General features: G+C 42.3%; 3 protein-coding genes across 5 annotated transcripts; 1 reads left to right on the top strand and 2 right to left on the bottom strand.

The window, feature by feature from the left end:
* Nucleotides 1-4,550: 4,550 nt before the first annotated feature.
* Nucleotides 4,551-7,292, bottom strand: igfbp6b (insulin-like growth factor binding protein 6b). The gene is made up of 4 exons (XM_083919348.1): nt 6,794-7,292; nt 5,885-5,919; nt 5,023-5,142; nt 4,551-4,686 (listed from the first exon to the last, which is right to left on the bottom strand). Exons 1-4 carry the CDS (start codon nt 7,128-7,130, stop codon nt 4,573-4,575), a joined length of 606 nt encoding a protein of 201 aa, XP_083775474.1. The 5' UTR covers nt 7,131-7,292; the 3' UTR covers nt 4,551-4,572.
* A 3,611-nt stretch (nt 7,293-10,903) lies between these two features.
* spryd3 (SPRY domain containing 3) lies at nt 10,904-80,533 on the top strand. The gene is given in 12 exon segments (XM_083920398.1): nt 10,904-10,981; nt 14,070-14,197; nt 15,269-15,344; nt 19,898-19,919; nt 19,922-20,021; nt 21,197-21,332; nt 21,440-21,628; nt 43,161-43,310; nt 61,385-61,442; nt 73,008-73,127; nt 74,407-74,546; nt 78,729-80,533. Coding segments are annotated over 11 exon segments (1,254 nt in total). The 5' UTR covers nt 10,904-10,981; the 3' UTR covers nt 78,864-80,533.
* A 4,433-nt stretch (nt 80,534-84,966) lies between these two features.
* On the bottom strand, nt 84,967-117,283 carry lima1a (LIM domain and actin binding 1a). 3 transcript variants are annotated; one of them, XM_083920356.1, is made up of 11 exons: nt 117,184-117,283; nt 114,619-114,808; nt 108,453-108,495; nt 105,513-105,953; nt 93,155-93,221; nt 91,445-91,539; nt 90,052-90,117; nt 89,862-89,913; nt 88,467-88,531; nt 88,246-88,379; nt 84,967-86,677 (listed from the first exon to the last, which is right to left on the bottom strand). In XM_083920356.1, exons 2-11 carry the CDS (start codon nt 114,741-114,743, stop codon nt 85,609-85,611), a joined length of 2,157 nt encoding a protein of 718 aa, XP_083776482.1. In that variant the 5' UTR covers nt 114,744-114,808; nt 117,184-117,283; the 3' UTR covers nt 84,967-85,608. The 3 variants fall into 3 exon arrangements, with proteins under 3 accessions (XP_083776482.1, XP_083776484.1, XP_083776483.1); XM_083920358.1 differs by having other exon boundaries at nt 91,451-91,539; XM_083920357.1 differs by lacking the exon at nt 117,184-117,283 and adding an exon at nt 116,917-116,935.
* Between the last annotated feature and the right edge of the window lie 1,027 nt (nt 117,284-118,310).

Raw genomic sequence — 118,310 nt, 5'->3', positions numbered from 1 at the left:
AAGAAGAAGAATTACTTTATTTTTATCCCACACGGGGAAATTCAATTTTCACTCTTATTATTATACATGTTACACATACAGGCCCAAAATACACACATGCACAACCAGGACCTATACATGCAATTGAGGAGAGATGTTAGAGCGAGGGGGCTGCCAGTGACCAGCGCCCCGAGCAGTTGGGGGTTCGATGCCTTGCTCAACAGCACCCCAGCAGTGCCCAGGAGATGAACTGGCACCTCTCCAGCCACCAGTCCACGCTCCATATATGGTCCACACAGGGACTTGAACCAGCGACCCTACGATTCCCAGCCAAGTCACCTATGGACTGAGCTACTGCCGCCCCATAATGATCAATTATCAGCATTAACATTTTCTAAACTTGGTAACTAAAGTACAAATAGAATGTAGTCACTCAAATTCATTTGCACACAAGCCTCTTAAACTTTTAATCGTTTTTGTCTGTACTCACATCATAATTGTACCATTTCCAAGATAGTTATAGAGATCAGTAAGTGGATACATAACGTTACAGTATTGTGCTCCGTAGGCTTCAGCTCAATGCACAGAAAAGAGTCTCCTAGAATAGCAAACCACCCCAGATATGGAGAAGTAGGACGTGTGGTGGTGGGATTCTACAAAGGATCATGCTTCCCTTTTCATTTTCTGCAAGGCCTTCATTTCATATCACGCATGGACAAATGGGATATTCTATGCTGTTACCTTGGAAACAAGCATGTATCTGATCCCTTTGTTGCGAAGCAGGGGAAAATCATCCTTTATGTGCCATGTAATGGCAGGGAAGCAGCATGACTCTAATGTGTAGTTTCTGTTTCACTGCTGGGGACTGGTTACTGCGACTGCAGAGGGATCCGAGCGTAAGAGGCTGTAGCCAGTTAATACACAGTAACCTGGTCATGGTGATGATTCAGGGGCCTTCAGGAGTGACTCTGCAGAAGTGTTTGGTTTGATTTGGTGTCACACTTCATCATCTTCGTCACCATTCTGGCAGAACAACTGAGCATGCTTTTCTTACTAATATTTACAATTTGCTCTACATGACTCTCTTTCATTCGGGCTCCATTTCCGCTCCTTGAAGGACTGCTTATCTGAAATGGCGTTCTGACTTCAAGGTCCCATATTATACATTATAAACATTCTAATTTTCATGTTCATTTTGGGTTTCTATGAGAACATCTTTACATGCTTTAATGTTCATAGAAACACATGTTTAGTGCCTGTCTCTCTAAAGTAAAATTCAGGTGCAAAATACTCCCATGGTCTTTTTCTGTACTTACATTCATCGAATAAGCCATCGAGACAGTTTTTTCTATGTAAAAACTATTAAAGGAGAAATCCAGGAGAGTCGCTAACAGCCAGACGTGGCTAACAGTGATTAGCTTGGGGCAGTACGGTGAAGGCATTCAAACGTCTTTTTTAACCACTAATACTGCTGAAAATAACAGCAAACCTCTGCAGCAGCATGAGAAGAGTCCCTACACAGAAAACAAAGCACCAATGGGCTCCTTCCTTTGGGATGGACTTTGGTAATCCACTTGAATGGACTTTACTATGAGAGGAGCTGGTACAGGGGCCAGTTGGTAAATCTTTAAAACACTCTTTTAATAAACTCTAGGTTCACTAACTATGTTGTTGGTGCTTTGTTTTATGTGTAGGGACTCTTCTCATGCTACTGCAGAGGTTTGCTGTTATTTTGATCAGTATTAGTGGTTAAAAAAGACGTTTGAATGCCTTCACCGTGCTATCCCCGAGCTAATCAGTGTTAGCCACGTCCAGCTGTTAGCATTAGTTGTTACGCGAAAAAATGTGTCTCGATGGCTTATTTGATGTATGTAAGTGCGGAAAAGACCATGGGATGGTTTTGCGCCAGGATTACACTTTAAGACCCCCTTCTCAAAGAGCCCAGTCTGCTCTGATTGGTTCTGGGTTTTCCGCATCTGTGCTCTTGGCCTGTCTGCCATGGATGTACTGTATTATTGGACCTGAATACGGCGCTGCCACTCATCCTTGCAGCCCAAAAAGCATATTCTCCACTGACCTTGAGGTAAAAGAGACGTCTGTAAAACTGTCCTTTAACTGCATAAAAAGGTTGATTATGACTCTTTCTATTAAGAACTTTCAGCCCATTGACTTTTTATATTTGTGAACTTTCCCCACTAGCCCAGAAAATTTAGAATAACATATTTTTTATTTAAAAGATTTAAAAACCTGTTGACATTATCCCAATGTCAGGTGTAAGAGCCAAGTGGGAGTTTGTGGGCGGGGCCATCGGGAGAAACAGTACTATCCATGCAAGTAAACCCGGAAGCTCCAAAACTTTTTCGCTGTATTCGCCAGATGAGCAGGTGTCATTGGATTGAAACTGTGCCATTTTCAATCCGGCATGTCATTGCAGCCAGGGAATGACAGCGGCACTTTCTATATAGTGTAGTTGTGACATCACAACCATACAGGAAGTCCTGGCGGCTCGTTTAAAGTTTCTGAATACGGGCTGTGTGCAATTCTCATGAATTGAATGCTTTGATACTTTCACAGCATTTATACAGCACCTCCACCTGCTTTATAATTCAAAAGTTTTAAAAATATAGGACCTTTAAAAACCGTCGCTTTGTTGCTTATTACAAAATGTTCAGGCTTCCTCCAGATCTCTACCTCCTGCAGAGACCAGACTTCACAAATGTAGATGTCACATGATCTAAAATTGTCAAACTTGTTGTCCTTCTCTCGTGTTTTATAAAAAGATCATGTTTTGTATGTAAAATATGAATCTGTAGCGTAGTAACAGTATCAGTATCAGTATCGTAGAGGTATCACAAGTAACAATGTTCCCTTCCAAAATGTAGTGCAGTAGAGGAATAGAAGCATAAAATGGAGGCGTTGTACTAATGTAAATGCACTTATAGTATATTTGTTGGTTCATAGTTAATGTTGTTCATGTTTGTGTGTTTCTTGAGACAATCAGTGAGGCTAAAGGTCATTTTGAAAAACTCTCATATCATCGTCCTAACCATTATTTTCATTTTCTTTTCCTAATCATCACCAACGGCAGCATCATTTACTCCAGACTGCGTTTCATTGAAAAGAACACACCCAACAGCCACCGTTATATTAATATATGTTTAATTCTTCTCCATTTTTATTATCATTATGTTTTATTTTCATATTTGCAAATCTTACAGGTCCTTTGTGCATGGACCTATCATCACGGCACACACATTGGCACAACAAGATTGTTCAGAAATAGATAAATTCTAATCACACTTTAATAGCACACAATTTTATGACTATTGCAAGGACTTGGGAAAGACATAACAATAACAAATTTGATCTTTTTTTTCCTCAACTGAAATTGGAATTTGTAGTATGATGTGCCAAAAAAAATAAAACATAATAGTAACATGGACATTCTCAATTCTCAAATAAACAAAGCATAAATAAAAAAAGGTAAATTAAAAACATGAGATATAACCATAAGATGTGCAGCAGTTGAATAGAGCTCTGATGAATGTGATGAGTTTTGCCATAACGGTGCCTTTAAAGCACAACACTTCCCCTAACATGAAATAAAATAATCTCTGTCTTTAAATAAGAAACTGCTGACAATATAAAAATACATGGCATTGTACTGTAGTTCATTAAATAAACCAACAATTCATATATAAAATATTATATTGACGTGTATAAAAATATGCCTTACAACTTTTTGAAAAGGGTAACAGCCGTAAGCTTTTTGTCTGCCACTTCAGAACACACAGTCGACCACAAAATTCCAACATATGTACAAACAATCAACTAATAAGCAGTCAGAACGCCATTTTGACAAATAAAATGAACAGAAGCATCCAGGATCATATTCGTATGACTATTTTTTCTGACTTGATACATATATAAGATACTGTAAGATTCAAGCAGTACTTGATGGAAACACAAAAATAAATTAATAGAAAAAGAAATATTCTGTCAATTAGGTATGTTGATATCATCAGTGTATCTTTGGAGAAAGGGAGAGAGGACGGTGAGGGAGACACATTTTTCAATTTTGATGTGTGTCACATCACCTGCGTAACAGTATTTCAGCCCACTGAGATCAGAACAAACACAGGCAGTGTCAGCTATCCTAAAGTAAAAAGGAACATAAAAATCTACCGGAAAGCCAGGACAAGAGCCAGGGAATATAGAGATCGTTCGGAGTAATTACCGCTTGGATCACTGAGGCAGTTCACAGAGCATTAATGTGAGCATGCAGCATGTCACTGGACGACGCAGAGGACGCTGCTGCAACTGTTGAACATTCAGGCAGATGTTATTATCGCTGCTGCTGGACTGTAAGAGTGTGTATGTCTTGCTTCTAGAGAGGACATGAACGTTAACTGGTGTGTATTTTCCATAGGAAGTGGTTTATCCCTGCTACCTCCTGTCCAGGCAGTGTCTAGCACATGCTAAAGCCACCCCCTCTCCCTGTGCTCCTGCTCCTCCTCCTCCTCCTCCTCCTCCTCCTCCTCCACCACCTTCTCCTCTTCCTCCAGGCTCAGAGCAATAGGACAGCCTCATCCCTCACTCCCCATCGCATGGTAAAGTACCATCTTCACTGGCACGTGAGGGCACGGGCGTGCCGAGTTCATCCACGCACCAGCAGTGGCCACGCTGCATGCCCTTGGAGGAGCGGCACTGTGTGAGATGAAAAGACAGAAGAGAGGGAGATTTTGAAAGGAAGGAGGGCGGAGATTGGGTGAGAGGAAAGGTGGCGAGAGAGGAAGAGAGAGAAAATGATATGTCATCATAGCGCAGTACTGACTCTCTGAGCTCACAGCTGAGAGGCTCAGAAAGAGAGGTGACAGTTATTCTCAGCCCCGTACGGTCACAGACGAATCACTTGGATGCACCGAGCAGAGAGCTGCAGTGGAGTGCAGCTCTCAGAAAAATACAAACAGTAACAGCCTTTTTTTTCACATCACATAAGAGCCAATAAAGTTCCCGTCATATGTTATCATGATGTGACTGTACCTGCTTTTTCCTGTAGAAGCCACGAGTGTCACAGTTGGGTATATAGATGTCACGGTCGGACTGGAAGATTGTCAGCTCCAGACCCCTCAGGACACTATTGAGCAGCTTGCGGCAGGGTGCCTGAAAACAGCAACGCAGAGTGTGACTTCAAACATCACCAGAGGACCTGTCTTCATCTACAGAGTGGCAGTGGCACGCTGCTATCTCCCCTCAGGTGATTGTGTTGGCACAAATCCTCTCTGATCACAACACATGTCGATGTGAATCCGCCACAGTGATGCAGCATTAGAGCCAGAAGCAGAGAATATGTATATTTATATCAGATGTCACATATTGTGTAACATTATATAACCATATTGTTACACAATGCTTTGGCTTTTCAGGTCAATGAATGGTTTGAAGTGACTGTGCCTTTTTAGTGTCACTTTGTAAAATGAATCTCTACATATGTGACTATTGTTGTTTCCATTTTAACAAACATATCAGTTCAAATGCTGCAGATCACCCAGCTCGCAAAGTGAAAAAAAATCTGTGGCGGCAGGGGCCGACTTGAAACTTTCCTGATTCACATCATGCTCAATTAGTTCTGCCGCATAGCAGCACACACATCATGCACCATAATGCATGGCTTCAGGGCAGTGTGTGTACATGCCACTGCAACACCCCAAACAGCAGAGAATCTATGGTAATAACTCTCGATAATACAATGCAGCTCGATACACAACCCTCTCCATCACATACGATGTGCATTAACGCAATCTTCTTACATAAAATGCTTTGTACATCTCAGATTTTTGATCGTTAAGGTGACGCTCCACCAGCTTCACTCATTAAAGACTGTAAATCAAGAGCAAGAACTTACTTTTTCAATGTCACCACTGTGTGAGGGATGGGGACCTGAGAGGAAACGACACACCGGCATGAGAATGTGACATACAACCATCGTAGCCGTTAACATCAAAACCACATCCAGCGTCACATTATACAATATAATCTGCATGTATGGTATTTAGACTTCTATCTTTGCATCCTTTTTTTGCACAAGACATGACTGAGCAGGCACTCAGATGAGGTCTTTCTGCGCTGGTCATTCAATGAGAGACCTAATTTCCGTCAGTATGTTTCCTTTTCAGATAGTTCATCGCAGTATCTCAGTTTGAACAGTAGATGGAGATCACCGCAATAAAAAGCAGCTTGATCAGGATGTAGGTGACACCGTGACAGTTTCACATTCATTCTAAATTCTCTACAGAGAGGCTGACTTGTAGGACTGATCATTTTCATGCACCCTGTCATTCAAATGGATTAAATATCTAACATATAAGGGATGTGCATCTTCACTTACACACTGTTGCAACACCCCGAGACTAAATAAAAGCTCCTTGTTTTATGTGATTTTCCATCATTTCTGATGAACAAATCACAGTCTTTTTACAAGAGGACTGTAATGACAAATGTCATTTTTATCACAGTGACTCCGGAGGCACTGCTGAGCAGTATTGGACGCTTGAGTTCTGCAAATTCATCTGTGGTGCACAAATGCATCCATGCTTAAATGTCACACACTAATTGGCCTTTCTTTTTGTTGGTGAGTGACACAGCATCACATGCAATTCACAGCGTTACAGGAGACACTGTAAATACAATCATATGTGTGGCGTCTTGCCTACCTGCAGTGTCCATGCTTGTGTCTGTGTGCATCTAAAGGTGCATGCATGTACGTGTGCATATGTGATTTCATGCACGTGTGTGTATATATACAGTATCTTACCTGTGGGGTGGGGCCTCTCAGTGGGACTAGTCCTGCTGTGCTTGGCGCAAATGCCCCTTCCCTGCAACAGAGCCTGGAGGGGGCTGTGCTCCCTTGGTGGGGGAACACAGCGGAGCCCCTTGGCACAGCTCAGGGTGTACACACCACAGGGCTCTCCCTGGGCCAACACTGATGTGCTGCCGGCAACATTATGGTCCCTGGGGGGCCGACCTGCACCCAGTGGATCCCTGCAGGAGGGACAGACCTTGAAGGGGCCCAAGCGGTTTGCCCCGGTCCATGATCCGCAGTGAGCAATCAGCAACAAAACAACGGTTGTTAAGTTAGAAAGGATAGGCATTTTCTGTCCAGGTCTCAGGTTCTCCACTCTGTCACTCTCTGTCAGTTAAATGTGGCTGATGCTATTTCTGGATGTATATTTCTCCCTCACCCTCTCTCCCTTTCTTTCTCTCTCCTTTCCTCAGTCTCCTTCCCCGTTTCTATACAGTAGCTTTCCTTGGTGCTTTGCCGGTTGAGTCCCCTGCAGTGCCAGAGGAGACAAATGGAGATCGAGAGAGACACAGCAAAGCACCAGCTTTTAAAGATCTGAAAGGCGGTGATAGAGAGTGAGTGAGTGAGTGAGAGAGGGAGAGAGAGAGCACAGTTATGACACCTTCAGGGGCTGGGACTCGGAGAGAGGGAGAGAGGGAGAGAGAGAGAGAGAGAGAGAAAGAGAGAGAGAGAGGCAGGGAGGTGGCAGGGAGGGAGAGAGCAAGTGGGGGGTGGATTATGTTCCTTTCAGAAATTATCAAAATCTCTCCACCCTTTCCTGTTATATACTAACATACATCCAACCCTTCTTCTTACACTCATGCTATAAATTACAAATGTTTGAACAGTAGTAGTCGTGTTCCGCTTTCTTGCACTTTCTTTCCAGTGTCAGAGACCTTTCTGGAATAATATTTGCCATGGTAACAAATACAAATGTATATGTGCCTCCATCAGCCGCGCTACTGCAACGCCATTTGCTACAATAAATGCACACCCGCGTGATTTCTCCTGCTCGGACTCTGTAGAGAATTATATATCCTGGGAAACAGCTTCAGCTGAGATACTGTGTCTTTTTGTTAAAATGACAGAAACACATATCAAAGTTTGGAGAATCTTGAATCAGCGAGTTGTTTGCAAAATAAATCAGAAAGAAATGAAGTCGGTGATCTCCTGAATGTGCTTAGTTGCCAAACAGATGTGTGACATTACTTCAACTGAAACTGTGTCATAATCACATCACTGCTGAGTCAGATGTGTAATGCATTGCCTAGACAAGAAGGCTAATCCAGTCTTTTAATGAGCAACCTCTAGATTACATTTCACCATGCTATCAGATATTTACAGACTTCACCGACTATATCACATGGTGAAGTGCGAGGGCAGTGAAGGATTTTGCTCACCAGTTGTTTGAATTGGAAGAGTAGTCATCTGGATAATTAGGAGGAGGAGGAGGAGGGCTCACTTTTGCAGGAATGCACATCAACCAGCCCGAGCCAAACTGCTAATAATGCAATCCATTGCTCTGCTCAGCCAGTTAGGACTTTCTACACGGGTGCCACCTTCAAAAGATCGCTGAAAGACACACAACACTTGATCTGTCATGTCCGTTCTGATGAATAAATACAGGTTATTGTGTTTGTGTATCAGTGATGCGGTTATACTCAAATATATGGTAGAATTATTTTAGTCTTCAAGACGGATGTCAAAAGTTACTTTGCAACTATACTGCAAATGCGTCTTTCATAACCACGGGGGGATTTAGGGCATCAAAAATTTGATTTGTGCAAAAATATTTCAGAAATTGTTATGAGTAATGGTGCTCTATTATCCACACAGCACATCACATAACTGCAAGAGTGTATGTATTATGTCTAAAAAAAAGCAAAGTCAAGGATCTGCACATGGAGATCATTGGTTGAGTGTTGAGGAATTCCTCTCTTATCTGGAGTCTTGTTGTCTCCTGTGTTATCTGACCTTGCCTCGCTGCAATGGAGCGCTCTGTGGACAGATGCAACATGAACATGATACCAAAAAAAACAAATAAAAAAACAAACAGAATTTGGATGTTAATATATCAATGCTGACTTGTAATGGTATCTCACTAGCTTTAAAAAAAAAAAAAAATAATAAAATGTGCTGTGTGCAGTTTGCCTGGCACTGGGACATTCTGCCACAGCAGTAGGAGCACAGACAGGGAGACATGCTGGCCTGTACTTCCCACTGGAATTCAGGGGCTACATGAGGCCAAAATCTGCTTTGCCATCAGCAGCCTGTTGTTCTGATTAATCTTGGCAAGAAGGGCAGAAATCACCTGCCGTCTTGTGTTCCCATCAGCTCTCAAGCTAGTCTGTTTCCACATATCAGGAGAATGTTCCAAGACACACGCCAGACCAACGGGGGCTCTCTTTTCCACACTGCCCTTGGGTTATTCATTTTTCCTCCTTCAGCCACACACACAGTTTCTTCCTCCTTCTCTGCCGTCCCCAGATCAGGTCTATCCCAGCTGGCTCGGAGAGTGTCACTTCAACATAGCAACCAGAATCCACACAAAAACCCTGTGGTGGGACGCTGCTCTGCCCTGTTGAGATGTACCCCCCTGACCTTCTGTTAGGATGTTAACATTTCAGTTTAGGATCATGAAACCATGCATCTTAACATTATTTCAGTTTAGGCTTTACAAACCAAGTACTGTACTCAAGTACAAATTTGAGATAATTGTACTTGAGTATTTACATTTTACGCTACTTTATACTGGTTAGCCAATACATTTCAGAGGCGAATATTGTTCTACATAATTCATATTCGTATTTTGGGGGTGGCAATGGCTCAGTCCGTGGGGATTTGCCTGGGGAACCGGAAGGTCGTGCAGAAGTGACCTTAAACAAGTCACAGATCCCCCACCTCCCTGGGGCACCCGTACCGGCAGCTCACTTGCTCTCCATTAATGCATGTGTACAGGTCTTGTTTGTGCATTTGTGTATTTTGGGCCTATGTGGCTAATATGTTAAATACAAAAGAGTGAAAAAATATAATTTACCCTCGAGGGACTAATTAAGGTATTTCTTCCCAGCAGCATATAAAGTAATTAAAATGAGTTCCACCTTTTACCAGCTGCAACATTAAAGTGATGGACATAAACTATAATCTAGTTAAATATGAATCTGAAATGAGCCTTTGATCATAATGCATACCTTAAATACATTTTTGGTACTTTTAAGTATATTTTGATGCTAATTCTTATCTAGGGAGATGTAAATGTACTTAGTGCTTCTTCCACCACTGCATGAAACACAATGTCAAGAGAAGGTGGTGAAAATGCTTTAGTCTTTAAAGATTGTTTATGAATATGCTTATATATTACTCTTCATTTAAGACCATCTAGGTTGTGTGTATATAGCTGTGTAAAGTATGTACTGTATTTAACTGTAAATATGTAACTATGGGTTATGGAGGACTAAACCTGACTAAAGTCTCAATAAATAAATAATTAAAGGCATAAATAAATGTATACATGATTAAATAAATACAGGAATAAAAAAATAAATGAATAAATATATGCATGAATAAATGGGACCTCTACCCCACTAATATATGGGCACAAAAATACAGAAATAAATAAATTTAAGTGAAGAAAAATGTAGATATACATGTAAGGCATTTATTTGTTCTTATATTTATTTATTTATTTGTAAATTTATGTGTGCATTTATTGATTTATTGAGACTTAAGTCATGTTTAGTCATGCATAATAGGTGTGATAAGTGACAAGTATGTCAAGCTTTATACTTGTATTGAGTTATTGTAAATAATGATTTAATTATTGAGGGGTACGATTTTTTAATTATTTTTTGTTGGATGTGTTTTTAAGAACGGCTGTTGTCTTTTTGTGTGTTGAAATTTATAATCTCGACATAAATTAATAAAGAAATACAGAAAAAATACACACACACAGACACACACACAGACACACACACAGACACACACAAACTCACGCAATCCGAGACACATGATTGGCTGAAAGCTTTGTCACCATTTCTCAAAAGCTCGATGCGATTGGCTAATGTCAGTAACAAGGGTGTGACGTCACTGGGAAGCGCCGAACTCTAGTTTCCAAAGTTTTTTTAATGAGGAGCTACAATGGATAGCTGATGGACACAAAACGTGAGTTTCTGTCGTATTAGTCGCCTAGATACCAGGCAAGTGACTTACCTTAATCGATAAGGACACCTATAATTAATCATTTTTTCAGTTATCCTCTTTACTGGTGAGCGTTGAACCTTCAGAAGCTAAACTCGTTAGCCACCGCTAATGTTGCTAACCCATGTTTAGCTTTCCGACTAAAATGACAGTTGCTCACCAACTGACGAATGGATACTTACCTTTTTTAAATTTGTATTTAATGAACATAATTCTATGAACCGTTTTAAGTTACAATGACAGTGTTTAACTGTCTTGGACCTAACTGAAGTTAGCTTTATCGTTAGCCCGGTTTCTAGCTTGCAAAGCTTGGCAGCGACATGTAAACATTGGCACGCCCACCTCCCCCTCGGTGCAGTTTTAACGACTTTAGTTTTTTGGTTGGATCAGTCACTACTTTATGTCAGAGATGTTCAACAGGGGAGCCGGGCCCGCCAGGAGGTTCTTCAGAGTTACTGCAGGGATCCGCCAATTTTTTTGACAATATTTCAAACGTTTTTTTTTCATTTTTTATTTTTTTTTAGAAATATGTCTGAAAATATACATTAATATGAATGCAACGTATACATTTGGGAAAAAAGCATACATTTTCACAACCAAGATGATAAGCTTACTGGCATAAAGACCTTTTCAAAGATGTAAACATAAACATTCCAACCTAGTTTATTTCCTGTTGCAGTGTATGTGAATGACAGCTGATAGGAAGTCAGCAAGGACCAAGGCTATTGCCCAGCAATGTAGTTGCATAACAAAGGTATAAAGGCAAGGTAGACACTAAGGTGGATACTAAGGTGGCCACTGAGGTAGCCACTAAGGTGGACTATAAGGTAGCCACTAAGGTAGCCACTAAGGTGGAAACTAAGGTAGCTACTAAGATGGACACTAAGGTGACCACTAAGGTAGACACTAAGGTAGCCACTAAAGTGGACACTAAGGTGGACACTAAGGTGGAAACTAAGGTAGCCGCTAAGGTAGTCACAAAGATAGTTGGTAAGGTAGCCACTAAGGTAGCCACAAAGATAGTTGGTAAGGTAGCCACTAAGGTAGCCACAAAGATAGTTGGTAAGGTAGCCACTAAGGTAGCCACAAAGATAGTTGGTAAGGTAGCCACTAAGGTAGCCACAAAGATAGTTGGTAAGGTAGCCACTAAGGTAGCCACAAAGATAGTTACTAAAGTACCCATGCACAGATACAGTTGAGTTGGAGGATTCAATGTGCCTTAAAAATGTTATTTTTTACATTAACATATGATGTATAAATATATGAATATGTTAATAATAATCACTGTTATATCTTAGTATTCTATGCACCACAAAAAGCAGTGTGTATAGGCTTAAGGTCACTCTAGCTGTTAGACGTGATATAATTTTCAACTCCCTTTAATACAATATAATATAATATAGTAGGTGGTCCCTGCTTTGTCTCCCTTTCAGCTAAGGGGTCCTTGGCCTAAAAAACATTGAAGAGCCCTGCTTTAAGTAATTAAGATCATAAAGCTGGGTCTGTTTGATTGTTCCTGCCGGTTCAAAGGAAAGTTTTCTGGATAAATACTGTATATATAGATACTGTATATAAGTCACATGGGGGTTATATAAATCGTATGTGAATGAACAATGAGAGTAATGGTGGTGTATGAAGAAACAGTAAACTTCCAAAGAGATATGAAAGCTCTTAATACACTGTATATATTAAAATAGGTCTGGACAGTATGTCCCAAATCTTCTCTCTCGCTATAGATATAGATATACAGTAATCACGATATAGCATGTTATCTTGTAATTCACTAAATCAATAGTCAAAATGAAATAACCACATGGTAAAGCCTATTTTAGAAATCTCCTCCGTGAATTAAATACTTGACAAGTATATTAACTATAACTAGAATAACATATGCAAAAAGAATGAGAATTGGGCCGTACACATACATAATTATTGTATAGCGTGTACTATTATATTGTCATTGTATTGTAAAAACATGACATGTTATTAAGTATATAGAGGTAGTATTACTAGAACGTGTTGTATATCAGTTTTATACCCGATTCATATGAACTGGCACCTACTTATGCAAACGTAATTATACCTTTCAAATCATGTATCTGGAGTAAAAACTTTAAGTTGATTCATTTGATTAGTGGATTGACGGACAATTAACGCCAAACATTTGCCAAGTTAAAGCTTCTTTTGCTGATTTGCTTCCTTTTTTTGTCTTGTGTGAAAACTGGATATAATTTAGAATTTGGACTGCTACATGTCACCTTGTGGTGGCAAACAGTGACATTTTCTATACCAAACAATTAGTCCCTCAAGTTGCAGCCCTCAATGTATGTGATTTGCTTTACCAAAAAACTCCTTTAATAAGCTCTGTAAACAAATATAATAATTTAAAACGTCCAACAGACACATGGACATAGACATCTCACATATAAATGGCTCCTCGAGGTCAATTTGTTCTGGAGCTGACCGTAGGAACTCTGAGTGGTGTCTTATGAAATGACTGTCAAGGCTTTTTTGTGTTTTTGCTGCATTCAAACGCTGAATTTAACTGCATGAAATGACTTTCTTTTCGATGAAGTCTTAAATGTCTTTGCTTTTTGTTAATTCAAAATATTCTGACACATTTGTGTTACTAGTACCATGAAGCCAGATACTGAAGCCTTTGAGTATGTGTCTTAGACAGATTTCCTTGGGACAATAAACTCTATCTTATCTTACCTTCAAAGTTCAAAGTGACATACTAACTACAAGACAACAGCAACAGCCAATCTTGTCTAGTCTTACAGAGAAGAGTGTCTACCAAGTGTTTATGTTTTGAAATTGCATCTGTGCCTTCATTGTGTCGACATCTTGATGTGACAAGATAAATATGAAAACCTTTTCACGAAACTTTCAAGCAGCTATCGTGAAGAAGAATCAGGAGCACAGGCACTGTTACTCAATTTCCTCCCAGCTGTGTTTCTCTTCTCTCAGGCAACAAACAGCCAGGACAGCAGACGTCGCACAGCCCTCTGAACTTGTGGTCATTTCTTTTTGTCCCATTTTCATCATTCAGATGGATGACATCAATGTACTCCACCACAGATGCCTCCTGAATCTGAGGCGTCGAATCAGAGACATTGGGGATGGGCGCCCTGCGCAGGAACGCTACATGAGGTTACAGAAGGAGGGAGACACACTCAGGTCAGCGTGTTCTCCAACTGAAGTGATTATGTGCTTTTGTTGGATTGGGTTTATCTCAGAAGATGCTTTTGTGTCATATTGTGTTGGTTTCTCTGCCTGTTTTTTTTTATACTTAATGGTAAAATGTGTGTGTGTGTGTGCTATAGTTAATAATACATTTTCAAGTATGTTCTCTTGTGTAGGTTTTGCTTGGCAAGATGTTGGGTGGATGTGTTTTCTAATCATCCGTATAGGTCATGTGTTTCTATTCATTTAATAAAGAAGTTGTAGAGAAAATCATGAAGGATTAGCACAGGGCACAAAATTAGCACAGTTTACAAGGCAAATGCTAATAAAATATGCAAGTGGCCAGACGGTTTTCTTGACTCACCAGCAAATCAAAGCAATACTAATCTATTGAGTGGCTGGTAAAATGTGAGCATTCACGAGCCATTTGCCCAGTGGAGAAAAAAAAGTGAATTTTGCACCTTGCTGGGATGTTGCTGTACGGTGATGAAAGCACGACACTCGCCAGCAACATCAGTATCCGGCCGATCTGCTCCCACAAACGGGCTTTTTTGTCTTTGTTGTGATAGCTGCCTGAAAACAGTTACTACTCCGAGGCCTTTTACAATACAACTTGGAGCGCTCTAAAGGTCAGTAGCGTCTTTTCTCTTGCCGGCAGACGGACGCTGGCGCTCAGAGAAAAACACAGTATGTGGACACTCAGACGTATTCTAAAGATATTGGTATTTGATTCACTTGGCTGATACTGGGTTGTCTTTGCACATCTCTAGTTTTCCCTTCCTTGACAAAGCGTCCCTTCCCTTCTTATATAAAGCAGTCATTTGATATATCTTCTTCTAATCATCTACCTAAAGAGCGGTTCTTTCATTGTCCTGTGAGTGCCCTGTTGTTAATGGGTTCATATTTCAGTTTCATTTCTGCATGTGATCATACGGAAATGTCTTGACAGTCTTTTGATGAAAAGACGAGGTTGTTCTTCAAGATGTGTGTGTTTCTGATTGTGCATAGAGCAGTTGGACCTATTAGAAGTCACCTTATTGTTAACCTGTAATTTCTTCTCTTTAGTTACCAAGGGAACTCTGAAGAGGTGGGTTGCTATGTGGCTGGCCATCCTTTATCAAAGGGAAACTGCTACTTTGAGGTAAGGCTCACTGATAGTGATGCTGTAAGTCAGCGTCTGACATTGTCATTGTAATTCAGTCCTGATTTCAAGGCCTGTGCCTGGTTGCATAAAATCACTGAGGCTAAGGTTAAGTATTACCTTATGTGTTGCTAGAATGACCTTAGTTACCATTTTCCCCTGACAATTCAAAGGGATCCATAGCTGTGTCTTAAATGTGAAATATTTCATGAAAGATAAGAATATGACTATATTCACGCCGATTGGAGAGTTTAAGAAAATAACCACAATGCATTTCCGGGACAGGGAAATCCCATTAGACGCCTTTAGCGATGCATGTCGTGTTAGACGGAACAAATTTGACAATCAGGCTTCATGAAAATTGCCGCCAAACTTCAAAGAAGAACTTGAACACTAAACTAGGATGAACCATGCCTTGCCAGAAAGTTTGAATAGCCTTGAGATTTTCTGCATGTGGAACTTTCCAGTCCGTTGTGGTAAATGAATGTTACGATGTCTGTAGCCGTTCATTTGATTGAAACTCATCCGTTTTTTGTTGACTCCCGTCGATGTTTTGAACTGCTTTCTTGCTGTCACAGTAATATTTTTGTATTTCTTCATCACTTCCTCCACATTTCGTTCCACAGGGAGATTTTTACAATTGATTTTGTCCATAATTTCTCACCACATCTTCTGCTTCGTCCGTATTCGTTGCGACTGGGTTAAATTTACTTTGAATACTGTTCTCATGTTTTCTTGGTTTCTTTATGTAACCGTGGAACGTAACCGTGGAACGTAACCGTGGTACCGGAAATCACCTGCTGTATTTTGACAGTAGCAGTTGTAAAAGCCTTAGTCTGAATACTTAGAAAAGGAGTAAAACCTAAGAAGCTTTATGCAATGCTAAATTAACCCCTTATCTCAGGGAAATATTTGCTCTCAGGGACACACTTCAGTTTAAAAGTTCAGGTAGTTTATGCAACCAGGCACTGACCTTGAGCTCTCCCAAGATTTATTTGTGCATCATTAGGTCAACTTTTTGCCTTTTATTTATCTACACTTACTGGATATATGGTCATCATTAGAAAATACTGTTTGACCTTGCACAATCATTCATTTTGAAATGTCAGGGTGGGGGATTATTCACAACATGATAGGTCTACCACATACCATCCTTACTGTGTGTGCCCAAGATTGCTTTACCATCCAGCCAGCAATTTCATCCCTCTGGAATCCCATCGCTGACCATTTTCTAAACTTCATATTAAATCCTGAGTGCCCCCCTACAGTCTTAGTTCACCAGTGCAAAACCACTACCTCAAGAATGTCCGAGCTGCATTGGAATGAGGGCTAGGTTGTGGGTTAGGTGGTATCTCTGAGCACAAAGATTAGTCTAACACACTGCGTTTTTCAGCAGACGGGCAGGCAGACTGGCAGCAGGAGAATCTATTGGACAATCTGTATCAGGCCTACCTAATAGTTCTCCTTCATACAGAAGAATTTGATAATAAAAAAAGGGATTTTGGTGATTAAGCACAGGAAAGCTGCGAAAGTTCAACCATAAATTATGTCAGAGGGCTGCAGCGTGTTATTTATTAGCCAGCTTGTTTGTTGATGGTGCACATCAGAGCAGGCCTCGTGACGTGTTTGTTGTAAGGCGACAGGTGAAGCGGACGTACTTCCTCGTCTGGGTTTTTTTTAGGCTTCAGGGGGAAACGCGAGGCTATACATTATCCTGCGAACCTACGTCATTGTGCTGAGCTGCAAATAGAGCCAGACAGGACCATGCAGTGTCAGTGTAAAAGATGAACTTCTTCCACCATTCAGATTTGTTCTTTTCTTTTGGAGACGAGAAGCACCACATCGGACATATTTTGAAATATTTCAGCTTTGCTTCTGTTAGATTTTAAACAGGCCAACGTTGCTTTAACGTTATTTATCATGGCTCCAAGACATGTGCCAGATGTGCCATTTCTATTAAATGTTATGTCAAACTCTCATCTGACCTCCAGTTCACTCTCCCTCTCTTAACGATAACAACGTTTATATTTAAACGACAATCACATTGAGAAGCCCGATTGATCCTCTGACATTTAAACAAGTGGGTTTTTTTAGTGTGGTCATTACCCAGAGTTTCATGCTACATTATTCTCCCCCTGTGTGACGCACATGCTTGTCAGTTTCACCAGATATCTTGAAAAGTTGGGAGCGTTTTTATTCTGATAAAGGTCAGGTTTCTGTCAAAGTGTGCGTCATTGCTATCCTCATGTTTCCCCTCGTTCTGCTTTCGCAAAAGGAATCCATTTCACCTCTTGTCACTGCTGCTGCACTTTCTCCAGTTTTTGGTTCATCTGTCTTCTTCAAGTCGAGCCGAACATCTGCAGCATTCCACGTGTTTTGATAGATTTATCCGAAAAAAAGAAAATCACATAAGCATAACTTAACGGCTCGTCATCAGTGAGCACATTCCGGCCTTTCCTAACTCTTATTAATATCCTGCATGCAGACACAAATGTGACTTTAACAGTTTGCATGTGGAAGTGATGAGCTGCCTTTAACAAAGAGTGTTATCCTAAAAGTGCCTTACTGAAAAAGGAATCAGGCTTGGAATATTTAGTCTGAGAAACCAAAGAAGTTTGTGCCGTCATGAAGGGGCAGCTATTTGGGGGGTCGAGGTGAAGAGGGGGGCAGATGAGGGAGGAAGGGGACAAAAGGGGGATGATACAGAGGCAGAGGTCACCGACAAAGGAAGGGAACCAATGCAGACTCACACCGGATGGGGCTTTTCTCCTGTTTTTTTTTTTTTATAACCTTTCACCTAATTCTTCTTGGTAGTGTGTGTCATTTCATTTTGCTCTGATTGGGCTTAACTAGCAGGCTGTTGTTATGTCAGAGGGAGGAAGTAATTGCGGAAGTTTTCATCTCCTGCAACCGGAGCTCTGGATGAGGGATGTGCTGGTATAAAACATCACAGTAAACAGCATTATAACGATGATCATCACACTTTGCTGCAATTTCTCCACATCATGATGGTCTTGGATGTGATTAAACCGAACAAACTGAGCACTGAACTGTATATTGCGGCTCTGTTGGGCTTCAAACACCAACAACAAAAGTGGGCTGGTTGTTTCAGACGGGATTGGATTCGGGGAGCAGCCAGCTCCATGCGCCTTGGCATTACGCACGACCTTAAACTGTGTTTATCTTCATTAAATCGCCTAAATATGAAACCAGGCCTCTACAGTTAAACTACACAGACCTCTACACACATCAGACAGCTTTGTTAGTCAGTGTTTCAGTGGTAGTAGTGGACTTTGCACCATTGCACAGAACACCACGGTGAACTTTAGCCTGCAAGCAAGGTTTTTTCGCCTTAAAGGTATCCATTCTGTATGTATGCGTTTTGTTCAATTCAATCATCTAAAAAAAACATTGCTACTTACAGAACCTCGCACACTAAGTCAGGCGCGTTGCCAAAATTAGCATTATGGGACAAAAGCATCGCGGCTATGGGAAACAACCGCGGCCCAAATGACAGCAAAACCCATTCAAGACTCTCACACTGAGCTAAAATGGAAACAGTTTGCTGCAACACGTGTCTTTCTGTTTAATTAAAGACATTATTTTTTTTAAGGATTGTGCTACTCTACAGCTTAATAAATAAAAAAATAAAATATCTAAATCCCCAAATTAGAAAAACAAATACCTACCCAACGAACAGATATCCGAATAGTCGCAAATTCGGCTCCAGCTCGAGAATTTTAATATTGATAGAAAGAACCAAAAAACCCCTGCACACTGTCGACCGCTTTATTTACAGTGTTTACTTCCTCATATCTTTATATTGTTAGTTTGAATGTGCTGGTTTTTGGGGGAATTATGATCCAGCCGACCTGTCTCTAAGACTCTCTGGAGCGCAACAAGAACCATTGTTGTAAACTTTCCTGCTGGGTGTTAATGGTTAAAAGGCAGAACGTAGGCTGCGCTGAGTTCACAGTGCCCTCTGAAAACAGTGTTAATCACAGTAATGAAGGTAATAGAAATAGTTTGCGGTGTGTAGTAAAACCAGTACACCAGCACATCTCTGCTCTGGACGTCCGCACAGGGAGCCAGACTCTGGGCATCTGGGCCCCACAGCAGCCAGACTTGAGGGCTACCAAAGGCAGAGACTCAAAGGGACTAGTTTTTCATTGAGGGTGAAGTTTCTCACACTACAAGCCTTTGATTTCTATACCTTTTGTCATTTAACGCACATAAGTGAGTAAGATCTATAAAGGTCTGCCGCAAGCGTGGCAGTCCTTTCAACTAGCTAATTGGTGCAACAGTTGTAGTAACTCTCTCTCTCTCTCTCTCTCTCTCTCTCTCTCTCTCTCTCTCTCTCTCTCTCTCTCTCTCTCTCTCTCTCTCTCTCTCTCTCTCTCTCTCTCTCTCTCTCTCTCTCTCTCTCTCATCTCTCTCTCTCTCTCTCTCTCTCTCTCTCTCTCTCTCTCTCTCTCTCTCTCTCTCTCTCTCTCTCTCTCCTCTCTCTCTCTCTCTCTCTCTCTCTCTCTCTCTCTCTGTGTGTGTGTGTGCAGGTGACAATAGTGGACACAGGGGTGAGGGGACCATTGCTGTGGGCCTGGTGCCTAAATTCTACAGGCTGGACCACCAGCCTGGCTGGCTGCCATACTCTGTAGCTTACCACGCTGACAACGGCAAGTAAGTCAAACCACAGTCATCTCTTCGCTACGGTACAGCGTTGGTTTCATGCATAGTTTGAGGAAATGGATTGTGGCCTGTCGGTGCTGCATCCACACATAACTGCAACAGTCATTCCCTACGTGATTCTCTTTAGCTCTTACTTTTTTTTCTCCAGCATAAAACATGTTGGACACTGAAAAACTTTTTTGTAATAATGGCTCTAAATCTTGGGCTTCAATTCACAATAACTGTCATTCTAGATTCATTTGTTGATTTATTTTTTATTAATAATTTATTCCATAGATTTATAGTACTAGATGAGTAATGTTGTAGAAAATAGTAAAAAAAATATCATCATTTCTTAACTCAAGGCGACATCTTTAAATTAGTCCAAAACTTAAAAAAAAAAGCATCAAATCCTTGTAACTGAGGAGGTGAACCAGTGAGTGTTTAGCATTTTTTTTGCTTGAGAAATGACTTGTACATTACTCTAATGGTATTGTAAACTTGCAGGAAGCACTCGTCGTGCATTATACGCATACAATGTTTTACAGTCCAACCAATTCTAAAAATGAAAACTGAGAAAATAGATAAAATAAATAGCTTAATAAACATCATGTTTAGTATCAGTGAACCAGTGACCATTTAAATAGACTGGATATAGGACTGAAAGTCAGTATCAATCATATAAATTAAAAACAAATGTAAAATATAAAGCGTTTTCTTCATTATATGTTTTGTACAGTTATTGCTGTTCGAGTACCCTGTCACTTCAAAAGCAAATCCTTTGAGATCTAAAAAGAATAATGATTTAATGGTTTTTGTTTTTTTTGCAGTATACAAACTAGCTTCTATGTTATGAAGATTTCTATCTCTTCATTCCGGTGCAGACAGATGTGCGTCCTCCACAGAGCCGGGTCTGTTCGATGTTCCTGCCTGTTAAAGGGAAGGTTTTCGTCGCCACTGTGTGCACAAGATTGCTGGATTAATACTGGATATAATAACTATAATTATTATTACTATATTTATTAAAGATAGTGCGACTTGTTGCTGCTCATGGGGGAATTGTTGGTTCCCTCTAAATCATAAATAAGTGTGTGGTCTTGACCTACTATATATGTAAAGTGTGTAGGGATAACCTTTGTTATGATCTGGCACTATAAATACAATTTAATTAAATTAATTCTTTCTAGGTTATACAACGGCAACCCTGTGGGACAGCAGTTTGGGCCAAAGTGTGCCCGTGGCGATCGCATCGGCTGCGGAATACACTCAGAAAATACTGAAGCAGGATTTATTACAGTTTTTTTCACCAAAAATGGCAAAGAGGTAGGTGTTCTTTAGCTTTATTTCAAGCATGCACTAGCAGAACTGTCTGTATGTGAAGTGTTGTCTCTTGTTTCTTCACCCGTTGTTTCTTTCCTCTTCTTTTGCAGGTTGGCTCAGTGGAGGTTCCTCTGTCAGCAGAGGGGCTGTTCCCCGCCGTAGGGATGCACTCCATGGGGGAGGAGGTGAAGGTCAACCTGCAGGCTGAGTGGTTCCTGGAGGAAGACGACAGTATGATGATGGTGGACAGCCATGAAGATGACTGGGGGCGGCTTTACGACGTCAGGGTTAGCGGCACGGTAAGTAGTAGTCTTACAGTAAGAGGAACACTCTGACATTCTGGGGATGTTTGTGTTATGTGCGTTGAGAACAGAGATAACTATTCTGTGCAATGTTTAGACAAGTTTAGCACAAAGATCGTGACCAAGTTGCTCACACCACGAAGCAGCTGCTTTACAATACTGTTTTTTGCTCGCCCATGTGAGCTGGCTGAGGATTCCTGAGTAGGACTGTGAGTAACAATTATTTTAATCATCAATAAGTCTGTTAGAGCAGCTACCTGAACATCAATGATTCAAATAATCGATGAAACAGAGAAGGGGAACTGACGCTGGTTGCTAGCCATCGAGACAGTTTTTTTCCTCTATGAACTATTAACAAAGAAATCCAGTAAAGGTGCTAACAGCCAGATGTGGCTAACACTGATTAGCTCAGGGCAGCATAGTGAAGACATTAACACATCTTTTTTAACCACTAATACTGCTAAAATAACACTAAACCTCTGCAGTAGCATGAGAAGAGTCCCTAAACAGAAAACAAAGCACCAATGAAGCACCCTAAATTAAATTTCTTATCCAAATCTGACTAGTAGCCAAACAAACTAGAAACTTGATTCATGAGTCAGCAGTACCACTTCAATATTACTATCAAATAGAACAGAGGTGGTTTTGAGTGTTTTTTCAGGTGTTTCTTTGTCGGCCTGCGGCCAGATTTTGTCAGCGCGATAGCGTCGCAACTGTGAAAGATACGGGAATATTTTTCATTTTTGTATGCCACTCAGAAATGTAGTAACTGCGATATTTTTCTATTGTGGAACATAGCCAGTAGAAACGTTGACATATCATATATATAATCTATATAATTTTCTCAGTTCACTAAATGATTTATCACTTAAACACTATTGTCAGAAATGTCCAACGTAATGGTGTAGCTTCTAGCTTATGAGTGCATTCCTTCTGTTGTGAACACAGAGACGACGTACAAGAAAAACAAACACATCACGTTTATTCAGTGTGTTCTTTTTTTGCATAATGGGGGCAGACTACAGTGTGGCTTTTTCTGTTGCTTGTACTTCTGCGTGGTCGTTGCCAGTTCCCCGTGTTTGTTTTGTGCTCTTGTAAGATCCTTCAACTGTCTGTTCTTTAGAAAATCCCTTTGTTGACAACTGTACTTAATGTTTAAGCAAGGAAGGCTCAGTGAACTACTTTTCAGTCACCGTAAAGGACATGCATGTGATCTTTCCAAAGCCATTTTTTTTCATTGCAAAATTATCTGTTGGCTAGTATTGCTGCGCTCTCTCACAAAGTGAATGAAAGAATGTAAAGACTTAAGGGTATGTAATTAAATCGTGGCACGGCAAGATAATGTACAGAGTTGCTATCAATGGCTCAACTGTATGATTCCTACACCTCCTCCCTTCTGCCTTTTATATACGGCACAGGTGTTACGATTAGCCTTTCACAGGCCTATGGCACTCAAGTCTAGTATCACAAATCACACATTTACCAATAACCACGTATGACACCCTCCCTCTTTAGACTCTTAATTAGGATGAACTAGACAAAGGGGGGATCTCTCTTCCAGGAAGGACAAACACTTGGTGTTTACTGCAAATTAGCAAGTGTTAGCATAACATCCTTAACTGAACATGGTAAACAATTCACCTGCCAGACATTACCATAATAGCATTCAGCTCAAAGCACTACTGTGTCTGAGTATAGATTCTCACTCTGTCTTTGTACAGGGGCAAAGGCCAGTGGTACACAGTGATTAGTACTCACTGATAGTGTTCAAATTACACCGTGGCGTCAATCAAGTACATTCTTACTGGGCCTTATGGTTTATAGTGTCATATTCTACTGTTGGGATTGCATAGAATATAAAAACTGTGGTGGGAGTGTCACTTAAATAGCCCACAGTTACTGTTTTCACTCACATCATTATCATGATCTCAACTTTGCCGACTGAACTTGAAAGCAGCGTCATTTCACGGAGAGAAAGAAAAGAGATGCAGGGACTAAGCTTTGTGCTGGAGCTTGTTGCAGAAAACAAACTCCTTGTTATTCATTTTTTTTAAACTTTCTTGTGGCAGTGATAGAGGCTTTTTACAGTACAGAATTGAAACCACCTCAAAACACAAGTCTGATTGCCAGTTATATATATATATGTTTGGTCACTGCAGCGTGACGTCGGGTTGCTTTCTCCAAAAGTTGAGGTTGTCTCAATTTTTCGCCACAGGCTGCTGCGTTGTTTCCCGACCCCCCCTTGCAGCCTAACTACACTACCCCCATTCAAATGCGCCTGAATGCGCAAGTCCTCCAGTCTCTTGATTCGGCTTGTTTTCATAGAAACGGATGTGATGTCACAACAATCATAGACTACAATATTAAAAGCAGTAACTTCCAGTACCTAACATAGACTAAATTGAAGCAATTGAATCGATTCAGGCATTAAAAATCAGTAAAAAAAAAAAAAAAAGTCATGAAGAATCAGAATACTTAAATGAATCGATTTTTTCCCCCTCCCCTAATATAGAGAATATTTAGCCAGGCGCAACAAAGAAACAGAAGCATTACGAGCTGTTGCAATCTTTTTTTTCAGTCTCTCTCAGCTAAGAAGCAATAAAAATGCCAACACACTTGTAGCTCCCCTCTATTTTGAACCTTGCTTTTTGTTTACTTATTTATTTTTTAAAGAAAATTTGAAGAAAGCAAATGAGTTTATTTCATAGTACAGCTGGAGGTTGATAGGAAATGGGGGAGAAAGAGACGCAGGAAAGGGCCGCAGGTTGAAGCTGAACCCGAACCCGGGCTGCTGCGGAGAGGACCTTTAGCCTCTGTATATGGGGCGCCTGCTCTACCAGGTGAGCCACTGGAGGCGCCCAGTTTTGAAGCTTTGAGTCATTATTAAAATAAAAAATGACCAAGATCTTAAACATTTTCTGGTTTCTTTCTCTCATCTGTAGCCCTATTGGGACAGGATTAGTTTAACGTGAGGATGTGTGGTGAAATAGTCTTACCTCAGGATGTCTGTAATATAAATGGACGATTCGCACAAGATTAAGAAATCCCTGATTCTACCAGAGGAAGGAGGGGTTACTCCATCTACGTTCTCACCTCCCTGTCTCCATGCTTGTCCTACGTAGCGTCCTGATATCACAAAATGAAGGAAACCTGAAACTAAGGGACAGAATCGATGATCTAAAAAAAGTGATCAAAGTGCTTCTTCAAACGCCTCCTTTCTCAAAAAAGTGTGGCAACAGAATATCAACATATGTTTTACAGAGGGTCGTATTCAGACGGGGCCAGTTTTACCCGAGGTATTCTTTCTGGACCGTTTTACAGAAGGTGAAAAGCCCCATCATTTTTACCAACATTCTCTGGAATATTTACTCACATGGCACATTCAGACGGGACTGCCTCCAGTAGTCCCCACATTAAACTAGTCCCGTCCGAATAGGGCTTTGGACAGTAGACTGAATCTCAAGACATTTGAGGACGTCATCTTGGGCTTTGGACCTTTTATAGAGCAAACAGCTAATTGACCGACTAATCCCGATTCAAAATAATTGTTGGTTGCAGCCCCCAGTGGTAGGGTTCGAGGGTTAGGGCTCAGGTTTCAGGGCTGTTTTCTCAGACACTGACTAACCTATGATTCAAGTCGCTGTTGTGAACCGAATGGAATGTCATCAGCGGCATCACAATGCTGTATTCCCAACGCTTTTACAGTAGTGAAACTGTAGCACCTTTGTTCTGTGTGAAGGTGTGAGCTCTCATTCCCCCACATCACCCCTCACCCCTCCTCCAATTTCAGAGCCACAGGACTAACCGGCAGGTCTCTCAGACACAGAAGCGATGGAGGCCAGGCTGTGTGTGTGGGTCCTGTATGTGGTTACATGACAAACATGTCTATCTGTGGTGGTACACACACACACACACACACACACACACACACACACACACACACACACACACACACACACACACACACACACACACACACACACACACACACACACACACACACACACAATAAAGAGGACATCATCTTTTCTGAAATCAGACAGAGGTCATGACCAAAGAATGGCTTCAAACAACGATTATTTTCATTGCCGTTTAATCGTTCGATTATTTTCTGGATTAATCGATTAGTTGTTTGGTCTATAATGTGTCAGAAAATGGTGAAAAATGCGGATCAGTGTTTCCCAAAGCCCAAAAGGACTTCCTAAAAAATAGAGACGGAAAGAAACCCCAAAATATTCAGGTTTAAAGGCTCAATGTTACACTAGATAAGCATACAGATACCAACGGAGCCCTCTGTCCGTACTCTGCGTACATTTCGTCCCTATTTCTGCACGTATCCTGCAAGTTTGCGGATGCGGGAATACTGAAAGTTGCGCCCGTCGTCAATTTCTCTCATCTGTAAAAACAATCGATTCTCCGTCCACACTCTGCGATGTATTTAGCGGTCTTTTCAAACTTTATTGGAGTAACTTTTGAATCTGAGCGATGCCCTCTAGAGGATGTTTTGCTCAACGTCCATTCCAACGTAGAGGACGCATGAAAGCATGAGGGCAGCTGATCTATTTCCGCATGGAATGGGAGCAGAAATGAGCCTTAAGAAGCTGGAAACATGGAGTTTTGACACTTTTTTTCTTAACAAATGACTCAAACAATTGAACCCATTATCAAAATAGTTGCCGATTGATTTAATAGTTGACAACTTATCGATTATTTGTTGCAGCTCTAGACAACAGCAAGCAAGCTGTTGGTGAGAAGGATGACTCAAGCAGCTGTCTTGCTCTCCTGTTTTTCTGTCTGTCTCTCTCCCCTTCTGTTTTTCTGGACCGAGGAGTGGCAATGGCACGGAACGTGTTGGTGGAGCCAAGTGCCTGGCAGTCCACCAGGTTGTAAAAATTCAATAAGTGGAGTAACGGGACTCTAAGGAATCTTTTTTACTCTTTCTCATGTGGTTGGAGGTTTTCACAGCTGGGGTGCTGCTGGGCTGCAGTGGTTTCTTTTTCTCTCCATTGTTTTTTTTTTTTTTTATAAGTTCTAGCTCCACCATTAGTCTTTTTAGATCCACAGTGCGGTCTTCAGTGTGAGGGTTTGAGCGGGTGATAATACTCGCACTGATAAGGCCTGTCAAGTTTTGATTGAAGTGTAGACGCTGAGGACGGGGGAAGGGTGTGGGACAAATGGCAACAGTGGCTGCTTCCTGGAAGGCAGAGAAAGTTTGTGCAGCAACAAGAGAAAGAAAGAGAAAGTGTGGCAGAGGAAATTTAGTAAAGGGATAGAAGAGGTTAGACATCTTTTAGTAGCAGGATTAATATGAGGTCAGATTATGCTTTAAAAAAAAAAAGAATTTTAAAGAAGAATTTTGCCAAGGCATCAAAGTACACATTACTCAAATACTTGGAGTTGGGCTTCATGATATTGGAAAAAGATCTGACAATAAAATGTGTTTTTCCTGCAATATATATTGTGTTATGTAAAAAAGGAATACAGGAATCTTCACTCTCTCGAACTTTGTGTTCTTGTAAACAATTAAATCATAAACACATTGGTAGAAGATATTATCTTTTGCCAGTGCAATAAAAAAAGCTGTCTATGTAGTAGGGATGAACGTGAGTGATCGATTTCTTGAGGAGTCCTGGTTTTCAAATTACCTTGACTGGTAAACAACGGCACTCAGGTTTTTTGTGTGACCCGGGACACAAACACCTTTGATATTTGGAGCCGACTCTTCGCCTCACCATCAGAGAGAAGTTGTCTGACCTACATGATGGTGTTGCTGTGCAAGGCCCAGACGATACGGAGGGGAAAACCTCACCATCAGAGAGAAGTTGTCTGACCTACAGGATGGTGGAGGTACGGATACGGAGGGGAAAGCAGTGATGTTCAGGGCCGTAAGGTCGAGGCACTGGACACCGTCTTCAGGGAGGACTAGTTTGAAAATATGGATTGTGTCTGTGGCAGCAGCGGCTGATCCCTGCCACCTCTGTGCCAGAGGAGCGCCTGTTCTCCACAGCAGGACCGATCATTAACACAATGAGAACAGGAATTGAATTAGGTTTTCATAAGGAAACAGTGTTTTGAAGGTGTGGTTGTAAAAATCCATCCTTAAAGAGGAACTGTGACTGCTGAGAATCAGCATTAGGTGTTGTGTAGGCTGTGTTGCTGTGCATCGTTATTCCTGCAGGAAGATGAGTTGAGTCTAGAAGGAGATTGGGAAAAACAAGTACTCGATTTGGCCCTCGAGGAATTTATGTGGTCCCTCGATCTTCGGAATTAGCTCCTTGTGCCCATCCCTACTATATAGCTATTCTATTTTTTTTGTTTTTGTCTTGTTCTCATCTTGTTTCATTTTCATCACTTAGTCACTTCCTTCCTTCGTTTTATTCGATTCTTGAGCTGCTTGGAACAAAAAAAAGTTAACATCGTATTTCAAATTAAAGGTGATGACACAGCGAAAACATCAGAACCACTAAGAACATGGTAAACGAGACCACGTTTCAAGACAGGGCGGGGTGGAAGCTGCACCGTAGATTTGAATGCCGACATGAGGACAGTCACGCTGGGATTATGTCCCTCCCTGAGGAGAGAGAAGCTGGGCATCCAAGGCACCGGGAAGTGGCGAGGTCTGGGCCAATCCGAGCCTTTCCTAGCCAAGCTCACTAACCCACTGCTGCTTCAGAACTTAACGCAAAGTTCCCTTTCTGCTCAGGTGTTAAGCTACGTGCTATCTTCATCGATGTTCAGTAAGTTAAAATGTGTTGTGGATGTAACTGGTCAGAACTTGAAGGTCAGTCCGGTCTTAAAAGGTTTTAAATTGAACCTCAGGATTTCTGCATATAGCAATAATATTAGAAATGATTACTCTTGTCTCTCCTCTCTTCTCTCTCCTCTCTCCTCTGCTCTCTCTTGTCTCTCCTCTCTTGTCTCCTCTCTCTTGTCTCTCCTCTCTCTTGTCTCTCCTCTCTTGTCTCCTCTCTCTTGTCTCTCCTCTCCTCTCTTGTCTCTCCTCTTTTGTCTCTCCTCTCCTCTCTTGTCTCTCCTCTCTTGTCTCTTCTCTCCTCTCTCTTGTCTCTCCTCTCTTGTCTCTTCTCTCCTCTCTCTTGTCTCTCCTCTCCTCTCTCTTGTCTCTCTTCTCCTCTATTGTCTCTCCTCTCTTGTCTCTCCTCTTCTCTCTCCCCTCCTCCCTCTTGTCTCTCCTCTCTTGTCTCTCTCTTGTCTCTCCTCTCCTCTCTTGTCTCTCTTCTCCTCTCTTGTCTCTCCTCACCTGTCTCTTGTCTCTCTTCTCCTCTCTCTTGTCTCTCCTCTCCTCTCTCTTGTCTCTCCTCTCCTCTCTCTTGTCTCTCCTCTCTTGTCTCTCCTCTCTTGTCTCTCCTCTCCTCTCTCTTGTCTCTCCTCTCTTGTCTCTCCTCTCTTGTCTCTCCCCTCTTGTCTCTCCTCTCCTCTCTCTTGTCTCTCCTCTCTTGTCTCTCCTCTCTTGTCTCTTGTCTCTCCTCTCTCTTGTCTCTCCCCTCTTCTCTCTTGTCTCTCCTCTCTTGTCTCTCCTCTCTTGTCTCTCCCCTCTTGTCTCTTCTCTCTCCTCTCTTGTCTCTCTTTTCCGATCTTGTCTCTGCTCTCTTGTCCTCTCCTCCACCTCCTCCTTTTCCTCTTATTACATCTACATATTATTTGTCATACCCATAAGCTGTTAACAACGTTTTCAGGGGTATGGAAATATTTTTCCCCTTTTTTCCCCCCTCACATGGCGGTGCAACAGATATTTCCAGTCTTGGTAGTTTCCTGTGATTTACGGATCCATCGTTCGGTTGCCACAGATGAATTACACCTCTCTGGCTGCTCTGCTGTTTGTTTCACCCTACATCACCTCCGCGGAACATTTGGTCAAAACAGGGAAATAGTTTACACACGTTGCTGTTTTGTGGATAAGAGCTGTTCCGGATAATAGCTGTCCTTGCTGATTGTTAAAGCGCGGGGTGACGGAAAAAAATTGCTGCAAGATAAATGACTTTTCTGAATGGTATGCTTTTGATGAGGCAGTTCTGAGAAGAGCAAAGCCGCAGAATGCACAGTGCACAATGGTGATGGTAGCGACTTGTCTGCAGCTAAGTCTTCCCCTTTGTGAACTGCTTACATTACAGTAGGGGTGGTGGGGCACTCCTGTTTAGATAGGTGGGTATCTGATCCTAGATTTCTACCCACTATCATCACACCTACTTTGCCAAATATTCCACCCTCTTGCTTCTACTCTAACTACTCAAGTGTTTATCTCTTTTATAACCTTCTATTTATATTTCTTGTCATCAAATATTGCACATTTGCATCATTATTTCTTGGTTTAGCCTTGAAGCCGCTCTGATAAAGTTAATATTAGATTAAATTTTTCCCTTCCAGGGAGGTAACTGTTTTCACTCCTCCATTTTTTTTGATTATCCTTTATTTTTTGCTACGCTCTTTGTTCCTTTTCAACTTTTTAATCATTCATCTGAAGGCCGTTTGTTCGTGGTAATGAATTGTCTCCCCTTGTTGGCTCTGTTTTTTTCCGTAAAGACTTTAACTGGCAGCTTGATATGTGATGAAAGAGGATTTGTCATTAGGCAAAATGTAAACATAAACTTTTGATGCCTGCCAGCAAATAACCTCAATCTATTAAATCTCCAAAATAGCAACACCAATTGAAAGAAAGGTTTATCTCTCAGCAGTGTGATGACACTCTGTGTTAATTTAGGATCTATTTAGTAACCAAAAACCTAATTACCTACTGCCAAGGAGGTTATGTTTTTGGTTTGGGTTCAGCGGGATCGCGCAAATGGCAAAAATCCTAACAAAGATTATGTGAGTCAATATTGAGATCATGATCATTTAAAGTGCTTACTCAATTACTTTGGAAACATTGCATTTATTAAAGGGAAAAAATATTTTTAACTGTTTCTTTAACTTTAAATATAATGAAACTGAGAAAATAAATATGTTATATTTAGTGTATGGTGTAAACATGTGTTTTTCTAGCCTTTTACCACCAGGTGAAGTCTGTGAGCGAGGATTACAAGCAGTAAGTGAACAGACAGACTTCAGAGAAGTAAACATGTTGGTTTGTCTTCAGAGTTGTAGTCCGTAAGATTTACATCCAGTTAATGATCTGTTCCTATCTATCAAAGAGTGAGTTAAAACAATGGTAATTTATCACATGACCCTCTAATGGAAGCCATTGGGTTTTTTTAAAGGTTTTTTTCAGCAGTTTTTTAAGCCTTTATTATATAGAACAGACAGGAAATGGGGTGAGAGAGAGAGATGGGGAGACAGGTTGGAGTCGAACCCATGGCCGCTGTCTGAAGGACCTTCAGCCTCTTTACATGGGACGGCTGCTCTAACCACAGTGCCACCGGCCGCCCCGGAAGCGCTCTCTCTGAGTGTCTGTGGCGCTGTTCCCGCGTTAAAATCAAATGTGCCGCACAGTTAGTGGCGCTTTTTACGTTGTTCCCCTTCTCTCTTCAGACCTCCTGTCAGTGTGGGGCATGTGAAGGCATCACGCCGCATCACTGCAGGTGAGAGCTGCAGATCTACTGATGTCATACAGTCGACACTGTTCGGTTTCAAAAGGAACTCTGAGAAATGAAGAAACAACATATCTCAATTCTTACGGCTGTACTTTAAATACGTCTCATAAATAAAGTCACGACATGTGAAACCAGCGTCCAGTCCCAGCGTCCGCCTGTGCAACATATTTTACTCACAAGCGAAAGCGCACAGCTGTGAAGGAAAGTGTGCATTGGATTTATAACGCAATAACCGTTTTATTTCGATTATCTTGTTGTCATAGTTGCAGAGGCCAAAATTGTAATTGAAAATAAAATGTGATTAATTGAGCAGCCCTAAGTGCAGTCAACTGCATTACGGAGAAACTACTGGCCTGATGATCAGGAAACTATCAGGAAGGGTGTAGGCTGGGCCAAAGAAGAATCACAGGGTGGATACACAAATTATTTTTCAATTTTCAATAACATTGCAAGAAAATGCACGGTGGAGGTCTGTGAGTGCCCTTCTAGTATAAAAAAATAAACGGGAATTAAGAGCAGAAGGTCAAATATATTTATATACAGCTACCAGGGTTATTTATTTGTATTATTTTTACCTTATTTATTATTATAGCATTGATATGAAAGTTGCAAACTTAACCGTGAAGATATTCTTTTCTACAGAGGAAAGCTAATAATATTGATGACGTGACATTAAACAAACTAAAAACTGCCGTTTGGATCCTGAGCTCCTCTGACAACTGCAGCCATTGACAGTGTTCATAACGATTTGATTGATCTGTGGGCTTTAGTTATCAAGGCTTTTGTTTAACACCAATAAATGAAACGCTCCTTTTACAAGTGATCTGACTCCTTGATTTGTGTACGATTACCTCACCAAGCATAAATTGAGGGATTTATGTTCTCTGCATTTGTCTGGACTGTCAGCTGAAGGTGTCTTAGGCAAACATGTTTGATAAAAATCCACATGCCACTCTGCTGTACTGTTTTTCTTCAGAGGAGACATTTGGCTGGCTTTTCATTGCGTACGTGCAGCTCAGTGCAAGTACGAACCTCCAGTCCTCTGGCTCCTGTTGTCACAGGAGTCGCTGTGCCTACAAACTTAATCCCCTACGGACAGCACCCGAGTCTGCACTTATCAGTTTTCCCAGGTGTACCAGCGCTTCTCCCCCCTGCAGCCCATATCACACATTCACTCCTGTCACCTCTCTCCCCCATGAAAAGATTAAAACTCTTCAAGATGTATGCATCTTGCCCTCTGACACATTTTTTTGTGCTGCAGAGGTGCATAAAAGTCATATTCACATTACTATAGATATTATTATAGTTACTGGAAGTGTATCTTGTCTCTGTCTTTGTGTCTGTCTTTGTCTCTCTCCGTCCATCTGTGTGTCTTTTCTCTCATTCTCTCTCCTTTTCTTCCTCCTCAACCGGTGCAGACAGATGTCCGTCCTCCACAGAGCTGGGTCTGTCTGACGTTCCTGTCTGTTATAGGGAAGGTTTTCGTTGCCACCGTACTCTACGGGGGAATTGTTGGGTCTATGTAAATCTTAAATAAGTCATAGAGTGTGGTCTTTACCTACTCTGTAAAGTGTCCTGAGATAACTTTTGTTATGATTTGGCACTATAAATAAAATTTAATTGGATTGAATAAAACTTTGCTCCACACATCAGCGTCCTCTCCAGAGCATCTCCTTTAATAACCGTCATCGCTCCGTTCCTCGTTGTACCTTTTCCAACTGCCAGAGCCAGCTGTAGTACCAACGCCCCTCTAAGGTTGCCTGCTTCCTTCCTTCCTTTCACTGGGAACAATAGTCAAGACTCCCAACATGACACTGGTCTTGGATGAAAGTTCACGACTTTCCCATTAAGTCGTTATGGTTGCAGCCTCCCAGGCCTCGCAGTGCCACTGTTGCGGTGGCCCCCAGTTCTCTCAACTGAGCAGCGTGAGAACAGAGGAAATTATGAATAACTTGATCCAAGGAGTGTCAATGAACTGACTTGTGAGTGGAGGCTGGCTGGCTGGTTGTGGCCGAGGAAACCTGCGTCACACATGACCGGAGCAAAGCCTGATTTTTATAGTCAACTCCACAAGAATCCCACCGGGACTGAAAGATGAGCGTCAGATTTCACCACCGTAACACTAGATGCGTGTATTGTACACGATCAGGTTGTATCAGTCAGTGTGTTTACATTCTTTCATTTACTTTGTGATATCAAGTGACGATACATGCATGCTTAAATAACAAGAGTTGTATTTGGCGTTATAGGAGAACACCACTGTGCAATTACGGTGATTACGGCAATCCTCTTTAACTGAAGCTCTGCAGTGTAATGACTTTGCTAGATGTGTGTTACTGAACAGGAGAAGACTACTGAGACTCGACACAAGAGGCGACCGCTTGTTAAAAATCAACAATGGCAGCTCCTAAAGAGGTTAGCATAGATGCTGCAATAGCATCAATTTGATCAGAACTTTTTTCTTCATTGAAAGAAGAGAACGACCCTGAAGGCTTTTCCAGATGGAAAAGATGTTTTCTTTCTTCTCGTGGTTGACTTTGGTGAGAGTTTGATAGACAGCTAGTTCATCCAATCACCTGCCAGGTATGTTTTTGAAAGAGCCTGCCCTTTCCCAAACAGTTTCTAATGAGCCTTAAAATGAGTAACCTGTTTGTGTCACAGAAGCATCTGTCACTTATTTTCAGGCACATACTTGTTTTTGGTTTTTTTTGTCTACTAGAACATGATTACATGCTTCGATGTTTAAAAAAAAGCATTATTTGACAGTTTCTCGCCGCCTCTGCTCGGGACTGTCTGTATTGGAGTATGGCCGCACTGTCTACGGTCAAAAAATCACCAATAAAGGCTTCTATACCATAATCTACTCATCCGGACATGTTCCAGCACAAATGTGATCCAAAATGGGGAGAAAGTACCGACATCAACAACCAAGGTTCTAGTTGTTCTTGAAGTTAGCATGTAGCTACATGTAGCGGGGGAATGACTGTAACTAAGTATAGCAGCATGTTGTACCGTGACAAATCAACAATAAAATCTGACAAAGCAAAAGCTACACAATCAGACATGATCCAACAAGAATGTGATCCAAAATAGAGGACAAATTAACAACATTGGGAACTAAAGCCGTTTTCACATATATGAACCCTGGAAAATGTCAGGACAATCAGACATATCATCTCTGCTTGGCTCACTGTGCACCAGGAGTCGTGCATGCGGGATGGATAACGTGTGATGCACAGGCCTACCAATAGAGTTACATTATTCCACTGATCTACAGGTTAACAAAATAACACGCCAAAATAATCTGCAATGCACCAACAAAGACAGAAAAGAAGCAGTCTTCTTATTTAATGGGTTAATCCCGCTGCTGATATAATGATGGGCATTCCCACATACTGACCACATCATGAGCTGAGCTAAATATGGCCCTCTGAGACTTTATTAGCAGGTCAAAGTATTTATTAAGGTGTGGTCTCTAAACAATAGTGTTGACTCTTAGAGGATAAAACACCTTCCTCTTTTTCTTGAATAGTGCACTTGTTTCAACATAAATACTAGTTTGGCATCATTAAGTATAAAAAAATCTGAATGCATTATTCTTTGTCTTGCCATCTTTCCTGGTGCTAATTACGTCTTACCCCCAAGAGCAAAATGGTTTTCCGAAGGTGGCAACCTTCTTGTATAACTTTTACGGCTCCATCCAAATAAATCAGCAGCGGTTGCATGACATGCTGGCATTGGAGCTGCATGTTAATCGGGGCAACATCTTCCCAGCAGTGGTAATGTTGATAATAAATGGAGAGTATTAAAAGGTGATGAAAAGCTCCACATGGCCAGTGAGTGATGAGGTGTCAGTGAAGGTCAACAATGTTGGTCCTTGGTTCTCACAGGTTTCGGGAAAAAAAGGGGACGATTGATTGATTGATTAAACCTGCAGAGTGACTGCGCGCGTCTATTGTTTTTTAGGGCGTTGTTTTGTGAAACAACTTGTGGTGGTTGCGTAGTATTGAAATGTTATTGCCAGTGTGTCATACCAAATCAACTGTTGGAACATAAAGGTAGTCACTTGCTGTCTCGCAGAATTTTAAACACAGTGTTGCTGCAGGTAGATAGTGTTGCCGTGAGGCATGCTGCATGCATCCAGGCAAATACCATCTTGTCTTCTAACAGTAAATACTTGTTCACCTTACTCCACCTCACTTACTGTGTCGGTGCTATGGTAATTACAGGTTATGTTTTGATTTTTGCGTATTGTTTTGGTGCTAAGTGCCTCTTTTGAACTTCCTAACCCAAGTTAAACAAGGTCAGTCCCTCAGCAAAGCAATTCTGATAACACGATATTTTATGACAGGCCCGAACAGGAAAGTTGTTAGAGCCTTGTAAATAGATTTGTTTTGAATGTACTATTTTAAAAAAATAACACAAAAATTGTTGCAAATATAGAATTTGAGTCGTCAGCCTGTCGTTTGAGTTGAGTCTGAACATGTGAGCAATTATGCTGTTTTGTCAGGACTTTTAATGAATAAGTGGTGCTGTAAGCGTTGTAGTGGCTTTTGTTTAGGTTATTTATAACTCAAAATAACGAGTGAATGTAGTGAGTTTCATAATGATATAAACAAAGTCATGACATTGTTTAAGTAGAGTAATTTGAACACTTAAGCACTAATAGATGCATTCAGTACAAACATCGGTTTGCTGCTAGCTCGTTAAAAAAGCAGCAATGACAGAGTGTGCTGTGGCATTATGAGGGTGGTTTTCAGTCCATCAGGGTAACCATCCTGGTCGCCTTATGCACACAAAAAAGTGACTGATGGACAAGTCAGATTTAGGCTGGAGGGCATTCAACCCAAGTAACAGATTAGTTAGAGCGGGGAATCACTGCTGACAAGGCCAGCTCATATATTTTCCAAATTAAAGTGGAATATTGGACCTAGAATAATTCACATTTTAAAGTCTGTATTTTTGTTTTTCGTAAGCACATGAGTTGGTAGGATTTATTTTGAGAGAAGAAATAACAGTGAAGAAGAAATGTGCACGGGCTGGAGATGAAACAGAAGTGAAAACCAAACCGAAATGCACAAAGAAGCAAACCCCAAGAGAAAAAAAGATGTAATGAAAAGAATGAAAATATAAATGCAATAAAAAAAAACAAAAGTAGCTGAGTAATATGGACTCAACAGCTGTTGCATGATGTCTAATCAGATCACAGATTGAATGACAAGTGGGAACCACAGAATAAAGAAGAGGTCTCCTAATTTCAGTTTCACCTTTCTAGAAGTTCCCCCATTAGGTGTGACAGGAAATTGGCAGGGACCTCTCTCTGGGCGTTACATCTGTTTCCCAGGCAGCGGCTCAACAAAACACGGCCTTGCACACCACCATTACCATTCTCAGCACTCACAGAATTATAGGAGTGAGAGAGAGAAAGAGGGAGATTGTCAGCTATCTCAGTGAGGCATGCTTTGCTCAAGGCTACGTGTCTCTTGTTTCTGCCCTCTAGTCTCTCTCCTCCTTCCATTACTCAGCAGCAAGAAGCGAATAAAAAGGTGTGGCTGAATGCTCATCACACCGAAACTCTTTTCTTTGTCTCTATAAATAATTTTTTTTGTCCAGGCATAGCCCGTTTTCTCCCGCCACATAGCCGGTTCATAACTGGTCATAAACAATAGAGCCTTTTGACGTTCTTCGAATCTGTCTGATGATTCGGCATCGGCCGTCACTAGTGACAGTAGGGTTTTCAAAAAAACGTAAAATAATCAACCGGAAAAAAATTGTATCGGATAAGATACCAACTCGCAAAAATATCGATACTTTTGCTGTCAACAGTGCATCCTCTGCCTCCTCCAGTTGACGCGTAACATCACTCAGCAGCTCTACAGACAAAACAAGACAGAAGCGACAGCTCGTCTCTGAGCACATGAGTGCCACTGAATGCATTTGATAATTTTATTAACAATGTTGGCATGAAACCACATTTCAAGTACAATACATACAACACAATATACACAGAAAGTGCAAACATTTCATTTTAAACTTGGTATCTTTCTATGTCATATCTATATCCTTTTTCTATCTATCTACGTATCTATATTTCTATCCATCTATCTCCAATACACACAACAACATACACATAGAAATAATTTCAAGCTTGGGATTTCTATCCATCTATCCATCCACTTTCCTTAGGTTCTCCTGATGACTTTGGGCACTTTCATGGTCCTTTACTGCCTCAACTTAAAAATTACTGGTTCCCACCGCTAAACTAAGTCGCTCCGTCCAGGAGGAATAACAATAATTAAAGTGAACGAAATAAATCAAAGTCACTCCGACTAGGAGGAAAAAACAATGGGAAAAAAGAGCATTCAAAAAAAGTTAAACTTACTATGAGCAACAGGGAATACAAACACCTGAGCGAGGATACTAAGACTTCTATGACTAGAACAAGGCTGTGACAAAGTGCTGGAAACATTCGACGTAAAGTACGAAATAATCTGGCAACGGTAACATAAGCAAACTATCTCCTCTTTCAGTCGATTTTTCTGCTTCGTTTCTGTTCATTCTTCTTCTTCCTTGTGATTTCTTTTGGATGCTCCGTTTGTTTCCATGGTTTCTCACGGTGGGTTCACTGCTGCAAACTGCGCACAGCCAATGGCCTTATGAAACGTCATTACGTAGCATTACGGCACAGCGTTTATGGGAAATGTAGGAAGTACCGCAACAGGGATAAATGGCCAATACCAGAGCCTTGTATCATGCATGTAATGCCTCATATTGTACATCACCTGCCAAACTGGCTAGTAAGTTATTTTTAACACCGCATTTGGCGGGTTGGCAGGTGTTAATTTAGAACCCTGAATACAACCAAAATGTCTGCCTAGTACAAACTGTACTGAACGGACCTGCAGTCTGGACACGGACGCTGTCAGTCATTGTCTTAAACCCGCCCCACATGAGATAAACAGTTGCGATTGGTCCGTTCAATGTCCAGCAGCTGGAAATCTGTTTGTATAGGGGAGGGGACGGCAGCTCTTTTAATTACAAACTGTTTGACCGTACAAAAATTTAACTGACAAACTACAAAGTACAAACTTCACTGATCTGCTTCACTTGAATGGTGTAAATGGGAAATTATTTCTTAGAGGTCTACCAGAATTATCATTGTGTGTCACAAATAGGCCTTGACCACAGATTACAATTTCAAAGGCAGTATTTCTGCAGCTGGAATTATGTAACTGTAGACACAGGCTTTAGTTTAATGATCCTGTAAGGAAACTAACTTGGTATCTCTGTACTGTTCTTCGTGTGGTGTGATCACTGATGTCTGCCTGCTCCTTCATTTTTTATAAGAAAATAATAATGTCAGACTTAAGTTTAGCTCCTGTTGGATGCTATTAAAATGTTTTTCCCATTATGTTGAGTTTTTGACCCCAGAGGTGTTACCTGTGGAGCAGTGTTTTGTGGTTATCTCTAGATAGTAACCCAAGGTTTGTGAAAGCCTCGGGAGGTGGTTAAGGTGATTACCGGTGGTCTGGAAGCGAGTCTTGTGAGAGTTTTTGCAAATCTCTTTCCTGCTTTGTTTATCATTTATGTAATATTTTGAGCATTTTCTCATGCCTTTTATTTAGAAACCCCGGTTGAAAAGACCAGGAAAATCACAGGAATTGATTAATTATGTTAATAATGTCAATTAGCAACCTAGAATTAAATCTAGATCCCAAGCTTGCTGTGCATTCTTTAATGTTTTTAAGGAATTAATACCTGGAAAATATGTTTAATAAACAAATAAATACAAATTACGGCTCAATGTGATTGTTTAAAGCCACTGTGTGTACAAGATTGCTGGATTATTACTGAATATAAGAACTACAATAATTATTATTATCATATTATTATTCTTATTAATAAAGATAGTCTGACTTGTTGCTGCTCATGGGGGAGTCTTTGGGTCTATGTAAGTGATAGAGTGTGATCTTGACCTACTCTATGTAAAGTGACTTGAGATAACTTTTGTTATGCTTTGGCACTATAAATAAAATTTAATTTAATTTTAGTTAAACCTATTCTGAAACCCAGAATCTGAAATGGAACTTTTTAAACTCAGTTTTCATTTCTGAGTTATTTTCAGTTTGACGCATCGCTAAGCAACAGAAAGGGAAAATGTTAATAACTTAATTGAGACACACTTGACTTTTTTTATGTAGATGTTGAAAAGCTTTTCCCACCAGGTGTGTCCTTCAAGTGGCCTGCTAGTGAAACACACAAAGGCTTAATACAGAAGTAATGTTGTCCACCCCCACCTTGTCTGTCAAGCTAGCCTTTCAAACTGGGGGCGTATTCTTCTCTGTGCACACACTCACACATTCACACATTCACACACATGGCATGGAAACTCTGCTCAGCCTAAAGGCTTTGTGGTTGCCTAGCTGCCCACCTACTCACCTGTACGCGCCCATCTTCACCTGTTTAGATGCTTAAGACCGAAATAGACTTGAAAGCAATTGTATTATCAACTGGTACTTTACATGCAGCTCAAGTGGCTGTTGATACTTGTCACCGTGGGCGGTTCAGTAAGGGTTTCGCTGGGTTTGGAAGTGTCAATCTGTCATGGTGCCCACTCACTTAGGACACAGTTGCAAAAGCTATAGCTGCGTGGTTAAGTCGCCTCTGGAATAACATTGGGCCAAGGATCCTGCCCAAGCTTGATCTGCTGCGTCTTCAGTCTTTTGTCTCCATTTCAACTTTCCCACTTACGAAAGACTTACATCACGGCCGGCCCTTTGGTGCCAGGTCGCCTGACTGACAAATAAAGTAAACAGAGAAAGTCAGAAAACAAGAGCAGTTACTGGGTTCAGTGTTCCCCTGGGTTGACTGCTTTGGCCTGGCGGATGGTCGTGGGTGGTCGTCTAATCAGAATTAGATTTTGATGGCGGAATATCAGAGTTTATGAGCGGGCAGCCCTTTTATTTTAAGTTTTAAACGGCAAGCAGATTTATCCAATCAGGTGTGTTCTATGATAGGGTACATCACCTACTCTGGAAACAGCCAGTTCCATCGAGCGGCCAGTTAAGTCGTCGATGTCTGTGGTGGAAATGATACCGTTCAGACAACAGCTAGTGAGTGGGGCGCACTAGTTCACTGGGAGGGGAGGCGGAGGGACGATTAATAGACCCAACGCTGCCACTGGCCACCGGCCTGCTCTTCGTCTGATTTTCTGTACCAGTTGAAGCATTAAAGTGCGGTGAACTTATCAAGATAGCTAACTAAATAGCAGGCAGCTAACCTTGCCTAGACGTGGTGGTGATCTAAAGGAGACACTTCTCAGACAAGAAGCCTTTTGGATCACAGAACTTCAAACTTTTGGGACCAACTTTGGTCTTAATGATGAGTTAGACTTGAGTGTATGTTTGTTTTTTTACCTATTAATCATTACATGATTGAAACCTAAATGTGATTTCTGTAAAGAGTGAAGGTCAGTCTGTATTTATTATGTATTTTCCCCTGTGTATATAGGATGTTGGTGAGAATAATATTTGGATTTGATTCTTCTTTGTATGTGTCAAGCGAGTTTCTCTCCCCGTTTCTAATGATGTAACTTCTTACAACCACACACACATGCGATGAGCTGACTGCACGAGTGCGCTTAATTTTTAAAAGGAAGTCACACAACACAAGTGAAACACTGGGTCCTGATGAAGGTCAATAGACCGAAACGTTGACCAAAGACTAAATGAAAGAGATTCAAGTGAGTGCGGGATAAAATTTTGATTTTTTTTTTATGCTTGCTAGTTCCGCCATGATTTAATGCTACACCTGCTACAGAAAATGATCCGAACAATCACTTATCCCGCAATAACCATGTGCTTTCTGCATGTGACAGGAGTGAAGAGCTGGACTGAAGGTCATTTTTTGACATTGGAATCTTCTATTGAGGTTTTCAAATAAAGCTTTGAATATATAAAAAAAGCTTTTGAGTATATAAAAAAAAAAGGCTGTACAATTATAGGGTAAACAGAGCTTTACTGTGAAACTTAAGGGTGTGTTCACACCGCCTGCTTTTGGCGCGAATTGTGTGGTGCAGTTATATCTAAAGTCAATGAAAAGACATGAATTTGTGGCGGCAATTTATGGCAAACTCGCACAACGCAATTTCAATTCAATTTTATTTACTGTGCCAAATCATAACAAAAGTTATCTCAGGACACTTTACAGAGTAGTTATAGACCACACTTATTTGTGATTTACATAGACCCAACAATTCCCCCTTTGAGCACAGTGGCAACGAAAACCTTCCCTTTAACAGACCCAGCTCTGTGGAGGACGGACATCTGTCTTGACCGCAAAGTAAAGAGAATTTAAATGGCCAGTGTGAATACAACAAAAGACTGAGATATACTTCAACAAACTAAGGATGCACTAATATTTGGTGCCAGGGAAACAAAGAAATCTTCATTATTATACATACAAAAATAGCTCAACCGGTTTCAACAAGGCAAATATCATCCAATACTGATGTTCAGCTGTTAAATCCCTAAAACAAACTATTGTCTGAATGTCAACAAATTATGCATTATTTTATTTATTTTATATTTAAGTGTGTGCTCACACTTCCAAAATATATCATTGTCTGTTATATCCATTCATAAACGTAAAAACTGTCAAAAAAAGACGCTTGTCAGTATCAAAGTAAAGGTATATTTAAATAGATATATATTTATGTGGTAAATACTGGTTCGAAAACACTGTATTTACTGACTCCATAGCAACAGCAGGTCAGAGTAGCCACAATGTCATTGGCACCATGAATATCTGTACCAAATTTCATGGCAAAACATACAATGGTTGTCAAATCATTTTACTAAAATCCATGTCAACTTCATGTTGGCGCTGGAAGAAAAGTCAGGATCACCAAAGTCAAAGTCAATGCATAGTTTTTGATTAATTTCAATGTGGACCACCTTGGCGGGTCGATAACACGCGGCTATCCCTATAAACTGGCCGTGGTGGCTAATAATGAAGGGAGAGCTTGAGAGAGACGTTCAAAACCTACCTATATTTACTCACCTCCGAACATCTGGCCAATCCCTGTGTGAAGTTAACCTGACTTTTACCAGATGAATTTCGTTCCACTTTGCTTCTGCCTTGACTTTGCCTAGCTACACTCAACAGTCTGGGATCGCTCCATAGGAAAGTAATTTCAGGTGGTCGAGCCATTCAGGACCGCCGGACAGGGTTTTATAGATGTGACGCAGCAGAGAAGCGACTGTTGTGATTCAGACAACAATGGCAGCTCACATCGAGGAAGCAGGCGTCAACACAGATGCTGCTGTTTCATCCGTGTTTCCAATCTAGAGAATCGCTCTTCTTTAGAAGAACACAGAGAACGGCTCTGAAGGCTTTTGTTGGTGGAAACCATGTCGCCTGTTCGGTTTTGGTTTTCCCTGCGTTGCTCTGATCAGCGTCACGGGTTGGTTTCGATATGAGCGGTTGAAGTAGCACGTCAATAAAGATGACAGACAAGTGGTTTACCCAATCATATGCAAGGATTTTTGATAAGGCCCAGCCTCCTCAAATCACTTTCCTATGGAGAGTGAAGCAAGGCAGAACCAAATTAATCTGGCGACAGTCAGGTTAGAGTGAAGTGGGTTTGCTTCTTAGATTGTTGTTGGAAAGTAATAAAAACGGTCAGACGCTGTGTTTTCAATCCCGATGTTGGGAAGGTGTTAGGGGGTGGGGGTTTTTAGATGATCCGACAATTGCTTCGGTTGAGGCGCGTTCGCTCCTTCAGCGCAGACGTTGAGCAACAACATGTTATTATCCTGTGATCGTAATTATCTGTCTAGGGGTGAATGAACTTTATGATGGAAAAAGACCTTAACGTGTTTGTTTAATTAGCCCCCTTGTTTTTTTCTTAACATGTTAACCCCCCCCCCCCCCCCCCCCCCATCCTTCTCTCTCTCCCCCTTCTGTTTATCTCCCCCACTCAGCTCTTGGAGTATGTTGGCAAAGGAAAGAGCATCATGGACGTAGGTTTGGCCCAGGCCCGCCAGCCACTCACCACCCGCTGCCACTACTATGAAGTAGAGATCGTTGATGCTGGGGAGAAGTGCTACATTGCCCTGGGCCTGGCAAGAAGGGTGAGCTTTCTAAGGAAATAACAACTTTTGACAACCACACACACACACACACACACACACACACACACACACACACACACACACACACACAGTTTTTTTGCACTTGGCCCTTTTACCCATTTTTTCCACACTGTGATACATTAGGCAGCTCAATGACCTCAAGGGACGTGGACTGCAGGAATAAGCCTCCCTTTTGCCGACTCTTCCATTCCATGATGGAAAACTTTGACAAAAACCTGAATGAAGGAATACGGTGGATAATTAGCATGTGCAAAATGTTCCTCAGGCTGAGGCTGGGGAATGTTGTAAACTCATCCTTATGGAGGAGACGCAGCGCTCTTGTCATTTTAAAGACCTCCTCTAATGAAAATCAAACTTTAACCTTGTTTACATGTCTATATGTTGTTTTTTTAAATGCTGGAAGACAAACCATAAGTAAAATGAGTAGTCAACGGCTAAGAAACCAATCCTGTCAACTTGCGGCTGGGGCATTCCATATCATAAGCGCAACTACGGCGAAAACAAGGGGTATCGGAGCGGAAGCAAGGTGAAGCTATGTATATGTATTTTGCTAAGTTTCACTTTTTTAAAATATATATTGTTACAAAACAGTTAAGTCAAGGGTTTCAAAGCTATGGCTCTTATCGCTGGTCCAGATTGAAAGCAAGCAAAAACACACATAAGGACTGCTTGATGTTAGCTTATTAGCATTGCCTCTCGTAGCTTAGTAGTTAGCCATGTCGTGTTAAGTTCTTTATTCTATTATAATTATTGTTCTATTGTTTTTGGATCCTCGGAAACAATCACGTGGATGTCTGCAGCAATAACGTCTTTTACTAGCCACACCTCCACCAACTCTCCAATGAAAACAGCCCACAAAGAAAAGTAAACGAAGAAGAAAATAGAGGAACCTCTAACTAACAATATACGGTATACTGTACTTCCGTAATGACAACCGGATCACGCTTTAACATCGTAGCAGGTATTGTTTACCAATGCTATGTCAGCCACTGCCAGTTACAAGCTAACAGAAACAAATCACTCTTCATCTAAGTTTCCTATACAGGTGAAAACAGACTGTGCGCTTAACTTGCGAGGTGACAACGAAGCTCTGCACCGCGTTCTTCATGCGCACTGGTCAACCTATCCTCATAAGTGTTTCCACTAGGGTAAAATTGCAAAAAGTTGCTGGGCACGCCATCACAAATGTCCTTTCACTCACCGTGTTTCCATTACAAAAAAGGCCCCAAGAGGATTTAAGAGACTCCTGACATGACGCATCACTCTGAATGGGTTTCAATCCGTTCTTTCTCCAAAAAATACACAATAGTTGCAGTTCGATATAAGGTGGTCCGTATGATTCACAACGTCAACTTGTGAACAAATAACATAAAATAAACTCCACCTTAAAAATTCAAGTCTGTAAAAGTGTGTTGACAGACAGGCTGTCATCCCGCTTGCAGGACGGTGTGCAAAGAAGCGCTTGCACAGATGAATGTCTGCACTGCGTTCTTCTACATTGCTGGATAAAAGTGTCTACTTCGTCGTGTTGTTGAGGTGTCAAGTACTACCACACATCACATCCCGCTGAGCGTTACATCCAATCAGCAGACAGGCTTTTTTCAGGGGAGAAAAAAAGGCAACAAATAACCGGGCAAATGGCCACTTGAGCAACTCACTTGCAAATTAGGGGCGTTTTGGCAAGGTAGACCCGTCTCATTACGGGTGAACGACCACAATGGAAGCATACCTATACACACACTGCTCTTTCACCCAACAACCTAGTAAGCAGCGGTGGTGGGCAGATCCAGAGTTTCTCAATGAGGAAGAGCAGATGATTTGAACTCTTTTACAGGTAAAACCATGTTAAACAAAACAAGTTTGAAAAAAAAGTTTACATACTTAAAAAAATGTGTCTAGAGGGGGACTTTAGGACTGTATGTCTGGGTGTATGGAGAAAAGATGAGTGGTTTACCTAATAAAGCCATTTTTAGAGGACATGGACATTGTGAACTAGACTCTACTAGTAGTAAACATAGTGGTACTGTCGAAAGCATTATTTTCTTTCCCATTATCGAGCAGCTCAGCCGTTCTCTTTGGTTCTAATAGCCTACTTTTGGGTAGATGAAACACCTCTAAGAGGAAAACACAATTAGAGAAATTTTAACACCTCTCACTTGAGCCCTTATTTCTTTTTCCAAAGAATGCACATGCGGTTCCCATTTCAGCATTAGCACTGCAGCTCTGCAAGTGACTATTACCATGTTTAACCGCTTTGAAGAAAAATACGCATTAGGAGATGCAGAGAATGAATACAAGTGTTAATATATACAGACATTTTAATACGCAGCTGCAAGGATGTAAAGTATAAACAGTAATAGCTCAGGATCTTGCATGGCTGTGTTGAATATTCCTCATTAAGCTCAAAAAGGGCACAATTCAACTTCTATACATTTCTGCTTTCTGATGGATGGATTCTGTCATGAAACACATTTGCATTACATGTTTTACCTAATATTATTCTATATCTTTGACAGTATTGGGTTCATGATTTGAGTTTTTAGTCCCTGTAAATTTAGCCTCCAAAGTGTTATGAATGTGAAATATGAGTGACTGCCAAAGCAAAGGCCTGTGGTGAGCTGCCAGCACTGTCTCTCCCAGGGTCAAAGCACTGCTCCTTTTTTAATAACAAAAAATAAAAGATGAAACTTGTACAACATCTCTCAAGGTCTCTAAGGCAATTCATATAAAACAGGGGCAGAGGATGCAGGAATGCACAGGTCAAAATTACACTGAGACAAAGAGCCATAGATGCATTCGGAGAGGAGAGGAAGATGCACTGTATGTGTAATTTTTGTCCTCTACCCAAGCTATTTAATCTTGAATATTTGTAACTATTCGGTCTTGCAAAGTCGTTCATGTCTACCACCTGACATAAGACATCTTCATAGGTACACTGCTTGCCAAACCACACGAGAGGCAACTTTCTGTAAAAGGATAAACTTCGTGGAAACAGCTTCTGGGTGGGCGTTTCCCTTGGCCACAGTTGACTGAAATCAGAGAGCCTGTTTTGCCAGAAGACACGCAGTCAATATCCACGCTGCATTACTGACAGGAGCACTTCGTATTGCATTTAAAATATTCCCTATTTCAACAAACCCACAAAACGTAGGTCATTTGCAACATTAAACATTTCAGAGAACTTTTTTGTTGTTGTCTTAGGGCGCACTCACACTGTCCTTCTGTACCGGGCCAAAACCGTTTTTTCAGCTAAAGCCTAGTACGTTTAAGCAGTGTGAGTGCACCCGTCCGTGCATAACTGCGGAAAGAGGTGGGCTTTTGTAGAGCCGTTTGCACATGTACGAGCACGAGCGCGCGCACGTGTACGAGCACGAGCCCTACGGCGGTAGCGGTATGTGCGCCTGTTCGGACATAGAAAATAGAACAACGGACCATGCGCGGACATTTAACAACAACAACAATGGCGGTGAAAGGTTTACGTTGGTGTGATGCGGAGGTGGAGTGTTTACTGCAGATTTGGTTGGATGAAAATCGATCAATGCGTGGGACGTGTTACGGCATGATGACGTATGGACAGCAAGAAGCATTTGCGCGAGGCCCAGGCAGTGTGAGTACTAACGGGGCTGGGGCGCGGGGGGAGAGGGAGGGGGGACAAGTACCCTAAAGCACGGACAGTGTGAGTGCGCCCTTAATCTTCATGCGGAAAGTGGAAGCTAGCAAGCAACAACTTAAGTTTATGCTAGCATGAAGGGTTGGGCGATTGACAGACTATATCGGCTGTCGGCTATGGCGGAGTTTATCGCTGGTTGTACTTTTTTAGGCCGTTTTTTTGGATCATTGCTATCATTTTACTGATTTGATGGTCTGCCTCGGACGAACAAGCTGCTGATCAGACAGCGGGCAGAAACGGCGTTTAGAGCAAGCGTATTTTGGATGAAGCGTGTTTTACGGTTAGTCAACGCGCCAGATAGCTAACGCTTTAGCTTGACGAAAGAGAAACTTAAAGGGGTACGTTTTTATTTTTCTGTTTAATAAAGAAAGTCAGTGTAAGAATATATAGTTCTGTGACATTGTGAGTTTATTTTGCTTATTCATTTATTAGCGTAGCTAACGCAACGCTTGAAATCATCAAGGAAAGCTGTTACAACACTTGGACAGAGAGAACCGTTACTAGTACATCACGCGACATCATGCACAAACCTGTCATTTTTAAATAGCCAAGCTACGTCAATAATAAAAGCAATTTTTTCATCCACTCTTCCCAGATAAAAAGAAAATGCCAGCCTGAAAACAAAGGCGTATGCTTTGCTGTAGAACTGACAAAGTGCAGACATCGTTGCAGATGAAAAGATCCAGTGAGTGAAGATGATGCCACAGTGTTTTTTTAATGCGATGTTGGTTTGGTAATCGCAACCTCGCCTACAATGATGGGGTACTATCCTCACTGATAAAACAAAAAGAGAAAAGTACTGGCATCAAAAATGTGGGTAAAAAAAATGAACAAATGGCAGATTTATAATGATTTCTTAGCAAAAAGTGTACTATAAGTTCAGTTTGAATTAAAAGCTGTTAAAGCACATTCTACTCCAAATCCACATCTATTATATTCACTAAATACGTTTCTGTGCATTAAGAGACAAAAGTAGCAGAATAGCTTATAAAAAAGAGTACATGTACACACACTTGCTCTCAGTTATACACACACCATGCTCCCATGGGTGAGGAAGAAGTTGAGTGGTGATAACTCCAGTCCCATTACCTCCTCAGAGTTCCCCTTCTCCTTTCTTTTTGCTCCACTACTTTTCTCCCTGCATCTGAGTTTCATTATAAAGACATTAAGCTTAAGTCCAGGAGAGGTGATAAAGCAGCAAATTGAAGGGCTTGGGTAATGACTGTTTACTCAACAGCAGTCACATGTTTGTATTCTGGTCTTTTTCACGTAGCATCCTGCGGTAAGAAGGCCTGAATATATAACACAACCCACGAATCTATTACACAGACTGCTAGGTGCTGTCCATCTGTATTTCTTTATCTGTTTGTTGTGGCTGCTGACTTCAGGCTCTGCTTTGTAAGCAATTTTCTTCACTTTACAAATCTTGCTCTCCCTTTGCCAATTCACTCCGTCTTCACATCTCAACATCTGCTGTCACCTCTCAAGAAAAGAGATTTTAATATAAGCACAGCTCCTGTGGTGACATTGTTGCTCAGTTGGTCCACCACTTGACTGTCATAACAAATATTTAATGGATTGACGTTGAATTTGGAACATTCAGATGGCAAAGCTAACTTTGGCAATCCCTGGACTTTACTGTACATCTAGCACCACCAGCAGTACAAGACTTTTCAACTATCCAGTGAAATATCTCAACATCTACGTCATGGATTATATACAAGCATTCATGGTGGCCAGCGGATGAAGCCTAATGACTTTGGAGATCCACTAACTTTCCTCTAGTGCAACTGTCAGCAACCTTGGGCATGTGGCAGCTTAAGCACAAGTGTGCAAGAAATGTTTGGGGAAATGTTTCAGTGCTTTCTCATCCACATGCCAAATGACTCTTTCACAGCCACTGACAGGTGCACTGCCTGTTATTCACAATAGACTTTTTTTTAAGTGACATGAAGCTTCATAAAGCATTGTCTTTAGTTTAATAAAGCCAATAGATGGAGCATGGTAATTCTGTGTGCTTCCAACCTTTTGTTGAACAATGAGTGCCATCTAGTGGGCTCAGAAAATAAAGCAAAGGCTTCATGTAGCTTCATATCATATAACGCCTGTTGTAAGCACGTTTAACTTACTTGGTCGTGATTGACCAGTGAGTGCTGGCTATATAAACGCACAGCTTGACAAGTGTTAGTCGCCACACAGTGCTCATTGGATCGGCCAAGTCTCTTAACCGAAAAACCGCAGTTTCATGTCACGATGCCAGATCTATCGGTCTACACAGTCTGGATCCAGGCAATATGAATTCTTGAGTTATGGCCAAAAATGTGTTTTGTGAGGTCACAGTGATCCTGGCCTTTGACCACCACATTCTAATCCTTATCCTTGAGTCCAAGTGGACATTTTTGCCAAATTTGAAGAAAATCCCTCCAGGTGTTCCTGAGAGATCACATTCATGACAATTGGATGGGCAACCCAAAAATAAAAAGGCTCAAAATGAATATACCAGTGTGACAAATAAAGTACGATATTATTTATTATTTACAAACTACTAAACTAATGACATTCCCATCAGCCTCAGTTGCACTCTGTGTCTAGTGCTAATTAGCAAATATAAGCATGCAGACCATCCTCACACTGAAGTGGTGTACATGGTAAACACAGCATTTCCTGAGCATCAGCATGTTGAAGATTGGTATGTTGCTGACGTCAGCATTTAGCTCAAAGCACCACTAAATACCAAAAGGTACAGCCCCACAGAGCTGCTAGCATGGCTGCAGACTCAGTCTTAATTACATGCCCAAACATTGTCCCAATTCACTTTTTTTAAGTCTTAAAGGGTAAAAAAAAAAAAACAATTCAAATAAAGGGAAAGTCACTGTTTAAAATGTTAAAATCAAATGAGCTGATTTAAAAAAAAAAAGGTGGAAGAATTCTGAATCCCCAAAGCCACCATTACCAGTTTCCTCTCCACCAACAGGGAAGTCAGAGGAATTTGTGCTTTATGTGATAAGTGTGAATGTTTTGTTTGCAAGGTAATCATGTTTCGTGCGTTCGTAATCTAAGATCTGTTTTGACCCCACTGCAATTCCTAGACCTGACGTGACCTCTCTCTCTCATTCCTCTGACGATAAGGGTCTCCATGAATGTACAGCATGCATATGCTTGGTAGCACGGTTGTTATTCATCCGGTACACACCGTGGTTGCTAGGCTGCGGGACAAAGAGAGATCTAGGCTTAGTTATGGGGTGGAAGGAGTATGGAGGATAGATGGGAGTGTGGGGGGTTGCAGGGTAGAAAGTCGATCAAGGGAAGCTATTCAGAATATGAAAAACACAGGAAAAAAAGCAGGAAAACCCTCATGTCCTGAAAAACAAACAATCCTACAAAAAAGAAAAAGCTCATAACCCTGTGGGAGGACAGGGAAGTGAAGAAGCAGGTAGGTCTGGGAGAAGGGCTGAAGCTCGCAAGATGGATGCATAGGTGTCACTGTCATAAGACAGATATGTGGTTCAGCAGCCATCACTGTCTGAATGAAACTGATCACCCATGGCCAGTGTGTCTCTGACATCCGTATTGATTCACTAACTTTCTGTTCATGTACAAAAAAAACAGACATAATGCCACACACATACACAAACGAGAAATAGAAGCGCTCAGGAGACGGGAATGGCAGCGTTTCCTCTGACCTGGTGTGCCCTGAGACCCGGTCTTCGGAACAACTCTCTTCCTCTTCCTCCTGTGATGCAGCAGTCCTACTTACCGTTTTTCAGTGCTGCTCCTGTGAACCTGTTTATTTTAACAGGGTCAACTTAGGATAAAAACAAAGGACCCGTTACAGTGCCAAGGCCTCGGATGTGGAAGCTGCAGAACATGCAGCACCATTAGCATAATGACAATGTACAAGAACGTCTTGAGCTGCAATGATTTAGTCGATAATTTCATAATTTCTTTTAAGCATTCTCTCTAATGTGATAATTTAAGGGTTTACTTTGTCATACATGTCATTAAACTGAGCATCTTTGCGTTTTGGACTGTTGGTCAGACAAAGCAGGATGTTTGAAGACAATGGGAATATTCAAACATGCACTTTTCACAGGTCTTTTGACATTTTATCAGGGGTTTAGTCCACTTTTTTCTCCAAGTGAGAAAAACAGAATAGTGTAATCTAGTTGTGTTCAGACACAACAGATAAATTGTCATCATTTTGACATTTAAGTTGGCTTGATTGATTCAAGACGTTAACTTGTGCACTAAATAACATGAAACACTCCACCTTAAAATTTCTGGTTGCTGTCAAAGAGTGGTAAAAGACTGTTTTCACAGTGGCAGCGATGCGAATATGGTTTGAATATTCACACCAGCTCAGGAGGAGCCGTGTGTGGCAGAAAAAAGCTAAAACTGAGCTGCTGTAAGATATTTATTGAGTTTCCTTTTGGTCAAATGTTATGAATGAATTTAAGTTCCCTCTAGTAAACAGTTGACTAAGTAGTGTTTGTCTAGAGCTTTTATTGTGAAAGAACACTAGAAGCGAAGCCATCTGCGCTTCCTTTGTCAGGGTTGAAAGTCAAATAGTTTTCGGTCTGATCCATAGATGAATGAGGTCTTGCAGCAGACCTCTGTGTTGTTGTTTCATAATCCTCATAAGTAAACTAACAACTTGATTAGTTGATGTCTTTATTGGCTGTGCGGAAGCCCTGTGAGCACAAAAAAATAGTGACTTTTTTGCCGTGTAATATTCACATTCTGTGTGAAAGTACTCATGAGAAAAACAACAGTTATAAATATATTAAAGCGCAAATAAATGGCAGGAAAAAGATTCCCCTGGTGTGTACAGGCCTTTAGTTGACTCATATTAGGTCTATGTAGATTTGTCACAGTCGGTCACACAACCTTAGAGAAGGTGTACCATTTTAATAATGCACATGGATACATGCGCGTGCGTCATGGGTGCGCTCCAGTAGTAAAAAATATAGCACTACACCTCTGCATTTTGTATACCGGGTCTATTACTAAAGAAAATAAACAGTTGGTTCACTGATCTCAAAAAGTCCATTTGAAATAGAGCCTGGAACTCTCAGCCTAAATGTGAGGGAAGACACTAAGGGTTCCTTTAGCGCATGAGATTTTATATTTCAACTGCATCTGAAGGACTGACAGTTATACAACTTTAGACTGTAACAGATTAAAAAAGGGCCCTGTGGTTTGAGCGGTCATTTTTGCACCAGAGACAACACCACCAGAGTCATCAAGATCTTTGTAATTTATTGTTGTGCGTCTGTGATGACTGAATGAATGTTGGAATGAGAAATTGAAAATGGCACATAGGCACAATCCCTTTGCTAGCGTGGCTCTAGGGATGGCAAGGTCGCTTGGTCCAACTATGTGATGGAGACAGTTTTTAAACTTGCATATCTTGGTGTTTCTCTACGGCTGTTCCTTGTTAGTAATGAAGTGGAAGAGTATAGGAAGTCATATAAATACTTATATTTGTAAATTTGTCAGCCCGGCACTGCTCTGAAGTTGATGTTAGCATTTAGCAGTGTGTAAGCAAGTCTTGTTAACATCTTAGCATCCTGCCTTTTCTTTTTTTTTTAAAGGAGTTAGGATGGGGGACGGGATGTTTGGGGGGAGAAAGCAAGTGTGTACATCATCTGAAGAAGATACATTTTCTAGTTTTTCTAGTCCTAAATCTGTAATAAACATTGTGTTTCGTTAGGTGCCTATTCAAATTTAAAAAGTTTGCGATGTTTATTCTCATGCTCTACTATGTCTTATAAGTTGTTTCAGCAGTTTTGTGGTTGATGCCATTTGTTACAAAGATTTAGTGCTAAATTGAACCATTTTTACAACTCGAGAATTGATCAAAATGGTCGAAATCTCTCTATAATACCACATTAAGACACCCAGACCATGAAGATCAACCCAAACTGAAAAACTGCTCACTTTTGGCACTTGGCAAGTGTTAGTTTCAGACCCTGACTGAAAGGTCTATAAAATAAAATCTGGCAGATCCCAAATGGAAAATTTGTTGTTGGGGACAGATTTGGATTCAGGCTACAATTTTTGTGTACACTACGCGTGCAATCCATCCCATTATCAACTTTTGTAGCAGTCAGTCATAACACAACAAACTTAGTAATTGATCAGTTTTATGTATTTATATGAACACATGAAAAAACATTTGCAGATGCACTTGAATCCATAGAAAGTGATGAACACGCCGCGACACATACACACGCTGTTGTTGTCTTCTTTAAAGAGGACCTATAATGCCTTCCGCCAATTGTGACCTATAAATGTTATTATGTTTTATAGTCAAAGTTTAATAATACCAAAGTATCAAATAAAGAAGTACTTGCATTTAGACCCGAGCCCTGCCGACTGTCCGACTATATATATTTTTTTATCTTTTGTAAATTTTAGTGAAACACATTCCTCTCTGTACTTCCAGTCCGTCCTCTATATGTTCCCCTCTTAAATCCATACACACAGACATGTTCCTATTAAACTTGTGTTCTTACTACAAGCCTGGCTCAAGTTGGAAGTTCCCGATTTCCGATTACAAGTGAACACAGCATAACTGTTAGTGATGAGTTAGGCTGACAGACCAACCTCTGTCAGCAGCGTTACTAACGTGGCGGATTATTTACATCTATGGGAATGTCTCCACAGACACACAGATATTGGAATACTCAGCAAAAAGGCAAAACAAGTGCTTTCATTAGTGAGTAATTTGATCAATCACCATTGTTTTAACTCACTCTATCTGGGATAGATGGAAACTTAAAAGGCAGTTAAATAGATGGAACTCTTACGGAGTAACGTTATCATGTTGCGTAGCTAAAGTGGTTAGCTTCCATATAGACGGTGTTTTCATCTGCTGGGTTCACTGATTCCGTATATGGTAAGGGGCGTAACATTTCCTGGCATGCAGCATAAATAGTTGACCAATCACAGAGCAGACTGGGCTTTTCAGGAGGGGGGGCAGAAGCTCAGACAGAGCCACACAGAGGTGCTGCATGGGTGCTGCAGCAATGGACAATATGAAAAATATAATGTGTTTTTCTACGATCAAAGCATGTAAACCTAGACAATTCAGATATGACCCTGAAAACTAGCATAATGGAGCATGTTCAATGTCAGATGCTTGCTGTCATCATGTGCAGTGCTGGAGGTTTTCGCCTGATGACACAAGGTTATACAAACAGACCTGCATTAGTTCCCTAAACAGTCTCTTCCCAGCCCCCATAGGTGAGGTTGTGTGGGCATGTACAAACAGAAACACACTACTTTCCCTCCCCACAAACTGTACCTTCAGCCCACACACTCAGGCGCTCACATCTGTGGTAAATCACATTTTAAGACAGCTCTGTGATATGCCAGTGTGATAGCTGCTGTAGATGATGGGTATCTTCTTCAACATGGTTCCCCCTACTCAACCCGCACCTTTCCACTCTAACTCTTTCAGGAGTTGTTTACTCTGCCACTGTGTGGAAATGCAGGCTGTTCTGATGACACCGGTGTAGCAGCTGTGGATCTGATACCGCGCCTCTTTGCTCCGCCGTGCTGAGGATATAACGCCGGTGTTTGTTGTTCTTAGAAGCAGCTTGCATTTCAATGATGGCTTCTGCAGGCAACGGGGGGTAGTGACCATGTTTTTGAAAGTTTATAATACATGAGAGTGGACCAGCTGGTTAACGTGGTGCTCCGTCTCCCTAAAAGACATTCCATTACATGTTGATAGAGAAGTGTAGGTAATTTAGTGGCGCCATCACAGATTGAAAAACAAAAATCACAGCATTAACTGTTGTAATTTCCAAACCACAATAGGTTGGAATGTTTCTTTTATCAGAGGGAAAGCTATTTCAAGTCCCAAAAAACAATATGATCTGGGATTTGCAGAGTCTATGGCTGAAAGAAACAACATTATACTCGAGTCTTAAGATTGAAATCTTATTTTTACAGTGTCAAATTATTTTTTCAGGTACTTACACATTCTGTATGAAAATATTCGGCCCATATGTACCGCAATGAATGCAAACTATTTGGCTAAAAAAAGGAAATATATCATGGTGGTGTTTTTGATGTTTTTTTCTGTTCTACATGCTGTTGAGCTGAGCTGTGGAAGATGCTGTTTGTCAAATTCATTTGAAGACACTCATTTTTGTTGACGGTTGATTGTTATGTTAGCCCTGTTACTGGTTTATTCTTTATTTGGATCCCAGTTAGCTTCCACAAAGTGGTCGCTAGTCTTCCTGGGGTCCACACAGGAAGCGACAGCAATTAAATCAGTAATAATAAAATCACATTATATCAATAAAACAAAAATAAGGTAGCTATATTCACAAAACAAACAACAAGAAACAAAAATTAAAACAACAAGCTCAGCCTCATAAATAAACAGTGAATAAGTGAAAATACACCACCGTAAACAAACAATCAACAAGCACAATTACTGTAGATCTAAAAGGGATTCATTCATTTGTGAAGCTGTCCTTAATAATAAGGTAGTTAAGTATTTGACAAATTTAAATATTGACCTGACAATGGTGCTTATTAGCCTGGTGTTAGATGGTTTTACACAAACACCTGAGAAGCGATCACTGAAAACGCCGGCTCTTTCAAAAACATTGGATGAACTTTCTGACTATAAAACTCTTGGTAAAGCCGGGAGAAGTGCGCTATCTTTTCCATCAAGGGAAGCCTTCAGTGCTGCTCTTTACTCTTCTTTCAGTGAAGAAATGCTATCCAGTTTTGCTGCTATGACATTACATTACATTTAGCTGACCAATTAGTGCATTCAACCACAAGGGTACAAACCCAGAACAGCAGGAACCATGTAAGTGCGTTGGCTTCAAATAAGCCAAAGTGCAAACTATTAGCTAAGGTGCAGTGGAAAGAGATGTGTTTTCAGAAGATGTGTAGACTTTCTGCTGTTCGGATGTCAGTGGGGAGTTTGTTCCACCGTTTGGGAGCCAGGGCAGCAGACGGCGTGATTAAGTGGACTGACTGTACTGCCCTACAAAGCCTAAGTGCAGTCACTACGCAAAAAATTAAGGTAAAAAAATGTCTTTAAAGTTTATTAATTGTCCCAACAAATGATTATTTGGAACACTGGTGATGCATTATGGTTTAGTAGTTTGCCATTTAATAATTTTAATCCAAATCAACCCTAGCATTCATACTTTCAGGCCCAAAATTGTGCCAAAATCCTGTCATTAGGGATTTTGTAGTTACTGCACTTAGGCTTTGTAGGGCAGTATAGCTGTGGAAGAGCAGAAAGACGATTGGACGATGCAGAGCAGAGCTGGGGAGCTGGGGGGTAGGGTTCGGTTTAATTAGTACTAGTATCTTGAAGTGGATGCGGACAGCTAGAGGAAACCAGTGAAGAGAGTGAATGAGCGTTGTAATGTGAGAGACCATGACTATTGCAGCATCTACGCTAACCTCTTTAGGAGCAGCCATAGCCGCAACAACGGTAGTGTAGCTCTTCAAAAACGCCTCGTAACGCGCTTATATTTCAATCCATACAGCAGTAGTGGAGACTTTTTACTCAGATTTTATTGAGTTTTTAAGTAAAAAATAGAACACAGAACAACTTATTTGGGGAAGTGTTCTTAGTAATAGCGCTCAAATGTCTCTGACATTGAAGTTTTCGGTGGTGACTCTGCATTGTGAGTGGTATTCTGTCCATTTTTCGCATTTCTTATTGAATTGACCTTGCTGGAGTCTCACTATATATGTGAGTCCATGTTGAGTATCTCCTCGTAGTTGAGACTTTTAATTTTGAAACAGATGTGTGTGTGTGTGTGTGTGTCAATGGAAAAGTTAGGGGATCACCAAAAGTCAGTCGGCTTCATCTTCTGGGGTCCATAAATGTGCGTATGAAATTTTATTGCAGTCCATCCAATAGCTGTTGAGGTATTTCAGTGTGGACCAAAGTGCTTCACTGAGCGACTTCGTCATCTTGCTCTTCATAACTAGGAGAGACCGTAATCCTTTTTTTTTTTTCTCACAAGCACACCATATTTATTGGATGTATAGAGCACAGCAAGTAGATGTTTTGAATTAGAGATGATGGACACAACAATTACCCGAGAAGACTGCTATGAAAACATGCATTTAACAGTTGATCCATTCATCAGACACAAGTCTGCGGTTCACATTAAAGCACCATTAATCTGCCCCTTATTTGTTTAGCCATTCCTAATGTTGTCTTATTTTAGAGCGCTCCTCCAAATCACTGATCAGATCAGAGCCCGTGGATCATCAATCAGGGAGCAAAAACACCCAGACGTTGCTCTCCTCCTCGTGGAGATTCAGCCCACATGCCAGTCAGCCAGAGGAATCCTCGGGCTTGTGGTCGAGACGAGGGGGAAGAGGAGCAGACTTGGCGGATCAAGGGGTTTCAGGGCTTGGAGGAGTTGCTGCATTCCTCCATGTCTCTCTGTCTTCCTCTGCTGATGTCTCACTCGGTTCTCTCTCTCTCTCTCTCTCTCTCTCTCTCTCTCTCTCTCTCTCTCTCTCTCTCTCTTTTGCTTTCCTCCCATCTATCTCCATTTCCTGTTCCTCAAGCCCCAGTGGGGTTGTCAGACAGGATCGTTGATGTTTCCCCGATGTCCTGTGCTGAAACGCTGCACTCTTCTGGTCCGCCTTGCCCGACCCAAGTTATCTGTCTACCGTGACCCTGTTACTCATTTCTGCACGCAGGTGCTAAATGTAATAATTTAACCAACCCTGTTTTGTTTTTGAGTAATGCATCGCCTCTTCATTCTCTGCATCAGTGGATGTTCTTGGCTGAATTTTTCTTTCTTTTTTTTGGATGTCATCCTGGTCATATTTTGGATTCTTGAGACAAGATGAAAATGGAACGTTGCCTTTTTTTTTTGTTAATACTAGCTGAAAAGAAGTGCAGTAGGGAGAATTCACCTGAGAGAATGGGAACAAGAAAGCATTTAGAAGATGTAGCCTACCGAGACATGAAAGAGGAGCGTAATGTCACTTCCCTCCTCCTCCTCCTTCCTCTCTTGTTCAGTAATGTGTTTCTACAGTAATGTAGGTGCAGCCAAGAAGACAGATAAAAATCTGTGGTAATTACCTCTGAGTCATACTCTGATCTTATCCAAAAGTTGGCCCACTAGTTATTTCTGTTGGCATGGTGAAACCTGGAGAAAGACATACATACTGTACACGCTAGACAGATGGAGAGAGAGAGACAAACATCCTCAGACACTGACCGATAACGCAGCGGGAAAGGAATCCTCACACTCATTATTAGCCTGTTAACATTGGTAACATGATTTTAAAACTGCACCAGTCACAACACATTAAAGCTGCTACTGACTTTCTATTTTGTGATTTCAAGGTGATAGACATAGATCAGATCGAGAATGCAAAATAGTCTGAAAACTCTCAGCCCACTTTTGATTAACGAGGCTCTCAATTTAATATGATCATTTCTCATCTTCAATAGAGTCCTAAATGGAGAAGCACAGTTACGTCGTCTAATGTGATAATAACAAGCCTGAGTGGAGAAAATCTCTTGTGAAATACTTTGAGGGACTATCTGAAGATGGCGGTTTTGTTTTTACATTACACTTATTGGTGTGCATGTAAGGACAAAATTGCAAAATGAACTGTATACTGTACACAAATCAGCTTCAGGGTTTCCTGCAGAAAATATGTTAGTTAAGGTAGTGGGGAGTGGTTTGCTGTCTGATCAGGGGGCGTTTGTGCGATATAGACTACAGACTGTACTACAATAAACAATTATTCATTATAAATAAATGTAACATAGATGGCATGATGACATTCAACCAACAGATGCCTGCAATCTCTGCCTCCCCCTCACGGCTTATTGGGAAAATAAGTATGTGTGACGTAGTGGGACAGGTGTGTTCTGGGTGGTGATCAAGTCTACGGTGTGAATGTCATGGTAGCGCAGTGTATTAGCGTAGCGTAGTGTTGTCATGCTGAAAGTGCATTTTTTTCAGAGACTGTATGTATGTCTTGTATGGCGTACCCTCTCCAAATTTTTGAGTGGTACGCTGTACCGGCCCGTACCGCCCTGTAACGGCTTACTTTCAACCCCGAGTGTGAGACAGAGCAAGATGTAAATGTTCTTGTTAGGCTAAAGACATTAACGTTGTGAATGCAAGAAGAAGAAGAAGAATTCCTTTATTCGTCCCGCAATGGGGAAATTCAATTTTCACTCTATTGTTTTTCATTTTACACATACACAGGCCCGAAATACACACACATGCGCAGACAGGACCTATATGCATGCAACCAATGGAGAGATGTCAGAGCGAGGGGGCTGCCAGTGACCGGCGCCCCGAGCAGTTGGGGGTTTGGTGCCTTGCTCAACAGCACCTTGGCAGTGCCCAGGAGATGAACTGGCACCTCTCCAGCCACCAGTCCACGCTCCATTCATGGTCAACACAGGGACTCGAACCAGCGACCCTCCGGTTCCCACCTATGGACTGAGCTACTGCCATAGGTGAACAAAAAAAAAGAAGGCATTTGACAGGACCCTGCTAAGATAGCAAATACCATGATATCGGGGACGGGACCTGTGTCGTGACGACACATTCTCATTTCTCAATAAGGATGAGACCAGCTCGCTCCCAACTACGGTTCGTAGCGTGGAAGCTGTAAAGGTTAAATGCAGCGGTTCCGACGCATCAAATCATTCGGAGGCATACTATATTTAAAAAACGGGAGACTGGCGTTGGTCACCGTTTGAAATGAAAGGGAGAAAACAGGGCTGAGTAACACGGTGAATTAAGCTCATTTCATATTTTTTTTCATACTGTATATACTACATATTTATTTACAGTATATATATAGTACATGTTTTTTTGGAAGACGCAACACAAGCCTGCCGCCTGAGCTCTAAAGTGCTGCGGGAAACCCTGCTGTTTCATAATTGAATTACAAGAAAACATGCTATATTGTGATAAACCTATACTATATTGGGATTTTGGCCACATCGCACAGCCCTATGTAGCGCTGAGCTAAATAATTATCTAACCTGGAAGCTCAATCCACTTGTATAACAAGCACAAATATGGTAATAACATGTGAGATATTATGCTAATAAAACGTATTAGTTCAGCTCCAAAAGGCACAGTAAAAAATATGATGCTGGTGCAGATATGCCATTTAAAAAACCATCATTATCAGCCCTCAGTACTTAAATGGGAAATTAAACATCAGTTGGGTCACGGCGAGCATTTAACAGTGTGGTGGCCTGAGAAAAAAAATCATTCTTCAGCCTTTTCGATCTGGCCTTTGGAAGTTTAGGAGTGTAGGAGCTTAAATCCTCCATTCAGTGGATGAAGAGGACATTGTAAAATATCTCAAGTCTCTATTAAGCTAACTTCCATTTTCACAGACTTGTACCCGTCACACAGACGCACACATCATACCTTAGTGAGGTATGATGGCGTACCAGCAGGTGCATTTCCCAGATCTGTTACAGAGGATGGTGTTAGGTGCCCTAGTCTTTTTATTCCCTTAAAAGATGGCGGATTTCCTCCTTTTATCACTCTGTGCTCTATCTCCTTGTCATTATAAAGATCAGCCTTTGCTGTCCTCATACCATTTTTTTGTCTCCTTCTTCTTCTTCTCCTTGACAAACCAGCTAGAGGTACTATACGCCACCTGCTGGACTGGAGTGTAGAACAACTGAAGCGTGTGCAGTACACTACAGTACGGCACTGTACAGTCCGCACGGTCACTTTTTTTGGGCTGCATGTGAACCGTGATGATGACATTTACGTCACATGGACCAAAGTAGACTTAAAAAGTATAGTTTCAACTCTGGCACACAAACAGATCAGGCAATGAACTTACTGGCCACTTAAACTATATGTTGCACCTATAGAGAGATTACCAAAGCAAGCAATAACAGAGAAGGGGATGACTGATTCTATCTAGCTCACACACAAACACACACACACACACACACACGTTTTTCAAAGGCAGGTTGGGGAGTTAGTGGATCTTAAGACACCTTTTTAAATGTGTCAAGAGATTCTGTTGTTCTTATATTATGAGGGAGACTATTCCAGAGTCTTGGCGCAGCTACTGAGAAGGCAGTGCCTCCAACAAGGGATGGTTAACAGCCCTTGATCTGCAGAACTGAAGGCCCTCTTTGTACTGTACAAAGTGAGTGGTGTCGAGGGTGTGAACAGATTGTAAATTCACTGGAGGCACATTTGTGACATCAGGCTTACAGGCTATATGAATAGAAATGTACTTGACTTGGGAGTCAGTGAAATGACCCAACAAAACTTGCAGACTCTTGGTCCTCAATTGCTCAATCAATCACATGCATGACTGTGAATGTGTTTGTGATCTGTGTAACTGTGTGTGTGTGCAGGACTACCCCAGGAACAGACACCCAGGATGGAGCCGAGGGTCGGTGGCATACCATGCTGGTGAGATTTCAAGCTCCCTTTTCCTCGTCTCCTCTCAGTCTAGAGAGTTATATTTCTCGGAAAGAAGGTTGTGTGTTGTTTATGAGAGTAGAATTCCCCCCTGAAGTCCTTGTTTAGATGAAATAAATAAATCTCATCTACTTCCTCTAAAGCATCCCAAACCCAAAATCACAGGGCACCGTCTCAGCTGGATGTCAAGGTGCCTAGCACAAACAGAGATCAAGGAGGATTTCAGGCAGATTAAAAAAGCACAGAAGCAGATAAAAGGGACGGTGACAGCATCAGAAGGGCAGAGGCATCTTATCTCCATCTCTCTCTCTCTGTGGAAGTTCGGTCATCGAAAGATCTTCTCTTAGCGATGAACCAAATAAACAAGACACAAAAGTTTAGCTATCTTTATCTTCCCATGCTTCCACACACATATTTTAAGTCTTGGTTGTCTGTGACGACAGGCCTGTGAACATTATCTGCACAGGCATCTGCCCAAAACCCCCACAGCTCCCATTCCAGGCCTCAGCACCCGTCATTATCAGTGCTAAGAGATTAGCTATCAAAACGCTGCTGCCGTGATGTGAGAATAGCGGAAAGCTAAGTAGGTGGTTGTTATTACGTTGTACAAGCTACAGTAGGTAGCCAGCTCTTTATCTGACAATCCACTGTCACAGTCAAGATCTTGTTAGTCCTTATCAGACCGAAGCTGTTTTTTATCAGTGTTATTCTGGTCTGAAGCATCCCATTGTTCATCTGTCTCACAGGGAATTTCAGATGCTCTTACTCTGCATAGCACACAGGCTCTGCAAACCTGAAAGTATCAAGACATTACCCACAGGAGCCGTACGTGCGAATGTCCAAATCAGTTGTATCGGACATTAACAGGGTGTCCGCTCATCCTTAAAAAGGCTTAAATTCACGTATCTAAAATCAAGGCCTTAAAATGTCTTAAATTCATTGAAAATGTTATATGCTGGTCCTAAATACATTAGTCAAAGGTTTTTGTCTGGGCTGGACTGTTTAATGTTATTCTTTTTCTTTTTCTCGCGGGACTTTTCAACAAGATGTAGAGAGGCTACTTTCTCACCAGCCGCTGATGTAAATGGTAATCTGCATGCTTGCTAGTCTCCAACTATTGGTAAGTGCAAATTTATTGAAAGTTGGCTGGACTACGTCCGTTGGCTCACGCCTGTTGCCACCCGAGACGAGGCCAGATGCGTTCTGACAAGCTTGGCACCATGGGGGTTAAGGCTGTCGAGAGCCACATGCAGTGTGAAAAGCACAAAACCCGCTGCCAGGAGCCACAAACAGACCCCAGCCATATCACAGTTTTGCGTCTCTTCCTCGGGGCCAGCGCCACAGACAGTGGTCCGCGCTGCTACTAGCCCTGACCTGAGAGCAGAATTTGGTGGTTTGGAGGTTTTGTGGATTTTAAACACAAAAGTCAAGTAGCTGTCTTAAAGCTCCAATGAGGGATAGGAAATCTCTTCCGTTTGATGTCTCCTGACTCACAAATCGTGAGCACCTTTACTTCTGGAAAGGACAAGAGAGCCCAACTCGTTGTGGACTATCTCCTTTCATTAGAAGCGTGCTATCTGCAGCGCCAACAGGTCTTTTTTGTTCAATAAACAGACAGAAAGTCTCATTGAGTGACACATGCTATGCTTGGGTTGTGATATAGCAGGATCCCTCAACCATCGCCTATATTTCTAGTGTTTTCGGTCAAGGTGGCATTAAAAAGGTCCTAAAAAGTCCTAAATTTGACTTGTTGAAATGTGCAGATACCCTGATTAAACCGACTTTCCCCTGCCAGCTCCTGAGTATGAATATGTTGACGTACAGCAGGTCATTGTCTAGACAATTCACAGCGAGTGAGTTGGAGTGACGACGACGTTTCTATCATGCTGCTGGTGCGAAACCGGAACAATACAAACATCTGATGGTGAAAAAGACACCAGTCAAAGCCCTGATTTTTTTTTAATATATATGCACCGCCAGTTGTGTGAGGTTTAAGAGTGTTTTTTTTTACATCCCCAGATCTGCTCCGAGGTCCATCTGTCCGCACCGATTTCAAATGACAAATATTAGACCCGTTCAATATTTACGTTCAGATATCCTGTTGTGAGTGGGGAACACATAGCACTATAGCATCAGAACAACATGCTGTCAGATTTGATTTACCGTTTGACTTCTGTTCTTGAGTTTGAATCTTGCTGCATGACATTATAAACTCTCCAACTGTGATGATTGTGATGACGTTTACTGGCCTCCAGCTCGCGCTGTAACATGTAAAGTCCACGTTCACGCCGTCTCCATGACTTCAGCCATATTTTTAGCTTTTCTCTTCATGAATTTTCTGTAAAAGTAGAACAATAACTTCGGCCAATATCAGAAAGACTTGTTACACCAGTTTACATCCGTTTCCATCTTCAGTCAACTCAAATTTGTTTACTCTAAAGTTGCGTTTGACTGGGCAAGATTTTCAGTTTTCAGAGTTCAGATTCAGGTTCTTTTATAAATTGATCTGTCAGTGTTTGGTGTGCTGTTTCGGCCAAATTGTTGGTCTCCACACACTGTAGGAACAAAACTGTTCATTGCATGTCGTTATGTGTGTATTCTCTCACACTTATAACTTCTGTTAATATCTTTTAGTGTTTGCCAGGCTTAACTGGAGGGGATCAACTCCAAAATCGTGAGACAAATTCAAGGAACAGCAAGTGACTCTGTTGTTTATAACCAAATTACGAACTGGCTATGTGACCCCGGTGTAATTTGCGTCATGTCCTGCCTCCTGAACGCTCTACCGAGGCGTTATCTCTTGTCTAAACCAAACCAGAGTATTTCCAGCAAGGGAGAACGCATCTGACACGAACAATGTCCTGTTGTGCGCTGTGTGGGCAAACGTCTGCACCTGATTCATCAGACATTGTCTTGAGTTCATGTGAGAAAACGGCAAATGATTCACACATCACAAATGCCACTTTCTGTTTTTTCCACCAGGGAACGTGCTTGATTTTTATTTTTAGAGGGAAGGTTTATATACTTTCTTACAGTTGACCTCCAAATGAGCTATCAAAACACATTTTCTTGTTCACTCCGCACATTCCAGGCATGTTTCGAGTGGATGTTTATAATCCTAAATCCCCGTGTTCCTTTGCAGATTCCATTTTTACTCAGGATACATTAATAATAATAACAGTTGATGCTGTGCGTATCGCTGGGGTCTGCGGATGATACCTCATTGCTGAGTGACAGAAGAGACCAGTCATTCACAGAGGCTCACCATGCCAGTCCCAGAGGTCTAGCGCTGCGGTCTGCCTGGTTTGGCTGCTGTGCGTTGGACACCACAGAAATGTGCACGCCCCAGCAGAGCTCCCATTAATCTTATTTGTTAGAGACTAAAATGATGTATGTGGTTTTCCACGCTGCGCGTATGAGGTTTGCCTTCCCATGCTTGGGTTAAGGTGCAGGCTCTGATCCAGCTACTTAAAATCAACAGCCGGGGCCTCTTCTTCATGTCTACCCCTAGCTTCTCCACGCAGACGAGATTTTCAACCCGAACGGCTCAGGAACCTCAAGAATTGCATGCAGGCGCTTTTTGGCGGAGTGACAGAAACTTAACGTATACACAGTATTGTATGCACTAGGTCTCATAACCACAGCAGAAATTTCTTAAATAAGGTATAACTCTGTTACCTTGGTTTTCCTTGTGCCAAGAACGCTGTGAAGAGGTGTTTCTGTGACACGTGGGGCCTCCTGTTTATTAACTTTTACGGGTCGTTTTTTGTATTTGACTTCAGTATCTAAAGGGGCAAATGTCTGGATGTGTTTGGAAAGTTTGAGCTTTGTAAAGACTCCTTTAGTGTTTCTAATGTTTTTACCACAAGCTTTCAGGAGAACAGTGGCTGTCTAGCTTGAGACAAATGTATATTAATTGCATAATGATTCAATGCAACATTCCTCTTTTTCTTGTTTATATTTTGCATGTACAGTCTGACTCCTGAGCTCTATTTCTGTCATCCTGATTTATGGTGCGTTGTATTGGGCACGCGACCAGTGTTGACCTGGATCACATGTGATTTGTATTATTGACTTTAAAGGTTGTGATTTTACTCCAGATATATTCCAGTTATATACACAAATGCCTGCCAACCATATCACCGCTCCTTTGTATAGCTTGTATAGTTTGAGAGTTCTTTGGCCTGCGCTGGTGTTACCACGAGTGTTTGTGTTGGGAGCCGGCCCAGTGTGGACCTCCATCCTGTGTGTTGGCTCGGCTTGTCTCCGCAAGTTAATGGCCCGTGGGGCACTGCGGGCCCCTGTGGGCCCTATCAGGAGCGACCAGCCATCCAACCAGTGAGTGCTCCTCTGCAAGCCTCATTAACCCTGTCACCCCCTCTCCCAACCCCCCATCAATGAGTCACACGTGCTATGACTCAACACCCGCAGACGAAGGTTGTATCCTACCACTCCATCCCTCACCACCAAGCCAACCTATCATAATAGGACTCAGTCTAACTTCTGGGGTCTAATCTGATTCCAGCTCAGGTTCTGCAAAAACATTCAGATATTTAATACCAACATGTTGTGTAGGGGGATTAAATTACCTTCTTACCCAGTGGGACAACCATGGATTTGGATGACCAGGTCTCACAAACAGTCTAGTGAAAACACCAACTGCTATCTAAAACATGAGCGTGTACCCAGATGTCAACAAGGAAGGGAATTAAGGCAAGCTGCAGATGCTACGATTGATTTATCCGCAGATCATTTTCTCAATTGTTTGTGAAGTCAGCAAGAAAAGTTCCTTTAGCAGCTTTTATGGACATAGGTCACAATGTGCTTCAGTGAAAGAAAGAAATTCTAATTAAAACAAATAATCAAAACACAGAAAAAGAGAACAGACATAAACAAAAGAACAGAGGGCTTTTTAGACGCTTTTTTAAAAGAGTCTTCTGAGTCCAAAACCCTTAAGCTTATTGGAAAAGGGTCCCTAATACACTGTGCATCGTGGCCACATAGAGCTTTATAAGCGAGCACCACCACTTTAAAATGAAATGTTTGAATAGGTGTGATACAGCTTGTGACCATCCGTTGGATTGTGTTTAAAGCCAAGTTCCAGCAATTTGGATGGTTTGTAAGCTCTTAGTTATTAATCATTTTGGTCATTATGATATCAGGAAATGACAATATATAACAATTTCCCAAAGTGAGGGTTTTTATAGTAATTGTCTTTGGCATTTTTACTGTTTTCTGACAGTACAGTTCAAGATTGACGCGGGGGGGGGGGGGGCTCCTGGCAGCACAGTTCTGCTAGTCAGGCAGCCTTTGTTTACGGGGTTCACGATCCACCACTGGAGCTGGGTGCTGCCAGAGTCTGTACTCCCTGGTGGCTCAGTAAAACTGCTCACAGGCTGCACTACTTCACTCTGGAGAAGGTCTAACCCGAGATGGTTTGATTTATTATTGTTTATAGACTTTACAAACTGGCGCCTCACTGGCAAACGGGCCAGGAAGTGTTTGTATATTAAATATCAACAGCTCAACACTTTGTGATAAACTCACACGGCAGCTGCAGATGGAATTTATAGTAAATTCTTGAGAAAATGTGCAAAGTCACATGAAATGAAATCATGGAAGATTATTAATATTTAGTTTAAATGTTTCATGTTTTAGGAGTCGGTGAAGTCATTGTTCCGTGGGCAGGGAAGCCCGGCCTTTTTCAGACAAACTCTCTTGTTCCGAGTCTTTTTTTCCTATTTTGAGCTGGTCTCAGTTGTCAATCCCTCTCCTCCTGTGGGCCCGGCTCCAAACCCCAAACCCAGCTCCAGTTTTCACCTTCTGGTTGCTGCTCGGATCACCCTTACATCCAGCACCTGGCGGTGGCCACAGTAGCTAACAGTGTTAGCTTTACCAACAACTTCCTCAGTTTATGCTCTTGACTTTTGCATTAACACCACCACTGGCGGTATTCTGCTCCATCAACAGCCTCAGAGCCAAACCTTGGTCAACACCTCTATGCTAATTTTAAACTCACTGGTCTCCAACATAAATTTTAACATTTTCCACCACAGCCGAGCTCCAAGTTGAGCCGGCTTCCTGTATCTCGATTTCCAGCCTTTCTAGTACCAAAGCACACTTTAGAGAAAAGCAACAGAACGTATTATTGTATGCTCAAAAACAAAGATAGTCTTACACAACTTCCAGCCAAAACTCATTGTACTATAGTTTACAGGTTATGTTATATGACAAGTTTCTTTAGTTTCGCTATCAATCCTTAATTCTGTGTAATAATTGAATCAACTTTAAAGGTCACATCCCTTCCTGTAAGATGTGAAATTTACATGTCTTTTTTATTATAAAAAAAGACACTATTGCGTCGCTTTATGGGAAATGTGGACAAAAGGTCAGGATACCTCTGTCTTTGCTGTTTAGACTGTTTTTATGCCTCCACGCCTGCGACAGCCTTGGCCCTGTTTGTCTGTCCGTCCTGTCTCGTGAAGGCGTTATCATCAGGAATCCCTAGAGGGATTTTCTTCAAACTTGGCACAGCCGTCCGCTTGGACATGAGGTCAAAATATCGCTGTGACCTAATAGCAAAATGCTTTTTTTTTGTCCTACGCTAATTAGAACAACATTTCACCCAAATGTCTAATGGGATAAACGCTGATGCAATGAGATTTAATTTCCAAAAGATCAACTTTACTGTGACATCATGTTTATGTCCGTCATTAAGCGTTATTGGATATTGAATTGGTGACACTAATGTTGAAACTTAATACCTTTTTTTTTACCAAAGTCTTCACTACATATAATATGCAAGTCTGAACAATTTGGATGTAAAAAGTAACTTGACTGTTTGGTGGAGGCTGACAGCAGCAAGGTGGTAATTCTAGTTTATTGTCTCTCTTGTGAGTCTCCTCAACATTATGGAAGTGCAAAACTCTAATATCTATTCTGCTTAATCACCCCTTTACTCTAGGAAATGTCAGGAAATCCCTCGTCACATGTTCCCAGAGCTGTTGTTGATTTCTACATTTTGATTTTTATTGTGTAATCAACAGTCCAAAAGAATTAAATTTACAGTGGAATAAAAAAAAACGGCAAATCCTCACATTACAGTAGCAGGAAATGAAGCTGTTTTTACTTTATTAATGATTTTTATTGGATATCACAATTGACGGTAATTCATTTATATTTCTGTTGATTTTTCCGTTTAATTTTTCACGAAAAATGTGCACTCTAATCTCATCGAAAATAAACACAAAAGAAATATAAATATATAAATATAAATAATAAAATATGATGCTAATCAACAATCACAGCTTTGTGTGTTTGCGGGCGTGTCTGATAAGTGAGAGCAACAGCATTGTAAATAATAATAAGCCTGCAAACAAACTGTTGGAGACTTTTTAAAGGTCGATAAACCCTCCAGCTCCTCAGCACTCTGCCAGGCTCTTCCTACCTTTCCTTTCCCAGTGAACTAGCTCCATCCTTAGGCCCAAACCTGGACCTCCACACCTCGGCTCACCTCCAACGCCAACCCTTGTCACTCCGAAGCCGCCCTGCTCTTGCTCTATTTTTAGCGGCGCTGTGCCTGTGCCGGCGTGGCTCCACTGTTTGCCTAGTGTGTGGTGTTGTGACAAGGGCCCGCATAGGAGCCGTAATGATACAGTGTCTCCGTCTCCCTCCCGGTGCTCAGATAGAGATTGTTTAAACAGTATCCTGAGCCGGGGACGGGTCCCATGACAACTCCATAAATATTTACCAGCAGCAGCCACGCCGCTTCGCTTGAGGGGAGCTCGTCTGCAGGCTACCTCTGCAATGTTTTTCTTTTGCCCTTTTTTTTTTTTTTCCATTGTTGTCTCTCGCAACTGTAGTATGTGTTGTTTTGATGATTTCCTTTGGATGCTGTTGATGTCTTTGTGTGTTTTTTTTTTGTTTTTTTTTACCAGCGCTGCTTTCGCCTTTTTACACTTCATCATCCGACAGGAATGTCAGGATATCCTTAGTGTTAACACTACATTGTATGTACACATGATGCACGTTGTGGTAAACACATTAAAAGACGCAGTGAAGTCAAGTTCAGCACCGGGACACACAACAGAAGCACAAAGATCATCTTACGCTTCTGATTTTAGGGCATTTGTAAGACTTTTTCATGATGTGCAGTTTCCTTCTAAAAGGTATTAAAAAGTCAGAAATTAGATTTACAAAAGTCTCGATTGTTTTCTCTTGCCTGCAGTCGGCAGGAATGTTTGTTATTTAATGTTTTTGTATCTGATTGCAATCTGTCAGCAGACATTAGAGCACGTTTACTTTAATTCTACTAAACTAACAAGGTTTTCCTTAGTACTAGGTTTTCCTTAGTACTACTTAGTATTAAAATGCATTCTGTGTAGTGTTAAAATGTCTTAAATAGTAATAGTAATAGTCTTAAATGTAACTGTGAACCCTGAGAAACCCTGCTCACAGGTTAACACACACATTCAGATCCTTTACTTAAGTAAAGATTCTAATTCCACACATGTTCTGCACTATAATCAGGAAAATGTATTCCAGTATTAAAAGTACTCGATGCAAAAAAAAACTAGTAAATATTATATTATTAGAAAGGGCTGTGAAATATGGCCTAAATCTTCTCTCTCTCTCTTTCGTATCTCGATAACAATATATATCGTGTTACACCATGTTTTCTGGAAAGACTACATGAAATAACCACATGGTAAAGCATTTTTTCTATTTATGTGTGAATTAAATGCTTGACACATGAAATGTATTGAATACTTTTTCATTTTATTAAAAACTTTAGTGCAAAATGAACACAACGTAAAAGAATCAGAACGTAAAGTGTCGTCCAAATGACGTTAATATTGCTGTAACGCATTTCGAAACGACAAATATATACAATAGACACCCGGGCTTTCATTAGATTAACATTACTCTTCAAGTGATTATTATCATTATGATTCACTTTTTGGTTTGTAAGAGAAACAAGAGTCAAAATGACCCAATCCTTTGTTTTGTCCAACTTAACAGTCCAAAATTCAAAGTGAGTAGGAATGAATTAAAACAGCTAAAAGGAAAAGCAGTAAATTGTCACATTTATAAAGCTGCAACTGTGAATTGTTGTTTGTTTGTTTTTTCAATTATTTCTTTATTTATTTTGAATGTATTCATTTCATACATTTAAACGGATACAAAATAATAATAAAAATAGTTAAACAAATTAAAAACAAAGAAAAAAAAACATTAATTGTGATATACAGTACTGCTCAAAAGTTTTAGGCTACTGAGGTGAGGTTGTTTGAGACACTTTCATGTCACAGGTCATACACCATGGAAAGACTGAGCACAGCAACAACACACAAGGGAGTTCTACCGCATCAGCAAAATCTCTCCAAACACAGATTTCAAAGCAGACTGGGGTTTCAAGATGTGCTGCTCAAACCTTTTTGAAGAGGAACAAAGAAACGGGCATCGTTCAGGATCGTGGTCACAGTGATCGGCAAGGAAACTCCAGCAGATGAAAATACATCTTATAATAATAATCTATAGCTAACTCCCCTTTTTGGATATTGGAAGATGTCCAGCAGTGATATCAGCTCAGAACTGGCAGAAACCAGTGGGACCCAGGTCCACCCATCTACTGTTCTGAGGAGTCTGGACAGAAACCAGTGGGGCTCAGGTACACCCATCTACTGTCCTGAGGAGTCTGGACAGAAACCAGTGGGGCCCGGGTCCACCCATCTACTGTCCTGAGGAGTCTGGACAGAAACCAGTGGGACCCAGGTCCACCCATCTACTGTCCTGAGGAGTCTGGACAGAAACCAGTGGGGCCCAGGTCCACCCATCTACTGTCCTGAGGAGTCTGGACAGAAACCAGTGGGACCCAGGTCCACCCATCTACTGTCCTGAGGAGTCTGGACAGAAACCAGTGGGGCCCAGGTCCACCCATCTACTGTCCTGAGGAGTCTGGACAGAAACCAGTGGGGCCCAGGTAAACCCATCTACTGTCCTGAGGAGTCTGGACAGAAACCAGTGGGACCCAGGTCCACCCATCTACTGTCCTGAGGAGTCTGGACAGAAACCAGTGGGGCCCAGGTAAACCCATCTACTGTCCTGAGGAGTCTGGACAGAAACCAGTGGGGCCCAGGTCCACCCATCTACTGTCCTGAGGAGTCTGGACAGAAACCAGTGGGGCCCAGGTACACCCATCTACTGTCCTGAGGAGTCTGGACAGAAACCAGTGGGGCCCAGGTCCACCCATCTACTGTCCTGAGGAGTCTGGACAGAAACCAGTGGGACCCAGGTACACCCATCTACTGTCCTGAGGAGTCTGGACAGAAACCAGTGGGACCCAGGTACACCCATCTACTGTCCTGAGGAGTCTGGACAGAAACCAGTGGGACCCAGGTCCACCCATCTACTGTCCTGAGGAGTCTGGACAGAAACCAGTGGGACCCAGGTCCACCCATCTACTGTCCTGAGGAGTCTGGACAGAAACCAGTGGGACCCAGGTCCACCCATCTACTGTCCTGAGGAGTCTGGACAGAAACCAGTGGGACCCAGGTCCACCCATCTACTGTCCTGAGGAGTCTGGACAGAAACCAGTGGGGCCCGGGTCCACCCATCTACTGTCCTGAGGACTCTGGACAGAAGTGGTCTTTATGGAAGAGTCAAAAAGCCAAACCTCCGATGTGGAAACAAGGCCAAGAGACTCAACTATGCATCCTCACATAGGAACTGGGCTACAGAAAAATGGCAGCAGGGTCTCTAGACTGATGAGTCCAAATCTAAAATATTTGGCTGTAGCAGAAGGCAGTTTGTTCACCGAAGGGCAGGTGAGCGCTACAATAACGATCGTCTTCAGGAAACAGTGAAGCATGGAGGAGGTTCATGCAAGTTTGGAGTTGGAGATTTGGTCAGGATTAATGGTGTCCTCAATGCTGAGAAATACAGCAGATACTTATCCATCATGCAACACCATCAGGGAGGCGTGTGATTGGCCCCAAATGTATTCTGCAGCAGGACAATGAGCCCAAACACACAGCCACTGTCATTAAGAACTATCTTCAGCGTGAAGAAGAAGAAGAAGAAGAAGAAGCCCTGATCTCAACATCATCCAGTCTGTCTGTGATTCCATGAAGAGACAGAAGGGTTTGAGGAAGTCTTCATCCACAGAAGATCTGGGGTTAGTTCTCCAAGACGCTTGGAACGGAAAGTGAACCCGGAAGAACTGATGCTGTTTTGAAGGCAAAGGGAGGTCACACAGAATATTGATTTGATTTAGGTAGCCTGCCTAAATCTTTTGCAAAGTACTGTATATAAGAACAAACAAAGACATTTAAAAAAAATAAGTTTAAAAAAAAAAACTGGACCGTCAAACCATTAATCAACTTAATTGTTTGCACCGTTCTTGCATGTTTCACTTTTTCATGTTTTGTGTGTAAAGTAACTAAAGCTGTCAGATAAATGTAGTGAAATAAAAAGTACAATATTTCCCTCAGAATTTTTGTAGTAATGAATTAATTAACAGCTGCAAAAACTTTCTTTTCCTCCCTCCTCTGACAGACGATGGCAAGATCTTTCACGGCAGCGGGGTCGGGGACGCTTTCGGCCCTCGCTGCTTCAAAGGTGACATCATGGGCTGCGGCATCATGTTCCCACGAGACTACATTCTGGACGGAGAAGGTGAGGGGCAGAGAAGGGTTCAGGGTGCTGCAATTACACAGTCACTCATTCAAGTGCTTGTGTGTTTTCGACCGTGGGAGGTTTCGTTCTTAAACCTGCTTCTTATCGTGGGTTTAGCGTTGAAGCAACATTCGGTCTTAACAGAGTTTATTGTGTTGCCCTCTGGAAAGAAACTGGAGGCAAACCAAGATCCTCCGCACGAGAACAGAACAGACACTTAAAGGGGAAATTCTCAACCCCCACTCCCAAATATAGGCTTTCCTGCTCTTAGGTGGGTTACGTTCAACATTTCAAATTACCTGTGATAGCAATTCAAAAGAACTGTCGTGTTCAACACAGCAATCACAATACCAGCTAATGTCATCTGACGTCTATAAAGGCCGACTGACAAAATAAAACACCTCAGGTTGTGGCATTAAATAATATATGTGTCACATAAATACTGTGAAAGTATAAAATGTTTCACTCCATATAGAAATACACACAGCGCGTATTTAGAAAGCCGTCAGGATTTCATGTACCATTGTGATGTCACAACTATGCCATATATAGGTAGAAAGGGATGCTACAGTGCAGTTACAGTCATTCCCTGACTGCAATGATGCAGAAGACACAGAAAACACTGACCAGTCTGAGCAGACTTGGCTTTTTCACGAGGGAGTCTTAAAGAGACAGGCACTAAACCAGAGCATTTCAGACAGTGGGTGATCACAGGTATATTCAGACCATAGACTGTATAAAGAAATGCCTGTCGGGGTCCGTTCTCTCAACTTGATCCAATCGTCCTCGCCAAAAGGAGTCTCCATCTTGTCAAACCTTGACTCTGCCCCATCTCCTCTTACCAAAAAAGGGCATGTATGTGATGTTAGGGGGTAGGGGCGTACATCCATCTGGCTGACGTATACCTCTGAGGAGGTCACTCAAGAGGCCACGCCCCTAATTATTCATAGACTTTAACCTCCAATAAAATAAAAACTAGTCTGGTACAAAAAAGATTACCCCCCTTAGTGTTGTCATGGAGATATGACCTTTGGCACTGCAGTATTGGATCAACCAGGAAATTGCTGTGGTGTGGCTTGATTCAGAAAGACAGTACGAGGAAAATACTCTGTTTTTTAACATTAAAGCACGAAAACATGTTCTAGTAGAAACCCAACGTACAAGTATGAACCTAAAACTGAGCAGAGTATGGGACCTTGTCTTACCCTCAGTTCTGCGCATCAAATCAACTCCGCTCTGCACATGAAATACTCACACACTGATCTGTTTTTGTCCTCAGGTGACGTGGACGACTGGAATCGTCTGCAGGTCCGTCCTGGTCAAGCGGGCGTCCAGAACGTCCTGTACCTCAACGACGAAGAGGAGGAAGAGGAAGATGGGGAAGAGGTAGAGCAGGGACAGGAGGGCAGAAAGGTCACGGTGAGGAACACTCGTAAAAACACAACACAGGTAGACTCCGCAGGTGAATAGGGTAAAAGATGTTAACTAACAGATATCACCACATGTATATCACAGGTTTAAATACCACAAGGCTATTGGTCAATTGATTGTATATGAAACTTCTCAAGTTAGTTACTGACATTAAGACAAATGTTTTTTGTATTATTATATTTAGTACGGACACAAATAGACAAAAGTTTAAAAAAAGAGCAAAGATATGTTAAGGAAGCAAAATCTTGACTTGTGCATGAATAATTTATGTTTTTGCCTTAAGTGCGTCAATAAGAAATGAAATAAACCTGCAATAGTGTTTCTTGTGGCCTTTAGGGGGCAGCGTAACAAGCTGTAAACATGTGGTCACCCTTAAAATTTTGTCTGGTGAACTGTTACTTATCCATGCAACTGGTAGAGACAGAGCAACATTAGCTTTCATTTGGAGTCTTGTTAGATATCTATCTGGCTCTTTAGCTACTAGATGCTACATTGTGTTCCCAAGCTAGTTGCTAACGTTGTGTGGTGCTGAGCAGGTGATGTACAGATGTTTTTTATGGTTTCTCTGTCGCGGCTGAAGATAAATGTTGGAGCGGGCTGCTAAACAATGAGCAAAATCTCACTATAAACCTCCATAAAGTCGAGGGTAGCAGCAGATTCATGTGAGAATTCTCTAGAAGTTCAGCAGGACCAGAGACGCCTTTCAAATTGTATTCATGTTAATCACCAAGAAAAACCTTGTCTCCGCCAGGCCTCCACCACCATCTTGGATCCCAACGGCAACAGATCTCTAATAACGTAAAATTTTGAGTGCCATTAAAAACTCTTAAAAAGTCTTAAATCTAACTTGCCTTAAGCTGTAGGAACCCTGATTAATAGATATTAAAAAATATATACAGTATATATATATATATATATAATATTATTTTGCTCTAGTAATCGAATGATTGAGTAAAAGAGTGTCTAGCGTAAAGGCAGAGACATATCAAGCCGACTTTAAGCAATTCTTTCCTTTCCTGCATTTTGACCCCTTTCTCTGTTTGACTTGCGCTGCTCATGCTGTGTTCAAGCGCCACGTCAAAGTGAACCTCCTACTAGCGAATTCAGGGTAGGCCCATCTCCCCCTATTTACGAGAGTAGGAGGTTCAACTTTTGACAGGCTTTCCAGTGCACTTTGCCTAGTTGGAGGTCCCAAACTTCGGCCTTCCCATGGCACTTGAACGCAGCATTTCTCTCTCAAAGCACGTGTCAGGGGAGGAGGGAGCGTCAGAGGTCAGTCAGGTTGAAGAGGGTGGGACTTTGGAGGGAAGCACTGAGTGCTCTAACTGACACATGCAAGAAAGGTAAGAGTTGCTTAAATAGATATAAACTACGTATATTATGTATGTAATATTATTTTGCTCTGGTAATCCATTCATTTAGTTTAACGAGTGTCTACAGTTTAAAGGCAGAGATATATCGAGCTGACTTAAGAAGGCTAGTTGTGATGAAGGCTGACTGTTACTAGCACGTACGTTCTGCACCTGCGTGAGAGGAAATAACTCGCCATACCAGCAGGTGACGGTAGTCTGTATTCATCATTCAGAATGGTAAACGGGAAGAATGACAGATTCAAGCTGCTAGTTAGCCAGTTAGCATGACCTGATGTTGAGATGATATTTAGCATGCACGAGCGAACTATCTGACCTGATAAAACAAGTTTGTGTTCAATCTCAAAACCTCTCGACTTTGGCTGTTTGTTTGCTTTTTTCACTTCCTGTATCTCTTCTCAAAACACTTGGATATAAATATGATGAAAGATTATATGGATTTTTTTTTTTTTTGTCCAAAATCACCAAAAACAACGTCACTGTATCACCAGTCGGACGGCATTCGCTGATATTGTCCCTATCGAGTAGACGGATCTGGTCTGCTACAGTTTCTGGTCTTTTCGTGGTGCTTTTACTGGGTCGAATTTATTCACCCACTTCTAAGAATCTACAAGGTAACTTTCATATTTGTACATGGCCATTTACATGTCAGATTAGTAAAGGAATGATCTTGATGAGTGACAGCAGTAAGAACGGCGCTCAGCCTGAGTGGCTCAGGTGGTGGTTTACAGTTTTAGGCAGGCGTGAATTAATGATGTAAACTAAGAATGCTTTCAAGAATGGAAGTGTTAATAGTCTATTTTCATCAATTATCAACATGCAGTGACTGAACAGAAGAGAAATCTAAATCAAATCAATATTCTGTGTGACCTCCCTTTGCCTTCAAAACAGCATCAGTTCTTCCAGGTTCACTTTCTGTTCCAAACTAACCCCAGATCTTCTGTGGATGAAGACTTCCTCAAACCCTTCTGTCTCTTCATGGAATCACAGACAGACTGGATGATGTTGAGATCAGGGCTTCTTCTTCTTCTTCTTCTTCTTCTTCTTCTTCTTCTTCACGCTGAAGATAGTTCTTAATGACAGTGGCTGTGTGTTTGGGCTCATTGTCCTGCTGCAGAATACATTTGGGGCCAATCACACGCCTCCCTGATGGTGTTGCATGATGGATAAGTATCTGCTGTATTTCTCAGCATCGAGGACACCATTAATCCTGACCAAATCTCCAACTCCAAACTTGCATGAACCTCCTCCATGCTTCACCGTTTCCTGAAGACGATCGTTATTGTAGCGCTCTCCTGCCCTTCAGCAAAAAACTGCCTTCCACTACAGCCCAATAATTCAAATTTGGACTCATCAGTCCAGAGACCCTGCTGCCATTTTTCTGTAGCCCAGTTCCTATGTGAGGGTGCATAGTTGAGTCTCTTGGCCTTGTTTTCACGTCGGAGGTTTGGCTTTTTGACTCTTCCATGAAGACCACTTCTGTCCAGACTCCTCAGGACAGTAGATGGGTGTACCTGGGTCCCACTGGTTTCTGTCCAGACTCCTCAGGACAGTAGCTGGGTGGACCTGGGTCCCACTGGTTTCTGTCCAGACTCCTCAGGACAGTAGATGGGTGGACCCGGGTCCCACTGGTTTCTGTCCAGACTCCTCAGGACAGTAGATGGGTGGACCTGGGTCCCACTGGTTTCTGTCCAGACTCCTCAGGACAGTAGATGGGTGGACCTGGGTCCCACTGGTTTCTGTCCAGACTCCTCAGGACAGTAGATGGGTGGACCTGGGTCCCACTGGTTTCTGTCCAGACTCCTCAGGACAGTAGATGGGTGGACCCGGGTCCCACTGGTCGCTGTCCAGACTCCTCAGGACAGTAGATGGGTGGACCTGGGTCCCACTGGTTTCTGCCCGTTCTGAGCTGATAGCACTGCTGGACATCTTCCAATTGGAAGGGAAATAAGCTTGATGTGTCTTTCATCCGCTGCACTAAGTTTCCTTTGTTTTATAGTTTTAATTACTGCAGTTTTCACTTTGTCCCGACTTGTAGCCACTGGGCTAACATCGGCCACACAGTTGAGCAACTCAAGGCGGGGGGTTCACCGAGCGGGTGTGCGAGAATAGGGGCTGAGAATAGAACCGGCCGTAGTGTCGTAACCCAGGAATTTGTTAGTATTTGTTCAACAGGACACATTACCCTCAATGCACTTCTCCTCGACATCACAGAGGTCTGCACGTGTGAGCGGGTGTCAGGTTGGTGTTGTTCAAACTAATGACGCCTGCTGCGGCTTCACTCACCTCTCATCCGTAATTGAATAGCGGTTAAGCCTCTCTTTTTTTTTCTCTCTGGTGGGTGGTACAGTAAATGTTTGATAAGTGACTCAGCCTGATTTATCAAACACACACACACTCCACAGTACTTCACTTGTTGTTTTAGTGTGTCAGTATTTGCTCTCAGACTTGGACGGAGGCCCTTGTGTATTAGCATTGAAAAGTTTGTTGATGTTCTTTTGAGAACAGCTGGATAATGTTTGATCACTCGCTGATTTAGTAGAGACTTGTACTGTAAACATTGACTTTTTTCGCCCTCTGAGAACACAGACATTACACCGTCACCTATTTGTTTAACGATATTTCCTAACTGCATATAATTCCTGTTAACAACTAGCACACTGTGTGCTCTCAAACCAAGTTTGTATAACTATCAGTCATTATGAAAAGACATTTATTTCATGAGTAATTGTTCCAGTGCTCCCATCAGTGAAATGCATGCGTGTACGGCGCTCACTGTCGCCCCCCTGTGGTCCTGCAGGTTTTCTTCACCAGGAACGGGAAGCTGATGGGCCGGAGGGAGATGGGGGTTCCTCCCGGGGGTCTCTACCCCACCGTGGGGATGCTGAGCAGCGGAGAGAAGGTCAAAGTGGATTTGCATCCCCTCAGTGGATGAGCTGAGCTGCGCTGGACTGGACTTGTGATGCCCTGCAAACAGCTGGCTGCACTGTAGAGCTCACCCAACGGTAGCCTAGCATGCTGCTAGGACACACTCAGTTCAGATGCACACATGCACGTCCTCGGTGCTGCCTCCGCTTTTTAAAATTGTATTCGTAATGTACATTTTCACAGTCCTCACAGAAACCCAACTAGATCGGCTCTCCTGGTTGTAGAGTAGCAGAGAGGTCGTACATGAGCTGTGTAGGTTACAGCATGCACGTATAGACAGCTGCACCTCGAAGCAAAACAAAAAAGAAAAGATATTTAACTGTTAATTCTATGCAATCTGTTCTGCAATCAGCCTCACATCTAACCTCCCTCTGCATGCTGAAACACTGAGCTGTAAAATCCCTCTGATGAGGTCTGGCCCACTCACTTTATTTCATTTGTCACGACCCCAAGCAAAGCAGAGCAAGGCCAACAGTTGTGCGGAGTCAGAGCTCGTTGGCGGTTTATATTTCAGGAATTAGACCCTCTCTCTTTCACAACTTCCCTCTCCCTTTCCTCTCTCTCTCTCTCTCTGGGTGAGGCTGCCCTCCTGTGAGCGATCAGGGACCTGCCGTTTGCCCCGCCTCACCTCGCTCACTGCTCTCTCAGAGCTGGCTGGAAGTGAACGGTGGATCTGTTGCAATATATCTCAGAAATGCATTTACGCTCCATTTTATTTTCTACGAGCTCATCGTAGGAGGATTATTACAGGTTTGGCACTGTAACCTCACTAACCTCACCTAAGATGCTGTTACTGAGCAGCGTCACATCAGAGTGGATGGAGAGATTGATGAGTGCTTTTCATAGTTTTCGTGTTGGAGCCTGACTGCAAATAAAAATGTTTTCTGCAAATCATTTAAATTTATCCTCTTCGTCAAAAGTTCAGGGAATGTTTTTTGTTTTTTTTGCACTTTGGGGAGATAGGAGACAGTTATTAATACAGTTGGTGGACAAAATAAAAGACCTTTCAGCATAATACGATCCAATGCAACAACACAATCATCAGCCATAAAAGAAACCATAAAGTCAAATGCATGGTCTGTTGTATTGGATTGCATCATATCGTAATGTGTGTTTTTATTGTTCTCCAACAGTTTTACTCGCTGTGCACGTTAGAACTATGTGATATTTTTGCAGTTTAGAGAATGAAAATATCTACTTAAAAATACATTTCTTGCTCTTGTAGTCAGAAGATAACTTCCTTTCTGTGATGCCATATGTGATGTAAAAACTAACTGCTGGATGTTTTTGTTTTTTTCAAAGATAAAAGACAATGATGTTTGGTTTTTGCATGTCTGTTTTTGTTTGTCTGCACAGCAGGAAGCAGCGGCAGCAGAGGTCTGTATCACAAAGAGATCCGTGTTTTAGTCGTTCATCTTTGGGTTTGACTTAAAGTCTCATTCGGCCCTAAATCATCCCATGGTCTTTTTCAGCACTGACACTCATCAAATAGGCCATGGAGACAGTTTTTTTCGTCTAACAACTATTGACGGTGGAAATCCGGTAGAGTCGCTACCAGCCGGACGTGGCTAACACTGATTAGCTCAGGGCAGTACGGTGAAGGCATTCAAACGTCTTTTTTAACCACTAATACTGCTGAAAATAACAGCAGACCTCTGCAGCAGCATGAGAAGAGTCCATACACACAAAACAAAGCACCCCTTTGGGATTGACTTTGGTAATCCACTTGAATGGACTTTACTATGAGAGGAGCTGGTACAGGGGCCAGTAGGTAAGTCTTTAAAGACACTCTTTAAATAAACTCTGGGTTCTCTAACCAGTTGTTGGTGCCGTGGTTTATGTGTAGGGATACATGAAAAGACCATGGGATGATTTTGTGTCTGAATTACACTTTAATATCTCAATGCCGACTCACTTTTAACCAGCTTAGATCACAATGCAACTGCAACAATCTGCTGGTTATTTCTCGATTGCTTCGTCTCATGTTGAAAAGAACAACTAGGGTGTTTCCTACAACCTCACATGTTGTTAGAGTGGAATTTTACTGATGAACATGTCCTACAGAGAACTTTCCCATTTTGTTTTTTATCATTCTGTATAACAGCGATTGGACGTAGCTGCCGTGACGTCACCCATTGGCTCGCGGACTACGGTTTGAAGCCAGGAGTTTGGCATCTTGTTTAGTTTTTTTGGTTGTTTTTTTTTACTGACATGACCATATTTGGACGATAGGGCGGAGCTGGGGAGCAGCGCTGTTGATGAAATGGTGCTAAACTAAAGGCTTAATGCTAAAGAGAGAAACTTACCCAATCAACACTTTGCATTAAGGTCCGCGTAATAAGCGTTAATTAATAGGTAATGAGAGCCTAACCATGTGTTAATGTTAATAAACATGTTTAATGTTAGATTATAGGACATTTTTAAGCACTAATTAAGCATTCATCATTGTTAACTGCACTTATTAGCAGTTTTAACACCAGCTCTAAAGTAAGAAAAATTGCCTTGTTAGGGTTAATAAATCCTTTATTATGCATTTATTAACATTATTGTTCTGTCTCTCCTTAAGTATCTGTAAATATACTTTTTAGAAGTGCATAATAAATAATTTATAAACAAGGCATTTGAGGACATCGTCTTGTACTTTGGGAAACACTGATCCACATTTTATGAACCAAACAACTAATCAATTAATCGAGAAAATACACAACAGATTAATCTAGAATGAAAGTAGTTGCATTCCTATAATGATGCGTTTATTACAAGTACTCATAAATGTCTTATAATGAAACACGTTTGTGCTGCTATTAACACTGTTATAGTCTTATTAACACAATAATAACCGCTTATTACAAGGACCTATAAATATTAAGTGTTTCCTAACCAACATAAGAACATTTTTACATATTTGTACTCCTGTAAACAAACTCTAATGTGTTCGTTTGAGTGAGTTCCCATGAGGAAGGACGAGCAGTTCAACCAAAGTGGAATACTAAACACGGAAACACAAACATTTGTGACACAGACCTCAGAGCTAAAGCGTTCTGTGCAGGTGAATGTTGTATCGTGTCAGTGGGAGCTGGTTTCCATGCACATTATTCAGAATATCAACATTTATTAAATTGTATGAGCTATAAAAAAAAAATTCCCACATCTCTATTTATCCATTTCCATATCAGCCGTGTAACATACATTCCTCCGAACCTTTTCCCCGTGACGTGCACGCGGCCGGTTTCTGTCATGTTTCATCGTGCTGCAGACAGTGATGCTAGAAATATAATTACCGCACAGGGTTAACTATTAAATCACAAATCTGCTGGAGAACTGGTCAGTGTATCTTTTGGTCATTCCATTTACAAAAAAATAAGTTATTTGGTTTTCTTTTTAAAATACAGAAATTTAATTACAAGGTGTTTTCTGGACTGAAAGGGATGGAGCAAATTAAAAAAACAAAACTATTTCTAGTTATAACGAAAAAAATGTATCACAAGAAGACAGAAACAAATAGCTTAAACACATGTTAATTACCCAGCCTGTACTGAAATTATTTCACCTAAATGTCACCTAGGAATTACATTTGCTATTACAGTAGTCTGCTGGGATCGGCTCCAGCCCCCCGCAACCCCGACAGGGACAAGCGGTTGAAGATGAATGAATGAATCTCTGAATGACTGTGTTGTAATTATTGTGCTTTTTTACATTTACTGTCTTATAACAGCGCTACGTAGGCTACTGTAGATAAGTGGAAACAGTAGTTACAGTTCCAACGGGTCAGTTATTGCTATTAATAGGTTTTGTTAAAAAAAATGCCGGGTTTCATGGCTAATTGTTATTTGGAAGATTATAGTTAAGCTAATATAGGCAATATGACGCAATGCAAAGATAAACCTTCTGAGGAAGTGTGGTCAAGCTAAATCATACATCATAGATTTTAGTATATCAGAGAGTATTATGGGTTGTCATTCTATATTTTATTCTTATAATGATCACACTGTGTTTATCTGCCTTCAGCCCACTAACATTACCTGAATGTTTACCTGAAAGTACAAGCTGTGTAGAAGAACCAAGCATCCACCATAGCGACTTCCTGGTTGATCCAATCAGGAAGTGCCAAAAACTGCAGTTCTCTGAGTGTCCACTAGGAGCAGGTTTCATAACAGAGCAGTTTGTCATTGACCCCCATGTTAAACAGGCCGTTTATTCACAGTATAATTAAACCTGTTTAAGGCCTGGAACAGAAAAAACATTCTCCTCTGTATGTTTAGATCATATCTCCATGACAACACTGAGGGGGTGATTTTTTTTGGACCAGGTTAGTTTTTATTTTATTGGAGGTTAAAGATGAGAGAACGGAGCCCGACAAGTATGCTACGTCCATTTTTTATACAGTCTACAGTCCAGCTGGGCCAAGGCCGTTTAAGCAGCCTAGCTCTGCTGCCATTGAGTCCCTGGAAAAGACGCCTAGTTGGTACGACAAGGTCACAGATCATTTTCTTGAAAAGGAACGAAGGGTAGAATTACATATAAATAATCAAACACATTTATGATGTAGGGTGGAAAAATGAGCTTCCCCTCCTTGAAACACCAGCAGCCGCCACTGAGGGCCAAGTATAAAAAAAATGAATGTACGCACTCGGGGGAGGGGGGTAATATTTTGAGAAAAAGGTCGCAGATTTAAAAGATTTAGCAAATCTACGAGAAAAAAGTCGCAGAGTTATGAGTTTGAAGAATGGTGTTTTGTTTACAATTCCAGTGTCATGTTTGGCATGGCTCCAGGATCAACACAGACGCTGCTGCCTGATACTGCTGATACCGTAAAAGCGTCACAATGCAGTCTCTCATCCACTTCCGTTTTATGCATGATATCATGGGACCTTGTAGCGTTCTTCATTCTTTCCAAACTTCACAGTATTTTTCAGAGTTTGCTGCAGACATAGTAGCCCGCAGCAGTGCCTGTGTGGATCCTGAAGCCATGTTGTTCAACAGGGAGTTTAAAACACAACTGTTTTTCAGACTTTGTATCTCATAAATCTGTGACTTTTTTCTTGTAGATTTGCTACTTTTAAATGTCAAATCTGCAACTTTTTCCTCGAAATATTACACCCCTCCCCTGGGTTTGTATTTGGCCCTAAGATGCCGCTGTAAAAATCAAATAACCACTCATTTTTTTGTTTTTTAACATACTTCTGTGAAAGGAAAACCGAATGACCAAAAGATACACGGACCAGAATTATACGTTTTTAGCCACCTCTTGTTTTGGAGCCGTAGATGATGTAAAGAAATGTGTAAATCAATCCTGTTTTTCCTCTCCTGCAGGGCTGGATAGAGACTTAAGTTCAGCTCGGTAAAGCCTGAATCGTCGTCTCCGTTGTTATGCTAGACAGTGCAAAGATGTTAACGAGACGCTGATGTGGACGTTCGCGGTCCACGTCGAAGTTCAGGGTATTGACCTACGTCGTACTACGGTTTACACAAAACAGTTTCACGGGTTCAACCAAATTAGAGCTAATAAATCTGGCTTTAAAGTTTTTGGAGCGTCTGACTTCACTCACAAAGGACTCCTCTATATAAACTCCTTGCCTTTTGGACTTGCACTAGAATGGCCTTGTTCAGTACATGTGTGAGCATCAATAAAGGTTTCAGTAACGTTACAACAACAAAGTAATGGTGGTTTTGTTTTCAATGTCGTTTCTGACTCATATTACAACTGTAGCTGTGTCGGAGCCATCTGATTGGCTGACAATGATTTACAGGGTTCTTAGGGGGGGGCTGGAAACCCTTTAAAGCACCACACTAAAATTCAAGTGTTTAAGGATTTCCAGCACCCATAAGAACCCTGTAAATTTGTGTGATCCACTTGAATGGACTTTACTATGAGAGGAGCTGGTACAGGGGCCAGTAGGTAAGTCTTTACACTCTGGGTTCACTAACTACGTTGTTGGTTCCTCGTTTTATGTCTAGGGACTCTTACACAAATTTAATCCTTACTGATTAATTGAAACACTGCATTAGAGGATTTTACTGACTAATAAATATGGTGTTATATGTGAATCATCGTAAACTGTTAAGCACCGTAAAGTTCCCCAGTGGACACAGGAAGAGCAGACAAAACATTACGTATATAACAATTTATTTAAACAGTAGTAATCTAGGATATTTGGTCCCCTGGTTTTAAAAAACAAACATTCAGATCCAGTTATAATTCTTGAAATTGGAAAACAGAAACATGTTGGTTTTTTTTAAATGTACATACAGAATGGCATCTGAAAAGAAAGTGACGGTCTTTTTTGAAAAATGGTAACAGATCAAAGTGCTGGGATTTATTTTTTGTAAAAACAGTGTTGTGGCTTCATTTAGCTTTAATTAAAAAAGTGACTCCGCTGTAACAACAGGATCGTGTTTTTAGAAAACAGCTGGAGGCATTCGATGAAAAGGACAAAAATAATTCTCTACGCGTCGGAAACATTTGGAGATTAATGTGCTTAAAATATTCATTACACGGGGCCGGGAATTTAAATATTGTACATTTAAAAACCATGTCAGAGCGACAGCGTTGTAAAAACTATCCGGTAGCAAATGGCTTAGACAAAAGTGATCAAAAGAGGCACAAATAAAGAGTTCAGTAGAGTTCACGCTAGACACCGCAGCAGCTCTCTTTTAAGAAGAGAGAAAGAAATCATCTAGAACGAATAAAGAAGGAATGGCGAGAAGTCCCCCGAGTGTCCGTGCGGTTGTCGTCTTGTTCATCGGTCAGTTCAAACGTCCTCGTCCTCCTCTTCATCGTAGTATCGGTTTCGTTTGATCATCTCCTCCACCGACAGCCCCTCCTTCTCTTCCTCCTGCTGCTCCTCCACCTCCTCCTCCTCCTTATCGTCGACCTCCTCGCTGTCCCAGAACCCCACATCTTGAGACGACCGGCTGGCCTCCACCTCGCCGTCTGGAGACGAGAGATCCGTCGGTGTCTCGTCCTGTTTCAGAGGCGGCATCTCTTCCTCCTCCATCTCTTCCTCCTCCATCTCCTCCTCCTCCTGTTCTTCTTCAGGGGTGTCATCTTTGGTGACTTGATGGTCCGGCACGTCCTCAGTCTTCATCTCCTGCTCCTCCTCCTCTCCTGAGCTGGTGTTGACGTCCACGCAGCTGTCCTCGGTGGGCGTCTGGCTGTCCGTCGACTGGCCGCCATGCTGCAGCTCCATGCCGGAGGGTTCGGGACTGAGCTGCCCGTCGCTTGCAGACTGGGGAGGAGGACTCCGTTTTCTGTCCTCGGGAGCAGAAGGAGCTTGTCCTGCCAGCGTGAAGGGCATGCTGCGCTCCTTCAGGGAGGAGGTGCGGCGCAGGGAGGGCGCCTTTCTGGCCTGCTCTGGGGGCGAGTCGTCCTCTGGGGGCCACTTGGCTCGGATGGGCTTACCGGGGGACGCCTCCTCTACGGTCGTCGCGGGTCCAGCGCGGTCTGTCGTGTCCTCCAGCTCCGTTCGCGGGGGCCAGGAGATTTTCAGCCTGCGGGTCTCGGTGGGTCTGTCGGACTTCTCTAGCGACCCCTGCCCCAGAGCCTCCATGGTGGCCATCAGCACGTTGACTTTAGCAAGCGGGGAGTCCTCCACGCTGGGGCTGTCCAGGTCCGAGGCCGGGGCCGGGCTCTGGATCTTTGGCTTGGTCTGGGTGCTGGACTGTGGGCAGGAGGTCTCCCCGCTCTCCCCTTTGCTCTCCCACAGCTCTTTGTGGGGCCGGTGGCCGAAGCCCTCGTCGTAGTTGCCTTTGGCCTTGAAGAGCTGGCAGAAGTGCGGCTTACAGTAGACGTTGTTGTGCAGAGAGGCGTAGTTCGCCAAACTAAGAACAAAATAAAGAAGGGAAACGCAATTAGAAAATACAACTGAGGAAATCATGAGAAATAATAGTTGAATGAACAGTTAGAAGAAGAAGAAGAAGAATTACTTTATTTATCCCGCACGGGGAAATTGGATTTTTTCACTCTTATTATTATACATGTTACACACACAGACCCGAAATACACACATGCACAAACAGGACCTATACATGCAATTAAGGAGAGATGTTAGAGCGAGGGGGCTGCCAGTGACCAGCGCCACGAGCAGTTGGGGGTTCGGTGCCTTGCTCAACAGCACCTCGGAAGTGCCCAGGAGATGAACTGGCACCTCTCCAGCCACCAGTCCACGCTCCATACATGATCCACACGGGGACTTGAACCAGCGACCCTACGGTTCCCAGCCAAGTCACCTATGGACTGAGCTACTTCCGCCCCCAGTTAGTGGGTAAAGATGGTGTTAAACATTAATGACTGGGTTTTACAGTTTGTAACTTCTATTGAACAATTATGTTACTGCAGCCATGTTTCATCCCACTACATTTTGTATTTTTATTTACAGTTTAGAAACACTTGAATAATCCCAGGGGGAAATACTTTCACTAATGGATAGTTTGTTATTTATATATTTTCTTTTTGTCATATTTTAGATGTCCATTATGTGCTGTACTGTTTTCTCTTTTTAGACTGCCTCTGTTTGTTATTATATACAGGGTGTCCCAAAAATCTATACACACTTTAAATAATTGTTAAGTAGGTGTTTATTCAAATTATTTATTTCTATATACATATAAATTGAGTTAACAGCTGCTAAAATAATTGTTTTTGGGACACCCTGTACATTTATACGTCCCTTACATTTACTGTTGACGTTTTTTTTTACGGATAGAGAGATAGATCATCTTTTTCTCTTCACAGAACAGAAGTCATTTCACTTCCCTGGAAAACTTATTTCATTTCATTTAATCCTGCACTATAATGTTCACCCACTTCATACTGTGAAATATTCAGTCAGTGTGCAATACTAATAGTTCTTCTGTGTCATGGTGTAAATTTAAGAACAACAATATATTGTTCCTATCATTCTTATATTTTATATTTCCTTATATTTATATTGTTCATATATTTCTATATTAGCATGTTTATGTTGCTTGTTACAATCTATTGTTTCTTATCTACGCTTCCATGTTTGCTGTCCACTTCGCTGCTGTAATAAGGAAAGATCTAATAAAGGAATATCTTATCACTAAAACGCATTTTTTAAAAAGGCTGTTAAATGTCCCGTGCTACTTATTCTTGTTTTTTAGTCTGTTTTTGCTTGTTTTTATTGTCTACTCTCTTTAATGACTTTTCAAATGTCCTTTTAATGTTTTATGTAAAGCACTTTTTGAAATGTGCTGCATAATAAAACTTTATAAACCTTTTTGTCCCCCATTTTAATTTTCTGTACCTCTTGCTCCGGATTTACTGGCTGGGGATCAATAAAGCTTCATCTGGTCTCAACTGTGAAACTGGAAAAGTGCCCGGGGAAGAGGGGTTCTAAAGAGACGTTTGGCGTCGCTGCCGTCCTTACCTCAGTTTGGTGTTGCAGTGTGAGCAGCGGAAGCAGGAGCTGTGGTAAACGTGCTGATTGGCCACCAGCCTCTCCAGAGGATACACCGTCTTCAGACACGACACACAGGTCTCCCTCACAGGCGGGCGGAAGCTCTGCACACACACACACACGGAAAATGAATCAAATCCCAACATCAAAGTGTATCTTTCTGTGTGAAGGCATTTCCTGTGACGACTCACTTTGGGAGTCTTGGCCTGAGAGGAGTCTCTCTGATTGGAGGATGCAGGAGAGCCAGCAGCAGAGCCTGATGGAAAACGTCGACATGACCGGGGTGAGGAAAATGGCAGTGACACGTTCTGAACACTAGATGGAGACGTTTCATGTTTAATCAAAGCAGCACAGGTCTTAACACATCAGATGACATGTTCGATGCTCAGGGACAGTATTAGAGAACACTAAATGTGCTTTATGTAGTAGATAAATTGAAGGGATTTTAATGATTTTTTTGAAGTGTGGTTGTACTGTGTAACTACAGTAGATGGAGGTCGGCACGCCCCTAGTTTGGAGAAGCAGACGGGGACAGACGTGTACTGCTGTTAGAAAATGAATGAGCAGTTTCAGTCTACACTAGGTTCAGAATATTTTCGCAGCTTTACCGTGCCATCAAACAGCTCAGTTGAAGTTTACTGGGGGAACGCCGTCCTCCGCTCTCGTCAAATCCACCAGACTCCGTAGACAAAAATCGTCATTTTAGTTGCTGATCTACCGCTGCCTCCATCTGTTTGTTTGTTCCTAAAGTGTAATTCTGCCGCAAAATCATCCCATGGTCTTTTTCTGTACTTACATACATCAAATAGGCCATCGAGACTGTTTTTTTGTGCATGAACTATATAACAGAGAAATCCGGGAGAGTCGCTAACAGCCGGACGTGGCTAACAGTGATTAGCTCGGGGCAGTACGGTGAAGGCATTCAAAGGTCTTTTTTAACCACTAATACTGCTGAAAATAACAGCAGACCTCTGCAGCAGCATGAGAAGAGACACTACACAGAAAACAAAGCACCAATGGGCTCCTTCCTTTGGGATTGACTGTGGTAATCCACTTTTATGTGTATTTGATGTATGCAAGTGCTGAAAAAGACCATGGGATGATTTGCGCCAGAATGACACTTTACCCCTTTAAAAGACACCAAAGTCACGCAATAACACAAACTAACAGATGGAGGCAGCGGACTCCTGTGTTGTGGTAAAATGACTGCTTTTGTCAATGGAGTCCGGTGGCTTTGAGGACAGCGTAGAGCGGCTTCAGTTCTTACTGCGTAAACTTAATCAGGGCTGGCTGACAGCAAGGTAAAAGGGTTTTTTAGCTGTCTGAAATACGTTTAGCTGCTGCGTCGTTCAAAGCGGTATAACAGGGGCGTGCCTACCGCCATCTACGGTAGGTAACACACTGACTGGTTAGGTACCTCATACAACCACACATAAAAAAATAAGATTCTTTGGCATGATCTACTTCAGGTGCTCAAATGTTTTTCCAAATGTCCACTCTTAACGATGGGCCGATTGCCAACTTCTCATTAGGAGGAGAAAATTCCAATCATCTGGAGTCATACGGAGACATGGAAAGTGAATTACCGTTGCTCTCTGAGGTAAACCCTTTCCTGCTGTTTGGTTCAGACTCTGAACTCTGGGAACAAGAGAAAAAGAAGAAAAGGACGTGAAGTCACCGCACGCAAACTGTCACCTTTCAACAGACAAAGCAGCAAAGCAGCCAACATGAAATATGAACATTTAAACATTTAAAATCATATAAGTCAGTCCTCACCAGGTCCAGAGTGCACGGAGGAACGTTCTCCTTCTGCTTCACACAGAAAGCGTCCAGCTGATCACTCTGAGAGAAACGGGTTCAAAATATAAAAACATTACAACAGCGCGCCTTTGAACGTGACTCCATCCAGTGACTTTGGCTGATTGGACCAGACAACAGCACACAGCAGTCAGCCTGAAAGCTGGCACAATCTCTGCACATCCAGACACCACCACACACTGGTAGTGGTTCATTGTATTAGTTTACACACTGTTTCTACTTGTTGTGCCTTTAAAATTAAGGCAATAATATGCAGCATTTTCCTTAAAAACAGTGTATAAACTAATGTAAAAGTAAAATCTACATCATCACTTAAGACTCACTAGAAGCCTGCCCCATATTTTTATTTTGCTGTGTTCGGGACATTTCTGGGCGTCAACCTCTATAAAAACGTTGCAACCAGGGTTCAGATGGTACGTTTTTTTAATATAAAGCACCTCAAAACTAGAGTTACAAAGTGCTGAACAAAGTAAAAAAAAAAATAAAAAAAACACACAACAAGCAATAAAAACCCGTTTTACAGGACAAAGTGCTTACGTTTTCAAAAGCTTCTGAAAAATGCAACAGGATGCAATAGTTAGAATGCATAAAGGTGGAAGTGTGTCCCCCTGTCGAATAGTGTTTTGCTTTTTAAATAACCAGCACATTTATATATATTTTATATTCTATATTGTATCTTAGAAATTAGGACTTGCAAACGGACTAGGGGCGGCTGTGGCTTGGTGGCAGAGTGGGTCGTCCTCTGTTCAAGAGATTGGTGGTTCGATCCCCATCTCCCCCCGGTCCACATGTCGAAGTGTGGGGCAAGACACTGAACCCTGAATTGCTCCCCGTGCTGCACATGGGTGTGCAAATGTGGTGTGAATGGTTAGATCAGATTAGATGGTATGTAGATGTCCACTGCCATCAGTGTGAATGTCTGTGTGAATGGGTGAATGTGACAGACACTGAAGCGCCTTGAGTAGTCAGAAGACTAGAAAGGCGCTATATAAGTACAAGTCCATTTACCATTTACCATTTACCAAACGTATAATAGAATATTTTACAATAGAGGAATTCTGTGTGTAACTTTTAAATCTAGTGTATTCTTGTGCATATTTCTATGTTTTCTGCATCCACTTTGCACAACACACCAGGTCAAATGCCTATAAAGTTGATTCTGATGAGCTTTGGTTCAGGTTGTGTGGAGGGACCACGTCACCGTAACACTGGTTCAGCCGTGGAGGTCGACTTTGAACGTTTACAAACTGACAAATCCTCCTTTAAAGATCTGAATACTTCATCTACCACTGTTTGAGAGTTGAAACATTAAAATACAGAGTTTTCGTGGATGATTAGCAGGAGTACTCACACTGACCGCGGTGGGGGTGACTTCCTGTTTGGAGATGGCAGCTTGGTAGAGGGCCATCCGGTCCCGGAGAGGAGTCGACTCGGCAAGACCCCCGTCTGGTCCAACAACACACAACACAGAGAAGGTGAAACCGATGCAAAATATTCAAGTTTTTAAACTTGTGTTTGAAATAAGAAATCCTGACTGAGACCTCTTCTTCCAAACTGATTAGAAATGGGTTTTAGCTGGTAAAACATTATCAATGCGGCACTAATTGAGTTTTACAGTTTCTGCATTTTTGTTTTATTAATTGTTGGGAAAATTTGGTGAAATCTGCAGCACAAGACGACACATTCCTGTTTGGATGGAGATTTTTTCCACCCGTCCCAGTTCAGGCTGAGTGCAGACTGTGCTGGTTAGTCATGCAGGCTGTGGACGGGAACATGAGGTCAGGAGTCGTGTGCAGCGTGGAGGGAAACGGGGTGGTGGTGGTTTTGTCTGACTTCCTGTGCTTCGACAGCGCTCACTTCTGGGAAGGATGTAATCCATCCAGAAGAAGGCGGGACGACACGATGCGTTCTGGAGGACGTTGTTTTTGTGACTGACTGGAAGAAAAAGTCCCAACAATGCCGACCGTGCAGATGAAGGCTTAGTGAATGTGAAACCACTAGAGCAGTGGATGCTACTGTTTCGCTTTAAAGCAGCTAAAATCTATATTGTTCTGTTAACGGTTGAACAGTTTGTCCCTCACGGTGATGGAGCACCTTTGCAGAGTGTTTTAGCACCTTTGAGCTCACGATTTTCCAGCCTGCAACCTTTGTTTTTTTGGATTCCATCTCAAAAGCCTTTAGTGAGTTTACACGCACATCAGTAACCCAAAAATGGTCTTTCCCCGGTTTAAGGAATAATCAGATTATTGAAGTTCCCCAAGTATACATGAGCAGGGGTTGAATGGGAAAATGACGGAGTAACTCTTCCTCCGGTACAGTAGGTGGCGCTCCTCCAACACACAGCTGGTCAGAATACGACGGGTCACAACTTGGAAAGCGAAGGGAAAACAGCCGACTTTACACAGAAATACGTAGTCTAAAGCCACAGCCGCAGAGTGGGGATGGGGAGTTATAAACCACGGAGCATGCGCAGACATGTGACCCGATATTACTCTGGGTAAACCGTTGACATGCATGAACACCCCCATTACTAAAAGAGTTATCTAGCTTTGATTAACCGGGGTGTGAGAACTCAGATTTTACCGGGGTACGGTGTTTACATGGTGTTTGAGGAACCAGAGTATTGCCTTAATCCGGATGTAATTTTCTTTGACTGCATGTTAACGCACTGAATGAAGAAAATCTCTCCAGTTCTGATCAAACTGATGCTACTGCAGCATCTAAGCTAACTTCTTTAGGAGCAGCCATCGTTGTTTTGAACGAGCGGTCGCCTCTTGCGTCAGCGGCCCTTATGTGAACACAAACGCACTACTCGCAGCCTTATGTATATCAAACTAAATAAGAATCAAGGTGGCAGAAAAGTTATCACGTAGGGTGTCGGGAACACCAAAAGAAATCATTATCATCAAGTGATGATGATAATAATAAATCTTACTTGTATTGGACTTTTAATAGTTGTTCCCCAACTGATTTCCTTTCATCTCTCATAATAAAAAGTAATAATAATTATAAAAAAAAGACATAAAATGAAATACTGCTCGACAGAAGTAAGAGTGCGTACCTCCTAGTATCTGGTCCATGTTGGCAGAATTATCGCCGCTTTCTCGGCTCGTCGGCTCTCTGGACACCTGCAGAAAACACACAAACAACAAACACACACTCACAGTCAGACACACGGCGTTAAAACTGAAGTCAAAGGACCAAAAACACAGCTTCAGTGTGTCCTGCATGACCTCAGCACACACAAGAACACACTAAGACACACACACAGACAGCTGATGCTCACATGTTTCAGCCAGTACAGCAAACTGGCTGGAAGCAACAGCGTCCATCAGGAAGATCAAAGAAGGAAACGCAAAGACAAGAGAGACAAGTGTGTGTGTGTGTGTGTGTGTGTGTGTGTGTGTGTGTGTGTGTGTGTGTGTGTGTGTGTGTGTGTGTGTGTGTGTGTGTGTGTGTGTGTGTGTGTGTGTGTGTGTGTGTCCAGTCCAAACCACTTTAATCCCCTTATGAGCTCAGAGAGACGGAGCCTCAGACAGACACCCCGTCTGTCATCAACCGCCGGCTAAGAAAAAACAAACTAAAGTGATCATTTATCTGCTGTGATTTCACACTAAACATTCAGCGCTTCCCTTTAGAAAACTATTCAATAAATAAATAAATCTTAAGATCATTAAACCAGGAGTGCAGATATGGCTCAGTCTAAAGACACAGATACTTTGATTAAAGAGTGCATGATAGAGCTACATAAAAGCTTTTGTATGATCTAAAAAGGGAAATATTTTGTTGATCTGCTGAAGTCAGATTCAAGTCTCAACTCTGTAGTAGAACCCACTCCCTCAGACGGCCGTGCCAACATGAGGACGCACGCCGTACGGTACAGGTCACACTTCTACGCAGTGAACCTTCAGTCTGAGAAACGTCTCATGTCCTCTTCAATAGATTCAACAGTTAAAGAAGTACTCACATCTTTTATTTTAGTCAAAATAACACTAAAATGATATGAAACTGCTCTATTTCAAGTTTAAGACATGCATTTAAAATGTTACGAGTAAAAAGTAGAAATATTATGATTAAAATGTGCTCAAAAAGTAACATTTCTTGTCCTGTAAGTTAAATGTGTCTTGAGATTATTAATGGGGTGGTTCTAAGAAAATATATTTTTTAAAGAAAAAAAAAATAAACATCCCAATAAGTTGCAAATCAACTTGGAGAGAAAAACAATGTTACAAAATTGTTAGATTCTTGTCCTACTTCCTACTAATATTTTATTTTTAGTGAAATATTAGTTTAGATTCAATCTCTTTTGGATTCAAACTGTTATTTAAATGAAACCATCGTAAAAGTGGAAAGACGAACTAGAGCGCACACTGGTTTAATCTTTAACTAACTGCCTTTTACGAGCTGATCATATTGTTTTTTGAATGGAAAATCTTAACTTGAAAAGAAACTATGGCTCACAAATAAATATAGTGATAGAGGAAACCTTATCTCATCTCATCTCATCTCATCCTCATCCGCTTATCCGGGGTCGGGTCGCGGGGGCAGCAGCTTTAGCAGGGGACCCCAAACTTCCCTTTCCCGGGCCACATTAACCAGCTCTAACTGGGGGATCCTGAGGCGTTCCCAGGCCAGTGTGGAGATCTAATCTCTCCACCTGGTCCTGGGTCTTCCCCGAGGCCTCCTCCCAGCTGGACGTGCCTGGAACACCTCCCTAGGGAGGCGCCCAGGGTTCATCCTTACTAGATGCCCGAACCACCTCAACTGGGAACCTTATTTGTAGCAAATTTTCTTGGTAAAGCCTGGGAAAGGAGGAGGAATATTTATTCAAAGATTGTGCTGTATAATAATCTGTGTTTTAAATGTAAGGTACTAATGATGGTGTCATACATCCATGAGAGTTTGGCACTTTAATAAAAATGAAATGATTAAATAAAGTGACGTTAAAAAACAAACTATTTCCCACTGAAACGTAACACAGATTAAGTTTGTTGCGATTATTCACCGATTTTAGTGACAAAATGTTTTTTGTTGTGCTTTCCCATTTGAATTATTAACCAACGGTTCACTTAAAGGTTGAATCTGGAGAATGAGCAGAACAGCTCCATCTAGAGTCTCAAGATCGTAGTCGCAACAACAAGAAATAATTCCAGCAGTCGGGTTGCCAGGTTCGTTGCAGTGTGTGTCAGCGATCAGCCTGCTCCATGTCAGTGATGAATCATACATTAGCCGTTAGCCGTTCCAGCTATGTGCAGATGAAAGTGATGTTAGCGATCAAGGAGAAGCGTAACCATTTGGACGTGCGTTTGAATGGCGTTTCTCTCCTTTCTCTCAGTCCATGGAGTGAATGCTCGGCCTATATTGACTCTGGTTGTTGCCCGTCTCCGCTCACTCAGCTGCTGGGACAAATAAGCAGCTGCAGGATTGGCTAACTCCATTTCACCCAGTGCCAGCCTACAGTAGCTGCACCCAACAACAGACAACCCTGGTAACAAGCAATGCCCAACTCTATTGGCTGCTACAATGGAACCAGAACGGGACAGAGAGTCATTGTCAAACTTGTCAAAAAATGTTTTAAATATTTTTTCAGACTAAATATTATGATAAATATAACAATTATGCAAAACGAATACGTTCATTCTGTACCCGTCAAAACGCCCTGTGGGTGTATTATTATTTTGTAAATATATAGCTTTTAATAAAGATTCTACATATTCAACCTTTAAACTCAAATATAAGAGAAAAGTCATCTCACGACCCCTCAGATTTATCTGGTGACCGTAGTTTAGGAAACACTGGACTAAACTGGCGAACGTCACCGTATATGATGTTTTAAACTACCTCCGCTGATTCATCCGGATTTATAGTGTAAAATATAATTTGCAGGACGAGCACTTTGGATACTCTTACATCTGATTATAATAATTCTGCACTTTTACTTCTGTAAGATTTTAAATGCATGATGAAAAACTTGTTGAGTAAAGCACTTTGGTTATTTTCCACGTCTGTTCAAGGTCAGGTTGTTTATTTTTTGCTTCACACACCTGACGAGCACCTGCGCTGCTCGCTGGGTCCTGACAGGCTCCGAGCGTCTGCAGGCTGCAGCAGGTAAAAACATTTCACAAGAGAAAACCAAAAGCAGAGGGTCGACGTAAACACTGAAGAGTTATTTCAGACAAGTCGATGCTCATCAGTGATCTGAGAATAACAGTGAATCATGGATCAGCACTGCTGCTTCTAAATCACCGTCGCTCAGTGTTTTTGAACCACACCCGTACTTTTGGTGTAAAATCAACCTTCAACTGCTTGTCCCTGTCTGGGTCGGGGGGGGGCTGGAGCTGATCCCTGCTGACATCGGGCATGAGGCGGGGTACACCCTGAACAGCACGCCAGTCCATAACAGGGCACATAGAGACAGACAACCATTCACACCTACGGGCAATTTTAGAGGCATCAATTAACCTAACACGTGCACGTCTTTGGACTGTGGGAGGAAACCGGAGAACCCGGAGAAAACCCACGCAGACTAGGGGAGAACATGCAAACTCCACACAGAAGGGCCCCAGCCGGGATTCAGAACTTGCCGCCCGTGTATGATGATTTGATTAATGATTTTTAAAAAGAATAAAATACATCATCTTCCTCTAAAGTGTGTTCACACTAATGAAGTACGGAACCATGCAGCACTACGGGTCCCTGGGTGATGCACCCAACGGTCGAAAGGTTGAGTGTGGAGCCCCGGACACTATTCGCCCTCAACGGTCGCCATCTTGGCTACAGAACCACCAATGTATTTTCAAACTGGTGAAAAATGAAACGCACAAAAACGCCTAACTGCACAAATGCAAGTTAAACATCATTACACTGTGCAATCACATCTAAAACGGTCATAATACAGTCTTCAAGCACCTTTTATGTCTTTTTACATAGTGTTCACTGCACCTTATATTATTAGGTGTACCTTGCACTACATTTCGCTCATTTATACATTTTTTAATGCAGCTTTTTATAATGCGCTTTAGAGGAGTCTGTGTGTCGTTTGTGTGTGTAATGCTGCTACTACACTGCAATTTCCCAGCTTAGGATCAATAAAGTAGGCCATATATCTACTCGGGAAGATTTCCATCTATTCAGTTGTCTTTTAAGTCTACCTAGCATCTCCATATATCTCTCAAAGAGTGTTAAAAACTATGGTGATAGATCATATGACCCACTAATGGAAGCGCTTCTACTTGCCTTTTTCCTTTCATGACAGAACATGGAAAAAGAGCAGGTAGATTAAAAAGAATTAAAATGGAGTGAATAAAGATCTTCTTAGGTGTGTATAAAGAAATTCAAACCGAATCAAGTTTAATTGAAATTGGTGCGAAATTACGCAAGTTTTGTTTCTTGTCATTAAGTCTGCGTCTCTCATGTACACTTTGTATCTGCGTACTAGTGGACTTCCGCGTGTTGTTTCTTGTCCACCTCAGATGGTGCAGACGGGTTTGTCCAAGTGGTGTAGCCAAGCTACTCTTCAAAGATGGCCGACCTTCTGCACATGCACTGACAACATCTAACCGCCAAAGAGGCCCCTAGAAACAACGTCTCAAATCTTATGGAGTATGTTTAAACATGTTTTACTCACTTCATACGACTATGCCATAGTTGGAAAATGAGAAAGCGAGCTGGCAGATAAGCTCCAGCCGTCACAGTTAAACTCGTGAGTACACAGTGGTCTTCATGTGAGTGGAAGTATCTGAATTGAGACAACTTTTTTCTTTTTAAGCCGATGAGTAGTACGAGCATGAGGTCATCGCACATGATGTCATCCGAGTCAGGAGCGAGTTAAAAGCACGCGATTGTAAATAATACATATGTTGGTATGATCTCACACACACACACACACACACACACACACACACACACAAAAAAATGAACACTCAAAAGCGTCTGGCTCTGCAGAACAGAGTTAAATCTCAACAAAAGGAACCGTCGTCGTCATCATAATAATGGATCTATCCCCGAGGATGGATTATCTTCCACAGACAGGAGGAGCAGCTCTGTAGGAGAGGGGGGTCTCTGAGACTGGTTTGCATGTGTGTGAATGTGTGTGTGAGTGTGAGGGGGGTCAGTGGGATGTAAACAAGCAGCCGGGCCATGCGAGGCCAGGCTGGGTCTCAGGAGGCTGGATCAACGGACTAGACAAAGAATCTGCTGCTAATCCTGATACTATTAAAGCTCTCTTACAGACTGACTTACACACGCGCGCTCCAAACAAAGACACAAGAGGAGAAGGTACCGACGTCACCAGTTAATAGCCTTTAAACAAGTTAATATACTCAACCCAAGCAATGCAATAACACAGTTAACAGGGACACAGTTGAAAGGAGCCTCTGATAAAGTTAAAGCCCGTGAAGTGACCTTTTCAGCGGCGGTTTTCTCCTCAGCAGCCGCGCCTCCTTCAGCTGCAGAGGAGAAAACAGCCTCATCTGACAGGGAAGTCAACAGAAACAGAAGAGTAATAAAAAGTAGATGGTGTGTGAATGAAACCAGGCCCTGAAAGAAAGAAAGAATATTGAAATGGGAATAAAAACGCCGTAACTACCTTTACTGAAGGAGACCGGAGAGAGAGAAAAAAAAAAAAGGCCACGAGGGATGAAAGCGTCCGGTGAATGGGAAGCCGGTTCGGAGGGATCGGATGACTGAATCCTGCAGACTTTTACACAGACTGAGCCCCGGTCTGATCCGAGACGGGGAGGAGGGAACGTAGAAAAGGCGACAGGGAGCAGGTGTTGCAGGGGCGGGGGGCTGCTCAAAGCTCAAAGGGGGGTGCGGCCCGGATGACGACGGGAGGGGAGACAAAGTGTGCCATGATGGTTCAGAGGGCGTGTGCTGTCTTTTGTTTTATTTCCAGTCCCCCCCCCCCCCCCCCCCAGAGTCAGAATAAAGCGACGGGCGTTCGGGGTGGAGTCATTTGAGACAGGACGGTGGTGGTGGTGGTGGTGGTGGTGGTGGTGATTGAGCAGCAGCTGGTGCAGGGGGGAGGAGCGGGGTGGGAGTAATAGGTGGGGCTGAGCTGTGTGTTGCACAGAGGGGGGCTGGGGGGGGGTGGGGGGGTCAATTTATTTCAGAGTGAGGGGAGTGAACGAGGAGGGGGGGATAATTAATTACTACAGCCGTGCCAGCAGCGCTGTGCTTTGAGCTAAATGCTAACAGCTAGCAAGCTCTTATTTCCTGCTGTTTTCAGTTACTTAAAAATCAAAAATATCCTTTTTTTAAGTGCGGTTGTAGGAGGCATTTATCTACAGTAGATGGAGGGACAGGAAGGGGGAGCTGAGAAAATGTACCACTGCAGTTAAATGCATTTCAGAAGCCTAAAGAGTTGATGTGTACATTGAGAATATCAGACTTCTCTTTTTAAGTCCACACTTTGGGAATGGAAGCCTTTTTATTTGCCACCAGACTCTTGACAAAAACAGTCATTTTACCTCAGAGAGCACAGGAGTAGCTGCCGCTGCCTTGATCGGTTATGGTTTTTTGCTTTTTTAGTTCCTAATTCTTTAAAAACACAAAGCAAGGTGAAAGAACTGACGCTCCCAAATGCTCACTGTGCTTTGGATAAAGTTCCTTTGATGTTCACAAGTTTTGCTTGGATCGTGCTCTGGAACAAACATTTTTTCATCTGATCAGAAGTCTACCATCTTGGATTTTATGTGTTAATTGTTATTTTACGAACACATGTTTGAGGACTTTAGGATGCTTAGAAACTCAAAACTTTGGAATCCCATTCAAACTCAAGAAAGGCACAGCTGCGTCCACCGACATCCCCGTCACTGGTGTACCAATCAGGATTCTCTGAGGAACATGGACGTCTGTACAAGATGTTGTTCCAAGATAGGCGAGGGATCACCAAAGTCAGCGGGAAATTCATCAAATACTTTGAGATATTTCAGTCTGAACGGATGGATTACTGAACAGGCCTACGGGGTACAAGCCCAGGGACCCAAAGAGTTAGGGGTCCTGACTCACAAAATGTTGCCGAAAGAAAAAAGTCTCAAAAGGAGATGCAAAAAAATGTATGCAAATCAACCACAAAGAGACACAAAATGACTAAAGAGACAGGCTAAATGACTGAAAATAGACACAAAATAACCAAAACATACACGACTACAAACAACTACAGGAAATGACCAAGTACAGACACAAAATGAACTCATAGAAAATTAAACGACTAAAAAAAATAAATAAAAAGGGACCGCATTTGAGCACAAAAACTCAAAATTACCAAAAATAGCTAAAAAAAGGAACACACGGTAAAAGTGACGTAATAACGACTACAAGGAGACGCTAAACAACCAGAACAACTACAAATGACAATGACCAAGACGAGACACAAAATTACCTCATAGAAAATTAAATGACTAAAACAAAATACAAGGGGACCAGAAATGAGCACAAAGACTTGAAATTAACAGAGAATAGATGCAAAAACATCAGAAAGATGCAAAACAACAACATTCCCAAAAAAAGACCTATAATTCCAACCAGTTTCAAAACGACCACATAGAAGCAACTAAAGTCGATGTATTACGACTACAAGGAGAGCCAAAGGGAGTTTGGGTGTCTTGTTGCTGTGTAGACAGTGTGGGGGGCCTCTTTCATGCCAGTGCCCACGGACCCATTCTCTCTTAATACGCCAATGGTAGCGCAGAGCTGTTTATTAAAAAAAAAAAAGAAATAAGTGGGTTGAGGTCTAGAAGGAGGAGGTAGGGTTGAGAGGGAAAACAGAGGAGATGGGAGCAGGGCTGAGGAGCAGAGACGTGGACAACGAGGAAGATTGATGAGGAGGAGGAGGAGGAGATCTCTAATGGCCTGAGGGGAGACGGTCTGAAGAGACTCAGCGCACAGATCAGCTGTCTGCAGTCATGGGCCTGCATCATTACATCATCATCTGCTCCAAGAAGAAGAAGAAGAGGAACAGCAGGCCCAGCCTCAGCTGAACACTGGACCCTATTGTATACGGAGCGGAAAGATGTCGCATTACTGCTGGAGGATCCCCCCTAAACAATCCCTCCTTTGGTAAAACAACTGTGTAACATGCAGCAAGAAAAAAAAAGGAGCACTAAGGAGGTCAGCGTCGAGGTGAAAGCAACTGGGAAAACAAAGTCTTTGTTAGAACGGGACTTCTGAGTGAAGCGCTCTCCTTTTTGTGCCAAGAATCACTCCTTTTGTCCGTCCTGGATCTCATGGAACCAACAAAAACTCTCGTTTAAAGTCCGGTGATGTTCTGTATTTTTATTATTTCACCTCCCCCCCCCACTTCCTGTTGCTGCAAGTTGCACTCAAGCACAAATGTGAATTCATCCGCGGCTGAAAATAGTCCCTGCAGTTTGACGTTAATTATGTTTTAGTTTTATCATCCAGGGGCCTCATTTATTAGACTGCGCGGAGAATCCTTCCCAAAACAAAAAAACTCCACATTTCCTTTCTAAATACCGATAAATTCCTACCGACGGTGAGTTGTGCGGGGATGATCTCCACCCAGTGTTCTCCCGCTATCTTCCATTAATGGCACATGCAGAATAGCTCATGAATATGGATGCTAAGGCAGAAAAAGCAGGGTTTTATCCTTTATTAGTATAGCCTATCCACAACTACAGCTAGGCTTTATACAGTGTGAAATACATTTGCTGCCAATTATTTCATGGTTAACATGCGTGTTTTTTCTGTTGACTCAGCTGTAGTTCATGGAGTTTCCATCGTGTGTCGCCAATTTCACAGTGGGAAACATTTTGCAGGAGCCCTACAGGTGGTGGCTGGCGTAGGAATAAGGAAATGCACGCTCCTCCGCAAATCTTTTTTTTTCTAGAAAAACCAACGTTTGCCACCGTCTACGCAAGGTTTTTGTGTGCAGCGAGCTTTAGAAATGAGGCCCCTGGACTCACCCATCTACCACTGCACTGGCTGCACCTGATTGGACGAACACTTCACTCCCGCATTTCAATTCAGACCAACGCGCTTCAATTGAATTTTGTTACCTTCGTTTCCAGTCTTTGTGCTAAGCTAAGCTAATTGACTGCCGCTTTATGTTTAGCGTACGATACACGAGTGGAATCAAACTCCTCGTCTAACTCTCGGCAAGGACGTGAAAGAACGCGTTTCCCAAAAAGTCAAAGTGTTCCATTGAGAATAACGGTTCTTTGCCGTTTTATGCCTTCAGAAGAAACCACAGACAGGAAGTCAGAAAGTATGGAGAGAGGGAATAAAACCCATTGTTGGTTTTGGTTTTGATGAAGTCCTTATCCTTTAAAAGAAAGATCAACACTGATGCATGATGGGAAAAGTTTGAGCCTGCTCGTCTGGCAGACTTACTGGAGAAAAGAAAACAAACGTGTTGCTGCTCATAAGATAAAAAAGATTTACAGTAATGGACGAGCAGAAATTCTTGAGGAGGAGGAGGAGGAGTGGCTGTTTGCTCGGGGAGTTGGCTCTGAGTAACAGGACGTGTTGCTGCTCACTGAACTTCTCTAATCAAGCGGCTCGTGTCGGTGTGGCTTTACTTGAATTGCAGCAGAAACTAGCTTTAAACAACGAGTGATGTATCATCATCTTTAAGTTGATATGAGTGTGTTCGTCAACACTTTATTTGAGTAGTGTTTAACTACAGTGTCCAGCTGTTTGAGGACATTTCTGAGCTTTTAAAAAAAAAAAAACTAAAAATCTAAACTTGTGGGCTTGTTTCTAAAGAAATACATCTTCAGTAAGAACAAATGAGCTCAGGCTTATAGACAGGAAGGGAAGGGAAGTCAAAGTATTGAGAGCCAGACTGACACATTGTGGGTCTTGGTCTTTTCTTGAAAGAAAAATATACAATATCAAATAAAGCTTCATATTTTAAAGAGCAATTCTGGCACAAATCATCCCATGGTCTTTTTCAGCACTTGCATACAGCGAACAAGTCATTGAGACAGGTTTTTTTCCACGTATAAACTATTAACGGAGAAATCCGGTAGAGTCGCTAACAGCCAGACGTGGCTAACAGTGATTAGCTCGGGGCAATACGGTGAAGCCATTCAAACGTCTTTTTTAACCACTAATACTGCTGAAAATAACAGCAAACCTCTGCAGCAGCATGAGAAGAGTCCAAACACAAAACAAAGCACCAATGGGCTCCTTCCTTTGGGATTGACTTTGGTAATCCACTTGAATGGACTTTACTATGAGAGGAGCTGGTACAGGGGCCAGTAGGTAAGTCTTTAAAGACACTCTTTAAATAAACTCTGGGTTCACTGACTACGTTGTTGGTGCTTTTTTTTCTGTGTAAGGACTCTTCTCATGCTGCTGCAGAGGTTTGCTGTTATTTTCAGCAGCATTAGTGGTTAAAAAAGACGTTTGAATGCCTTTACCATACTGCCCTGACCCCCGAGCTAATCGGGCTGTTAGGGACTGCTGGATTTCTCAGTTTTTCCTCCCATGTAACAACTATTAACAGTTTGTATGCAAGTGCTGAAAAAGACCGTGGGATGATTTTGCGCCGGAACTACACTTTAAAGACTGGATAAGAGCGACAAAGTCAACTAGTACAAAACAATGAGCCAATAGATGCAAAATGGGAAAAAAAAAAAAAAAGCTCAGTTGAGCTGAGAAGAACTGAAAAGTTGAGGGATTAATCGATTAGTTGTCAACTCTTAAATTAATTAACCATTTTATTATATTGATTTATCAGTTTATAAAGGTATGTTAAAGTTAAAACTGACTATTAAAAGACGTCACCTTGGGCTTTGTCAAACGCTGATCCACATGGTTCACCGTTTTATTGACCAAACAACTAATCGATTCATAGAGAAAATAGCTGACGGATTAAAATGACAATTCAAATAATGGTCATGTAATCAAGTCATGTGAAAAACTTGACCACAGCAGCTTTAATCACTGCGGTGTCATTTCTTTCTAATCAATCATGCACAGTTCAGCGCGGAGGACAAGTCCACTGAAGCACCAGTACACTTCTTAATGCCCCATAATGGCTTGTAATGGTCTCTTCCTGTCATAAATGGGCGCTCTGTGTCGATGGAAACGCAGCATGGCCGCTGTTAACGCGTCACACCTCGAGTATGGAGCGCTTTACATTTTACACGCCTCAAGCGAATGCATGACTGGACGTTAAATACCTCAACTTTTATGCTCCACAAATAACAATTAGCTGCCTCGAGGGTGCAAGAAGCTACAGCCGCTGATGCTTGCTGAGAGGATGTGCAAGTCAGCTGAGTGTGTGTGTGCATGTGTGTGTGTGAGAGAGTGTGTGTGTGTGTGTGGGAGAGAGTTTGAGCGTGTGTGTGCACCATGTGATTAGCAGCATGACAGCACTGGAGGGGATCTGACCTCTTTGAGAACAAGCACTTTTTTTTTTTTTACTTTTCAAAAGAATCGTGATCCTTTGAGATGAAACTCCAGAAAGTTTCAGACCCTTCAGACCGTTGATTTACACACCTCAGTTACTTTTGACTCCATATGGACAAAAACGGCAAAACCTGTTGGTCACCGAGCAGTGATGAAAGATTCAGATCCTTTACTTCAGTAAAAAGTCCTAAAATCACAATGAAAATACTCCACGCTTTGACGCAGTTTCCTCATCTTTTAGCGGCGTTTCCTTCCTTACGTACTCCTGAAGAATCTATGAGCGACTTTTCATACTTGTACATGGACATTTATACGTCTAATGAGTCAACAAAAGTGACTTTGACGAGAGAAAGCAGAAAGAGTTTGGGTGACGCTCAGCCTGAGCGGCTCGGGTGGATGAATTTACTTAAAATGGAAATTAAGAAGACTTTACGGTATATTTTGCAGTTATTGAAGCATGTCATTTTATTGTGAAGGGACGGAAGTACGACCCAGGATCTGATGACAGCATTGATGTTAATTTGGAACAAGTAGCTCGCAGTGTTTAAAGCGAGGAGAGATGGTGGTGTCCAAGCACGGAGAGTGGCTAACTCACCGGTGTTGCTGTCCTTTTGCCGACTCTTGTTTAAAAAAAATAAATAAATAAAAAAGACAAACCTAGTGTTAATGTTTCAACAGAAGTCATCAAGCTTCCCGGACCTTTTCCAATAATGCACATGTAACTTTTCATCCGTCCACATGACGCACAGTACACTTTCAAAACAAGGCCACGCCCATTTAGGGGACAAGAAGTGTGTACCTCTTTAATTTATCGAAACACAGCACCTCTAGAGTACCTCTGCTTCATCCTTAACATCAATACATCTGGAGCTACGTGGTTTTCACTGGTAGAAGGGGATGAAACACTAACGGATAAATGTAGTGGAGTAAAAAGTACAACATTTACTTCTGAGATGTAGTGGAAGGAGAAAAGGGCAGAAAATGGAAATGCTTTAGTGCAGTGCGTGAATTCTTTGAGAGCAAGATGGAAGCCTCACCATGTCGGCCAGGTGATCTCCCTTCTCGAACATCATCTTGAGGCTGTTGAGGGGTACACTGGGCTTCTCAGAGTCGGGTACTTCAGCGGCTGCTCCCTCCTGCCCCTCTGACTCTCTGCTGGGCTTCTCCTCCATGTTGCTCGTCAGATCCTCGGGTTGAGCCGACTGCAGATGGTCTAAGCTGGTCTCAGAGGGAACCTGTGTCTCCGGCTCGGTGTCCTGGTCTTGTGAGAGGGTGGTGGTTTTCAAAGTGTCTGGCTGGTTCACGATCGGCAATGTGGCTCGAGGTTTGGCGCCCGTGGGTTGACTGATGTGGGGCTGAGGGGCGGGCGCGTCGCGGGCTTGACGTTTGTGGCTGGACGGCTGCTGCTGTTGTTCCCAGCGTTTCTTTAAAAGACTCAGAGTCCCGCTGCGCAGTGTGGAGGGAAGAGGTTCTGCAGCCTGCAGAGAAAAACAAGCATTCAGCTGTTATTAACACCAAGAGATCATATTCAGCGTGACACTGTAAATGCAGTTTTAAGGCTGGCCTTGTCACCAAACCGCATGATCAAAATCAACACTGTTGGTTTGTGTCTCGGTACGTCTGTGGCTCTCAGCTCCAACCTCACTGGTTCCTCCTGAAGACATAAATCTTTAAAACTGTCTCAAATATTTAGTTTAGACTTTGTTTTCTTCAAAACAGCTGGTTTTTAGTAAACGTAACTCAAACAGGGAAGAAAGAGTGTGCTCAGTGGAGGATTATTACACATTTGGTTCTCCAATACAGATGTTCACAGCCTTTTTCCTTCAGGCTGTGTCCAAAGCACTTTTTTTCTGAGGCCAATGTATTTTTTTTTTTAATGTATTGCAAAGGGAGCGCCCTATTTACGCTCCAGTACCAGCAGCATGCCGAGCTGCTGAGCATCTATTCTGCACCAAGTGTCGCACGTTTGGCATTTTCCCGATCACCAAGAGTTAAAAAGAAAAGAAAAGTCAGCCAGCTTAGGTTTCAGAGAGCTAACATTAGTAAACAAGTATACGTTGGCTAGTTAGCTGCAAGTTGCTTGGCTGCATGGATCTGATGTTGCTTGTTTCTTAACTTTAACTCATGAGGTAATTTGCAAGTGGCGAGCCAGTCAAATCAGCCTCTGGGAGTCTGGATGAATCCACTCAAGACAGTATTTTGCTATGTTAGCTAGCAAGCAAGCGAGCTAACAGTAGCAGCAAAAACCTCATATTTCACAGGTCAGCGATTCCTCTTTTTAATCAGCAGTATCAACGGAGTGTCCAAATGCTGTGCCAGCACTACACAAACTCTGCAGGTCTGACTCCCCGCCGCCGCAGAAAACTAGCTGCTTCAGGACAGCCGCCAACCTTAGGTCCATCTCCGGCCGCCGCTGCAGACTGTATAAGGGAAGAACAGCATGTGTGGACTTGTTGGTGTTAGTGGACTCCATTAACTATCACTGCTGACTGTATGCAAGCTGAAGTGAGACGAGGGACTCTTGAGCAAAAACATCACATCCTTTCGACTTTCTCTGAGAACCCGTCCCGAATACTTTACGTAAATGTCAGTCCACAGGCCTTCATAGACAACCGAGAAAGTCGGTGAAGGGCTCAGTTTTTACGCTGTGAAACAACCCGTTCACCCACTGGCAGTAAAAACAATTCATTTGTGCGCAGCGTTCCACACAGGACCTTTAAAAGCCCAATACAATAACCCAGAAACTCAAGGAGAGGTGTTCAAAGCCTCAATGAATCAATTATTTTTCCTCTAACGTAGAGTTAACTGAATATTTCTTTGAGTAACAGCAGTAGTCTGATGTCCTCTCATGCAGATGTGCGGCACGTAAGAAAGACTTTTGGATGCACCGGTGTTTAAACAGAGCAGTGAGAGGACAGAAGACAGCAACACAAACGCTCACATACCAGCACTTTCAACAGGATGACTCACTATTTCTATTAAAGCTTTGGCAGAGACACACCGAGGGCATGTTCACTGCTCTCCCAATCTTTTTTGGTTTTAGCTTTTTCACTGACAAGCTCCGACTTCTGAATGAAACTTAAATTTAAAAAAAAAGTAAAACACTGTCCAACCATACACACAAACTACAAGTTAGCATTCATGCAAGCAGACACTTCCAGCTATGAAGAGAGAGACACAAAAGACAAAGGGCTGCTCAGCATGCAAGTCTGTAAACCTGAATCTGCCTGGATACAGAACAAAAACAAAAAACTAGAAAGTAAAAACCTGAGAGAGACGCTGAAGACCCGGCTGTCCAGTTGGCGTTAAAATGTGTGTGTGTTGAGTGTGTCTGCTGGCCGACAAGCTGTCCCAGATGTGAGCGCCTTGAGAAGTGATCAGAGCAGCATGAAGCAACTAGCCTACCCCCCTCCTACAACACGGGAGGGGAGGAAGCAGAGAGGGAGTGAAGGGGGCGAGGGGCGGGGAGGGAGAGAAAATCAGAAACAGAGACAGTCAGGGAGGGAAAATAAGTTCAGGAAATGAGAGAAAAAGGTAAAAAAAAAAAGGGGGAGAAAGTGCTGGAAACCTTCACAAAGAGCTGCACTAACTGACTAAACCTGGAGAAAGACAAATGTTATGACGGATGTTTAGGTTTTGGATCCAACAGGAACACCTTTGACTACCTTTCCTGTCTCATTTCCTACGTTAAGTTCACACTTGAACGAGCTCAAAGTTCATTTCACACAGATTTACATCCCAGCATCCATTACCGTCGTCGTCGTTGCCCTGAGTTATTCTGTTCCAGAAGTTCCTCCTGGATGCTTTAACTTTCATTTCATGTGTCCTGACTTGTTTTGTTTTCAGACCCCGCAGGCACAATTTGCATAAAATGTGAGACCTTTTTCCTGTTGGAATCTGCACTGATGTGTTTGTATTCACATGAAAATCGGCTTCAGTCCAGATGTATTTCATATTGATTAAAAAAGGGTACATACCACTTTCTTTTGTGCGTTTCCCCCCTCTGCTGCCATCTGGTACCTGAGGAGGAAGAGGAGGACATTAATGGTCAAACTGCCATCCCAATGTGCTGCTCACGCCCACAAAACTAACATGAAAGCATCCAAAACCTTACAGGACTTCATGGAAAATCTGTGGATTCACTGGACACGACTGTTTTTCTCCAGCCTCCTGCCTGTGACCTGGAAATCCATCTAAGGGCGTCAGCGTGAAGCACATCTCACTAAAAGTACATCATGACGAAGCACAGGTGGACTTTTGCTCGTTCCCGACCCAAAGATAAAAATTGCTCCAAATTATGGCTAAAAACACCCACCTAAACCTTTATTTTACACCATTTTTCAAGATATTTTATTCCTCTTTAAAAAAAAGAAAATAATAATTCAATTCTCATGTTGTATTATATGCTTTACTCAATCAATTTAGCTACTTTTACTACTGGTGGCTTGTCACTTTAGTTCCTTTATTTTTTTAAATGTAATTGTTTGTTTATTATCTTTAATTTACCATCGTATCTTTCAGTGTTATAAGCACTGTTCTGTGTTTATTTACTCATGTTCTTACTGGTTGTCTTCTTTGTCTTTTTAATGTAAAGCACTGAGCTGCATCTTGTATGCAATATTTTCTACTAATATAATAATAATAATAATAATAATAATCTGTATATTTTATTATGATAAGTTATATCAGGATTATTTAGTATATTATGATTATTTTATGATAATTAGTTTTCTCATCTTCAACTGCTTATCGGGGATCGGGTTGTGGGGGCAGCAGCTTTAGCAGGCGACCCCAAAATTCCCTTTCCCAGGCCACATTAATCAGCTCGAAGGCATCCTTACTAGATGCCCGAACCACCTCAACTGGGTCCTTTCAACGCAAAGGAGCAGCGGCTCTACTCCGAGTTCCTCACGGATGCTGAACTTCTCCCCCTCCATCTAAGGGAGACTCCAGCCATCCTCCTGAGAAAACCCATTTCGGCCGCTTGTACCCGTGACCTCGCTCTTTCAGTCATGACCCAGCTTTTATGACCATAGGTGAGGGAAGGAACGAAGATTGACCAGTAGATCGAGAGATTTGCCTTCCGGCTCAGCCCTTTTTCGTTGAAACCCCTCCCCAGCACGACTACGCCTCCATATCCTGTCCATGAAAATGGACATAACAGGATTGGTGACAAAGCGCAACCCTGGCGGAGGCAAACCCCCACCGGGAACGAATCCGACTTACTGCCGAGGATCGGGACACAGCTCTCGCTTTGGGTGTACAGAGATTGGATGGCCCACAGAAGTGACCCCCTCACCCCATACTCCTGCAGCACCTCCCAGAGTATCTCCTGGAGGACCCAGTCATATGCCATCTCCAGATCCACACAACACATGTAGACTGGATGGGCATACTCCCAGGCCCCCTCCAGGATCCTTGCGTGAGTAAAGAGCTGGTCCGTTGTTTCACATCCAGGACGGAATCCGCATTATTCCTCTTCAATCTGAGATTCGACTATAGGACGAACCCTCCATTCCAGCACCTTGGAGTAGACTTTACCAGGGAGGCTGAGTAGTGTGATACTCCTGTAATTGGCACACACCCTCTGGTCCCCCTTTTTAAAACAGAGGAACCACCACCCCAGTCTGCCACTCTCTGGGCACTGTCCCAGACTTCCACACAATGTTGAAGAGACGTGTCAACCAAGACTGCCCCTCCCAACCCAAAGCTTTCAGCATTTGTGGAGGAATCTCATCAATCCCTGGGGCTTTGCCACTGTGGACTTTTTTGACTACCTCAGTGACTTCCGCCAGAGATATTGACAATGATTCCCCATCAGCCTCCAGCTCTGCCTCTACAAAAGAGGGCGTGTTAGTCAGATTAAGGAGTTCCTCAAAGTGCTTCTTCCACCGCCTGATTTCCTCATCGGCTGAGGTCACCAGCGTCCCATCCTTACTGTAAACAGCTTGGACGGTTCCCCGTTTCCCCCTCCTGAGGTGTCCAATGGTTTTTCAAAAACACCTTGGTGCCGCCCGAAAGACCTTTTCCAGGACTTCTCCGAACTCCTCCCACACCCGCTACTTTGCCTCTGACACAGCAGAGGCTGCAGCCCTTCTGGCCTGTCGGTACCTTGCAACTATCTCCGGAGTCTTCTGGGATAACATATCCTGGAAGGCCTCCTTCTTCAGTTGGACAGCTTCCCTGACCGCCGGTGTCCACCACAGTGTTCGAGGGTTACCGCCCCTTGAGGCACCTAAGACCTTAAGGCCACAGCTCACCGCTGCAGCTTCAGCAATGGAAGCTTTGAAGATTGCCCACTCTGGTTCAATGCCCCCAACCTCCACAGGGATGCCAGAAAAGCTCTGACGGAGGTGTGAGTTGAAGATCTCTTGGACAGGGGCCTCCTCCAGACGTAGTCTGTCCAGAATCTTCCCCCATCCTCTGACCCAACTCATCACCAGATGGTGATCAGTTGACAGCTCTGCCCCTCTCTTCACTCGAGTGTCAACAACATCAACAAAACAGATCATTGACCTTTGGCCTAGGGTGCTCTGGTACCACGTACACTTATGAGCATCCTTATGTTCGAACATGGTGTTAGTTATAATCCGTGACTAGCACAGAAGTCTAATAACTGACGACCACTCTGATTTAGATCAGGGAGGAGCTCCTCCCAATCACGCCTCTCCAGGTGTCTCCATCATTGCCCACGTGGGCGTTGAAGTCTCCCAGCAGAACTATGGAGTCCCCTACTGGAGCCCCATGCAGGACTCCATTCAGGGTCTCGAAGAAGGCCGAATACTCTGAACTGCTGTTCGGTGCATATGCACAAACAACAGTCAGAGTTTTCCCCCCTACCACCCGCAGGCGTAATGGGGCGACCCTCTCGTCCACCGGGGTGAACTCCAACACTGCGGCGCTCAGCCGGGGGTTTGTGAGTATCCCCACATCCCCAGCGCCTCACACCCTGGGCAACTCCAGAGAAGAAAAGGGTCCAACCCCTATCCAGGAGTACCAGACTGTGTGTGGAGGTAAGCCCCCCCAGAACTAACTGGTAGCGCTCCACCTCCCGCACAAGCTCCGGCTCCTTCCTAGACAGAGAGGTGACATTCCACGTCCCCAGCGCCTGCTTCTGTTGCCCGTGTCTGGTCCGTGGGCCCGCAGGATGGAGGGAGGCGCCAAATCACTTTTTTCGGGCAGTGCCCGGCCGGGCTCCGTGGCAAACCCAGCCACCAGGCACTCGCCAGCGAGCCCTCCGTCCAGGCCTGGCTCCAGACGGGGGCCCCGGGCCTCCTCCGGGGAGGGTCTCTCTTCCTCGTTTGTCCATTGAGTCTTTGTTAAACATTCTTAGTCCGGCCCCTCGCCTGAGACCAGTCTGCCATGAGAGACCCTACCAGGAGCACTAGCCTTCAGACAACACAGACCTAAGGTTCACAGGGACATACAAACCTCTCCACCACAATAAGGTGATGGTTCCCGGAGAGGTAGATAAGTATTATGTTTTTTCAAAGATTATTTTTTGGCAGTTTTTAAGCCTTTTATTATATAAAAGACAGGAAATGGGGTGAGAGAGGGGGGGGGGCATGCAGCAAAGGGCCGCAGGTTGGAGTCGAACCCGCGGCCCCGACGACCTTCAGCCTCTTTACACAGGGCGACTGCTCTAACCACTGTTCCACTGACCGCCCCTTATAAGGATTATTTTTAGTTTATTATGATTATTTGTTTATTACACTATGATTATTTGCTTTTCTGATATTTTTTCTTTGATTTTTTTGTATTTATTAGAAGTATTTTCTATTAGTTTTAAAGCATTCTTGTGGCAGTGACAGGAAGTGTACTGCACTGGGACTCTCACAAAACAGACTCCACTCTTTCTCCAAAAGTTGAGTCTGTCTCTACATGAATGCATTTCCACCTGATCTAGTCTGAATGTCTGATTACTTTTATTTAGTGTTATTTATTCAAACCAGGGTTCTTAAGGGCGCTGGAAAACCTCAAGAACACTTGGATTTTAACGTTTATTTGATTTGTCACCCTAATGTAAAATGGTGCCAGTGTTTAAAAGCACAACTATAAAATGACTGTGATTTAATGTGCTGATGAAGTCCAATAATCTGTGTATTGTTCATACTATACAAATGCAACTTGAAATGCTTGAATTTGATACATTTATTTATTTATTTTTCCAGATGACTTATCCACTGATGAAGATTTTAATGAAGTCTTATGTAAGATGCTTCCATAGTAGATGGGTTACCATGTTAAAGCATCTCACTATCATCACAGTGGTTTAGATGAAAAATACAAAACACACCGTATGAAGTATATTTTGAGAATAAGCCAGTAAAATTATGTATTTGACAGATGTGAATCAGCAACAATAGTCCAGACTCAGAGTAGGTCCCATCTTGCTAATTTAGGAGTAACTCTTAAAAATACTAGGCGTTTCACTCTAAGGTTATTAACTTTTTAAGATAAGTGTAATTGACAAAGCATTTTAGCACTATAAGTAGCTCCTTAATCTATAAAAAACTAACATTTATTATTTCCATCAATTGGTTGTTTGCGCTCTGAAATGTCTCGTTTTCGCCACAACTCAAATATATTCAGTTTAATGTCACAGAGGAGGAAAGAAACCAGAAAATATTCACATTTAAGAAGCTGGAACCAGAGACTTTTTCTTTAAAAAATGACTCAAAATTGATGAATAGATTTTTTAAATAGTTAACGATTCATTCAGTAGTTGACAACTAGTTGTTTTGCATCTTTTTTTTTTTTAGACATTCTGCATCTTTTTGTGGTGTTTTTTTGGCAATTTTTCAAGCCTTCACTATATACTGTAGGACAGACAGGAAATGGGGAGAGGGGGGGGCATGCACCAAAGGGCCACAGGTCGGAGTTGAACCCACGGCCTCGAGGACCTTCAGCCTCTCTACATGGGGCGACTGCTCTAACCACTGTACCACGTAAACCCCGGGCATCCATTTTTAGTCATTTTGCATCTTTTAGTCTCCATTATTAGTCATTTTGCATCTTTTTGCCTCTATTCTTCATTTTGCATCTCTTGTGGTTGTTTAGGAGGTCCTCTCAAGGACTCCAAAGCCACTCAGAGTAAATGAGGACGGAGCTAACATGGCTGCTGCAGTCAACATTTTGGAGAGATTCAATGACAGTGAGCTTTTAAAAAGGTATCGTCTTAATGGAGATGGCATTATGAGCGTGGAAGAGTTGGTCAGGGATGACGTCACATCACCAACCAATGAAAACCACCCAATATCACCGCAGATTAAAGTTGGGTCAACTCTCCTCTGTTTGACCACAGGAAAAATGCAGCCGTGCAACTCAGACCATCTTGGCGTCTCTCAGTTGCCGGTCAGGAGGATTCTGCACCAGACGATAAATGTCCTAACCTGACCACACATAGTGCTGCAGTTCATTCACTTCATCATTGAAGTGTTTCTGTCATAAATTCACTCTTAGGGACTCATTCCCTCTCAGCCAATCACTGTGGGCATAGAAGGGATAAACATGATGTCATCCATAGTAACAAGGTCAACCCCACCCTCTAGTCTTCTCTTAGGACTTCCTCCCACTCCTTAGAAAAGTTAGACTCAGAATCTTTGGGACTAGGTTTGAAGAAATGACTCTGAACTGAGAAGTGTTAGTGCTCCTTGGGAGAACTTTTAGAGCCGAGATCAAATGTTTGTGAATACGGCCCTGAATGTTATCCTGTATGACATTAAATGCATGTATAAACACACAAACTGTAAGGTGTGTTTATTGCCCTCAAACAGAGCAGCACTTACTCCTTGTGGTCAGACGGAGGAAGTGCACAGATGAAACATCCCACTGTGCAAACAACCTTCTCAACTCACAAATGAGTAACTTGATACATTGAACAGGTAAAAGAGGGGAAAGCCCGGGACGGTGAGGTCGCCTCAGTTTAACTCTATGAAGTCTGTGAAAGTGACAACTGGAGTAACTGATGATCATGTGAGAGAAAAGATGACAGAACAGCTGAGAAAGTGTCGTGGCGACCTCATTTCTGAAGTGACGGACGCCACACACACACAAAAAAAAAAGACTTATCAGCTGAGTGGCTGCTGAATTATTCATCCAACTCAAAGAAGCCAGAGAGACAACAGAGTGAAGCCAACTCACTTGGAGAAGCGCTCTGCGATGGCGTTGTTCTTCCCCCGGGCGGAGACGATGGACATCTCCTTGGCGGTGACCCTCAGTGACTGGGACGCCCACTGTTTGCGGCTGAACGGAGCGGCGGAGGCCATCTTTGCTGCTGTACGTCCGAGCGATCGATCTGTGTTGTCAGCTTACCAGGACAGACGTCGTAACTCTTTAGAGAGAGGACACCAGAAAAAGAAGGTTGACAAATGAAAACAAGGCAAATAAACACATCTCTCAGGGAAGCATTGAAGCTGAAAGAGACTCCCTTCATATGCACACACACACACACACACACAGACCGCTAAATAAAAGTCATACTTGCCTCTTCTTTGTGGTTAAAACACAAGCTTTAGAGTGCCAGTAAGGCTTATTTTATCAGTACAAAACCTCACCCAGTAATCAATCAATTTTGCTCCAAATTTGGCCGTGTCACCGTCACTGGCCGAGTGTCTGAGTCAGAAAGTCAATAGAGCGTCACACAACCATCGACCATCTGTTCCCAGAGTGACTCTGTTCTAACCTGAGCCCGGAGGGGCTACTACCAGCAGACGAGACAACTGATACGCCTTAATTACACAAACACTTTCACAACACAGACACTCACGTCTCTACCTGCTTCTGCATCCTCACAGCCTCAGGGCCGAGAAAGGGCAAGCCGACGCACGCAGCAGCACCGTCGGCTCCCAATAAATAACTGTCATGTGAGAGTTATACACGCTCCGGATGAATCCAACAATGGCGGGTGACGGAGCAGCCCCCGCGGCCTCGACGTCACCCAGCAGGTGGACTATTGTGGGGATGTAGTGGCTCGTTAATTTCTACAACACTGATGTCTTTGTGTTGAGTACTCCTCCACTACTGTGGTTGTTGAAATAATGTGAATAAATGGTGATGTGATGGAGGGGTTTTACATGAAATAAATGCATTTTGATTTTGTTTAAGTGTATTTTCACCTCTTTAACTTGCTGTAAGACAGCTCTGTTTAAGTTTACACAGGGGCAAGAGGAGGTCGTCTTGGACTTTGGGAAACACTAATCAACATTCTCACCATTTTATGGACCAAACAACTAATGAAACAATGAAAAAGTAAGCATTAGGTGTAGTCCTAATTGTAAGAGGTACTTATCCATAGTCAGTGGGTTACTCATGGAGGGATTACTGAACGGACTATGGATACGTACATAAGTCAGGGGCCCTGACTCATAAAATGTTGCTAAAAAAAACAACAACAAACCAACACAAAATGACCACAAAGAGATGCTAAAGGGCGTATACATAAGATGACCAAAATGAGAAAAGAAAAAAAACGACTAAAGGGATGCAAAACAACCACAAAGAGATGCTAAATGACTGAATAGACACAAAATGAACCCACAGAGACAAAAATCATGACAGACTAGCAAAATCATTTTAAAAAGATGCAAAACGACCACATAGAAACAAAGCGATGGCATAGGAATGTAAAATGACAAAAAATATATAGAGATGTAAAAATGGACTAAAAATCGCTGCAAAACCACCACAAAAAAGACGCAAAATGTCTGAAAAAAACATTGGATGAAAAGCAACTAGTTGTCAACCACTGAAATAATCGTTAACTATTTTTTCCAGCTTCTTTAATGTGAATATTTGCTGGTTTCTTTCCTCCTAGTTCCTCTCTTTGAGTTCCACTTAAAAATAATCTCATTTAGCTTTAATGTACGTAAGGTTTTCACCTAAACGTACATTAATCCAGCCATTAAAGTCAGCCCTCAATCAAAGAAACTCTTAGTCGACTAACAAAATACAGGTTTCTTCATAAATAGTCATTTAAAACACCACTTTAAATCTTCCTGGAAATAAGTGGTTAAAGAAAGATCAAAGGCTACATGATTATTTTCTTGGTAGTTTGGTTCATCTTCTGGTGTTTAATACATCAGAAAAGAGTCAAACTCAACTGAGTCCCAGGCTTCTGTCTGAACCCCAAAGATAAGTTCAAAACCATCAACTGTGTGAGTCAATGATTAACCAATTATCTCTCACGCGCACACTCACACTGAGATGTTGCCTAATCAATTAAGACGTTGCTTCATTCCTAGAGTTCAGTAAAGTCTCTTGACTCATGCTTCATACGTTTATTTGCATGAATCATTCCATCTGCTGCGTTTTCTTATATTTAGAGAATAGTGGAAATGCCCAGAGCCCCATGGGAGGTCTTCAAGTGTCTCGTCTTGTTCAACAAAAGTCCCAAAACAAAGAAACTCAGGTCAAACTGGCAGAAAAGAAGCAAATACTCACATTTGAGCGGACATGTTTGTCAATCTAGTTTCCTAAATGTGAAAAAAAACCATTAAAGGAACTGTAAATGTTTGGGTTCTTTAAATGTCATTGTCATTGCTTCGGCTCGAGCTAGATGTCCAGTCAGCCATTTACCAGCAGTCACAAGACTGCAAACAAAGCAGAATGTAAATGCCGACTCATGCAAATGATTTACAGTGGACAAGTCAACGATCCACCCCGAGGTTAGAGGAAGACACAGAGGAGAGGTGGAAAAAAAGCACCTACTTGTGACTCTCTCAGCTGTTTGGACTCCCTGGGTGTTTCAGATCGGCTACTTTGTGCGTTTCCTTCTTCTCTTTCACTGCCCGGCTGCCTCTGAGCACACAGGGAAGTAGGAGCAGCACGCCCATTTAACCCCCGCCAGCCAATCACCGAGCTGCACTCACCTCCACCTGGCAGGTACACGAGCTCTGCCTTCCCTCGTCCAATCAGAGTGCAGTCAGCGTGCGGACGGAGCAGCCTGGAGGTATGTGGCGGGGGAGGGAGGGGGGGAGGGGGGACCCGCTCTGGATTCCTGGAAGTTGAGTAAAGCGTGGACTTTCTCACAAGGTCAAGACTTCAGAGGATGTGAGTCATCCAGCAGCCTGGGTGAGTGAGAGGGGGAGGAGGGGGAGAGAGGGGGGGGGGAGGGTCAGATACTGCTACACGGCGCCACGGTTAACAGTTGCCAGGTTGTCACTGGCAACCGGTTCTTGGGGTTTTACATTTCATTATGTTCAATTTATGCTCCCACACGTCCTTCCCCAGAAATCATCCCCCCTCCGCAATCATGGAGGATCTCCCCATCCCTTAAAGAGAGGAAGAAGACAGGAGAAGGGGAGAGGAGAGAGTAGATGAGGATAGGAGACGAGGACACGAGGAGGGAGGAGATGAGAAGAGAGGAGACGAGGAGGACGAGAGAGGACACGAGGAGGGAGGAGAAGGGGACAGGAGAGAGTAGATGAGGATAGGAGACGAGGACACGAGGAGGGAGGAGATGAGAAGAGAGGAGACGAGGAGGACGAGAGAGGAGACAAGAAGACAGGAGAAGGGGACAGGAGAGAGTAGATGAGGATAGGAGACGAGGACACGAGGAGGGAGGAGATGAGAAGAGAGGAGACGAGGAGGACGAGAGAGGACACGAGGAGGGAGGAGAAGGGGACAGGAGAGAGTAGATGAGGATAGGAGACGAGGACACGAGGAGGGAGGAGATGAGAAGAGAGGAGACGAGGAGGACGAGAGAGGAGACAAGAAGACAGGAGAAGGGGACAGGAGAGAGTAGATGAGGATAGGAGACGAGGACACAAGGAGAGAAGAGATGAGGAGAAGAGACGAGGACACAAGGAGAGAGGAGATGAAGAGAAGAGATGAGG

The sequence above is a fragment of the Echiichthys vipera genome, assembly GCF_963691815.1.
Source record: "Echiichthys vipera genome assembly, chromosome: 9".
In the NCBI taxonomy this organism is placed as follows: Eukaryota; Metazoa; Chordata; class Actinopteri; order Perciformes; family Trachinidae; genus Echiichthys; species Echiichthys vipera.
The sequence above is the reverse complement of the archived record's forward strand: the minus strand, read 5'-3'. Positions and strand labels throughout refer to the sequence as shown.

Excerpts from the sequence above, each read along its gene's own strand:
- lima1a (XM_083920356.1), bottom strand. The coding sequence starts at position 114,743 with ATGGCCTCCGCCGCTCCGTTCAGCCGCAAACAGTGGGCGTCCCAGTCA. Across the intron at positions 93,222-105,512 it reads GAGATCACCTGGCCGACATG|GTGTCCAGAGAGCCGACGAG; the intron begins GTGAGGCTTCCA and ends TGTTTTCTGCAG. Across the intron at positions 86,678-88,245 it reads CACTGCAACACCAAACTGAG|TTTGGCGAACTACGCCTCTC; the intron begins GTAAGGACGGCA and ends TTTTGTTCTTAG.
- igfbp6b (XM_083919348.1), bottom strand. The coding sequence starts at position 7,130 with ATGCCTATCCTTTCTAACTTAACAACCGTTGTTTTGTTGCTGATTGCT. Across the intron at positions 5,920-6,793 it reads TGAGAGGCCCCACCCCACAG|GTCCCCATCCCTCACACAGT; the intron begins GTAAGATACTGT and ends GTTTCCTCTCAG. Across the intron at positions 4,687-5,022 it reads GCTTCTACAGGAAAAAGCAG|TGCCGCTCCTCCAAGGGCAT; the intron begins GTACAGTCACAT and ends CATCTCACACAG.